This window comes from Panthera onca, chromosome F1, assembly GCF_046562875.1.
Source record: "Panthera onca isolate mPanOnc1 chromosome F1, mPanOnc1 haplotype 2, whole genome shotgun sequence".
Taxonomy (NCBI): Eukaryota; Metazoa; Chordata; class Mammalia; order Carnivora; family Felidae; genus Panthera; species Panthera onca.
The window spans coordinates 59,106,491-59,250,669 of record NC_138355.1 but is presented as its reverse complement, the minus strand read 5'-3'; the positions used below and the strand labels follow the sequence as shown (position 1 = coordinate 59,250,669).

Below are 144,179 nucleotides of genomic sequence, written 5' to 3'. Positions count from 1 at the left end.
CAAAGCTGAAATAGTCCCAGTACTAACAGCAGCACCTTCTCCCTGATAAGCCCAGATTTCTTGCTGTGGAAGCAGAAGCACACACACACACACACACACACACACACACACACACAGATACACACACACACACACAATTGCTAGATGGTTACCCTGCTAGATTAGTCTTTATGTAGCTGTCTGTACATACAGAAGAAGGAAGGCGACAATAAAACTCTTGGCAGAATAATATGCCAGGTGGGGTGAAATAAAAATGGAACTTGCAGTCTGGAAGTTGAGGTGGAAAAAGCTACTTGTGGGGAAGGGGGAAGGTGACGGGTTGTTTGGAGACTCTGAATGTTAAGCTGATGAGTTTTAATTTGATGCAAGAGGGAGCCACTGCAGGATCTTTAGCCACTGCAGGATTATGCCACGTATTGTAGCTATTTATCCCCATGTCCCAAATCCTTCATAGACTGTAAACTCCTTAAGGTGGAAAAACACAGGAAGTAGGAAGACAGGCAAAGTGCTGGTCCCACTAACTCTGGTGAGTGGTGAAAGGCTGTTTTTCTACATCACTTTGAATGAGGAGGCACACTGTTGCTGAAAGAGCAGTTGTAAGTGATAGTTAAAATAGCAACTTGAAATCTACACAGTCTTGATTTTGAAAAGAACTTAGACTCTGGAAGTTGTTACCCTGGGAAAACTTGATTCCCACCAGCATCTATTTGAGGGACTGAGAAATAAAAGCTCAGGCAACTTTGGAAACACTTAGGCAAATGGCATTTTGATGAGTTAACTGTAAGTAGATCAGGAACACATGGATTAAATCTTCCAGAGAATACCCATTGGCTTAAAGAGTAAAAGTCCAGTGTTGTTGACATCATCGAGTTTGGGTTTTGCTGAGCTCCCTATCTTTGGAAAATCAGTTTAAGACTGTCATCAGATGTATGCAGCTGTGGGTTTTTCTCAGATCTGCTTTATGGTTTTATGGCTTTCAGAGTGAAGCCAAAAGTCTTCCAACAGTCATGGCAAGATGAAGATCTGTAAATTTTTGAAAGCATGTTCCCAGGCAGACCCATCATGGCCAGAGCCTTTTGTAGCTGGTACCAGCCTAAGGGTCAAAGTTACAAGAAAATGAATTGGGAATTTGTGTTTAGAGACTGTCCTGGGTCGCAAATTTTGCTGGGATATTGCAAATGGAAAATTTGGCCATTTCTGGTTGTCTTAAAAATTTAAACTGCAATTAAAATGGAAAATAAAACTCTCCTGGGGTGCCCAGGTGGCTCAGTCAGTTAAGTGTCTCACTTCGGCTCAGGTCATGATCTCACAGTTCGTGGGTTTGAGCCCCACATCAGGCTCTGTGTTGAATGCTTGCTCGGAGTCTGGAGCCTGCTTCGGATTTGGTGTCTCTTCTCTGCCCCTCCTCTGCTCATGCTGTCTCATTCTGTCTCTCAAAAATAAATGTAAATAAAAAGAATTTAAAAAAAAGAAAGAAAATAAGACTCTCAAACATTTCTGAGCTCATGCTTATAAGTAACAATTGTAGGGCTGTTCTGCAGCTCAGAAAAGACAAGGTCACGGAAAAAAAAATAAAGCAGACTTGGTGGTGGATGAGCCTCTCCTCCAACCACCCCTTTCTAACATCTTCAAGTTCACAGTGACAATTGGAGGCACTGTCATCCTTTTGAAGGGAGGTTGTAGGGGGTGGGGAGGGTGAAAGAGAGGCTGGGCAACCCTCAACTTTCATCTTCTTAAGTTGCAGAGCAACTTTGGTGAAAATAGTGCATTTTCGCATTTCAGAAATCAATGTTTAGTGTGCACACACAGGATGGCTGCATATACAACATTCATTCTGCAAAGTGTCTGCATATAACATTCAATAGCTCGCACACAAAGCGACTTGATATTTTCAAGAGAGAGGACCACTGATTTCATATTTATGTTATCTCCAGATCTATTCCTTTGTGCCATCTTTCAAATCTGCCTGTACTTGACATCTATAAAGGAGACAAAACTTTTTCATTTGGGTTCAACATTTTACGTTGTAATTGATGGGTGCAAAAGCTATGAGAGACCATATATGAATCAGCACTGGCAACATTGATGAAGAGTTTTTATTAATAGGACAAAGACTATCAAGAAAATCCATAGGACCAAGTCAGAAATCTGCAGGACCTGAGGATGTTCAACACTTCTTTTCAAAAAGCTAACACATATTTAAAATATGATGCATAGTCTTCAAATGAGATTGGGAGGTAATAGAGTAATGTGATCCAACTCATAGTTTTGCTCCTTTCTGGCCATATTACCTTGAAGATAATTAGCTTCTCCAAGACTTATTTCCTCATTCATGAAATCAGGATACACAGGAGTCCTCCCTTAGCCACGATTTTGGTTTCACTTTCCATGGTTTCAGTTACCTGCGGTCAACCACGCTCTGGAATGGGTGGTCTTCTTTCTGACATATGTCAGGAGATCAACAGTAGCCTAAAATGCTACGTCACAGGGCCCACGTCATTCACCTCGCTTCATCTCATCACACAGGCATTTATCATCTCACATCATCACAAGAGGAAGGGTGAGTGCAGCATAGTAAGATATCTTGAGAGAGAGAGAGAGAGAGACCACATTCACATCACTTTTTTTATAGTGTATTAGCAGAGTTGTTCTATTTGATCATAAGTTATTGTAGTTAATCTCTTACTGTGCCTATTTTAAAAACTAAATTTTTTCAGGGTGCCTGGGTGGTTCAGTTGGTTAAGTGTCCGATGCTTGATTTCGGCTCAGTTCATGATCTCACGGTCATGAGATCGATCCCTGCGGTGGGCTTTGTGCTGACAGCGTGGAGCCTGCTTGGGATTCTCTCTCCCTCTCTCTCTCTGCCCCACCCCTCAAAATAAATAAATAAACATTAAAAAATTTAAAAAGTAACTCAACTTTTTCATAGGTATGTATGTAAAGGAAAAACCATAGTATAGAGAGAGTTCAGTACTATCCACAGTTGCAAACATTAAAAACATTAAAATAAACATTAAACATTAAAATATTAAATAAATTAAATAAACATTAAGCATTAAAAAACTTAAAAAGTACCTAAACTTTTTCATAGGTATGTATGTAAAAGAAAAACCATAGTATAGAGAGTTCAGTACTATCCACAGTTTCAGACGCCCACTGGGAGTCTCTGATTGTACATCCGCCGTGGATAAGGGGAATTGTTCTAAAAGGACCTACCTGATGGAGTCACTGTGGTAATTACGTGAGATAATATATGAAGGGAACTTAAAAACATGCTTCTGTTAGTAAATGTTGGTTCGTACTGCTTTTGATATCAACAATCCTCTTGTTGCTGCTTTTTTAACGATGACAGCTGCTACTGAAAAGAATAGGACAAGAGGAAAAATATCAAGTCACACATTTAAAAAAAAATTTTTATGTTTATTTTTGAGAGAGAGAGAGAGAGAGAACACCAGCAGGGGAGGGGCAGAGAGAGAGAGGGAGACACAGAATTCGAAGCAAGCTCCAGGGTCTGAGCAAGCATTCAGCACAGAGCCCGATGCGAGGCTCGAACCCACGAACCCTGAGATCATGACCTGAGCCGAAGTTGGACGCCTAATCAACTAAGCCACTCAGGTGCCCCACACATTTTTTTTTTTCCCTGACAATAGATCTTCTCTAAGGTGAGTAATGACTTAGTGAGAGACCGAGTTGTAAGTTGCCAGCATGAGGAAGACAAAATGAGAATGGTCTGATCAGCAGAGAAAAACTCTTCCATGAGTGGACCTCAGGAGCTACAGAACTCTTCTGAAATGGTAAGCATTTTCTTTGTCTCAGAAACCTTTTTTTTCTCATTGTAAGCAATACAAGATGGCTGAAGCACAGTGACATATTTAAACAGGAGATGGCCTCTTTTTTATGTATATGATTACAGCGGCAGAGGAAACAACCATAGGATAAAACATGCATCTGATCACTAAAAGTACGAATTCCATTAGCTACGTTGAATTCAGCTCTCCCTGTGGCCAGGCCCCATGCTAAAGGCTTTACATACACTTCCTCCCTGAATCCTACAAACAAGTCAATGAGGTGGCACGATTGTTATTGTCCCCATTTTATGAATGAGGTGATTGTGGATTAGCACATTAGGTGACTTAAATCTAGCAAGGGAGACAGATATTAGACCAATAATCACACAGACAAATATATGATTGTAAACTGTGTTCACTTTACAACCGGAGCCAGTGAAGCACAGAGGTAAAGAATCAGGCAGGAGTCTGGCAACTCACTGCTTATGTTTGAATCCTAGCGCTGCCACTTACTAGTGGTGAACTTTGGGCAAATCGCTTACACTGTCTGTGCCTCAGTTTTCTTGCCTATAAAGTGGGATACTAATGGTGACAGTTGTGTGGATTAAATGAGTGAATATACTTTTTGTGCTTAGAGAATTACCTGGCCTACAATGAGCCCTCAATATATGTTAAGCCCGCTATAATTCCTCTCTTACATATAAGAAAACAAGGGTAGAGAGGTCAAGTAATTTTGCCAAGTCCCATTACTTATTGGGAAGGAAAGCTAGAATCTGTCCATGTCAGATTCCAAGGCCTACTCTCTTAGTTAGGCTCCTCCCTAAGCATCAGCCGTAACCAAGGGGAGAGGTGGTCCTTCTGGACAAAGTGGGATGTAGGGGCCATGAGATGAAGCAGGAGCATGGGTAGAATGTCACAACTCTCGCTGTTTTCTGTTGTAAGAATGGAGGGATTGATAGTGTCAGTATGTAGATGTCACCTGGACAGGCAGGGAAGATGTCTTCCTCTGGCTCTTCACCATCCTCTGACAACCCCTGCATTGTTCCACTCTTGGCCTTGACCATACGAAACACTCGGGGGCACAAATGCGCCCAGCTCTCCATGATTATGAGCAGTTGGTTTGACAGGCAGATGGCTCATGTGATATGGTCTTCAGCCCTCCAACATGGACTCCCTAAAAGTCTCCACGTTGAATGACTACTGTCTTGGTCAAAACTAGATGTTCTTAAATCCTTCGAAATTTATTGTAGAAAGTTTCATATCAGAACCTAGTACATTTGACTTTTCTTTCAGAATAATGTGATTGGTCAGTCTAGATTCTCAATGCCAAGTTTATATTCTTATTAAATGAGATAAGAATTTAAGTAAAAATTATCTGGAAGGAAATTCTTTCACAGGAGTCTATCTTTACTCCCAAATTTTCAGAAATAAAAATTTCCTTCATGTAATTTCTTCCAGTAAATCTAGTGCATTATGTAGTAATCCTAATTATTTTCAGTATAATAAAATAACTTTAGAATATATTAGTCTTAAGACAGGTTTTATCAGGGCAGTATTTGTCTTCTTCTTAAAGGTGTGTGAGGGAGAAGGGGAGAGAGAGAGAGGGAAGGAGACAGAGAGGTATGAGAGAATTTCTATTTTCTATAGTGCCTCAGTTTTATTTTCCACCAGTTACTAAGTATAGTGTCTTAGTGACGCCATTTAAACTCTCTGAGCTTCAGTTTTTCAACTGTAATTTTCTCTGATATCCTTTCAGGGTTATAGTGAGACTCCAAATAGATAATATCTAAAAATTTCTTCATAAACTCTATATAATTATAAAAGAATTACAATTGTTCATATGTGTCTAGTAAATAATTATATACATGGAATGAATTTGCCTAGTTGGGCTATTGGGGTTCAATCTTAGCCTTTGGAAAAGAACATATACCTTTGATGTCAATAAGTATTGACATGGAATACCTTTACATGTTCCATTACATGGAACATGTAATACCTTTACATGTTCCAATAAGGCATTCACTTATGCATCTGATAGTTGCCTATGCTGAAACCATGGCCCCAAACCCAATGACCCACTGTAGCAAAACAATATACAACCACCCTCTTCAAGGATCACAGAAGAAAAACATGGGCATATATAACCATAACACAAAGTTGAACATCAAAAATACTATGAAGTGAGGAGTCAAGCACAAGTGCTATTTTGGGTGGGGATGGGGGCCAGCAAATTATTTCCAGTTGGTAAGAGTGAAAAATGAAAATGTCCAGCTGTACTGTGCAAAGAAGAAGAGCTTGCCTGGACCCCAGGGGCAGTGGTATGACGTGTGGGTATTGGACATGAGGAATGAAAAGAGAAAGGGGTGAGTAGAGAACAGTGTTCTAGGAGAAATCAGCTCTGTGAGCGGGAACATTTTACATCGCTCCTTTTCAAAGTACAATCTGGGGGTTTCCTGATTTGTGAACTGATGAACAATGTGCGTGTTCCTTTATGAGTTCTTGGGGGAAAGAGGGATGATGCGCAAACTCCCAGATTTTCATTTTTATGACTAAAAGCAAATTATTACCGACTGAATAACTGTATGACTAAAGATGACTAATATTTGCTATATATACACCAAAATTTGTAAGTTACTAGAATTTCCTTAGGTCTATGACTCTATCCTACTGAAGAGTCTGAGTGCTGAGATCAAGTTTATGCTGTCTTCGTAGACACCCAGATAGTTGGATGCCCCCTACCCACTGCTATCCCTCAGTCATCTCCAGAGGTGAAATTGTTATTTGTGTATTTTAGGTGCTATCGTAAGTTGATCATCGCTTTCAATTTTTGGGTTTTATTTACAAATTCTTTTTAGGTTTACTCTTGTTTTATTTTATTTTATTTATTTAAAATTTTTTTGTTAATGTTTACTTATTTTTGAGAGAGGGATAGAGAACCAGCAGGGGAGGAGGAGAGAGAAGGAGACATAGAATCTGAAGCAACGCTCCAGGCTCTCAGCTGTCAGCACAGAGTCCAATGTGGGGCTCGAACCCATGAACCATGAGATCACGACCTGAGCTGAAGTTGGACACTTAACTGACTGAGCCATTCAGGCGTCCCCTCTTGTTTTATTTTTTGAACCATGAATCATTGCTGGGCTTTTACCATTTTGATAACTATTGAGATTTTTCTATATGCTTTATCACCAAGTTCTTTTCTTTTGGACAAAGGAAATAAGTGATAGAGATGGGACCACATGTCTTCTGTCCTGACCTAATATATCTCTCCTACCCTGTATACAACATTTGTTTTACCACCCTGTCCTGCTGCCTTTGGACAAATCTTGTTGGCTTTTAGGAAAGAAGACAATGTAAAGGTACAATGTAAAATTCCTGATTATGTTGACCAGGAGCTGACTAATTATGATCCGTGGGTCAGATCTGGTCTGCTGTGTTTATAAATAAAGTTTCATTGGGACACAGCCATGCCTATTTTTTTGTATATGATCCAAGGCTGCTTTTGTACTATAATGACAGAGTTGAGTTGCACCAAAGTCCCAGAAGCCTTAACATTTTACTTTTTGTCCCTTTACAGAAAATATCTTCTGACCCCTGGTCCAGACCTTAGGAGTGAAGCTATTTCCCAAAGGAAAATCTCATAGCTCATTTTGGGGAGAAAAATATGATATGGGCATATCTAAGAAGTGAATCAGAGCAGGTTGTGATAATTCACTGAGCAATCTGATCACATTAGGAAAGACTATTTTACGAGTCACTTTCATCTTGAAAGGGCACAATCAGATCTTTGTAGGTGAAACAGAAGTACACAAAATGTAAGTGATTATTTGATGAATAATAATAAAATGTACCCACTTAAAATTAGTAATTCTTTAACTTTTCAGGGGTTTCCTATTCTTTCTCATTACATTGTTTTGAATTTTTTTAATGTTTATTTTTGAGAGAGAGAGAGAGAGAGAGAGAGAGAGGCAGGGAAGGGGCAAAGCGAGAGGGAGATACAGAATCGAAGCAACGTTCCAAGCTCTGAGCTGTCAGCACAGAGCTTGACGCAGGGCTTGAGCTTACGAACCATGAGATCATGACCTGAGCCGAAGCCGGGAGCTTAACCGACTGAGCCACCCAGGCGCCCCCTAATTACATTGTTTTTCATCATCAGCCAAATCTTTTTGTCAAGAAATAAACTCATCTTGAAATTTCACCCTGCCTTTCTTCTCCCATCCTCCAATTATTCCTCCTCATCTTGTGTTCTGTCATGCATACATCTTATGGCAAACAATATTTATTTGTCTTTCGGCTCACTAGAATCTCTAAATGTGTTTTGATGGCCTTGGGAATTGAATACAAGCCTTTAGGATGGGGCCAAGTCCGGGTTTTATCCTGAGAATATGATGTAATTAATATAAGCTAGCTTATATATTCTTCACTTTCAATAGGAAAAATGTCTTACAACACACCAGCCTTGTGAAGTTATCTACCTGAGATCTTAGGACCTTGGGTGGCTTCCTCAAATGCCTGCCGATGGTAGGATTGACTATGAATGTAGCTCCAGCTGCCATGGTGCTTTTCCCCAGGGTTCTCTGGTAGGATCCTCATTTTGTTTGCGTATGTTTTGGTTTGCTTACAGTGATATCATTGACTTTCACCCTGAAAAACATTCTATGCCACTGCATTGAATAGCTGAAAGTCCATTTTGTGTTCATGCCATTCAGCTCTGATTGACTAGGCGACTGAGATGTTCATAACTGGGCTTAATCCTTTATTTTAAAATTAATACTAAAAGGTTACACTTTATTCACAAAAATTGTGAAATAGTTCAGATTGTATTGGGAAGTCTTTCTGGTTTGTTGGCCATGTCAAATGGCCAGGCAAATTGTTTACTTCTCCCTTGAATTTTTATTTAAAAATCCAAATTTCACAACCAGTACAGATTTCCCAGGCAGTGTTTGCTCAAAGTGGATTCCTTCTAGAAATACGTGATATGTTTCTAAATTAAAAAAAATTAATCTGAAAAAAAAATCAACATTTCAGAGTAACTTGAGATTCCTCTGTTTTGAAAAAGCGTGCTACGTCTATTTATATACAAGCCACCATTGCAATTAATTCCCAGCTTTTAGAAACCCAGAATTTATTCTAGTGGGGTTTTGTTGTTATAAAACGAGATGCCACAGTAAGGAAAAATACATGGTTCTAATTATTGTGCTTTTTTTTTTTCTTTTCTGAGATATGTTTTTCCATGACACTTCAATATTTCTTTTGCAGGTGGTCAGCAATTTTATTAACAATTGGCAAACCTACTCCTACAAAGCCAACATTACCAAATTATAAAGCAAGTCACTGGAGAAGAAAAATTAGGCTATGGGTAGGCTCCTCATGGGGTTTACAACATCGTCAACATTTGAACTGCTCTGAACTAAACTGTAGATTACAATTTTAAGGGGGTGGGGTGGGGGTGATTTCTACTTTCTATGAACAGCTTCCAACTCCACTTTAGGAGCATATGGAAATTGAGAATATTCTTGATTTTGCAATACGACTATTGTCTTTTCTCAGGATTACGAAAAAGTAGAAGACGCAATGAAAATAGAGTGCAAATTATGAGGGCACATGTTTAAATTATAACCTTGGCTGGCACGGCAACATCTTCTCAAATTTTTTATTTGGTGAAATTAAATCTTGAATACTGTAATTCTGGATTTTCTGAAGTTTAACAAGACCTGTCTGAAGCCTTTGGGGTAACAAATGAAATTTCAACACTGCGAGTGACTCACATCTGTTACTTCACATGGTCGTTCTTGGAGTTCACAGGTCAGCATCTTTCCTCATGGGGTCTTTACCCCAAGTGTCCCTGCTCAGGTCCACACTCCTGTCTGTGCTGAAAATGACTCTCCCTCCCCTGTGAACCTTGTACCACGACTATAGATGTGAAAGCCTGAGGAAGAACTGGGGGTAACTCGTTCCTTCCCCCAAGTAAGGGGACCTGGCTTTTCGGGTTCTGGCACCAGCTTTGACACTATCAGGTGGGTATCATGAAGACTTGGCTAAACAATTAAGAGGCCTGGTTACTGCGTTTTAGACTTCGGGAAGCTGGCTGTGTACATATGTCCTTTCAGAGACTCCCTAATTGTATGACAGAGACACTCCGTGTCATTTGCGTATATGTCACCTTTCTTGCCATGCATGTGGAAGCTCATGTGCAGGGGCTGGACTTCATATCCTGTTGCGTAACTGGAGAGACCACGGTCCAGCCTCAGAGGGGAAATGTCTGTACGCACCCTTCTGGGTCATCTAACAATGTGTAAGATAAGGAAGTGGAAACCAAAGCATAGTTGTGTGTATGTGGGTGCGTATTTGGGATGGCGGGCTCAGAAGCCCAAAGGAGAACCAGAGTATAGACCAACTCTGGTCTCTTATGAACACAGGCCCCGTCACTAACATTCTGTTCTCCCAATAATCAGGAAGATAAGATAGCAAGGCCAGAACACTCCATGAGTGATGAATGCCTGGCTCTCATGTGGCTGGCCACTCACAAGGCAGCTACTCACTGGCTCTCCCTCTTACATTCTGAGAACTAACTCTTAATGTCTGCGGGAGGGACTCCAAGGATTGCAGAGATATGGCCGGAGATTTGGTTGAAGACCAGCTGGACTTTCTGCCATGATTGCAGGCCTCAAACAATTGGAAGACAGTTTGGTAGATTCTTCTTAAAAAACGAAACATACCATTACCATACAATCCAGCAATTGTGTTGGTATTTACCCAAATGAGCTGAAAACTTATGTTCACACAAAAACCTGCACATGGATATTTTAGAAGCTTTCTGCACAATTGCCCACACTTGGAAGGAACAAAGATGTCCTTCAGCAGGTGAATGTGTAAACTGTGCTATATCCAGACGGTGGAATACTATACAGCACCGAAAAGAAATGAGCTATCCGGAGCACCTGGGTGGCTCAGTTTTCTGACCGCCCAACTTCGGCTCGGGTCATGATCTCACGGGTTGTGGGTTTGAGCCCCATATCCAGCTTGCTGCTGTCAGCCTGTCAGCGCAGAGCCCATTTCAGATCCTCCGTCCCCCTCTCTCTGCCCCTCCCCCACTTTCACTGTCTCAAAAAGAAATAAACATTTTCTAAAAAAAAGGAAACGAGCTATCAAGCCACGAAAAGACACGGAGGAACCTTACGTACATATTAAGTGAAAGAAACCAATGTGAGAAGGCTACGTACTGTTTGATTCGAATTATATGACATTATAGAAAAGCCAAAACTGAAGACAGTAAAAAGATCAGTGGTGGCCAGGGATCGGGAGGAGGGAGAGATGAATGGGCGGAATACAGAGGATTTTTAGGGCAGTGAAAATATTCCGGTGGACACATGTCATTATAAACATTTGTCAAAACCGATAGAATGCACGATGCTGAGAGTGAACCCTAAGGTAAAGTGTGGACTTGGGGCGATTGTGACGTGGCAGTATACGTTCATCTCTTTTAGCAAGCGTGCCACTCAGGCAGGGGGTGTTGATAGTGGGGAAGCCTGCGCATGGGTAGGGGCAGGAGGTATATGGGAAATCTCCGTATCTTTCGCTCAGTTTTACAGTGAACCTAAAACTGTCTAAAACTAAAAACTATTAGAAAACATACTCAAACGATCCTTAAGCAAAGGCTAAGCCAGAGCCCCCAGGCTGGGCTGGAGCCAGTGCTGGGAGGGCTGGGGAAGTTTGATTCTCACTGGGCCTGGAGACCCTGAGGGAGATAGCACCCAGACAGTCTGGGGTCTTCGTGCGTGGGAATTGCTCTCCTCTATCTTTCATTTGTGAGCGGAGTTGACCAACTCTGGATGGAGGACCTAGGGTCCAGCCTCTCAGTGGGGGACATTGGAATGGGAAGCACGCACTCGGCTGAACCAGATAGATTCATAAGCAGAGAATGTGGCGGGAGAACTGGCTTTTGAGATTTTAGTTTGCAGCTCCCTCCTGTTGCCTTCTTTCCTGATTCCCCCGGATGCAGGCGGGCATTTTGGATTCCCATACCCCAAAATGTTTTGCAGGGGAGAGTGCAGGAGCTGGCGAAGTCAGGATTCTGTTTGTTTTGTCAACTGCAGTTACTTAATGAAGCCTGTGAAGTGTCCCGAGCAGAAGGGAAATTAGGGCAGAGCATGCAAGAACCAGCTGCACATGTGACCCCTGATTCTAGAAGGCAAAAGTCGCACCCACTTCGCGACAGCATCCGGGGCTGCCAGCTTGGGCACCATGGTGGTCCCTGGGTGCAGGGCGAGGCCCCCAAGGGATCACTGCATGGCATGCCTCAGAAAGCTGAGCTCTGGCACATGACTGCATGGGGAAGAGCCCTCCACCCCAGTATGGGATGCAGGCAGCCGAGCCAGCAGACGTGAAGAGTCCAGGTGGGAATGGGACAAAGAATTCACGTTAGTCGTGCCCAGGGAGGAAGGAGTGCCTGAAATTCCAGGGCTTCTGTCACACCCAATAGTAGCTGAGATTAAATAGACTCCACGTCAGATTTGCATAAACACACCGTTTACAGCACACTAAAGGTTCTGTTTGCAGATTCTTGCTCACAACATCTGCCCATACCTTGGACAACCTTTTGTGAAATGTGACACACGGCAGTTCCCGAGCACGGCAGCCCTCAAATATCTCCATCGCAAGGGATGGTCTTTGCTACGCACGCATAACCAATAGGCCCATTTCACTGGTTTGTTCAAGAAAAGGAGCACCAAAGACCGGGTCTCCACGGCTTGCCATTGAGAAAACTGTTTTCAGCTTCTGCATGGGTTTTTCTCGCAGGTTTCTATTTTTCCCAACAAAGTTTTGAAGTCTTAGAGTATCGGCGCCGTCCGGAAATAATGATGTGAATCGTCACCGTGGTTACGCTCACGCGGCCGCCGTCTCATAAAACAAACACAACGTAATAGAAGAGACACGTCTCTCATGCAGAGGAACTCCCAATCATTTATGTGAATACATGGCCCTTAAGGAGGGGGAACATGATCCCCTACCCCTTAAATGTCCACAGTGGCTTCCTTTCAGGAAGCAAGGCTTTGAAAGGGGGAAAGAGAGTGACTTCCCAGTGGCGAAAGTGGACAAGCACTATGTCAGCCACGTGAGCAGGTTAACATTAATACGGATAAATCACATCAAAAGTATATACCCGTGGTATGGTGTGCTAACAATGTTACTTTACCTCTGTATTCTCCCTCCTAAAATCCTGTAACCCCAGTCTAATCGTGAGAAAAACATCAGCCAAATCCCAATTGAGGGACGTTCTACAAAATACCCGACCAGGCTTCCTCAAAACTGTCAAGGCCAACAAAAACGAGGAAAGACCGAGAAACTCACAGCCAAGAGGAGCCTAAAGAGACATGGGGACCAACTGGATTTCAGGGGTCTCTTTTGCTGTTGTTGTTCACCCTCGTCTGCTATATCCTCAGCGCCCTGCACAGAGCTTCAGTATACTTAGCCCTCAAATCATTATCGAATACGCGAAAGAATAAAGAAAGGAAGGACTGTAATGGCCTTTGAACTGGCCCTTCAGATATCTCTATATGCTTGGGTGATGACAAGTATATGAAAAATAGCAAAGTCCTCCTAGGAAAAAGTGACCTAACCAGTATCTGTATTAAAAAAAAAAAAAAAAAAAATAGGAGAAATGGGGCATCCGGGTGGCTCAGTTGGTTAAGCATCTGACTCTCGATTTAGGCTCAGGTCATGATCTCAAGGTTCATGAGTCTGAGCCCCAGACGGGGCTCTCTGCTGTCACCTGCTTCAGATCCTCTGCCCCCTGGCTCTCTGCCCCTCCCCCACTCTCTCTCTCTCACAAAATAAATAAACATTGAAAACAAAAACAGTAGGAGAGATGGAAGGAGGAGTTATCTAAGCCTCAGGTGAAATTATTCCACAAAGGTAAAGAGAAATTTACTTCCGCCGGCAGGGAAGAAAGCTGATCACCGTCTCCTAAAATGGGTGTTAGCCCACATTACGGCTGGACAAAGTAAGGCTCAGATAACTGTTTTGACAACAGTTAGGAAATGGCAGCACTGGAATGTGAGTCCCCATGTTTTCATCTGTAACAAATATTTTCGAGGCTCCATTCTGTGCCAGTTGGGTGCCAAGGCACTGCCGTGTACCCAACTGATGCCTTTTTCTCCAGGGCTAGACCCTCTAAACAGCACAAGCATTTGGGAACTGTATCACTTAAACTCATGTAGCATGGGGTACCTGAGAAGAGGAAAGCTAAAATCGAATATTGGCATTTATTGCAAACCTGAGGAGTAACAATAGACCTGAAATGCAGTGATAGTGGAAGAAATGGGAAGGCCCGATAAGGGGGCCCTGCCATTCTAGGGAGGACCTTCCCCACACCCTGTTGTGTACGTCCTTTCTTCCGTAGGGAGCTCGGCAGCGTCTGGGGGCACATAAAAGCCGTTGAGATGTATTAAGAAATGACAACTGTCTGAATGGTGTTTCACTGCATACTTTCCAGGTTTATTTGCTCACAGAATTCCTTAGCTTATTTATGGATCGCAATTTACCTTGCATAGCAAGAGTGATTTGTAGAACACACTCTGGAAAGCCTTCTTTGATCAAGGGGTTGCCAAATGCAGTTAGAATGGAGAACGCGAACAGTGTTTCCAGCGCCTGGAACAGATATCTGTGCACAGAGCTCAGGCACTAGTGAATAAATAAATGAATGAATGAATGTAAGAATTGTGAACACCTTGGCAGAGCTAATGGATGTAAGTGGCTCTGTTTTTGTTGCTTTGTTTGCTTATTTTGAAAGGGTCGGGAGCTCTCACAGAGCCCTTAAAATGACAATTACGCGGGATGCTTACTTTTCCTAGCGCCAGGACTCCTAGAGAATGAGATTAAATACCCCTTTGTTTAGTAACTTTTTTTCCTCAGACCTCAGAGGTGATTTCAGTTACCAAAATAAATAGGGACTTCTCTTTCCTTACCAAAAGATATTATGGGTTATCTGATTCTTACAACACTGCTTTTAAAAGTAGCTATCCCAAATGGATCGAATTTGGAAGGTGTTTTGTTTATCTGGCACGCGGAGCAGTGGCAGTCAGCAAGCCCATATAACAGAAGATGAAGATCCCTTATCTGGATGGAATTTAATTAAAAATAAACAAGAAGATGACTACTATTTTAGGATAGCAGAGCCTCTTCCTATAATTTAATTTCCTTCCAAGAGAGAAGATGATGTAAAAACTTTTCGGATTCCAATGTATTAAGGCGTATTCTACATCACATTATTATTCCCAAGGGTAGTTTTTTTTTTTCTTCCTTCCCAACCTTCAATTCTTTTTTTGTCAAGTAATTTTTCTTCAACACATGAGTTCCATTAGCTGATTCAGTTACATCCTGCCCAGTATCTCTATCTACTTAATTTTGACAACACCAAGAGCTGGAACGCTAAACCAACAATTCCAAAAATAGTTTCTTTGAAAACAAAGATGCAATCGCAAATAGATTGGATTGAAAAGTTCCCTGGATAATGTCTTATACAGTTCCTTTAAAAAAACAAGTGTGATGAGCCGACTCATCCTACTGGAGGTCTCAAGAAGTAAACCACAAAAATGCATTTATCTCTTTTGTTGTATACTTAATGGAAGTTCTTAGCATGGAGGCTTCATTTGGGTCTGCCTGTGTTGTGCATCTTGCCTGTCTTAGTAACGTTGGACTTAAGTGCAGTCTCCCAAAGGACAGTTTTCTCATTTCACGTCACTATATGAGTGATAAGTAACAGCCTTCTTTGAGATAGGGCCTTTTGATTAGAGAAGGTTTCTGTATGAATGTGAGAAAATATATGGCTGCTTTGTGGTAATCTTGAAAGCATTTGGGGGCACCCTCCATTTTCCCTCTCAGTAATAATAGCAGACATTTACCTATTTGTGGAGTGTTTACTATGTGACAGGTATTGTGCTATGCATCTAACTTGTAGTATATCATTTAGTCTTGGCTGTGATCCTGTGAGGTATGTGCTAATCATGTCCACTATTTTACAAATACAGAAGTGGTGTATGGAGAGATTATTGCCCAAGGTCATGGAGTCAGGGTTAGGGTTAGGAGTTAGGTGGCAAACTGAGATGAAACACTATCATATAAAACAGAGCTGGACTCTAGAATTCAAGCCCCAGCTCTTCATGTAATACTGCTTTTATTCATCCTAGCGTTTGGGGGGAAACCTCTGCTCTCACTCCCTCCAATTTTTCTCTCTGATCCATACCCTCCACTATTCTTACCTGTCCTTATCCCTGAACAAACCCTGATCGCAAGAAGCAAGAAAGTTCTCAATATCAAACCAAACGGAAGCCACAAATTAGATGTCATTTTGTAAAAGTGCCATTAGCCCCACCCCCAGCCGCCCAGAAGCACATGCGTTACATGCAAAATCACAACAAAAAAATCTCATCTATTTCCTAACATTAAACTAGGTTTTCATGAATAACTAGCATACAGGGAAAACATTTAAACTATTTCTTATTTAATTTTGTTCTTGCCTAGGGTTTACTAGTGACACAATAGAAATGCTGCTTGATTTTTCAGTGAAGATGTGTGTAACAAGGAGTGGAGAGAAGAAGTCCAGCGGGACAGGTTGGGATCACAATGTGTAGAACCTTGAATTCAGATTATCTGGTTAGACTTAACATTCACCGGCTAGCAAGACCACTAGCAGAAAATATGAATTAACTGACCTAATCCAGTTCCTGGTTGAAGAGAGGACACATTTTTCTTATCTGAAATTTCTTTTCAACATGATCATTTTTTTTGTATTTACTACTCAACTTTATAAAGAGTTTCCGAGGAAATAGGTAGGCTCGTCTCATTTGATGTAATAGGCGTGTTCTTGGAAAAGAAACAATGGCCAACTGAAAATTTTGCTGAGGGCGATTTTCACATCAGAGAAAGTTAAACAGAAAAATGGTACAATATTGCATTATTTTCTATGAAAATAAATTAGTTAATAAAAACGATTCCTCTCACAAAGTGAATGTGAGAGGCTATTACTGGATGTCTATCAAAACAGTTGGGCTGCACGTCCCAGACTCCCTTATAGGTAGGTCTGGACTGGGACAGTTCCGGTCAATGGACTGAGACCTAAAGGGGTGTGTGCCACTGTGGGGTCTGGCTTCTAGAGACCTCCCATGCTCAGCGTCCATGCTCTTTCCCCTTCTGCTGGCTGGAAGCAGATGACGATGAAGCCTGATGTCAGCAGAGCCACACTACTGAGGAGCTTAAGTCCTCAAAGAACAGGAAAGAAGAGAACCAACTCACTAAGCAGAACCAAACGAACAAGAAGCAAACTTCAGTCTGTGTGTAGGCTCAACCGACACAGCACTTAGTCTACCTGAATCAGTAAAGTGTAAATTCATCCCCTTTCCAGTCACTCAGGTTCAAAATCCCGGTATCGTTATTTCTTTCCTATTTTACTTTTATTTTTTCTGAAAAGTTTGTTTCTTTGTACTATTGCTCATTATGATTTCCTCCTTTATATTCCCGTTGCCACCCCCAAATTCAGATGTTTACTCCCATACTTTAAGTATTAAAGAGTGTTTCCAAGCCATTTCTGTGCTTTAAGTTTCTTTAATCCACTCCATCCATCATCCTACAGGCACATGAAGCATTACCTTCCTCATTTCTTTTTTTTTTAACGTTTATTTATTTTTGAGACAGAGAGAGACAGAGCATGAACGGGGGAGGGTCAGAGAGAGAGGGAGACACAGAATCTGAAACAGGCTCCAGGCTCTGAGCGGTCAGCACAGAGCCCGACGCAGGGCTTGAACTCATGGACCGCAAGATCATGACCTGAGCCGAAGTTGGACGCTTAACCGACTGAGCCACCCAGGAGCCCCTCCTCATTTCTTATTGAGGTTCAGAATCTTCAAGGATTTCCTTTTTTTTTTTTTTTTATGTCCATTTATTTTTGAGAAAGACAGAGAAAGAGACAGTGAGTGAGCAGGGGAGGTGCAGAGAGAGAAGAGACAGAGGATCTTAAGGGGGCTCTGAGGTGACAGCAGAGAGCCGAATGCAGGGCTCAAACCCACAAACAGTGAGATCATGACCTGAGCCAAAGTCGGACACTTAACTGACTGAGCCACTCAGGCACCACTTCAAGGATTTCCTTTTGTTGAAGGGACAAAAATTCAAATTCTTCAGTTAGAGAATTCATTTCCTAGAGCCAGCCCACCTTTCCAAACAGTTCCCATCAATCTCTAACAGAATCCTTCTGGTGCAGATGCCGTTTTCCTCATGTGACAGATTTCTCTGCAACCACCTGTTTGTTCATACATTGTTGCTTCTAACTGAAAATTAATTTTCTTCTTTCATTTCTGAGAATCTTAACTATCACTTACATTTCATCCCAGACCTGTGTTTTCCCATAGACTCTTTAAGCTGCCCCTTCTGGAAAATTATTTTTTGCCCACTGAGCTCCCATGGGACAGATTATTTACACAGCCACAGTGTATTTGTAAAACACTCCCTTGGCTTGCTAATTTATCTTTCCTTTATTGTGAAAATAGGATTCAGTCTTCAAGGTAGGACCTTTTTTTTTTTTTTTTTTTTTTTTTTTGAGAGAGAGAGTATAAGTGAGGGAGGGGCAGAGAGAGAGAGAGAGAGAGAGAGAGAGAGAGAGAATCTTAAGCAGGCTCCAAGCCCAGCAAGGAGCCCCAGGTGGGGCTCAATCTCACCATTGTGAGATCATAACCTGAGCCAAAATCAAGAGTCAAATGCTTAACTGACTGAACCACTCAGGAGTCCCTTGGACTTTTGTTTTTTTTAAATTCTTTTTTTTTTTTTAACGTTTACTTATTTTTGAGACAGAGAGAGACAGAGCATGAACAGGGGAGGGTAAGGGAGAGGGAGACACAGAATCTGAAACAGGCTCCAGGTTCTGAGCTGTCAGCACAGAGCCCGACGCGGGGCTCGAACTCATGGACTGCGAGATCATGACCTGAGCTGAAGTCGGCCGCTCAACCAACTGAGCCACCCAGGAGCCCCTGTTTTTTTTTTTTTTTTTAACAGTGTAACTTATATACTTCAAGACAAACTCTCAATGTGCTTGAAGCTCATGAGTATAGTCATTTTCTCCAAGGCCCTCACAGTCGGCTTCTAAATGGCTGTTTTAAAAGGGATCCTAATATTAGTCCAAAGTTACTTCTTTCTCAGATAACCTAGATGTTGGGGTTGACTCTAGCCTACTTGTCTAAGATGCAGTAGTCAATGTGACATTTTTCATTAACTCTCAGCATCAAAGAGAAAGCCTGAGTATAAATCCCTCTGGTTTTCCAAGACAATTTGTTGATTCCTCTTCATCGAACTCCAAGATCTGTGGGAGTGACAACAGGACCCCATCTGCCTAGGGAGTCTCGCTTCCCCATAATAACAGGTGTAAAAATTTAACAAGTATGTATTCATTCATTTATATTTTCCCAAAATTAATGAAGTTGGCTCCAAAGAGATGGATGCTCGTATGTTTTTTAAATAACATTTTCACAAATAAAACAAGACTTTCGTATCCACACTACATAAATCCACATACTCACAAGCTCATTTAGATTTCATGCTTACTATCTACTTATTACTTTAAATTTATTATCATCGCATAAATCATACCTCCTCCTGTTTATTGAGCTCTGTGCCCCAGTTAGTTATATTTTATATATATGGTCTTTAATCTTTATTAAAACCCCTATAGGAGACACCATTATGTTCTTACTCAACAGCTATTTTCTAACCCACTTTTTCCTGACGATAAGGTGCCAAATTTGTTTGGAGAGAAACTGTGGCCAAGTCCAGACAGTGAATCACCATTTCTTTGAACCCTCATAAGGATACAGTCAGTTTCTTTCTTTCCTAGTCTCCCTTCTTTCCAGAGGTGGCTTTCTAACACGGTTCTGGCTGAGAAGACAGCAACAGAAATCTGCTGAGCATTTCTGGAAAAGGTTTTGGTTTACTGATAAAAGGGTGCAGACCCTCTTTGCCTTCCTCTTCCCTTTTGGTTGACTTGAATGGACTGTGATGTTTGGAAATATAGTGGCCATTTTCCAACTGTGAGGCAACCTCATTAAGAAAAGATCAAAATAGGTGCAGAACTGTTAGCTATTGTGTCCTTGAATTCATGCCCATAGCCATCAACCTCCAGATTTGGGATGCTTCTTTAAACTAAGATCACTCAGGTTGTGTTACTTGCTGCTGAAAGCATTCCCCACTGATTCACCTCGTAAGGTGAATGCCGTTATCCCCTTTCACTGATGAGGAAACAGTGGTTCAGTGAACATTTTGTGAGAGTAAGATTTTGTTTTGTTTTTTTCATTTAAGATATAGACTTATATGTCTACTGTGTTCTTGACGTTGTACCAGTTGCTAGGAACAGAAGAGTAAGACCAAATCCCTGCAAGCATGTAGATTTGAAATTTCACTTTCCTTCTTCTTCACATCTTGCCAACCTAAAAATATCAGAATCGTCATTTCGTGTGACTTTAGAAGAGCAAAAATGAAACATTGAGTATTTCTTTTTCTTTTTTTTTAAATTTTTTTTTAATATATGAAATTTATTGTCAAATTGGTTTCCATACAACACCCAGTGCTCATCCCAAAAGGTGCCCTCCTCAATACCCCTCACCCACCCTCCCCTCCCTCCCACCCCCATCAACCCTCAGTTTGTTCTCAGTTTTTAAGAGTAAACATTGAGTATTTCTAAAAGTAAGGACCGCCTGGTTGGAAAACAAGGTCATACAAGCGCGTTTAGTTGTAAAGCTTGTTAACCTAATTAGTGACACACTCTACTCCAAATTAAGGAAAGCAGTGGAGTTGTTTGACTTTGCTGGGTACCTACTTAAGCCACGCAGATAAACTTGCTTCAAATCCTGTGTGATATGTTTTTCTAGGCATAAGTGCCAAGCATGATGGCTCATATTTCTGAGTTTCAAAGCTTCCCTTTCTTGAACAGGAGACAAGCTGTTGCTTTATTTTTTAGCAAAGTAAAATCAGGTAAGAGTGTCTGGTCCCAACGCAGAGAAAATGGTGTCCATAATAACAACTTATTTCCCCTTTTAAAAGGTGGACTTCTGGGGCGCCTGGGTGGCTCAGTCGGTTGAGCGTCTGACTTCGCCTCAGGTCATGATCTCGCAGTCCAGTGAGTTCAAGCCCCGTGTGGGGCTCTGTGCCGACAGCTCAGAGCCTGCTTCGGATTCTGTGTCTCCCTCTCTCTCTGCGCCTTCCCCACTCATGCTCTCTCTCTCTGTCAAAGATAAACATTAAGAAAACATTTAAAAGGTGGACTTCTGCCTGATATCTAAATGCTTTTATAACCTTTTAAGAAGATGGAGTTCTCAAAACTCAAGCTCATTGCAGCGGGCATCTGAAGCTGGGGGCACTCACAGAGCTGGTTAATGTCAGCAGCCCCAGGATTGTCAGGAAAAATAGGCTGAAGCGACGCTGTTTCATTTTAAGTAGACTTGTAAGACATTCCAATTTTCAGCTCCTCAACCCAATGGACCAAACACCTCTGACTACCTCAAATGTGGCCTCGCTGAGTGCTTCCATATTCAGGGGTTATTAGAAAGGATTGAGCAAGTGACCTGTAACTGGGAAGGAATCAGGGCAGCCTCTGAACCTCCTCGGAGAGGTCCTGTAATGAACTGGCCTCAGAAGGTCTTTGATGCTGCCTTTGCATCCTGTGCAGGAGCTTTCGGCTCAGTCATTTCCTCTGCACTTTGGTCGCGCAGCATGAAGCCTGCTATTAGAAACAAGGTTTATTGCTGCCTTGCAAACATTTATTGGGTAGTATCTGCAACATGGTATCAAGTTATAGTAATGTGCTGTTCCGGGAACCTTTCTGAGAGTTTTTAGTGTTTCAGAAAACGGTCCTCTGAGATTTCTTCTGTTTCAGAAATGAAAAGTAGCAGAGACTATACCCACGCCTGCACACACACACACACACACACATACACACACACAGACACACGCACAGACACACACTCGCGTACCCTCTGGTTTCACGGTGGAGATGTACCATTTTTCTTTCAAGAGAAACATCTATTCCTAAACTAGATCATTCCTGGACTCTTTAAGTCGTGTGCCTCCGAGAGCAGGCAACCAGATTTACCATTTGCCTGGAGATGTTCTTCGCCTGTATTCATACAAGGTCAACAACGTGACACACAGTTTAATCCCCAAGAGGATTTATTCCGTGTTGCTACCTACTCAATCAAGCTCAAGCTTCTCTAGTTCATAAGAAAATAGTCGGATATGAACTCAATGCAGATGGTTTTCGTGCTGCAGGAGAGGAAGAGTATGCACCTTTAATCATGGTGATGGGAATGTGTACTGTGACCTCCAGCTGTGGCTGCGTGAGTCCTCTTTTCCTCCCCACAACATCTGGAGAATGCGTTATATACAGGGTGGTGCTCAGGAAATGTCTGTTGATTGAACGGAAGATCATTAAAACAGGTGAATAAAAGGTAAAACATGTTATTCATTTATGCATTTCCTGTTTGACGTTCAAAGATTTCCCCAACTGACATGAAGTTGTTTTCTATAAGCTATTTATAAAGCTCCATACTGGACGAAGTGATGAAAAAGAACCGAAGGACTTATTCCCTGATGTCAAGGAGGACCTGACGGAGTTAGGCTGCAAAACGAACAACCTAGTGATGTGAATGCCGTTCCAGTCCTTTTCTGATGTGGTAGCCCCTCCTCGACTTTCCCGCTCGATCTGTCTCTCCGCCGAGAACTGCTCCGTCTTTCTACCGCACCCCTTGCTCCTGCCCACTCCTGTCACCCTCTCCCCCAGTCTCAGACTGCACCTGTTGTGGCCGTATTTACCTCCTCTTTCTCTTCCTTTCTTCTTTTCCCATTTTACCTTCCTAATTCCAGATTCTCAATTATCCTTCAGATCCCAACCCCCAGATTTGGCTTTGATGTCCATTTTTTTTTTTTCTTTTTTGGTGTATATCCGTAGTGCCCTATATTTATCTCTACTCAGGATCGGAACATTGTAAGGCTCCAGGGAAGTTGACTATTATGATTATTATTATGCACATTATTATTCTCTACTATAAAAAATAAGTGGCTGTTTGAAGAGACCATCTTCCAGCACCAAAACATTTAAAGATGATGAGGAATAAGACAGCGTTCTCTTTATTTACGAATGATAGAGTTGAAAGGCCTATATTATCTCCAACCAGCCCTACCCCCACCACCAAAAGGGATTGCTTGCTTGGACATTAGTTTTATAATTAATATCTCAACTAAGTGTTATGGACTGAATTGGGTCCTTCAGACATTCATATGTTGAAGACTGCCCCCCCCCCCCCCCCCGCCCCGTGTAATGGTATTTGGAGGTGGGGTTTTTGGTAGATCATTAGATTTAGATGAGGTGATAGGATGGGGCTCTCATGATGCTATACCGGACAACTCTCTCACTTTCTCTGCCGTGTGAAGACAGAGGGAGAAGGCAACCACCTACAGGTGAGAAACCAATCATGTTGGTATCTTGATATCGGACTTCTAGCCTGTAGAACTGTAAGGAAATACATTTCTGTTACACCTCCCAGTCTATGGTATTTTGTTATAGCAGCCCACACTGACTGAGACCTAGAGCTAAACAGATTCCTTTAAAGGTGTTTCTTGGTGGGCAGAGAGATTCTATTTTCAAATGAAAGACCTCATTTCATGGGAGAAACCCCATATTGAGGTTCTTAAATTTCAGACACCAGAAATAAAGGAATTAATTCAACACCCTCCTACCATCTCTGTGCTCCAGCTTTGCTATTTTCAACTATTCTCCGTGCATTATATGCAGAGGCATGTGCTGAATGGTAAGTTTAGATGATATATATTCTCCTTAAAACCCTTCACTTGTAATCAATTGCCTACAGTAATCCTGTTTTCCTCTGGACCATCAGATAGGTTATTTATTTCTCTTGTAATTCCAGTTCTCTGTTCCTCCTTCTCCTCCATACTTTTCTTTTTTAATATTTTTTTACCTTTTTTTTTTAAATATATGAAATTTATTGTCAGATTGGTTTCCATACAACACCCAGTGCTCATCCCAAAAGATGCCCTCTTCAATACCCATCACCCACCCTATATTTTTTAATGTTTATCTATCTTTGAGAGAGAGAGAGAGAGAGAGAGAGAGAGAGAAAACAAGGAAGGAGCAGAGAGAGGGAGACACAGAATCTGAAGCAGGCCCCAGCCTCTGAGCTGTCAGCACAGAGGCTCAAACTCAGGAACCACAGGATCATGACCTGAGCCCAAGTCAGACACTTACCTAGTTGAGCCACCCAGGTGTCCCTCCTTCTTAACTTAATACTACTCAGTCCTCAGAATTCAATCAGTACATCACCTCTTCTTTGGGAAACTTCCCTTGGTCTTCTCAAAGCTGGGAAAATGTCTGTCTCCTGTGATCCTCATTCATTATAAACATCCCCTTTTGGTCCCTATGTTGTAAGTGGACGTTTTCTTGTCTATCTTGGACAACGTATTATAATCTCTTAAAAGACAAAGACTATTTCTTCTCTTCAGTGTGTACTAGAGCTGAACTCAATAACTCACATGCGTACACACTCAAGTTTTTATTGAAAAAATGATTGAATGAGTTATTTACTTTCCGGGTCTTTCTGACAACTATGGTTACAGGACTCATGGTCATAAGCCCAAGATTGGCCCCACACCTGAGGACAGTATTTCTCCAGTGTTTAGGACCCTTAGATTTCAGTTCCCCTTTGCTCTCTCTTGATTCTTGAGTTTCACTTATTCTCTAGCTTTCAGATCTAATCACAGTGTGAGGAGATATTTATTCTGACATAAGTTTGAGGCAAAAAAGGAAAAGATTCCAGGGAACATCTTTGTTTTTTCTAACTCTATCTTCCATTTCCAGAACAGGAGAACCCTTTTCTTGGGTTTTATTCGCTCTCTGTTTTGCTTCTTTCCCCTTATTGTAACCAAATGAGATTAATATAAGTTAACTTAGATTAATATAAGTTAATTTGCCTTAGTTAATTTGGATTCAGACAACAAAAAATATCTCTTTCAGCACTTCTTTTTAAAAAAAAATTGTAATGTTTATTTATTTCTGAGAAAGACAGAGGGACAGAGTGAAAGCTGGGGAGGGGTAGAGAGGAAAAGTCACAGAATCCAAAGCAGGCTCCGGGCTCTGAGCTGTCAGCACAAACCCTGACACGGGGTTTGAACCCACAAACCATGAGATCATAGTCTGAGCCGAAGTTGGACGCTTAACCGACTGAGCCACCCAGGTGCCCCTCTCTATTGCTCCTAATAGAGTTTTCCTTTAGATGGCACTGTAGCAGTTAAGGCAAGCCAGCTATTTTCAGAGCAGTATTGGGAGAAACTCACTAGAAGTCAATCTACTCGGCCAAGATTGATTGACTTATTTTCTTTAATGTTTATAAAATCTGGTAATGTTGTGTTTGATGTGAAGGCATATCTCAGAAGAAAATGAACTTTTCAAAAAAGCAGATCATGTTTAGACAAGCTAGTTCTAGTTTCAAATACGGTGCTAAAAAGAAATCAAAACAAAGCATTCGGTTTTTATTCGAGATGGTGAGCAATTTACTTTTTTTTTTTTTCTTTTTGGTCTGGAATCTGATTCAAGTGCCTCGATTCAGCTTCTTGCAGAACTAACTAAAACTCAAAAGAAAAATTTTAAAGATGATTTTTATAGCAATGACATCATTATATAAAATGTTGGCATTTCATATTTTCCAAACAGAAACTTGGAAATAACAGAATACAAGTTAAATAAAAAAGTTGAAACTAATCCAATTCTCTATTTTTCTTTCCATTTCTTTTTCTAACCGAGCTTTTTATTGCCAGCTTTTACTTTGCATAATAATATATGATGAATTGTCCAGGAAAGACCCAGTGGGTACATTTCTCTTAGAAATAAGCCTCACTGTGCAATAGGAGGCCAAGTTCTAGGGCAGCATGCTTATATAATCATGTAAGATTTTCCTTATTGCTGAACAATTGACCACCCTGGGCATTTGTCAAGTAGGTAAATACATGGAGGCACGGGTCACCAGAAGACTGAAAACACAAATCACTTTATTCAAATCCATCCCTATTTGCAGAGAAACAATCCCAACTCAAAACATATACCCTACTGGTAATAGTCCTAGCAATATTATCTTGGTATATTGAACTACATATTAAACATTTTAGTACTTATTTGTTTAATGACTCTGAATCATTAGGCACATGGGCGAGAACCATGGCCTTTAAAATATTTTGCTGGCACATCTTCTAAAAGAATTTTGAAAAACTATTGATCTTCTTGTAATTTTTGTTTGACTTGTAAAATATTTCATTGTAATTTGAAATAATTGCCAAAGATGTAATTCTTTTCTTTTTTAAATGTTTATGTTTTTGAGAGAGAGAGACAGAGCATAAGTGGGGAGGGGCAGAGAGAGGGAGACACAGAATCTAAAGCAGGCTCTAGGCTCTGACCTGTCAGCAAGAGCCAGAAACCAGGCTTGAACTCATGAACAGCAAGATCATGATCTCAGCCGAAGTCGGATGCTTAACCAACTAAACCACCCAGGCACTCCACCAAAGATATAATTCTTATTGTGAATATTACTATTATAAAATAATTCTATGCAATTGATCACAAAAATTAAAAAATATTTTTATTAATAATGATCAAGTATAAAAAGAAGAAATTATCAGAAATGCATTTTCTGATAGATGTATTGGGATTCCATTCCCTTAACTGTTTAATGGATGCAGGAGTGGATATGATTATTGTCAGAAAGAGGTAGAGTTAAGTGGAAGTCAATAACAAAAAGAAGCCATTGGGCCACTGAAATGTGTGGGGCTTCATAAAAGATAATTAATTGTTTTTTGTTAAGAATATTATATAGGAGAATCTGTAAGTTATGCCAAATCTAATAAATATATATTTGTTATGAAAGTTGATAAGTGAGAGGGATTTTTGGAAAGTCAGTGAAAATGTTTTTCAGTCTGAATAAGTGGTTAAGAAAAGATAAAAAGTAAACTAACTCTAATATTAATTTCTTTTATTTCAAAATATAGTGTTGATATGTAAGAAATGATTATGAGATTTTTATTTCCTCCTTAAAATCATGCAAAATATGTAACTGAGACATGAGATAAATAAAAATATTCACCAAGTTGTTTCTTCATATCAGGAATGGGGAAAATGAAGAGAGGGTATGTCTTACAGTTGAATGGAATTTCCCAGCATACTTTTTATGAACATGGACTACTTAATTTTAAAATAAAGAGAGAGAGGGAGAGAGAAAGAGAGAGAGGAAGTGTGTGTGTGTGTGTGTGTGTGTGTGTGAGAGAGAGAGAGAGAGAGAGCATAGAACCTTGCCCTGAGTTTGCTGCCTGATGAAATGAGGCATTGCAAGCTTGAGCAATTCTTATTGATGACATTTATTTTGGTTCCACAAGACCATCCTGGGTGATGCACTTTTTGACAACATTTGTGTAACTGAGGAGGGAATCTTTAAACAAGAATTCACATCATTGTGACCCTAGTATAGGATTCTGCAAATATTCTGAATTCAGAATATTTCAACAAGTGCTCCAATAACCCCAATTCTTAAGCACGGGCTTTGTCCTTAGCAGAAATAAATTTTAGACAAGGAAAGATATGAACCTTTAATGTGAGTTTATAGTGCCTCATTAAAAGAGTTTGTCAGACACAAATATTTCATAATGCTCCTGTTTCCTGCTCTGAAGAGTTTTACACCCAGTATAATGTACCGCAATGTGATTCATGATGGATGAGAATTACACTTTTCTTCGGTACACAAGGAAAATAACGATTCTGTAAGGGGACCTGGGAATAAGAGAACCTGGCTGATATGAACACAGGCAAGTTCTCAGGCATCAGTTTTAAGGAACAGTAAACATATGGAATTTCAGAATCTAGAAATTGTTTCCCTGAACACCATCCATCATTATATACCTTGTTGGAAAGTGTCTCTGGACCCCTCAGGGTAAAAACAGAATTTATTGATCCATGGAGCCAAGAAAGTTTGTAGGTAGAGCAGGAATCAGGTCTGATTTGAGTGAATGCCAGCTAGGTTTGGGAAACCACCAAGTGGAGAACTTGGAAACCCCAATTGTCTCCTATTCTGGGGATGCAATCATCCTTAGGATAGGGCTGGTCCTTCCATCAAAGTGTCAGGCCCCAACTCCTCCCCAAAGCTGGGAAAACAAGGCTCAATTTGGGAGGGTGCTTGCCTTGAGGGTAGTTCTAACCCCTTCAGTCTTCCATCACTCCATAGGAGAACAGAATCTCTTCTATTCACAAAGGGCTTCAGGGAAGTCATATAGAGGGTAAAAAGACAACTTACTTTTCAAAATGCATCACCTTGTTATATTAAGACTTTCACTTTTACAGTTTTCCTATCATGATTAATTGTGATCCAATTTCAAAACCCTTAGCCAAGGAGCCATTAACTCTCATGTAGATCTTCTCCCTGACCAGTGTGGAGTCACCTTTCCTAATGGTGGTTGAGAGGACCACCTATCCCTGGAGATACTCATACACTGGCCCACATCTGGTGTCACCACAAAGGGGTTTCAGCAGTGTCACCTTAGGTGGAACACATCAAAGCCCCCACAAAACATCGACCATTTGAGTGTAAGTAGAGGGAACTTGTTGGAAAAGATAAAGTACCTACGAATGTGTTATTTTTTGTAGATAGAAGTGAGTTTAATGTGTTTAAGTAGCTATAAAGTTCATTGTCTTTTATATTTGATGCTGGCTATGGTGTCATCCAAAGGTACAGTGTGGCTGAAAATCTCCAGGTGTAACCCACTGCTGTTTCTACTCTCTGTGATAAGACCCTTGGAGTTGATCCTCTGACTGCTCCTCAAAGAGTCTTCGTTATTGGACACTATTTCTTGGTGTCAGGAAACTTTTATGAGAAGAAGAAGAAGAAGAAGAAAAAGAAGAAGAAGAAGAAGAAGAAGAAGAAGAAGAAGAAGAAGAAGAAAAAGAAGAAGAAGAAAAAGAAGAAGAAGAAGAAGAAGAAGAAGAAGAAGAAGAAAAAGAAGAAGAAGAAGAAGAAGAAGAAGAAGAAGAAGAAGAAGAAGAAGAATGTTGATTGCTGAAATCTACCCAGTTGACACATTTTAGAAGCTAAGCATTATGCTTGAATACAAAAGAGAGAAAAATCCACCCTCTATCCTCAAAAATTCCCCTTTAATTGAGGAGACCAATTCTGTACCCATGAGACAATAGGCGATCAGTCAACCCAGGATAGGAGGGACTGGGAGGGTCTTGTTAAGCCAGGGCAGGTGCTTTACATATACGCATGTCTCATTCAATCCTGCCACAAACCTGGGAGACACATATTTCTGTTTTATGTTACAGAAATAAAAATGGAAGCTTAGGTAGCTAACTCCTGTGGCAAAGATGACCCAACTGGTAGGTGAAGGATTTGAGATTTAAGTCCAGGTCTATTTTGAGAAAATAACTTCACTGCTGTGTCCTGGTAGCCAACACCTATGCCATCTGGAGACTCTGAATTGATTGCTCTTAACCTCGGGACAAAGAGCTATTGTACAGTAAGTGTCGAGATATGAGCTCCAGCTGCATGAATTTTGAAAATCCTTTAACCTTCCTGTAGCCTACTTTTATCATTTATAAAATGTAGACAATCTCCTGTTTATCTTCTAGTCTTATTGAGCAAAGAAAATAAAGGCTAGAGACTAGAAAGTGTTTTATGACACAGAGCAAGAAACAATCTTAGACATTGTCTAATCCAATACTTAAGAGATTACTGATAAGGAAATGGAGAATTCGGTGAATTAACTAAATAAAATAATAAATTAAGCCCTAAGGGTTACCTAGTCCTTGTAATGTCTACTGTGCTCCTTTACAGTCTATGCAAATATGGCATTGTATAGTGGAGAAGGTGGCTATTAATTTTATTAGAGATGTTACATCTTTCACTCATTCTTTTTATTTTTTTATTTAATTTTTTAAAATTGGCATCCAAGTTAGTTAGCATATAGTGCAACAATGATTTCAGGAGTAGATTCCTTAATGCCCCTTACCCATTCAGACCCTCCCCCCCTCCCCCAACCCCTCTGGTAACCCTCTGTTTGTTCTCCCCATTTAAGAGTCTCTTATGTTTTGTCCCCCTCCTTGTTTTTAGATTGTTTTTGCTTCCCTATCACTCATTCTTGATACACCAATTCAGAGAGATTGTGTGTAGCAAACATCAGTTTTATATGGTAGATTACTCTTTGCCATTTGATAATAGCCTAGCTTCTATATTCGACTTTGAGTTTAGGTTAAGAGTTTAGACTAACTTGGTGTTGATGAGTATTTCCGAATAGTTAGACCAGTTTCCTTGAGGTAGCTTGAGGAGTCCTTCATAACCCAAGGTCAGGGTTTAGTAACGTCTTTCACAAGTGTGACTTTAATGTAACAAATTGAATTCACAATTGTGGGAAATTCTATATACTGAGTTGCCCAGGAAATAAAAATGGTAATAATAATATATGCACACTACCTATAGCTTATAAAGTATTTTTACAATAAGATCTCATTTCATTCTTTTCCTTATTCATGCTTTCAAAATATTCTTTAGTAGTCAAACATGCCCTAGGTCTAGGAACACAAAGATGAATATCACACAATCTGTTCCTTGAGAGCTTACAGTCTATTGCACACGTTTAGAACCTTTTGGTTTATGGGTCTGTTTGAGACGCAGATGTTCCATGAAAACCTTTTACATTCATGTATGTAGAATTTTCCCTAGGGGGTGCATTGGTCAAATTTAGTGGTAATAAGGATTATGGGCCTCTGGTCTCCTACTTCTGAAGAGCAGCACTGTACTGTAAGAAGAAGACCAGGTGTTATGACTATCACTATTTTTATAGAAGAATAAATTAAAGTTCACAAAGGTTAAGCAACTCATTTTGGGGCTGGTAAGTGGTGAAGTGAGAATCTATTCTCTATTTTCATGGTTAAATAATAAAAGTAGAGTTGCTCATAAAAAACACATGTATCAATAGCTCAGAAAGATGCAAAATAGAAAACACTAGTTTTCAGTTTTGCCTCCACTATCTAAACAGCTGCTTCCACATCAAACTCACTTGTCGAGAGGCAAGTTTTAAACTCGATCTTTGTCAACTGGATATTAAATGGACTCCAGGTACAAGCATTGCCTTTAATGAGACTCACTGCAAATGACACAGTCTCCGTATCTGCTAGCTCCAAAGATGACATTCTTGGGCAAGGACGTGCAATTACTCTGGAGCTCACTTTGGACCAGCCAATTTTGTCCAGGTGATGGGAACACGTTGTCCAAACGTGGAGCTTCGTGTTTCAACCAGGGAGCAGAGGCATGGGGTAAGGGCGGCAGGTGCCACGTGAAGGAGACTTGGCTGATTCAAATCATATGCGTGCACTGCCTTGTACTCTGGGAACGGGCGGTACAGCGAGGGCAGAAATAGTTCAGGGCTGTCATTCCAACCAAGGTGGATGGTGATCTTCATTTTCTCAATTTTAACGTTGTGTGTTAATGATGCAAGATTTGGTGTTCGTTTCTTATTTGCATAATAAGCTATTGTGCTTGCCAGCAAAGTGATCTAAAAATGACAAGGATTCTAATTAGCTACTAGAGGAATGGTCACCAAAGATTTCCTCCCTCTAGGGTCACTATGATGATACATTTCATCTGTTTGCTGCTGGTTTTCTTGTAGATCAACATCACCTCTAATAGCAAGTACAGATTTTTTTGTTCTCTTAGTGACTATACATAAACCTCAGAAAAAAGGATAAAATTCATGAGAATAGTTATTATGAAAGTCCTCCATGCAATAAGTTTTAATAAAAATGAACCTGTTGGTTATTTTTGAAAATGAGTTAAATGATATTTGACAAATAAAGTTGTGGCACTAAACTTTTATTTGAGGACATTGAAAAAATATTTCATTTTGCCCTTAGCTATTCAGGTCCTTGGACATAATCACAAAGGTTAAAGAAAACGATAAAGTAGCTAGAAATACTTAGATGAGAGAATTTGATTTGAAAATTCAGGCTAGAAATTGCTACATAAAACATGCTGCACATTACTTTTGGAAAGGGGTATAGAGTGGCTAAGAGCACACGCTCTTTCGAGCGAAGGTAAATGTTTCAAATCCCGGTTCTGCCTCATATGAGCTGTGTGACCCTGACAAATTATGTAATTACAGATTATTACCTGCCTTGCAGTTTATATGTAAATAGAGATGATAATAATAGTATCTACTTTATAGGGTTGTTGTAAGGATTAAATAATACCTGATAGATATATAATATTCGAAATTAGTGGTGGTAGGTAGTATATTCGACCTATCCTATTTTCCTTCATTTACCAAAAAGATAAGGAACATAAAGCTTTTTTTTTTAATGTTTATTTATTTGAAAGAGAGAGAGAGAGCGCGCGCCTACACACAGGAGCAGAGGAAGGGGGGAGAGAGAGAGAGAGAGAGAGAGAGAGAGAGAGAGAGAGAAATCTCAAGTAAGCTCCATGCCATCAGCACAGAGCCCAATTCAGGACTTGATCCCTTGACCGCGAGATCATGACCTAAGCTGAAATCAAGCGTCAGAGGGTTAACCAGCTGAACCACCCAGGTGCCCCAGGGAAGGTAGCTTTATCTAAAATGCTTGGCGTTCCGTATTTTTGCACTGGATTTCAAAAATTGTTTTCACAGTGCACTTTTGCTTAGAGATCCTATCTTGGCCCAGAACTTGACAGTTTTTTTATAACATGATTCACAATATTAAGCTATAAAGTGATTTTGTAGATATTCCAGTTCAGTGATGAATAAACTGATGTTCTCTGACTATGGCTGGCTCTTCGGAGTTTTAAATGTGGCTTTTGGGTTAACAATTATTAAAAATATATATATTGACCTTATAATTAAGGCACATCATGTAATTTGTAAGACAGAAACTCCTAAAAATATATGTCAGTCTAGAATTTGGAGAATTCATTTAAAAAATAATCGTAATAAAGTTTATATTATATTTTCCTATAGTCTTTTCCTATGACAGAAAGTTAAGCTTTAGATTTGAAAATATGTTCAGTGTTTGGGATAAATTCTTCTAAATTGAATTTAGAATAGATTCTATCTCTTTTAAAAATTATTATCATTTTAAAAATTAAAATTTCAAAAAACTTAATTATGTTTTCAAAATTTTAAAATTCTTCGAGATTTTGCTTTGAAGGCCTTTTTGAAATTTTAAGCTTCCTTATAAGTAAATATACTCTATTTGTCAGTTCTAGTAGCATGAATTATTGAGGTATTGACATGGAATTATAAGAATTACATCCTAGCCATTTTCCAAAGACATTGAGCAATAGTGGTGCCAAATTTATTCAGGTCGTTTATTTTCAAGTTTATTTTGGGTTGAAAATAAACAGTGTTTTTGAAAATTTGTGCCAAAATTATTTCATCTTACCTGACTTTAGCAAGTATAATTGAGTCTTTGAAGCTAGAGAGAAATGCATCGAATGAGGGACTTCATATTTTTTTCAAGCAAAGTTTAATAAGTGCATGTTAATAGTGATCTAAAAACCCACCCTCACGGGGGCACCTGGGTGGCTCAGTTGGTTAAACGACCAACTCTTGATTTTGGCTCACGTCATGATCTCACAGTTCCTGAGATGGGGCCCTTGCATGGAGCTTTGTGCTGACAACATGGAGCCTGTTTGGGATTCTCTCTCTCTCCCTCATTCTCTGCCCCTCCCCTGCTTGCACCCACTTCTGTCTCTCTCTCAAAATAAATATATAAACATTGAAAAAATCACCTTCATATATCTTTCACATATATGAATGAAAATACATGCAAAATGAAAAAAATAAGCAAGATATAAATTTCAATGATATTATTTGAGAATGGTAAAGAAATTCTTTCTCCTGGATAATTTCAAAAGAAGTAGTGAGGAGTAGGGGACATGTATGAATCCTACAGTCAATTAGAGTTGGACAAGGTAGAGGAAAATCAATTCTACCACTTTATGATGAAGAGAATTAGAACCAAAATCTTAACATCTGTTGCATAAACTCTTGGAAAGTGTCCCTCCATAAATTGCCTATAATCTGTCCCCTGGAAAGCATGTTGAGAAATTAGACTGATAAATAAAAAATAATTTCTACATGGCTTAAAAGGGTTAACAATATTTTGCAAGTATTGTGTAGCTGGATATAATAGTGCATAATACCATTAAAACATTACAAGCCACAAAACAAGTGGAGAGAAAACTACAAAAAAGTAGATTTTTTTAAAATAAAAGAGTAATAGCAAGTAATAATGAAAATATTCCATATTCGACAGAAAGGAAACATTTGTCAATACAGCCCTGTAATGTGTATGTTTTCCTCTAAGTTTTATTAACATCTGCAGGGAGCCAGTGAAATTTCACATCTTTTTATTTCATTAATATTGTCATTTATGATTTGATGTTCCAGAAGCCTTCAAGCATTTGTACACATGGTGCGGTAGAGACAACTTTGGAGGTATTTGTCATTTTCAGTGCCTCTTCTACAACCCACACATACACACAGGGACCCCTGAAATCATGTTTGTTTCCTGAGACTATGTTTCCAGCCATAGCTGATGGAAGAGGAATTCCACTGGTTCTAAGCCATTCTAGATTCACTCTCTCCTTTGAGTTTGAAACTGGGATAAAGAGTACTAGACTCTACCAGTCTTTTGAACTGAGAGCACATAAATCCTAGAGCTATGAGATAACACCCTATACCTCACACCAGGAGAGGCAGAGGAATAAGTCTATAGAGACATATGGGTGAAGCACAAGTATGGAGAGAAGCAAAATCAGAGACTGAGAGAGAAAGAGAGTCTAAGACAAGGCTTGTCATGATTCATGGTGGTATTTCTGTTACTTTTCTTGCCATTTCTCAGGCTCGACAACACCCCCTGTGTTTGGAATCTGTGAGAAACACTGCATTCTTACAATGATTTTCTTCTCTTATTGCATGGTCTTGTCAGGAGACCACTGTTCACATGAGGAAACACTGCATTTGTTTCACTCAACAAATATTTCCTGAATGCTTACTATGTCCAGAGTACTGTGTTTTGTGCAGGGTATAAACAAATGAACAAAATAGACATGATGTGGAGCTCATCATCCGAAAGACAGAAATTAATCATGGTGGTTAGTAGAGGATATACAACCCTCGCTGTGGGCATAATGAAACACCTGACCTGGTCTCAAGGTATTGGAGGAAGCATTCCGTGAGAAAGTGATGTTTTGGCTTAAGCTGTTGGGTGAAAAGTATGGAAGTAACAGGCTTCACCTGTGTGTGAATTAGAACCCAGCCAACCTTGCTTCCCAATAAAAATAGCAAATACTGCTGGTAAGGAAGCATATTAAACTGTTTTTCCTCAGATATTTTCACAGGTAATTTGTACAGTTTGAAGAACAAAAAATAAAACTAAATGTGGAAATATCATTTAAAATGAAAGCAACGAGCATTTGACATATTTCCCACCTCCTCTCCCAGTGATTCATGATTCCAAGCACCCAAGAATTCCTTACAAACCCAGAGGTTAAAGTAACCTGAAAGGTGTTTAAGACAACTTATTTAGTAAAAACAATTTGACCTAAGCAGAGCTATTATCTCTTTATGTAGGATGAAAGGAAATCATAGAAAACTGAAGCTTGCCACATGGGACGTAGAGTAAGAATTAGATAGATTTTGTGTTTAAGGGAATTGGCTTCAACTTGATTAATCAGCTAATCAAATGTCTTTGTTTCATTTTAGTTTCCTTATCAACTCAAAGAAAAACTTTCAGAGGACATCATCTGTGTAAACACAGCAGTTACAGGTGAGGAGAGAGCCTCCTCTCTGTACATGACTCTTTGCTTAATTTTTTCCTTTTAATTATGGTTCAGCTAAAGGATATATGCACATAATATTTTATTTTATTTTATTTTTTTAAATTTTTTTAACGTTTATTCATTTTTGAGAGACAGGGAGAGACAGAGCATGAGCAGGGGAGGGGCAGAGAGAAAGGGAGACACAGAATCTGAAGCAGCTCCAGGCTCCGAGCTGTCAGCACAGAGCCGGACGTGGGGCTCAAACCCACGAGCTGTGAGATCATGACCTGAGCCGCAGTCGGACGCTCAACCGACTGAGCCACCCAGGCGCCCCATATGCACATAATATTTTAATGAAACAGACTTAAATGCTAAGTAAGTATTATAATGAGTTAGGTAAGTGCAAGCAGAGAGTACGTCAGTCAGGAATAGCACAATGAAGGAGCCAAGACAGGAAGGAATGTCAAAGGTTGTTATATTTGGACAGAAAAACATGAAGAGGAAGGGAAGAGAAATTGGAGAGATATGCAGAGGCCAGATTATGCAGGGTTCGAGGGCCATAATAAGACTCTGGAAATTTATCATAAAAGCTGTCCAAAGGCTTAAAGCGGGGAAATGATACAATCAGATGTTCAAATCAGATGGAGCAGATATAAAAGTTTTTGTTAGAAAGTGACTGTGTTAGTGTGTGTGGACTAAGCTAGTCATGATGGCTAAAATAGAGAGAGGGGGAATGGATTTGAAAGAGATTTAAGAGGTATAATTTGTCGGTTTGGTGATTAATGTGCCCCAAGAAAAGAGGAGAACTCAAAAAGGATGGTCGTATTGTAGGTGGTACCATTTGCTTTGATAGGAAACACTGGAGAGGGAGCAGGTTTGGGTCAAATTCACTTTTGTTCATACTGAGCTTGAAGTTCTTGTGCGATATCCAAAAGGAGGGGCTAAGTAGGTAGGTCAGGAACTCAAAAAACGTATCTGGGTACAATTTTTAAATTCAATGCTTATTGGTGCATAGGTGATACTTGAAATGATGGATATATTTGAGATTCTTCAGATTGTACAAAGTCAGAAGATAGGAAGCCTGAAATAGAGTCCCAAGTTGCTCCGAGTTTCAAGGGTCCAGGATAGAAGGAAGCTAATAAAGGAGCCCAAAAGTGAAATAATCAAAGAATGGGCAAAAATCCAGTGGAGAACCCTGGTTGTTATGTCCAAAAATATTTTGTGAAGCACATTTCCAAATAATCCCTGAGACTTTCCGAGGAATCTCAAGTTTCTCTTCCAACTACAGGGAAATACGTGGATTGCGACAGATCAGCCGCCAGTCATCCACGCAGCTAACTTTGTGGAAGGGTTGTGCGAGAACTCAGCTCTGCTTTCTTTCAGTGGGGAGCTCTTTCTTTACGATAAGATGAGAGCCACTCTTTAGTGGTTCTACTCAAAACTCTGTCAGAGTCCGTGAAAGAGGGTAACACTTTGGAAGAATGGAAATGCTAAGTGCCAACTGGCAGAGAAGGTAGGCTTCAGAATTCCCAGTTTACGTCTGAGCTGCGGAGGGGTGTCCAGGAGGCTCTACAAGCTTCCCATGGTTGCCCAATGGCAGTGGAAGATTCAATTACTCCGGGAGCCAAGTTTAGGAAACCATATGCCTGGAGTCCACCTGGCCACTAGAGGGCTCCAACCACACAGGTGATTGTTGCAGAGTTCCCAGGGCTTCCAACAGTGTGTTCAAAGGCTATCTGTGAAACGAATACACTTTTGTACATTTCAGGCATACAATAGAGTTAGTGTTAGAAACACTGACTGAGGGAAAAAAAATAGATGAAGTGATTATATTTCCCTCTGCTTGGAGGTCTTTTCCCAACTGCACATAATTTACATAGGTTGGCAACCTACAAAATTCTTTGTTAGCAAATTACAGTGTACAATTATTTCTTAATTCTGTTTGTCTTCGTTTCTTTATTCTCTTGTTCTTGTGAACGATTTCATCTTTCCTTCTTCATGAAGTTTGCAAAGAGAAAAAAAGAAATGAAGCTAAAGCAGAATATGGGAAATTCTGCACTTTTCCGACCCTGTCCTACTGGTCTATCACAAACACTTTCCCAAATGCTTCTTAACAAATATAATCATAATGTCAAGTTATTTTCAGAGTCCCGAATCAGGACTCATGCTTTAATAATGGATCACAAGTTTTTATTAAAGTGTGGTGTATGTCACCATACATTGCCCCCAAATTCCTCAAGGATAGGGCAACCACTTCAGAATGCACTAGATTCAGAACTCATCTATTGTAGGCTTTAGAATAATTTTTGAACGGCCTTGGGGCAAACTCAGGAGTGGGACTTCAGGAATTGTGACAGACAGCCCTGTCCTCTCCATCTCTGGCTATACCTACTGGCCTGACACCATGGGATTCCTGGGTTTAGAAGTTTGACTCTGGCTGCATATTCTTCTTTGCGCTCAGAAAGGTGGGTTCTCTAGGCGTGGCGTGAGATGAGTGTTTTCTGCTTTCTTTCACAATGAGTTGGTTCTACTTTGGAGCGAGAGTGTTTAAAATCCCCAGCGGACCTCCAGAGGGTTTACTCAGTATCAACTCACAGCTTCACTGACCCTTTTACCTTCAGGGAATTGCAGAGGGCACCACTCAAGAGGACAGCTTTGTCTTATGTCCTGGACGATGCAAAATAAGTCGAATCCCATTTGGACTTGTATCACCAGCAGTATGTAGGTGTAGAGAGTTACTATGTAGTCTCTTCCTTCATCTTTTCGTGATGAAACAGAATCATAATAGTCACATCAGAATATGATCTAGTGTCTGGATGAGCTATATGTGTTCCTATCTGATGGATTTCTCCTTATTTTATCAACGTCGGGTCACTTAGGAGTACCACGTAGGACTTCCATATACGTCATTTTTGTACATATGTTATGGTACAAAGATAAATCATAAATACAAATGAATATATTATAGGGCTTGAACGGATTCATTATATTAAGCTCCTCACTAAACATGGTTATTACACTACATTTGAGGCCATTTACAAAATTTATAAAACGTATTTCAAATAATTTTTTGGCCAAAGATTAATCAGGCAGTTTACCTGATTTGTGGATCTAACTCTCCACAGTTTGGTCTGAGAAGTTTTGAAATAAACTAGAATATATAATCAGAGGAATCAAATATCTTCTAAAAGCCACTGCTGGGATACCTCCCAAGTGCTTCTTGATTGCCAATAGGAGCATTGTTCAAACAGTTGGAGGAACACCGAGGAGAAGAATATTTTGTATAATTGTAACAACAGGTGGATATCCCTTTACTAATTATAGTACAAAAACAGAATTTTAAAAACTGGCAAGAGCATCATGTCTTAAATATTTTTTTATCTATTAAAAACTTTGCCGTTGGAATAACGGCATTCTAAGGGAGATTTCTCTGCACTTTCCCGTCTGTTTTACTTTCTTCTATCTTTTCCATCAATTCATCACAAACAAGTTCCAGAGTCACTGGTAAAGATGAAAATCGATGTTTTCGTTTATAACTCTGGTCTCACTTCTTCATAGAGTGATTGTTAGTTTTCCAGTGCAATTTGTTCATGTAAGATGTGGAGGCTGTGAAGGAGAGGGAAACAGTGGGGGAAGGAGAGAGGAAAGTTGGCAGGAAAGAGGAGGGGGTGGCAAGATACCAACCCAAGAAGCTTTTCTACTTGAAGAAAATGCTGTAGTCCTAACAGAAAATGAATCATATGTAAACAGGAATGACATCATAAATCATGTCTCTTCTTACTAATATCCGAAGCCACAGGGTCTGTCTGCTGCTGTATCTATTCTAAATCAAGCTCAGGTGGAATATTCCACTGGCTTACTGTGCCAAAGAGTAAGAGAGAATCTGACAATAAGTACACATTGATTTGGTCAGTGGAATATATGCTCCCACAAAAATTGAGACAAATCGGTTGGTAATAAACTCTGGAATTATGCCATCTATAATTCTTTATGTTTCTATTAAATAGTATGCATGGGTCCTTATGTTAGTTTCAATTCAACGTTATGGTGAACTACTGACTGTGTAGATCTGTTTGCCATGTGGGTTAAAGCCATCTGTTGAATATCAGGGATTATAATCAAGTGATTTGCCAAGAACTCCATCAGAGATGTGTCCTGTGCATTTTTCTGAGGTGAGAACACCACCTAAAGTATACTGACCTATAGTAGTATGTACAATAATGCATGTGAACTGGGGAACACAACGACCAGCCCTCCAAATTAAAGTGTCAGAAATATACAGCTATATTTCTCCTTTGTCATAATTTCAAATACAACTTCTCACATGCCGCTTTCGGGACTTGGAAATCCCAGCTCAAACTACCCATGGATTTGATTCCTTCATATTGCAGAACTCAAAGGGATGACTTAAGTTTTGGGTAGAGTATAAAGTGAGGAAGTATATATTCTTTAAAGACAAGTGAATACACTTCAGTGGGAATACTTTATAATTCAAAATTTTCCTGGACTAGAAAGCAACAGTATGACAGTTGAGATTGAGACTCAGTTTATATGGGACCAAGAACTGTTGTTTAATTTAGTCAGTAGTCCAGATGGTCCTTCTAGATATAAAATTTAGGAAACATATGTGATGTGCTATTTTTTTAAACCAATGTTTCACAATGCCATCATCTTGATGCAGCATGTGATCTGGACAGCAAAAATACTGTACTGAATAAGGCATTTTTGTGCCATGTTTGTTTAGAGTTGGCCACATGAAAAAAAAATCTATTTCCTGCATGTAAATTTCTTGTATTTCTCTGATGTGCAACTGGGGTGTAAACATCTAGTCACATAATCATGTTTTGAGAATGAAATTTCGTTGCACATACAGTTGTACGTCTGACTGGTTACTTAAGCATTATGTGGAGTGAGGAAGTTAGTAGCTTTAAGTACACATTTTCTTGTTTTTACAGAAAGCAACTTGATGCAGTCTGAAATGAGGAAGAACTTTCTTGCAGCACAATCCTGAGCCTGTCATGAGGCATGGCCATCCATCGCGGGGGGGTCTTGCCACAGGTTATGGTTCTCCTGAATTTTGTCTTCTGTTCAAAGGGAACACATACAGGTGATGTAAAGTCAGATTCTCCACCCAGCGAAGACAACCTTCTGCAAAACTGTGAAGCGGGGCACATGCCTTGAGACCACCCACCACCTTCTTTCCAGTGTGTCTTCTGTGCATCAACCCCAGCTGAGCAACAGGCTCCTCGTGGGCCACGATAGGATAGTCAGAAAGGAAAGGTGATCTAAGAACCCGCTCCTAGACAGGCTGGTGGAGGTCAGATCCGTTTGTTCCCAGAGGGAATAAGAGCTGTCTGGGAGAGGGCTATCCAAGACATGGGTTCATGGAGGTCATGTGCCTTCTTATGTTACAGCTCCTGTTGTACTCTATCATCTTGTCCCCCAGTGGGCTATGACCTCACCACTGGCAGGGCCCATGTTTAGTCTTCTTGACATTTCTAGTATCAGCACAGGGTCAAGATGAAAGTGGGGCTTCACTGGTATTTAACTCCATGAATGAATGAATGATCTCTCACCAGTTTCAGATAGAGATCTTCTTAGTGATACCACCCTCTTATTTCGTGTTTCGCATCTGCTCCTAACTGTCATCCCAGTGTGAGCGCTTGGCGGAATCCATATCGCTATGTCACCCAAGGCTCACTTTGGCTATTTTCCTGGCCTGGGAAAGAATATGTCAGGAATGTGAAAAGGATGTTTTCTCTTTCGTTGTCATTAGGAGTATACAGGCTAGTTTCCTTTTGAAAAGGAAAGAGAGACTGTACATGAATCTACATAACGGCCAAAAAAGTGTCGTGAAGGAAACGAGCTGTTATATTTGTGAGTTTCTGACTTAATCCTCTCCATCTTACTACCCTTTGTTTTCTTTTTGATTCGAATTTTTTTTTTTTTTTTTTTTGGTCATTTAAAGTAGAAGTTGGCAAATTATGGCTCTTGGGCCAAATCTAACTTGGTGTCTGTTTTGCCAATAAAGTTTTATTGGAACACAACCACTCCCATTTGTTTTCTCCCTACAATAGCAAATCTGGGTAGTTACCATGGAGACCCTAAATGCCTCCAGAGCCTAAAATATTTCCTATTTGGCCCTTTATAAAAGACATGTTTGCCAACCCCGATATACAGTAAATACAGTGTCAAACGTCATCTAAAATATAAAAGCATTGCTTTGTTTAATTTCTTTGATCTTTTTAAAAAATTTTTTTTCTCAAGTTTTTGTTTAAATTCCAGTAGGTTAAAATACAGTGTAATAGTTGCAGGTGTACAATTTAGTGATTCAACACTCAGGTACAGTACTTGGTGTTCATCACACGTTCCTGCCTTAACTCCATTAGTTATCCAACACTAAAAGTTTGTTTTCTGCTCTGCCTCTCATTTTCTGCCCTATTTTCATTTGTGTTGTTTCTTAACTTCCACAGATGAGTGAAAACATATGGTATTTCCCTTTCTCTGACTGACTTACTTCATTTACCATAATACCCTCTCGCTCTATCCACGTCAGTGCAAATGACAAGATTTCATTTTTTATAGCTGAGTAATATTCCATAGTATACTGTGTACATACCACCTCTTATTTTTTTTTATTATTTGTTAAAAATATAATTTATTGTCAAGTTAGCTAACATACAGTGTATACAGTGTGCTCTTGGCTTCAAGAGTAAATCCTGTGATTCTACGCTTACATACAACACCCAGTGCTTGTCCCAACAAGTGCCCTCCTCCATGCCCGGCACCCATTTTCCCCTTCCTCCTTCCCCCTTCCATCAACCCTCAGTTTGTTCTCTGTATTTAAGAGTCTCTTAAGGTTTGGGGCACCTGGGTGGTTCAGTTGGTTAAGCGTCTGACTTCGGCTCGAGTCATGTTCTTGTGGTTCATGAGTTCGAGCCCCTCGTCCAGTTCTGTGCTGATAGCTCAGAGCCTGGAGCCTGCTTTGGATTCTGTGTCTCCGTCTCTCTCTGTCCCTCCCCTGCTCACACTCTGTCTCTCTCTCTCTCTCAAAAATAAATAAACACACACAAAAAATTTTTTTTAAAAGAGTCTCTTATGGTTTGCCTCCCTCTCTGTTTGAAACTATTTTTTCCCCTTCCCTTCCCCCATGGTCTTCTGTTAAGTTTCTCAAGTTCCACATATGAGTGAAAACATATGATATCTGTCTTTCTCTGACTGGCTTATTTCACTTAGCATAATACCCTCCAGTTCCATCCACGTTGTTGCCCATGGCAGGATTGCATTCTTTCTCATTGCCAAGTAGTATTCCTTTGTATATATCAACCCCATGTTCTTTATCCATTCATCAGTTGATGGACATTTGGGCTCTTTCCACAATTTGGCTATTGTTGATATCGTCTTTGATCTTTTCAAGGAAGGTTTCACACCGAAGTGAAATGTTTATTGAGTGAAGGCTCAGGTAGCCCATGATCAAATCTTTAAAAAAAAAATTTTTTTTTTAACATTTATTTATTTTTGAGAGACACAGAGAGACAGAGCATGAGCAGGGGAGGGACAGAGAGAGAGGGAGACACTTAGAATATGGAAGCAGACCCCAGGCTCCGAGCTGTCAGCGCCAAGCCCAACGCGGGGCTCTAACTCACGAATCTCGAGACCCTGACCTAGGCCGGAAGTCCGACGCTTGACCCACCGGGCCACCCAGGCGCCCCAGCCCATGATCAAATCTTAATCCCACTTCTTGTAATCTTTATGACCTCACACAGACAGCAATGTCTGCTCAGCCCTCTTCTGAGGGAACCCGCCGCAGGCAGCATTGCTGGCTGGCGGCCTCCACATACTGTACGTTTGGATCTAGCACCACACTGGTACCGAGGGGGCACTTCCCTCAGGTGGCTCCCAGCCAACAACGGTACATGACAGGGTTAACGGTGCCTGACCCAGGAATCTTCCAGTGAACATGTTTACTTGGGGGCGCCCCGCTGGTCTGGTAGCTTTCCAAACTCTGCTGTAGCTTGGGTTCTTCCTACTCAGTCTCCCCCTTCTTCTCTTCTTTCTCACTGTCCAGCCCACGTTGTGAACTGAAGATTCTCCATGGCCGCTCTGGCTCTTCCTTCTTGTTGTTTTTCACAGGCATTTCCTCAATAAATCATTTGCACATCTAAGCCTGTCTCGGCTTCTGCTTCTTGGAGAACCCAAACAGAAACATGACCCCCACCCCCCCACCCCACCCAGAGCTTTAATTTCCTCATTTATTAATGAAGGCTAAAAATGATAACTACATCACAGAATTTTCATAACGATTAAGTAAATAATGTAAGCAACATTTTGGGCACAGGTTGGGTGCATGTATACCTTCTACAACCATGGGCTTGGGGATGGCCACTGGCCAGTTCCGACTCCTTGGCCCCTCCTTGCCTCTTTTCCACCATGTGGTGACTGCTCTCTGAACCTTGTGGGCATGGACATTCTTTCTTCTCTCTCAAAGTCCTTTCAAAATTAACAATGAGTCTTTTCAGTGAGCACAGCACCCTGACACAACTGACATGCATGAAATGTTTTCTGACTTACATGGCACACACTTCCATTAATCTGGTCGCAGATAACTTGTGTGTCTAAACAAACAATAAATAGGAATTCAAGGAAACTTCTCATCTCACCCCCTATATATATGTGTGTGTGTGTGTGTGTATACATATATATACATATATGTATGTATGTATATATATATGTATATATATATGTATATATATATTGTTGTTATTTAATTACTTTTTCTTTTTTAAGCAGTAGAACTATCAACATGGAGGGTGGAGTAATTTAGGACTGAAAAAGCAGTCCTGTCCTGGAACTAACTCCTGATAGTAACTTTGATGACACATTTCCTGAGACCCAACAGCGACACTCTTGGGCCTACCAAGAACATCCTTAAGCTTGTAGTTTTAAACCGTGAAATCCCATGCCCCCTTTACAGTTAATCGTAGCAAAAAAAAAAAAAAAAAAAATGTTTGAAGCCTTGACAAAGGGTGGTTGAATATCCCAGGTAAATGAAGGGAAAATTTGCTTTTCTCCACACCAGGACAGCGTACTGGAGAGGTAGCCTGCTCCAGGAGTCTCTGCCCTCCCCTATTTTCCCTTCTTCACACTCAGGTTGGAATAGAACCCAAGGATTGTGCCTTACTACCCTATCCTTTGCCAAAGGCAACTCAGCAATCAAGTAGGGGCAGTAGCATTGCTGAGAATTGATAAAAATTGGAAGAATGTGACCTAGAGGTTAAAGGAAGTCACCAGAATATGCCTCATGACATTTTTTTACAGAAGAACTTGTGTCATTAACTGGTAAATGTTATAGTCAGGCTTATAGTATAGAACAGACATACCAACTGTATAATACATAGTATATATACTGAGATGTTAAAATGTATTCTATGTTCCTAGCTGACCTCTAAGCAAAAATAGAAATGGTCATAATTAAGAATTTGTGTCTGTTTCCCTTCAACAGATCAGTATCTCATGGTAGACCTTATTTTTGGTAAGGTGGTTCACCAGGCATTTGTTTGTCAGAACTGCTTGTTACATTTGTTTAAAATTCAAAAGCTCTTTTAAAGTTCTGATTTAAAACAGATTGTCCAGCTTTACCTCCCCCAGCCTCCCTTAGCCCTTATAACCCTTTGGATCTATCTCAGTTGGCTGAAAGTTCCTTGCATATACTCCTAAATGTTCCAACTCCATCATCTCATCTCTCACCATGGCCTCCATGAGTTCCAGGAGCAGCAGTATGCTTCATCGAACATGCCAGGAACTATTTACTTCTGGGGCTCACATGTGAAGCTTTCTCTGCTGGAGAACCCTTTGTCTCTCCCATTCTTTTTCACTCTTATCCCCACACCCCCCACCACCTCTGGCTGAATAACATTGCCTTATTTCCTTGTCCTTCCCAACTCCATTCAGTTATCACTTCCTTTGAACAGCTTTTTCCAACCCTCTGCAATGAATCAGAGTTTACTTGGTCAGCAAACTCTGGCTAAATCCCATTTGCCACTTGTTTTTGTAAAGAGAGTTTTATTAGAACACAACTATCACCATTAGTTTATGTATTGTTTATTTCTGCTTTTTTGCTACAGTGACAGAGTTGACTAGTTAAGACAGAGACCATATGGTTAGCAAAGCTGAAATATTCATTCTCTGGCCCTTTACAGAAAATGGTTGCCAATCTGTGGTTCATACCTTTTGGAAGCTAGGTGTCTTTGAGTTGGAAACATGCAAAAATATGAATCTATACATTCTTATTGTGATAATAATTATATAACATAATATAAAATTTGGCATTTTAACTATTTTTGAACGTACAGTTCCGTGACATTAAGTATTTTCACATATCTGTGCAGCTATCACTACCATCAATATTCAGAACGTTCTCCTTTCTTAAAATTGAAACCCCTTACTCATTAACCCTGGCAACTATTGTTCTGCTATGTTTATGAGTTTGACTATTTTATATACTTCATACAAGTAAAATCATATAACAGTTTTCCCTCTGTGACGAACTTTTCATTTAGCATAGTGCTAAACCTCAGGGTTCACTCATGTCATAGAATATGACAGAATTCCTTCCTTTTTTAGGCTGACCAATATTCCACCATCTGTAAATACCACATTTTCTTATCCATTAATCCACCAATTAACACTTTGGCTACTTACACCTTCAGGCAATTGTGAATGATGCGGCTATGAAAATGGGTGTACAAATGTCTATGTCTGTCTGATTGTTTTGAGTAGTTACCTAGAAGCAGAACTGCCGATACATATGGTAATTCTATTATGAATTTCTTAAAGAATTTCCATACGATTTTCCATAATGGCTACATGAGTTTACATTCCCACCAACAGTGCATAAGTTTTCCAATCTCTCCACATCCTTGCCAGTACTAACTTTCTTTCTTTCTTTCTTTCTTTTTTCATAATAGTCACCCTAATGGGTATGAAGTGGTACGTTATTGTGGTTTTGAAATGCATTTTCCCAAAGATCAGTAATGTTGAACATCTTTTCATGTGCTCATTGGCCATTTGTTTATCTTTTTTGGGGGAAATGTTTATTCACGCTCTTTGCCCAATTTTTACCTGGGTTGTTGTTGTTGAGTTGTGAAGTTCTTTATATATTTTGGATAATACCCCCTTATCAGATATATGACTTGCAAATCTTCTCTCCTATGCTGAGGGCTGCCTTTTCATTCTGTTAATAGTCTCCAAAATCTCTTAATTTTGATGTAGTTCAGTTTATCAATTTTCTTTCATCTTTTTGGTGTCATTCCCAAGAAATAATCGCCAAATCCAACATCATAAAGCTTTCTCTCTCTGTTTCTTTGTAAGAGTTTTATAGTTTTTGCTCTTGCATTTAGGACTTTGATCCAGTTTGAGTTAATTTTTGTATATGATACAAGGTAAGGGTCCAACTTCATTCTTTTGCCAAATGGATACCTATTTTTCCCAGCACAATTTGTTGAAAAGACCATCCTTTCCCCATTGTATGTCAAGACTCTCTTGGCACCCTTATCAAAAATCATTTAACCATATACGTGAGAGTTTATTTCTGGGTCCTGTGTTCAATTCCATTGGTCCTTATGGCTGTCTTTACACCAGTATGACACTGTTTTTTCTTACTTTAGTTTATAGTAAGTTTTCAAATCAGGAAGTTGTGAGACCTCCAATTTGGGTCTTCTTCTTAAAGATGGTTTTGGGTGTTTGGGGTCTCTTGAGATTCCCTATGAATTTTAGGATGGATTTTTCTATTTCTGTAAAAAAAAATGGCTTTGGATCCAATGTACTTTTCTGAGAGATCATCTACTACATAAACCAAAATCTTTCCTCTTTTCTTGCCTGCTGTTGTAACTTGAATGTTTTCTTTTGCTCTGCTTCTTTCTTGCCCTATCAGAGTAAAGATCTTTTTATTTGCATACGGTGTATTCCCTGTGCCTTACCTTGTCTAAATTAGAAGGGTGAACACAAGAAATAAGGTTGGCATCACTTACCTTGGGCAGCTACTTAGTGGGGTCAGTATTACTTTTTGGAAGCTTTTGCCTTCTTTCTGTGCAGAGAGACCATAAGCCTGAGCACCCCACATTTCTGTGTGCTGCTGGATGGGTCATGAGAAATTCTCACTCATGGCTCATATAAACATGGTCATATGGCTAATAATGCTTATGTGTGGCTGGTAGGAACACAGCTGGAAAACATAAAGATTCAGCCTTTCTCTGCCAACTGGATTTTAATGACCAAACCACAGAGGTTTGGACCATTTAAATAAAATAGGACAAATGGAAGAAAAATCTAATATCCCTACAAAAAAAACCACCAAACAACAACAAAAAAAAAACCCCACATGATGTGTAATCTGCAGGACTGTAAAACCAGTGTTATATTTGAGAGGAAAAAAGTGGAAACTTTTCTTGGATATGCACAGCAGCCACTATTTGGAGTTTCAGCATTTGACCCAATAAACTGCATTATTAAAAATTTGCAGGCAGAAATCTCTTCCTTTTTCCTTTTGGAGGTTTGGTTTTGTTTTATTTTTTTAGCTGCCTTCCAAAAGGAATTCCAGAGGTTTTTTTTTTTTTTTTTTTTTTTTTTTTTTTTGACAATTTTATCATTTCTGACTTAAGCCTGTTGCAAATCTCTTTGAAACAACTAGGCCCAAGGGTGGCTGAGGCAGCTGCCTGAATTCCACGCAAATGTAAAAAGTCTCTTCCATTTTAAGTGCTATACTTTGGCGTAATAGAATCCAGATGCTTAAACCATTCAAAGATTACCTTTTACAGTGTGAACAGAAGCATGAATGTAAGTGTTATGTTAGAATGTAGTTAGATTCCAATTGTTACTAAGCTTTTTGAGTGCAACCTCTGAAGGAGAGTTGAGGCAGAGAAGCCTAGGAAAAAGGGTACTAAAAAAGTGGGTCCAGGGATGTCTTATCATGCAATCACTGGAAAGTCATAATTAGATTAAAGGCTGCACAATGTATATAACTAACAGCAAGAGAGACCAGGAGACTCCTTCTGAGAGAGCTAGAATAACTGAGCAAGCGGGAGCCAGATTTCTTCTTCATGGAATTCAACTAATTCCCATTATGAGGTGAAACTGAGTCCCCACAACTCAAGACGCTGTCAGCTACTGTAACTTATCTTTACTTCCCAGTGGAGTGATGAGGGAGGTTTCCTATTTTTTCTCACATGTCCTACATGGTGTGCAGAGGAGCTCTCAAAGTCTCGCACCCTACCATTTAATTTATCCTTGATATGCTTGTGCATGCCCTGGCTTCATACCCATGTTCGGTGATGTCTGTGCACACACGCCAATGTTCAACAGCACCCAACTGTCATGTCAGAATGAGTGACTCACTTTTCAGCCATCAGAATGCCTGATGGTTAAACAATAGGTGAACCCGAAGTATAGCCAATGTAAATGTTTGCATGGCACAAATTGCCTAATTATTTTTGCATTTAGGACAATGTTCGGGGCACAGCTTGCCAATTCTTGGTGATCAGTCCATGAAGGGTAGAGCTGATTACTTTTCTGAGCAAATATGGATAGGAATCATTTTGGTTATTTTATATTTTCAGGCATCATCAAAGGATATTTACTATGCAACCACTGCATGTGAAATTCCTTTGGATATCTCAGAATCGAGAGCTCATGCGGGAAACTAAAGAATACAACTTCTACTAATGGCCAAAGAAGGTGGCCTTCTGAGCTGAGAGATTTCTGTTGAGATCCTAGTGACTTCACCTGGGGATCTAGGTTTCCTTATTTGGAAAGTGAAGAAGTTGGACAAGATTTCTAGGTTCTCATCTAATATTTTATGTTTCTGAAATCCTCCAATCAGGACAGACTTTCTGTATAAGAAGTATTTCTTTTATAAATATGATTAGAAAGTTTCCCTGTCCCAGAACATTTATGCTCTTACCATTTCACCTGTTGTGCTGCTTGAAATTTGGTCAGGAGAGTAGTTCTTTGGAATAAAATAGGTATTGTGTCTTCAGAAGTTTTGATTGAAAATGCAATTGTGCTATGCAGGTAGGGTAGCAGAATCATTATCTCCTACTAAAATGTTAATATGGAACTGGATCTTCAGAGACTGGAACTTAGGAACCATGTGTAGGGATATTCAAAGAACAGGGATATTGATGGGAAGACCAGATAGTTAGCTTCAGAGAGAGGGGTGGGAGGAGCCTGGGAAAGTGGGAGTACATTAAAATTTATTATTATTATTGTTGTTGAGAAATTTGTTGTGAATTAAATAGTACCCATCCAAAGACACACAAAAAATTACTGATAGAATGTTTTTCACTAGTCAGTGACTTTGTTTTGCTCTCAGGAATAGCAGTAGAAATTTACATCCCTCAGACCTTGAAGACGGCAGTCCTTCCTTCTATATGATGATTTCTGTACTATCTGAGGAAGGCTATTCTTTCCTAAGGGATGCCAAAGGCAAGTGCTTGGTGGAGACCAAAAACTGGTAGGGAGACAGAGAGGGTCCACGAACCCTGCCTCTTTTTGGTGCCCTTGAGTTGTGGCTCCAGGTAAAGCATATCTGCAGTTCAGTCCTGCAAAAAAAGACAGAGGTAAGGGAACACATGTTACACCTTTTAGTTGACCAACGCTTTTCTGCCCAGAACTGTTCTAGGTGTTTTGCAGTATGTTTTTAAGGTCCAGAAAAATTAAGTAATCTGTCTAGGATGATAGAGCCAGGAGCTGATAGAATCATTAATTGACCATGTTACTACTTACGCATATGAAAGTTAGATTGTATGGGAAGGAATTGTATTCTATACTTCTCATTACTAGAAGCCTGAGAGAGAGAGAGGCCAGGACGTTAGAATGGACACCTGTCTTAGTTGAAACCTAATTTATTGGCCCTTTATTTTAAGTGCTTGGAAAAGTTAACAAGGACATCCTTCATTAGTGAAGAAGTCCGTCTGCTGGGAGTTAATCCCTATGGAGAAGCTCAGAAGGATGGGTGTTGGAAATTATTGCTTCCCCGAACTCCATATAGCCATGGCATTATTTCTTTAAAGCACAGATCTAAGAGGCTGGTCACTTTCACAGAAGTGTGTTACTGAATTTAGACTCAAGACTCTTCACAATTTGACCCCAAAGCAATTTCCAAATCTCATTTCCAGGTTTCCCTCTGACGGTACTTCTTGATGGTGCTTGGTATTTTCAAGCTCCCTTATGTGATGGGACAAAAAGGTTTAATTTGTGGGAGTCCACAGCCTTCCTGCAGAGAGCAGACTTAATACCACTTCTTTCCCCCAATTTTGGAGGATTATTCTGTTTCTGAATTTGTGGCATGCAGAATTGGGACATAGGGCAATAAACAATTGCATCAAAGTGGTTGGAAGAAAGGAGGGTGGAGAGAAAGGTCCAAGTCACCCGAGTCAGGTCTGAGGAGAAAAGGAACCAGAGCTAAAGAGAGTCCACATTCACAGGTCTTCGAGTGAGGTGGAGTGAAGAAAATGAAATAGTGAGGGTGGGGTGGAATGGATGAGAGAGACAGAATGCTTCTCAGGAGGAGAATGGGAGCTTCTTCAAGTGTAAGGAGCTGGACAATGGGGCAACCCAGCGATGGTTGCTGTGGACAAGCACTTCGATCTCCTTTAAGGTTCATTTAGAACTGCAAGTCAAGATGAAAATTGCTACTCCTAGCATGCTCTTCTGAATGTGACTCCTCCCGGGACCGGGCCACTGAGTCATAGCTGCAATAGAACCACACTTGCCATTGCTTATGCCTTTGCTTGGCATGAAATACCTTTTTTTCCCCACACAATAGTTTGCTTTCCCTTCATGAAAATGTTCAAATGTTAATTATCTTCATGGCGTAGTTCACATTATGCATTGTTCTTCCTCAGTCCAAGCGATCCCTCTTTCCTGAGCACTCTAGAAGCACTTTTTTAAATGTTTTTTTTTTGACGGAGAGATTGTGTGTGCACTTCTGCACACGCACCAGTGGGGGAGGGGCAGAAAGAGAGGGAGACAGGATCCCAATGGCTTTGTGTTGAGAGCGGAGAGCCAGATGGGGGGGGCTGAACTCCCAAACCCCCAAGATCATGACTTGAGCCGAAGTTGGATGCTTAACCAACTGGGCCACCGAGGTGCACCAAAAAGTACTTTCTAAAGTACTTACTGCAGTTTGGTTATATGTGGGGGATATATTTGTCTTCTTCTTATGCCTTGGTTTGATCAGGTTTATGTCCCTAATACTTCGCAAGGGGCTGTTAATTTTGCATGTGACCGGGATATACTTCACCAAATTAAATAAATCTGCATTCAGTCTGGTTCCAATCAATGCAGATATTCAAGTTTGTCCTGTACACTGGTTTTGATGTACTAACATTCATATACAAGGTTTAAGACATTTTACACAACTAGAATAAAAAGCGTTAGTAGAATTCTACTTTTATTGATTTTTTCATTCTATACACAAGCAGATAGAATGCTGATGTGACAATTTATAAGTCCGAAGCAGTCTTTTTATTTTCTCTGTTTCATACGTGTCTGAGTCTGTCTGTCATTTGGGAAGGTTATGTAAAAGAAACAAAAAAGAATGTTTAAAAAATATTGTCAATATTGTCCCATTTTATTTGGTTTCATTATTAAGGAGATTTGTCTGCCCACTCTTGTTCAAAGTTAAATGAGCCTGCTCAAATTCTTTTGGGGCTTAAGTGGAATATAAATAAAGAAAGAAAGAGCACACTCTCTGTTCTTGCTTGGAAAAATATTTGTGTGGTACCAGGTTTGTGATAGTAAACTGAAGTGATTCACCAGATCATTATAGTTACTGCTATCCAAACTCTGCTTTTCCTTTAATGATGCAAATACTTCAGGATTGTTACAGTTTGAATTATACACATGATTGCTTCCATTCTACTCTTTATCTGGAATGATTGAAAATCTTGTCTTTTGGATGACAGCAAACACGGTGGTTTAGCCAACAACCTTAATCCCACTTTTTCTTGCTGACAAAGCCCTCCAACCCCCCATCCCCACCTCATGTTTTTACTTGGCAATCTACCCCTTTCCCACTAGACTTACAATGAGCAGCTCTCTCCAAATTAAGGGGTGAAGCTAAATTGGATATGCCGATAATAATTGACCTCAATATGAGTATGGGTCAGAGATAAAACTCTGGTCAAGGGGACACGGGGATAGTGTTCTGGAGGGCATTTGGGAAGGGTTTCCCTTACCTCCACGTTAAAGGGAAGAAAGGGAAGAATCTATCTCTACACATTATAGTGCCTGTTTTTGACACTGGGAATAGCCAAAGAATAAAGCTGATATGCTGAGGATTTCAGAACAAAAATATGGAAAGAACTTGCATCCTTGGTATTGTCTTTGATCACCAAATTATGCAGTCCTAGGGTTGTCCCACCTTAGCACTTACTGCTAGGTGGAATGAAGAACGTACTTTATTATCTAAGGCAGATAGACTTCTTATGTTTCTATTATTTACTGCCCAAGGTACGTTAACTGACCTAGAAAAAGAAGGATATAGAAGAAGAAGAAAGATATAGTTCATATTTCAGCTTGTAACGTAATAAGAGAGAGTAAATCCAAAAAGGAAATGAAAGAAGAAAAAACATGAAGTCATAGATCAAGTAGAAGATCTTAGCTATTTTTGTCCATCTTTGTCCGTCTGGTGAAGTTTATGTCCTTTTCAGACAAATACTTTTAAATAAAATAATAGGCCCCCCAAAATATTATATCTTAAAAGTTCTTCAGATTCAGAACCCTTGAAGGGTATGACACTTTCTTTTCCGTGGAATTCTTTTCCATGGAATTAGCATTCTTTTCCGTGGAATTAGGCTCTCAGAATCAGCATGTCTTATGTACTCAACCCCAGTGCCAACTAGTTCAACGGATACAAATGAAAAGTTCAGTCAAACCAATGATCTTGTATTTCAACCTTATAATAAATTTAACTTAAAAAAAATGAACTGTGGGGCTCCTGGGTGGCTCAGTTGGTTAAGCGTCCAACTTTGGCTCAGGTCATGATCTCGTGGTTCGTGGGTTTGATTCCCGTGACAGGCTCCACTCTGACAGCACAGAGCCTGCTTGAGATTCTCTTTCTCCCTCGCTCTCTGCCCCTCCCGTACTCAGACTTTCTCTCTCTCTCTCAAAAAAAAAAAAACTTAAAAAAAATGAACTGAATTTAAAGAAGTTGTTTTCCTATACACACATTACCAAAGTCATCACTAAGTGACACAAAGTTATTTTATTTTCCAATTTTTGTGGATATAACATTCACAAAGGAAGGGTTCTATCCTCCACTTTAACTTGAAGAGCTGGGTATAGTGTGTATTATTGGTTCCAAGTATATGCTATCTGTCCTCCTCTATTCATGAGACCCATCCATGCGGGTTCCTTCCCTGGTCCCCTTTCTGTGGTGAGGTTGTACTTCCTGCCCGGTGATATCAAGCTTGGTCAGATGACTTGATTTGGCCAACAGAACATGAGCAGAACTGATGTCTCCCATCTCCCAGCTGATGCTTTAGAGTATCATGGTTACACCATTATTTTTTTCCTCTGTCGTGAGAATGTGGTGTACCAGATGGCATCACTCCTTTAGCCTGGGTCCTAGAATGATGAAAACACATAAAACAGAAACTGGTCCAAGGATGAAAGTTCACATGAGCAAGAAATACACTTTTGTGGTTGTAAGTCACTTAGATTTCAGAGTTATTGCCAAAACAAAACTTCATGAAAAGAAATTAATACAAGTTGATGTTTACAGGGAGTCTTTCTGATTTCTTTACAGTTGTCCTCTTTTTTATTATATTTGGAACTTTGTCATATTTATAACTCCTTTTTAATATCAGATTTATTGTTCATCAAACTACAACACATGGCAAACATTTATACATTCATTATCATTTGCAAATTTTTTGGGTAAGATTTCTTTTCTTCTTGCTGGCAGGTTAGCGAGTTGTGCAGGTATTGCCTTTATTAGATGGGATATGAGTGAGTAAGTTATACTGTTAGATCACTCCCACTACAGCAACCTAATATGGACTCAGCCTGAGGCCAAAATGTCTAGATGAGGCCTTTTCAGTTGGAGGAAAGACTAACAGAATTGAGAGAAAGCCATATGCATAGACTGAAAAATCTGGATTAAAATTTAAAATGTAGTCAATCATCCTAATTTTCTTTTTTATTATTGTCAACCCACCCAACCTCCAGGTATTGAAGTCTAAAGTTATCGTCATGGATGGTCTCAGCCACATCGGTTGAAAGCTTGCAGTTTCACTAGAGCAAAGCTGAGGCTTCCAGAGATGCTATCAAAACAAAGATAACAATTTTTTAAGAATAGGGAGAAAAATTTAAGTCAAGATTTCACTGCTGTCCCGGAGGGTGCTGGCTGTGTTTCCCATTTACCATGGCCACATTTGTGCTTCTCACTTATTTGATAACCCTTCTTTTATGACTAAACATGGAAAGAATTTTGGTTTTGTGGAGTGCCGTCAAGAAAAGAGAAGAGAGGGCCTGTTTGGGCACCGTTCCCAGGTCTAAACTTTGTGGAGGCATCCAGGGAAGAGTTGTTATTAATTGACATTGACAGTCAAATGAAACAGGTCAGCTCCTGGTGATCCAAGGTGGTTTCTTCAAGTCCCAGGCAACTCAGGTTCTTTTCCTCCTCTTGTTCAATGCTCCCTTGCGTCATTTGCTCTTTATTAGCACGTCTACTAGAAAAGCAGAAAGTGTATGACCAGTTGCCAAATAACTCAGGCAACAAATTAGCATAATGGAGCATAAATCACTGAGATCTGAAAGGTATAAATTAATCACATAATTTCATGCATGAAAGTGTGCTGATCGTTAAGGACTGACTGGCAATCACTTATATAGAGACCCAACTGGCCTCCTTACTCATCCTTCAAGACAAGATTCCAAGATCACCTTTCTGTGAATTCTTTCCAAATTCTTAGTGAACTGATGGATCTTTCTTTTGGGTTGTTTTGGAGCTTTGTACGTACCTTCATCATACTCTTACTACAGCACTGTTGTATTGTGCTGTTTGTGTTCAAATATAGGCTATAACAGTACTGTGGCAAAATGATAAAAATAAATCTGATATCTGATGCAACTATTCGATTTTTCACCAAACTATTAGATTTTTCACATGGAAAAGAACTCAATTTTTTAAAAAATTTTTTAAACACTTATTTATTTTGGGAAGACAGAAAGAGACAGAGCAGGAGGATGGGAGGGGCAGAGAGAGAGACACACACAGAATCCAAAACAGGCTCCGGGCTTTGAGCTGTCAGCACAGAGCCCAACGCAGGGCTCGAACCCACAAACCGTGAGTTCGTGACCTGAGCGGAAGTTGGCCGCTTAACTGACTGAGCCACCCACGTGCGCCCTCCCCTAAATTTGTTTTTTATTTTATTTTATTTTTTTAATGTTTATTTATTTTTGAGACAGAGAGAGACAGAGCATGAACGGGGGAGGGGCAGAGAGAGAGGGAGACACAGAATCTGAAGCCGGCTCCAGGTTCTGAGCTGTCAGCACAGAGCCCGACGTGGGGCTCGAACTCACGAGCTGTGAGATCGTGACCTGAGCCGAAGTCAGATGCTTAACCTACTGAGCCACCCAGGCGCCCCTAAATTTGTTTTTAAACACAATTTGAGTACAGAATCACACAGTTTAACTGAATTTTCCAACTTCTTGTCAATTGGTTGTGCTGGTTTCGTATAGATGTAGCTTAAATAGGCAACTTGACTCTTCGTGGAATTTGCAAAAATGATATCCCAATTAGCCCAGAAACCTAAATTTAAAAACTCAACATATTCTATGTGGTTCCAGTACAAATTTGTATATGAATAAATCCAAATAGAGACTATTTGATTATGTTCGCTCATGAAAGGTAAGAATGATTCTTCTGCAAAAGTGCTTTCTTATGTTTAAATTTCAGTTTGTTTGTTTGTTAAGCAAATATTAATGAATCTCTTCTCTGTGCCTGGCAAGTTATTGGGCTTACATTTTATTGAGGGAAAACAAACTAAAAAGTAATCACAAAATCAAGATCAGATGCTACTAATATCTCTGAAAACAATGCAAAGAGCAAGAGGAGGTAAAGACAGCCTGGGAAACTGTGGTTACTTTAGAGAGACTGATCAGGGAAGGCAAGTTGATCCTAGAACGATACAAAGGAGCTAGCTACAGAAAGCCAAGACCAGAGGCCAGGGTGCAAAGATCAAAAAGTGGGAATGAGAATGTATTATGGAATAGAGAGTAGGCGTTATTACGGGAGCTGAGGTGTTTTGGCTGCAAGTAATAACACTCAATTCAAACCCTAAGGAGTATTTATTATCACCCCGGAGAAGATAGAATTAGAGTTGAGTTATTCAGTTGTTCAATGACACGATCAAGAACCTCGGTCAGTCTGCTATCTGTGTTCTTCAGCAAGGCCCCTTTGTGGGCTAAGTGAAATAAGCTTGCAAGATAAAGACAAATAATTCATAGCTATCACTTAAATGTGGAATCTAAAAAATAAAATATAAAAAGTCAAACTCTTAGAAACAAAGAGTAGAAAAGTGGTTCCCAGGGACTTGGGGATGAAGGAAATTAGATGAGATTGGGAAAGAGTATAACCATTCTGGGGCTGCTGGATGGCTCAGTCAGTTGAGCGCCCAACTCTTTCTTGATTTCAGCTCAAGTCATGATCTCCTAGTTGTAAGATTGAGTCCCAGGTTGGGCTCTGCATTGGGTGTGGAGCTTGCTTAAGATTTTTTCTCTCCCTCTCCCTTTGTCCCTCCCCTGCTCATACTTTCTCTCTCTCTCTCAAAAAAAAAAAAAAAAAAAAAAAAAAAAAAAGAGTATAAACTTCAGTTATAAGATGAGTAAGGTCCCAGGATGTAATGGTGACCATGGCTGGTACACTGTATTTTATCATTGCAACTTGCTAAGAGAGCAGAGCTTAAATGTTATCACCAAGAAATAATAATAAACAAACAAATCTGTGAAGTGATAGATATGTTATTCACGTATCAAATCACCACAAGGTACCCTTTAAATATCTTATAATTATATTTGTTAATTAGAATTCAATAAAACTAAAAGACTAAACGATGCAGAAAAAAATTATCAATTAAATATTTCACAGACTTTTTTTGGTGTTAGGTCTTCAAAATGTAGTGCGCACTGGCTACATTTCAAATGCTTAATAGCTACATGTGACCAGTGGCTACTGTATTGGAAGGCACAGGTGTAGACAATGAAATATGAAGAGGCAAGAGAGGAAGCAGGGAGGAGATAATCCTGGCAATATTCCCAGGCAGAGACAGTGGAGTCTTGGACTGTGACAGCACCGATGAATATGGAGTCTATGACTTTGATGTATATACATTTGGACACAAAGGCAATTAGGCTTGCTCCGATTTCTGCCATTTCCTAGCTGTGCAATCTTAGACAAATAACCCCTCGAACACCAGTTTGCTCTTTTGTCAAGTAAGAATAATATAGTACCCTTCCCCTACAGTTGAGGGAATGGGATGACATAATCCATGGAAAGCTCTTATCACAGTTCCTGGAACAGATTCAGCTCCTTAAGACACACAAGTGGTGTAAATGAAGAACTGTAAGACCTCAGAGGAGGCAGAGAGTATTTCTGAAGGTAGTAACCAGTGAAAGTCACTTTTCTTTTAGTATATGCAAGTCATCTTTTTTCTCCATTTTCCTTCTCAACATTCACTTTTTAAAAATTTAGTTTATACCTTTTGAGTCACTTCACCTATTTTGCCCACGCTCCACCCCCCCCCCCCCCCCGGCATCTTGGCAACCACCAGTATGTATTTATGAGTCCAGAACAAAGAAAGTCACTTTTAAACAGATCCATGAGGAATAAGTAGACTTGAGCCAGGGAGACGTCATAGAAGTAGGTGCCCTAGGAGGAGGTACGGAAGTAGCAAATCTCAAGGTACATGTAGGAAATGGCAGGTAGTAAGATTTGGACCAAATGAAGGTTGGGTACAAAGGGAACAGTGGAAGATATGGTTGGAGTGTGATATGGTATAGAATATTTGGAATCTCAGGCAAGAAGTTAAATTTTAGTTTACCAGTAGTGAGCTTTATTCTGATTCAATCAGAGGAGTGACATCAGAATGGCATTTTAATAACATCATCAAGTTCAGTTGTGGCCAGGAGATGTTCCAGAAAGGAAACAGCAGACACGGAAGAACTAACCAAGATGCTGCTGTGATTGTCCAGGCCTGAGCCACTACCAGAATGGGGTGGAGAGCTGAATGCAAAAAGTATGGCAGATAAACATTTTATTGCTATGTTGTGTTTCATTCCTTTGTCCAAACTTCTTTGTAGAATTCCAACCTGTTTATGTAACACCAAGTTCTTCACTGTTCTCAAAAGTTAAAGGCTACACAGGCTAACAAAATACACATATCTAACACAAGTATTAAATGCATAAGCATTAAAAACATTTAAATAAGATGTATTCTGCACTGTTGGGAGATCAATTCTCTATACATGTTCATCTTTCAGCCACTGGAACTTTCCCTTTGGATCACCAAATACTTTAACAGTTGTACCTATTTTTGGGTGTCTGCGTGTCCAGTTTGATTTATCATGTAACAATTGGCTATTAAGTGCGTGTGGGGTGGGGAGAGTGACTTAATAGAAGGAGCAAGGGACTTGGATTAGAAATATACATACTATTTCCTTGCTGTGTGATCTTGGACAAATCACATCTCTGGGTATCAGAATGAGGAGACTGAAGTAACAGATCAAAGTCCTCCTCCCACCGTACGATTCTATTCGTCTGTCAAAACTGAGAAGTGGAGAGGTTTCAAAGGGATTAACATTCCATTTTCGTATCCTTCAGTATGTTACTGGTTTGAGAAAACTGGCCAAAATGGGGGGACAAAGCCTGAATGCTCATCTCTCTAAATGAAGGAGAGATTAACTGTTTTAGGAAGATATGATTTACTTCTCAGAAATATAAAAATGGACACGGAAAGATCACATTTGCCAAAACAGAATGTTTTTAAAATCGAAGATGCTCGCCAAACTCAATCCCTCTAAGATTCGAGTTTCTTGTTTCCCCTCACCGTTGTCGTAAATAATGTGAATAACAATTTTCTTGTAATAACACCTTTTTCTTTCTGGAGCCATTGCATGTTACTATTGGAAGAGCAACTTTTCCTATTTCTAAGAAATGAGGCTTTACTGAGAAAGCTCCTTGGACTTCTGAGATGTCAAACCAACCCTTTTTGCGCATGTATTTTACAAGTTTGCTGCTAAGTTGAGTGTGAAGGACACCCACGCCCGGATTTAAGAGTTGAAGAGAAGTGCGTGGTAAAGCACATTCCTGCCTTCTCTGAGCTCTCAACCCCGAGAAAGGGCTTGACATGTATAGCAACTGGAAACACGAAGATGCACATACTCCCTAACAAATAAAGCCATTTGGTGAGGTGGTTTGAAAAAAAAAAAAAAAGTCAGTTTTAACATTTCTTCCCAGTTAGGCTCTTGCAGTGAAAGAAGAAATAAGTCATACTCCTAGAGACCTGGACGAGGTGAAGTTCAGGCAGTCCGTTCTCCCCACATGGCTCAAACCTCCTCAGTCCTCGTGTGAAAGGAGAGGGCATCGGCAGCCTAACAGCTGGTTCTCCAACTTAGAGACTGGAGGGTTGATGGCTGTAAACCAGTGCAAAGTGGACCTTTTGCTGGCTGACATCCGTATCAGGGAATGAGGATTGCTATGACCCCTGTGCACATGCACGCAGACACGCACACTTTGCACACTTTGAACTTGCTCAAGTTCAGCTGTTATGAGAGAAAGGTTCTTGTTTGAGGACTCTGCTGACTAAGCAGAAAGGGAAGAAATTGGGATTTTAGTTTTTCAGGAGTCTTCAGGAGTTATTAGAACATTTTCTTTTATCAAAACTTCGCATTTTCTAATTTCATCACCTTTTGCTTCTTTTCCACTCACAGGGCAGAAAGAACAGTGGCTGATCCCCAGTGGAGAGGTCTGCCCAGACACGGCGATGGTGTGTTCTTTTTCTATGAAAGCCCTCTCCTCTGGCTACCATGGAGCCTGCTCTTGAAAACAGGCTTATCGTGCCCTTATGTGGAAATAAGAAGTCTGTGGATCTTGTTCTATTAGATGTGATATGAATCTGTGAGGAAAATGTCTTCTTGGGTTTCCCTTTCCGATTCTGAAATACATGTTGCGTGAGCATACACGCATGTATGAATGTGCATACGCAGATCCTTTTCTTATCACTTCCATTTATTTCACAAACATACTAGAGAGTTCATTCTCTGCCTGGGACTTTTCTGGGAGCTGGACTACGGGGAAGAATGCGAATAATTATGATCTTGTCTCTCGTGGAGCTTATGTTTTTACATGCAGGCAGGGTTTGTCGGAGGACTACACCCATGTCCATCCATACAAAATGCAATAACTGTTTTGAAGGCAAGCCTCACGCTGCCATGAATCTAAAGAGAAAAATGAGAAGCTCTAAGGAGAGATGGTCTAATGAAGACATTTAGCACGAAGAAGAAGCAGGGAGAACTAAAATTTATCACCAAGAAAGTCTCGTCATGCAGGTTTTCCAGCTCGATTCTGAAAGTTCACTAAGTGGGGAAGGGCTTTAGATAAGCTTTCGAGATTCTGAACTTGAAGCTGGTATGGTTTGCGGTTTCCCTGTCGCTATGCAAAGCTCTTGCTGGCAACAGCCCATTATCAACAATGCCCTCTTGGAATTTCTTATGTGTGGAGAGACAGGTTGACAACCCCGACTGGCTTTTCCAAAGAGATTGTCTTGCGTTGTTTGGGATGCCACAAAAGTTCTGATTGAGTCTCGCAAGGCCCTGGGCCAATGGGGATGTCTAGTCTCAAGGGAGGAACTCTTTATGCAGTCGCTCTGGGGAGGTGCCCACGCACTTACCTTTCCTTGCATTATACAACCGGATAGCATGCCAGCTCCAGGCTTGTGGCCGTTTCATAACCAGCCCTTTCATGTGTTATGTGTGAAGTTTGAAATAAAGCCGTCTTTGACCACCACGCTACAGAAACGATGGTTTTGATTCCAGGTGAGTCAGGTAATAGAACATTTGGACTCGCATTTTTTCTTTACAATCAGTTTATATCCCTACGGTGACATTTTCATTACTTTTGTGTGTCTGTTTGTAGGTTTTTTTTCCCCCTCTCCATAAGTACACGGGATGTTATTTGTTATGCACTCCATGTTTATTTTAAGAAACCGGATCATTAAATCCACATCCCATGATTTAGCAAATGACCTTCAAGCATAAAATGAGGTGAGGGGTGTTATTTTCAAGAAGAAAGGAAAGCTTTGTGAAAGCTCACACTGGGTATCTGCTGCTGCTCTTTCCATTGTTCACGAGAATAATACTGCTTGTCGAATCTCCAAAGCAATGGTTGTTTTATGCTCTGCAAGAGCCCAATCCTCCAAATAATGAGGCTGATGTAACTCCGGGGATAGTTAAAAGGGGATAAATCCCAATGTAAGAAAACACAGTTTACTTTGTATATCCTTTAAGAGGTTAAGACCATGGTGATGCTCAGAGGTATTGCCACACTGCTGAGGTAAGCACGATGATCTTGTGACACCATGGCGTGATTACTAATTAGTCACAAATGTAAATGGTAGCCAGCAAATCTCTTTATTACATTAAAAGTGAGTTTACTTGCCAGGAGTTTGCTTTTTTTTTTTTTTTTTTTTCCTTTCTTAAGTGTGATGTAAGATTTCTCTAGTTGGAAAATCCCTTATTTGCTGATTTATATGGAATTAATGTTGCCTGAACTTTAGCCTTGTTTCCTAGTTTAGTTTAGTGCCACCGATAAATGACCTTGATCAATAAAGTCCTCATTTTGACCTACTGAGAAGATCCAGTGTGGTCCTTCTTGGTATAGCTGAAGTAAGGTCACTCGTGGTCCCTCTCGGTACAGCTGAAGTAAGGTCACCCGGATGACTGTCAACATCTCACAGGACGTGAAGGATCTGGTTGCTGATGATTGTGTTCTCTGCTGTTCTCTTGAGCAACCGAGGATGTTAATACAATAGCTGCTATTTCACCGTCAGGCTTTAATGGTATGCATTTTACCCCTTCTAGTAGATTCTTTCATTCTCTCTGTCCACATATACAGGTGGAATTAGTAGGAGGCCATTTTAAAAATCAAAAACCATCATAACCGATCAAATCTATGGATAAAAGTTGCACTTTCTGGTCTCTTCACATCCAGGGCAAGCCTTTCTCATCTGTAGGAATATGCTTTTCTTTGGGACATTAAGCAGGTTGCTACCGTTTGCTTTGGGAGGCCATAGTCCCAATTTTCAGTAGGAGAGAAACAGCACGCTATACCCAGTGAAGAAACAAGGACACCTTTCTGGTTGGACAGAGTGAGGTTCACTCCTGAAGAGGCCCTGTGGAATCCCCAAACTCCCGTGACATTCATGATTCACGTGTCAACTTGGAAAATACGTATTGAAATACAGCACTTCGGGAAGTGCCCCCTGTGTGTGAAACCAAACATGAGCACGTGTGTGTATGAAAGAATGCTAAAAATCCCACAAAACTCTTACAGTCTATTTGATGCCACAAAGTCTCCATAAAAGTGAAAGACATATAAGTGTCAGTACAATGAAAACATGAAGAAAGCAAACTAGTTTAATAGTGTAGTGGGAGAGAAAACAATGAACTGGCAAGAGCGAACTGTCTTATAATTGCTGCTGAAAATTCCCATCCTCCCCACTCTCCCTTGGTTTGCATTGGCTGTAAAGGTAGGGGAAGAAAATAAACTCAGGTCACGAACAACTTAGCCAGAAGTGCAGCACATGCGTTTGTCTAGGGCATTACATCCTGTGGGCGGGGGCAGGGATCAGGGGGAACCAGCTTTCAGGCATAACTCCTGACCCAGGGCACACCCAGTGGACACACACTCTGCTCAGGACTCTCAGCGATACTAAGTGTCCGTTGGGGGGCTTATTGTGAATTTTAAGGGATCTGGAAGCGAAATAATTAGTATTCTTTGCCTTCAGCTGGCTTGCAGTCTAGATTGGATTACCTGGAAGGCAGAATCTGAGATGTGGGCAGGAAGTTTACCAGAGAGAGCCCTGGAGAATACCACCTTTGTAGAAGAGTAGAAAGCAGGATCTGAACGGGACAGAGGGAGAGGATGAATTGACATGAGTTGCGATACAGGTTTCAGCCAATTAGTAGCAGCGTGGGGAGCTCTGGAGCTGGGATAGCCATGCGAGGTTGTCTCATACTGGGGATGAGAGACAGTACCAGAGCTTTATGCTTGCAAATCAACCCACTCTCTGGGCCAGGTTGTCTCCAGAGAGGGACCTGACCTTGGGCAAGGCAAGCTTCTTCAGCCAAAAGAAGTCCCAGAGGGAAACTGGCTGAGAGTTAAGAGACCCACCAGAAAAGTAAATAAATGAATAAATAAGAGAGAGAGAGAGAGAGAGAGAGAGAGAGAGAGAGAGAGACCCACCGGCTGGGCGAATGAGGGCTCAGATCCTGGAGGAGGGAGGCGGGACATGCATGAGTACAAATCACACGCAGAGAATAATGGCAACCAGCACGGTACACGGAAGTGGTTTTGGCTGTGGCTCATGTGTACTCGAAGTTTTGTAGAAATTCAGTTACTGAGGAAAAGAATGAAAACAGGAATACTCGGGATTTTTGCATACGCACCTTGTATTCTGTGACAGTATGAATTTCAGTAGTTTTTTTGTGAATACCTGCAGATTTTCTATGCGTACATCCATGCCTTCTTAAAATGAAGACAGTTTTACTTATCCTTTTTCAATATGGATACTCGTTACTCCTTTTTACTTGCACCATTACATCGTCAAGGACAATGTTGAGGTGAAGTCAGTGACAGCAGACATCCTTGACTTGCTCTTGATCTTAGATTGAAACATTCAGTCGTTCACTAGTAAATGTTAGATGTGGGTTTTACCTCTATTCTAATTTGCTGTAAGGGATTTTTAACATGAATTTGTTTTGTATTTTGTCATACATCTTTTTCTGTATCTACTGAGATGATCATATAATGTCCCAAGGTTTGTTTATTCATTCACCTATCGAAGGATATTTTGGTTCCTTCCAGGTTTGAGTGATTACGAATAAGGCTATAATAAACACTGATAGTCAGGTTTTTGTGTAGACATAAGTTTTTAAATCAGTTGGGCAAATAGCTGGAAATGTGATTGCTGGATCACATGATAAAATTGTTCAGCTTTGTAAGACACTTGTCAAACTGTGAAGTGGCTGTAACATTTTCATCCCCATCAACAATAAACCACACATCAGTTTCTGTTGCTCCATATTTTTGCCAACTTTGGGCAATTAGCCATTCCAGTAGTGGGCAGTGGTATCTCACGTTGTTTTGGTTTGCATTTCTCTGATGACATACAATGCTGAACATGTTTAATAGGCTCTATTGGCCATCTGTATATCTTCTTAAGTGAGATGTCATTTCAATTTTTTTTGTCCTTTCGAAACTGGGTTGCTTGTTCTCTTAGTGTGTAGTTCAAATCTTTTTAATATTCTTTGAGGTGCGACAGAACGCATGCATAAAAACACTGTTGCTGCATACTGAGGTAGGATGGCCATCTCAAGGCAAAGCACTTGGGCAATTGTTTTAGTTGTGAGCTGAACTAGCTGCTTTTTTTTCAGAGAACACCAGTTTCACTTGGGGAAAAATGACTGCGAAAAAAATGTGCATAATTGGCAGTCATTATCTCAAAAGTAATGGAGAGGACCTGTAACTTCAAGAAATCAACTGGTATTCAACAATTGCCCTACTACGTATGTATCCAAAGGATACGAAGATGCTGATTTGAAGGAGCACATGCACCCCAATGTTCATAGAACTGCTATGAACAATAGCTAAATTATGGAAAGAGTCCAAACATCCACCGACTGATCAATAGATAAAGAAGATGTGGCGTATATATACAATGGAATACCACTCAGGGATGACAAAGAATGAAATCTTGCCATTTGCAACAATATGGATGGATCTAGAGGGTATTATGCTAAATGAAATAAGTCAGTCAGAGAAAGACAGATTTATCATATGATTTCACTCAAATGTGGAATTTGAGAAACACAACAGATGAACATAGGGGAAGGGAAGGAAAAATAAAATAAAAACAGAGAGGGAGGCAAACCATAAGAGACTCTTCAATACAGAGAACAAACTGAGTTTTGATGGAGGGAGGTGATGGGGGTGGGCTAGATGGGTGATGGGCATTAAGGAGGGCACTTTTTGGGAGGAGCACTGGGTGTTATATGTAAGAGATGAATCACTGGGTTCTACTCCTGAAGTCAAGACTACACTGTATGTCAACTAATTTGAATTTAAATTAAAAAAAAGTCAACTGCTATTTTTGTTGTTGTTGTTGTTGCCAGTGGAAACATTTGAATTTATAACTGAAACTTAGAATTTTGGACACTTTTATCTGCCATGCAGGGCTCCAAACTTCTCTCTTGTGATGACATTGGTAGTGATATTGACAAATGGAATTTTTGATAGCATATAATATGACGCATCAACATTCAGAATAGCTTCTTAATTCAGTGTAGCAAAAATTTCCAACTGACCAATGTATAATTTAAGAAAATTATGTAGGGGTAAAATATCCATTCAAAGTGCAAAGCGGCACTTTGATTAAAATCCACATAATGGCTTTTTTTTTTTTTTTTTTAAATTTTTTTTAACGTTTATTTATTCCTGAGACAGAGAGAGACAGAGCACGAGCAGGCGAGGGTCAGAGAGAGGGAGACACAGAATCTGAAACAGGCTCCAGGCTCTGAGCTGTCAGCCCAGAGCCCGACGCGGGGCTCGAACTCACAGACTGCGAGATCATGACCTGAGCCGAAGTCGGACACTCAACCGACTGAGCCACCCAGGCGCCCCCACATAATGGCTTTTAATGCAGTTAGTGTAAGAAAAGTTCAAGCTGTCACTTTTCAAGTTCTGGCATACTGTCAAAGAAAAATATCCACAATTATCTGTAAAAGCTATTAAAATAGCCCTTCCTTTCCTAACTGCAAGTCTTTGTGAGGCTGGATTTTCTTTGCATACTTCAATTAAGGTGGCCTATGGCAACAGATTGAATGCAGAAGCAGATGTGGGAACCGATGTCTTTGAATAAACAAGACATTAAAGAAATTTGTAAGAAGGAAAATAATGCCATTCTCATTAATTTTTGGAAGATATGGTTATTTTTATAAAAGCATTTCAGTTATGTTAGTAGGCAACAGATTTATTATTTTATTTTACAAGTAATAAATATCTTTAAAAAATTCTGTTTTAATTTCTTATGAGGCAAGCATTGATAGATATAATGCACACAAACAAAACTTGCTATAACTGTCAATAATTTTTTAAGAATGCAAAGGAATCTTGAGAAGTTTGAGAATCATTGTTCTAAACACTACTTTAATATCATCCCATATATTTTAATATATTTGAATTCTCATTTTCATTCAGTTTAACGTATTTTCAGTTTGTTTTCTGATTTCTTCTTTGTCCTACATTGATTTAGAAGTATGCAGTTTAACGTCCAAATATCTAGGGATTTTCCAGATATCTTTCTGGTTTTGATTTCTAATTTAATACCACTGTGGTCAAAAAACATACTCTGGTTTCAATCCTTTTAAATTTATTGAGACATATTTTATGGCACACCATATGGTCTATTTTGGTGAATGTTCCATGCGCTTCTATAAGAAGTTATGTTCTGCTGTTTTGTGTGCACATCCTCCTTATTGACCCTTTTATTATTATTTAATGTTCTTCCTTATCTCTGGCAATATCCCATTCTCTGATGTCTGGTTTTTTCCAAAAGAATATAGCCAATTCAGTCAGGTCTTGATTTCTCACTTTTTTAAGAGTCCAACAATCTCTGCCTTTTAATGGAGTGTTTAATCCATTTATATTTAAATAATTGTCAGCATGATGGCTTTATGTGTTTTCTATTACCCTGTTTGTTGTTCTTTTTTTATTCTGTATTTTCTCTCCTTTGGGACTACTTGAGTTACTTTTGGTATTCCTTTTATCTCCCTTTGGCTTATTACCTAATAGATTTTTGTATGTTTGTCTTGGTTTGGTTTTCGTGGTTATTGTAAACTGTGCTGTCCAGTGCAGTAGCCACGAGCCACACCTTTTGTGTTTTTGTTATAGCTTCTACTTCTGCATACATCTCAATCCTCAACAACACATTATCATTGTGGCTTTAAATGGTCAAATCTCTTCTTTGGCAACTAATAAATGAGAAAAAAAATATTCTATTTCATCTACATTTGCCTTATCTAGCATTCTTCATTTCTTTGTGGAAATCTGAGTTCTATCTGTAATTGTTTCCTTCAGCCTGCAACCATCCTTTAACATTTCTTGTAGTCTGTGTCTACTGACCTCAAATGATCTCAGATTCGGTGAGTCCAAATAATATGTGTTTATTCTTCTCCCTGTGACCTGGAATATAACATGTCGTTTTCCTCTAGCTATCTTATAAATTGTTCCTTGATATTTGTTTTTTGTCACTTGATTATGATATGCCTTGGTATAGTTTGCTCTGGTTTTTATCCTGCTTTGGGTACCTTGATATTCTTGGATCTCTGGTTTCTTGCTTTCATCAAATTTGGAAATTTCTTGCCATTCTTTTTTTCAAAGATCTTTCCCTTCAGTCCTCTGTTTCTGAAACTGTATGATAGACTGCTTGACATTGTTCCATGGGTCACTGATGCCCCATTCATTTCTTTTAAGTCTTCTTTCTCTCTTTTTTCAGTTCAGTTGGTTTCTTCGGCCATATCTACAAATTCACTGGTCATTCTTCTTCAGCATCTAATCTATTCTTAGGCCTACACAATGAATTTTTTTTAATTTCAAATGGTGTTTATTTTGATGCTAGAGATTCTTTTTTTATTCCTATTTTCTCTTTATTTGTGCTTTCCTTTTAACCCTTGAACATATTTATAATACTGGCTTTAAAGCTTTTATTTGCTATTTTTATTTTCTCCCTCTTATCTTGTTCTGTTTCTATTGGGTGATGTTTCTCCTGTTTATGGGTCATATTTTCTTGTTTCTTCAAATGTCTAGTAATCTTTGATTAGGTGCTAGATATACTGATTTTTTGTGTGGTTGAGAGTTTGGATTTCATTTTCTTCCTCTAAAGAGTATTGAATTTTATTTTGGCAGGCAGTTAAGTCACTTGAGGGAGGCCAGTTTATGCTTTCAATGGATATTTTCAAGCTTTGTTTGGGTATGTCCAGTAGAGCATTTACTCTAGAGCTAATTTGGCTTACGCTGAGGCATGATCTTTCTGGAGTTCCTACCAGATGCTGTCAGTGTCTGACAAAATACCTCTCCTGTGGTTTGTTAGAACATAATCATTTCCCAACACCATGCTCCTTTTAGACGTTGCCCAGTTTCCCAACAGCTTCTCTTTCTTTAGTAGTTGATGTTTGCCAGGACTCATGGAGTCTCATTCTGTGCATGACATTCTAGCTTGGTATTCAAACAAACACTGAAAGGCCCCTCTGTGGATTTCAAGGGTTCTATCTCTGCTTAGCTAACTCCTGATACTCTACTCCACAAACTCTAGTGGCTTCAGCTTCTCTGAACTAATCTTTGTCCTCTCAACTCAGGAGGCTCACAGTGATCTATTTGGGTTCCCCCTTTTATGCCAGGACCTAGTAAATGTCTCCAGGAAAGAAACTCTGGGATAACAGAAAGGCTTATATTCTTTGTTCACTTCTCTTAGACAATATATGCTTATGCTGATGACTTCTCTATCTCTTAAAACTGTTGTTTCACATATTTGGTCCAGTTTTCTAGCTATGGAAAGCAGGAGGGTTAGTTGGCACCAGTTACTCCAACTCCATCAGTGTTGGAATCAGAAATCAACACTGGGATGCCTGAGTGGTTCAGTTGGTTGAGTGTCTGACCTCGGCTCAGGTCATGATCTCACAATTCTTGGGTTCGAGTCCTGTGTTGGGTTCTGTGCTGATACCTCAGAGCCTGGAGTCTGCTTTGAATTCTGTCTTTTTGTCTTTCTGTCTCTCTCTCTCTCTCTCTGCCCCTCCCTGCTTGTGTGCTCTCTCTCTCTCCTTCTCTCAAAAATAAATAAATAAAACTTAAAAAAAGAAATCAACATTTAATTTTTATACTGTATGAAATGAGGAATAATTGAATGTCTTTGAGAAAGAGAGTGACATGATAAATATTGTGTTTGAGAAAGCTCAATATTGATAAAGAGATGAATTATATGGTGGACAAACTAAGACCAGGAAAACCATTTAGAGAGTGGTAAGTCAAACATAAGATGAATACAGCTTTAACTGAGATAATTGTGATGGCAGTGCACCTGTAGGTATAGATAAGAAAACTTGTCTCTAGGGTTGTTGTTCAACAGGGGTTAGACTGGGGATGTACACCTGTTATGTTCCTGGGAGGACACCTGAAGGAAGGGAGTTATTAATAAGCAGTAAAGAAAAAAAAATAGGAGTATCTACTTTTTTTCTAGATGCTTTACATATTTTATCTTATTTATTTCTCACAACAACCCTGTGGGTGTTATATGTCCCAATATAAAGGTGAAAAGACTAGGGATCAAAGAGATTAAGAAACTGCAGTCAGTCAAATAAGCTGGAAATGATAGCACCTGTCTTCAGCCTCAGATTTGGCTGCAGAACTCAAGCTCTTTCCTCAGTCATACTTCCTCTATAAAGTGAAAGAGAGGTAGCTTTTAGAAGCTATATTTATATTAATAGAGAGATAGTAGTAACATTAGGATTATAATTTGCTAATACCTAAAGTTTTCTACCCAAGTAAAATTAAAAGTAAAAATTACAAATCTCTGAGAAACACAAACTTTTCAGTTGTGTGAAATTGTACACCAGCTAAATACGTGATGGCAATAACTGTAAAGAAAGTGGTTTCTTAGGTGTTTGTAACATTCAAATTATAAATTCTCTTTTGAGTTTCAAAAAAAATTAAAAACTCCTATAAAGCTCCACCCAGGTGGAATTTGGAGGTGACTCTTTGCCAACTGTATGAGAGACTCCTTCACTATATAGTACATCAAAACCATCTTGTGATTTGTTTTAAATGCCTCAGAATGACTTTGGGAATAAAAGGGAAAACAGAGGCATGATTGGTAATTTGCTAGACTCAGCAACAACTTTTTGATATGTTTGTAATTCTTTGTAAGAACATTAACCATCAGTGATGTGGATAGGCTGGGGATAAAGGGACCAATGCGGGCATTCTCTGTAAAGCAATTGGTTATTATCAGACATAAACCAGGGGCTTTTATGGCATAGACTCTGCTATTTTAACACAGGACCAGTAATTAGACTGATCCTCACTTGGGTGCCTAAGTGATACTTTGTAAAGAGGGACTTTCCTCTGGCTTTATACCCTCAGTTGCCCTATAGCTCTCTCTCTTCTCCATTATTCCCTTTCCTTTCTTCCATTCCACTTGTACCGCTGGATAAGAACGGACCTTCTCATCCCGACAGTTTGCTACTGGTAAGTATTTTCAATATCTGGAGACCCACAAATAAAAAGGTCTTGAGAGAAAATATCTATGTGTAAGTCTGTCTACTACATATGTCTCCTCTAAACCAATAGCTATCAAACATATTCTGTCTGAAAGCACTAACCAGAAGAATTTAGTAAGTACTAGGTAACAGTACAAATCAGTGGCTATGATATCTCAGAATCTGTACTAACACATATACAAGGGAGATTGTGAAGGCCTTAGGTAGACACAGTAAAATCTGAACAAGGCTCCTGATCTCTTTCTTTTCTACCTATGGTTTGTTGTGATAGTTCAGAACAAGGTGGCCAATTACTTCAGAAAATGGCCCTTGACCCACTGGGCTCTTCACACTCTTGAAAACGCCCTACCAGGAGTCAGTTTCCAAAGCCAATGCCAGAAGATGGGTCAGGCTCATCCCTTTCACCCCACTTAGCAGAACTACAGATGTTATTCATATTCATCACAATGTCCAGCCCTTTGACAAACGTTACAGAGTTCCTTGGCTCAATAAAAATCATGTGTCATCGAGTGGCCTGGGTTAAGTGCATGCTACTTAGAAAAGCATTTCCCTTCGTCTGTTTGTTTCATGAGATGTTTGGAGACCTCCAACATCTGCATTTCAGTTGCAGCCTGTCTTTCCCTGTTCCACTGCTGCCAAATGCCCTTCTCTTGGCTTTACTCCATTCTTCAAGGTGCTCACTCTCTCTGCTCAGCTCTGTACTTTGCTATCTTTCGGCAAGTCTTAATGTTTTCTTGAGTCTGGTGGAATGTTGATATTCTCTACTCAAAATGCAGAATGCTGGGAGCAGAAGGAGGAGGCAGTGTAGCTTCACACAGTTTTATTATTTCCTGCCCTCAGTCTCAATCCCAAAGGCTGAAGATTATTTCCAAATGTGCCCTGCAGCCAATCCCATCATTACACGGATATTAGGTCCTACAACCCAGCATTGTGGCTTAGGCATCTCCATGCCTCATGAGACCGTGTGTGGGTTAAGTTTTGACATTGAAAAAAAAATAACAACCTTGTAGAACTGATTGAAAACATATACAGTGTGGCAGAGCATGCCTGTGGATCTCAGCCTGTGGCTTCACGAATTTGAACAGAAAACATCGGCATCTGGTGCTACAAAATAATTACTTAAAAATAGACATCTCTTTATTTCTTCTACAGCAGCACCAAGGTGTCTCTATCTGCACAAATTAGCTTGAAGGAATGTCATTCTGCATGTAAAAATTCTGCTATGGAAAATTATTCATTTTTGACATACAATGGAATCTGACTCTAACTCTGGCCTTGGGAGTCATTCAGTGACATCGAAGGCATCAGTGGATAATGAAATAATCAATTTTAGTCTTCTCCAGTGAAACTCCAATTTTTGCCTGGACAGAATGGAGGTATTCTAGAATCATGTTACAATTTTTTCCATCTTATTTTAGAGATTAAAACAAAACAAACCTACACAGTGATAGGTTTGAATAAAAACAATAAGAGTAAAAACATATATGGAGGCCTTTTCCTAGTCTAGGTTTAAAATATGCCACTCACAGGGCACCTGGGTGGCTCAGTTGGCTAAGTGTCTGACTCTTGATTTCGACTCAGGTCATGATCTCACAGTTCATGAGTTTGATCCCCACATTGGGTCCTGTACTGACAGTGTGGAGCCTGCTGGGGATTCTCTCTCCCTCTCTCTCTGCCCCTCCCATGCTCTCTCTCTCTTTCTCCAAATAAATAAATAAACTTGAAAAAAAAAAGATGCTACTCAAAGTTCCTCAGACATGTCATATTGTCCCAGATCTCTGGGTTATTCCTGGTGTTTCCTACTCTGTCGACTTGACTGTCATGTTACTCTCTCCCTCACCACACACACACACACACACACACACACACACACACACACTACTTCACTGGTAGTGTCATGTTTGAGGAGCTCTCCTTGAATGTTACAAGATGGGTTCAGTTTTCGCTATTTTATGCTCTGTTAGCATTTTGTTCACACCTCTCTCATAGCATTTATACCATCATACTGCCCATATCTCTTCTTGTAATAAAAGTTTCATGAAGCCAGGGGCCACACCTTACTGCCTTTTCAACCCCTAGCTTAGCTCCTAACATACAGTAGGTTTTCAGTCAGAGCTGCACTAAACAAACTATAAAATCATGATAATTCTAAGAAGGATTTCTTTGGGATCACTTTCAAGAGAACTAAGGGTCAAAACTGGGGGACTCTCTAGATCAATGATGTTTGTATATTCAGTCTAGTGGTAATGAGCTAGGTAAACCTCTTTTCACCTTTGTACAACCTTGGACAGGTTATTTAAAGTCTTTAAACATTCAGGTTTTTTTTTTTCATTTAGAAAATGTTACCTCCTAAATAAGTTGTTGTGAGGCTAAAATGAAATGATTCTGATGTAGTAGCATTCAACATTAGCTGACATGTTGATAGTAAAGACCGTCATATTCTTAGAGATGGTGTTTTCTCTCCATCCACCAGGATATGTAAATTTGGCAGCGTGAAGGTTTTTATCTGTTTTTCATTCTCAGCCATTAGAGGCAGTGCCTAGAAAGGGCGTGGCATGTCACAGGACCTCAATCAATATTTGCTGAATTAATTTGTGGATACAGGTTGCTTTCCCAGGACGGGTAAATGGATAGCAATGCTTTGCGCATACCCTTCCACTCTTCTGAATATCTCTAAGACAGTTGGATGGATGTTTAACACAAGACCATGGTCTGTACGGTAGCCAAAGCTGATGACTTCATTCCCTGAAAGTTTTGGCTTATTGACCTGATTAGTAGAGTATATCAGTACTCAAAAGAAGAATTAAATGGAGAATTTCAGAGATAAAAAAAAAAAAAGAAGGCAAAAATCATGTTCCTTCTTGAAAATCTATCACATCCAGAAGGAAAACCATGTGTTGAAGTGACCCAGGGGAAGAAGAGGGATATATTGAGTGACCTCCAGAGGCTCCTTTCAGCACTAACGATCCATGAAGGAGATTTACAGATCCACAAGAATTGACCCCAACCTAGCCTTGGCTCACTGCTTTTTCCCCATTTTGGCCAATCTTCTCACTCCATTCACTATGGCAGCTCCTTCCAAACCCATCCTTCCCCCATTCCTTTGCTGCTGGAAATTACCCCTGGCCCATGGCCTAGAGGCAGTGGCTGGCCATGGAGGTGGGATGTGCCCAACTTGTACATAAAGGCAACAGCTGGACAGCACACCCAATATGAGCAAAGCCAAGTTTATTTTACGGACAGGCCTCCTGTCTGAAATTTGACTTTCCCCTCTTTGCTGACTTGGCCAGTTTAACAGTAGTCACCCCTGGATCACAGGAAGCACATATTTGCCTCAAAGTCTTTGGGGAGACCCATATAGCCCTCAGATGTACAATAATCCAGATTTCTTATTTTATTTTTTTCTTTTCCATGGGAATAAGAGCACTTCTCTGCCAAAGAACATATTTCAGGATTTTCTTTTGGCTGCTCCCAGGAGGGGGAAGTTCAAGGGCTTGATGATTTTTTTTAAAACTATGCATCAAGGGAAAGCCGGACCCTGTCGTGAAAAAAGAAAAAGAAGCAAGGGAAAATATGCCTCATGCACCTTACTGACCTGTCTCCTCCAGTGAACTAGACCTCAGGGGAAAATTGAATCCATTAATGTCTTGGTTGGGGTGGCAGGACATCTGAGAGAAGGTAAGGGGGTTTTTGGATCATTCTAGCCACACCTCTTGCTTAGAAAAAAATAAATTAGGTTCTGCAAATATTTTGTGGCTCACATCTATTGGCATCTAGACTCTCTTTTTTACTGTGAGTAAAAGAGGGGGGAAAACCCTGGCAGAATCCCAGGGGTGGGTATTTATGTCAGCTCCAATGAGAAGCAGGGGTTGAACCTGTGTCAGTGTTTCAGGGAGGCCCTGGTGACTGTGGAAGCATCAGGACCCGTGCTCATTTCTCTGCAGATGTCGGTGACCAAGAGTGCGTATCAGGGATGCTGACTTGAAGACTATCTGTATTAGATTTTATTTTGCTTTAGGAATGGCCAAAAAGTGGATTAAACAAAAATCCAGGCATACGAGTGTGTCCAGAAATAAGGATGAGAGAAACAGTGGCAACAAGTTCAAACACCAGGAAAGATTTTTGAAAAAGCTTAAGTCATAAAAATGAAAACAATGATGTCAATTTAAGAGAAATGTTAATGAATGACATAAAGGAGGACAAAAAAGGGAGAGTGGCTAACAAGAAGCAAAGTTAAGGGATTATCTGAGGTGTTCTGTGGTTTACCAACACGTCTTTGCTGAAATAAACATAGCTCGTCAAACCCTAAGAGAAACGAAGTAGGAGCCCTGGTGTTTATTTGTTAAAATAGGTTGCCTTCCCCAGGCCCAGCCCTCTGCTTCCTCAGCCCTGTGTGCTCACAGTTTCCCTGCTCGTCAAGCTTTTCTGGATTGCTATCCTGAGTCTGCTGCTGGTAGTCAACCTTTATTGTCTAGTTTGCAACTTCTCTTCCCTGGCCTTCCTCTACCCAACCACGGGCCCAGGGATACCAATAGGGTCACATGCATTAATCTCAGGGATCCTCTCCCTGTCTGCTTGCCTGCTTTTACAGGTCCTCCCCCAAGTCACAGGGATTTCTGGGGCGGGGGGGGGGGTGCTCCAGGGGGTGGGGTCCAACAAGAGGTCTTCCTGATGCCAGTTCCATCCGTTGTCACTCATTTCATATGTACCTGTTTGAGTACCCAGTGGCTGCTCAGAGCCACACCCTTCCTGGACCCGCTTCTGTGATTTCCCTGGGGGGCAGCCTTGCTTTGCACAACCCTGCGTTCCAGACTTTTCTTCCTACCCCTACTGGGTTCTTCCGGTGGGCCGGAGGAACGGACACGGATAGACCAAGATGCACGAACCTTCCCAGTGCTGAAGCGGAACAAATAGCATGTGTGTGAGAACACACTTGAGGGGTTGGGGACCCAAAAAGAGCGTGGTGGTGAAGTAGTCCAAATTTGTCTTCGAGGCCTGCTGGAGCCATGCCCTCTGAATGTTGTGTTTCTTTTACTTTCCCTTTTTTTCTTCCTCTGAACACCAGTGTGTTTGGAGGAAGAGAGGAAGGCAGGCGAAGGGAAATGGATGGGATCTTTCTCTTTTCCTTTCCATCCCGTGCGCGTCCCAACCTAAAGCCAGCTCGCCTAGTGCAGGACGTCAAGCAGAAATCTCTGTTGGTGTTCTCATCTCAACTCACCTTGGGAATGTGTCTTCTAGCGGAAACAGACCCATAAATTCGGAGAATAAACTGATGGCCTCCAGAGCGGGGTGGAGTCAGTGAGGGGTGGGGAGCGGGAGATACAGTCTTCCAGTTATGGGATGAAGAAACCGCAAGATGAAAGGTACAGCATAGGGAGTATGGTCAATGGTGTTGTAATAGTGTTGTGTGGTAACAGATGGTAGTTACCCTTATGCCAAGCATAACATAACCTATAAACTTGTCGAATCATTGTGTTGTACACCTGACACTAATGTAGCATTGTGGGTCAACTGCACTTCAATCAAAAATTAATACAATTGTAAAATAATTAAAAATAAGTTTTTCTTTCCTTAAAAAATAAGAAATGTGTTTTCAGCAGCACATATGTACCTAATTTCTCTTGATATTTAATTATAATTTAGAATTCTTCAATTGCATTTTATTTTACTTTTAATTTATTTAATGCTTATTTTTGAGAGACAGAGAGAGACAGAGCATGAGCAGGGGAGGGGAGGAGCAGAGAGAGAAAGGGAGACACAGAATCCAAAGCAGGCTCCAAGCTCTGAGCTGTCAGCACAGAGCCTGACGCGGGGCTCGAACTCACGGACCAGACCGTGAGATCATCACCTGAGCCGAAGTCAGATGCTTAACTGAGCCACGCAGGCGCTCCGTCTTCAATTGTATTTTAGAGTGCAAGTCGATTTGTGAGTTAAAACCAAAACCAAACAAACAAAACCCAACTGGTCATAAGTGGCAGAAACTGGCTACAGGGGAGGGGAAAAGAGAGCCAGCCTCAGGCTGCCAGTTTTTAAGTGCATGGCTCACTGCCATTTTCTTCACGCATTCACACATTAGATTAATCTTTAGGACACCTACCTGGTGGAAGACACCGTGCGGTACTGTGGGGAGAATTAGAAGGAACCAGTCCTCGTGAGAGTTTACGCTAGAGGCGACTAAACATGCATACAAATAGCTAATGGTCACAAACGAGGAAGGGGTACCTGATGCATTGTATGTGAGCACACTCGGTAATCTAGGCTGCTATAAATATAAAAGGAAATACAGTAAAGCCTTGGATTGTGAGTAACTTGTTCTGTGAGTGTTCCACAAGATGAGCACACAGTTTTAATCAATTCTAACTTGATAAACGATCAATGTCTTGTAATACAAGCAGTACCTGACGGCGAATGTCACATGGTCACAACTGAGCCAACGGTTCTTGGAATTAACTTTGATATACGAGTGCTTTGGATTGCAAGCCCGTTTCCGGAATGAATTACGCTGGCAAACCACGGTTTTACTGTATTCCTATTCAGTAATTGAAGTTGCATTTTACGATTAAGTGTTGTAAAGAAGGTGGTCACTTCTGACTATTGTGATTAAGGAAAATACTGTGGAGGGGCACCTGGGTCAGCATGGAGCCAGCTTTGGATCCTCTGTCTCCCTCTCTCTCTGCCCCTCCCCTGCTGCTCTCTCTCTTTCTCTCTCAAAAATAAATAAACTTTAAAAACTTGTTTTAAAAAGATAAAAAGAAAAATACTGTGGAAAAAATAGTCTGTGAGTAGAGCTTTGAAGCAAGGACAAGATGAACGAACATGGATTGGAGCACCATGCGAAGGCATGTTATGAAGACGGTGTCTCAGGAAAGAGTCCAGCAATAAAAGACACTGACGGGGAATGATTTCACTGTAAAGGATACAGGGGGTCTGGAAAGAAAAGACAGAAACATGTCAAAGGAAGGACTGATTGGGTTCATTAATCGATTCATCAGAAGAGGTGAAATAGAAGTCAAGGAGGACCCCAAGGATTTTATTCTGGAAGCTATGTTACCATTGGGAAGTCTGGCTGGTGTAGGGGATTAACATGATAAATTTGGTCCTACTCACAGAGAGGTGAAGATTAGGATGGGGAATTGAGGCGGTAATATTCAGAAGACAATGGAATTTGGGACTAATACCAAGCTGTTAATGCTGCCCATATTCAGCAGACAGCCACCTGTGCAATGGGCCTATTTAAAGCCCCTAAGAGAAAGAATTCCAATAAAGTGCATTTAAAAGAGATGTAACGTGGGGCACCTGGCTGGCTCAGTCAGTTGATCCGACTTCGGCTTAGGTCATGATCTTGCAGCTGACGAGTTCGAGCCCTGCATTGGGCTCTGTGGTGACAGCTCAGAGCCTGGGGTCTGCTTCAGATTCTGTGTCTCCCTCTCTGTCTGCCTCTCCCCTGCTCACGTTCTGTCTCTCTCTGTCTCAAAAATAATAAATAAATAAATTAATTAATTAATTTAAAAAATTAAAAAAAAAATTAAAAGAGATGTAACGTACAAAAAGGCGAAACCTAGGGTTAGACTCCCAGTTAGTGAATGGAAGAGGACACACAGCCAGGCAAGGAGAGGCTGAATGGGAAGAACCCATGAGGGACCAGAACAGTATTCTTACACAGAGGGCAAAGAGGAGACACTTCTAGAAAGGGAGATCCGCTTACAGTTCCAAGTACTATTAAAAAAGTAAAACTGGATGTGGGTTTAGAAAAAAATAGGGGTCCACTGGTTCCCTTTGAGTGAATAGATTCAGGCAAGTATAACAGAAGACTAACTAACGGCTTCACTCACAAGTGAGGAAGTACAGTGGCCAGAGAGAGTCCATCCTGTTAGAAATGTGATTAGGAGAAGGGAATGGATGGGTGTGATTTTTGAGGGGGTAGCAGATCTCAAAAAACTGCTTTTGTTCCAGACTGACCGGAACAAGTCTTGAGTAGAGGGTCAGCTTTCTGCAGAAAGAGAGAATGTAAGATACTGCAGAATTCGGAGAGGGAGTCACTGGTAATGAAAAAGCATAGAAAGGCAAACGTGATTGTAAACAAAATTACTTGCGGCGTTATCAGTGTTAGAAAAGAAGAGAGATTGGTTCTTTTCCTGTTCTCGATGGAAGAGAGAATGGCTAAACGGGTAGGTATATTGAGGCAAAGGCCAGCCAGAAGGAAAATGAGCAAGCTCTCTAACAGGAGCGAGGTGATGTTTAAGATGATTCATTACTGATTTCCAGACTCAAAGGGAAGAGTGGGAGCTAATAAATATCGCCAAATTCGTTGAAGTAGAAGAGAGTATGGATGGCTTGTGACTGTTGCCTGTGCTGATAAAAAAAAAAGAAGAAGAAATGCATTGAATAAGTGGGAACAAATACAATGTAGACATAAAGAATTTTTTAACAAAAAGTATCAGAAATGGCACTGTTATTTTTCCCCTGCCTGACCTTAATTTAAAACTTTGTTTCAGTAAATCAAATCTACTAGAAAGATGTCAAATGTACCTCATAGAGAAATTGTCAAGGTTCAGATTCAATCAACTTTTTATTGCAATGGTTTATGAATCCACTTAATTTAGATTTTGCTGTAAAATAAATTTTATTCATTTTTATTATAAATTCTGCATAAATCTAAAGCAACAGCTTGTCATTCATGCTCAGACCTATAAAAACAGGCTCTTGGAAGTCCATCTAATAGGAAAAAAAATGAAATGATAAGTGTATTCTCTAACAATGGCTCTTTGTGAACTTTGTTTTCATTAGATTTTTAATAATATAAAGGCCACTTGGTTCAGGAGAGAAGGGTGTAATAAATGCAGCACATTAAAACAAAATAAAACATACATTACCCAACTGTCTAATACTGAATCTGACAATTTATCAAGTTGACCCAAAATAATAAACCTTACTTTCAGAAAAAAAAAATGAAATAAAATTGGACCCTTTCTGAAAAGAAAGCCATGTCACTTGTGGGGCATGCCACATCAATATAATCTAAGGAAGAAGAAAATTTGTAAAAATTCATAGTTGAAGGAATTTCTGATTGAGGACAAACCTCAGGCATGTGCACTATAGAATTAGCATATATAATATGTTGCTAAAAGAAGTAGAATCTGGATCACATAGGGACTAGAGTCAATAATATTGTAATAAATTTGTATGACGACAGATGGAGGCAGATGTACACCACACTTATTGTAGTGAGCATTTTAGCAAGAATATAATTATCAAATCACTATGCTGTATACCTGAAGCTAATATAATACTATATGTCAACTATACTTCAATTAAAAATAAATTTTAAAAAATCATAAGGAAGAGAAAATATAAAAAAGAAAAAAACACAAAGGACTATATAAATGAATAAAAATTATAGCAAAGTGATTCGAGGGAAATTGCACTTCTTAGGTTCTTCAAACATCCAAAGATGAAAATATAACATAACATAATGTAATAAAATTAACAAATTGTATAAAGCAATCATATATTATTTAAAAAGTTGTGGAATCTAGGAATATATATTCAAATTACTAACTTTAAACTCTGTATGAAGTATCAAATCTATTTGGTGGAAAATATATCAGACAAGCTGGCTATCCAAAAACCAATGGAATAATGATAATTTAAAAAGCTGAATCCCAAATGCACTCCATGTGCATTGTTTGTGGGTTTGGTGATTCATATACAGTTTCTGTCCTTGGACTCTCCAACTGGATGGCCAGATTGGGCAGATACTTACATATGGAACATTAGTGAGTAGTGCCCTGCAGGTTAAGATAAATGCTAAATGAGTTCACCCAAGAGCTACTGCAGTTCAGAGGAAGCCTTGGGAGCTGGAGGGGATAGAGAATGCTTTACCAGGTAGTATGTTAGATGAATTCATTACCTCATCCTGTTACACAATAGAGTTTCCCATTTATATATATAAAGGTGCAAGTAGAAAGATCTAAGTTTTAGTTGCAGTTTCAGTGATGATTTTCAGACCAGTGATCAATGGCGATCCTTTTTCCCTTATCTCAGCTTAGCCACCCCAATGGTACTTACAATTTTATTTTTTTATTTTTTAGAAAAAGAGTGGGGGTGGGGGAAGAGGCAGAGGGGGAGAGAAAGGGAGAGAGAGAGAGAGAGAGAGAGAGAGAGAGTATCTTAAGCAGGCTCCCTGCCAAGTGTGGAACCTGATGCAGGGCTTGATCCTACAACCATGAGATCATGACCTGAGTCAAAATATAGAGTCAGATGCTCAACCGACTGAGTCATTCAGACGCCCCTCATCTCCCACCCTCTTAATTGGCAGCTTGCGTTCACTACTCTCATTGGGTATAAACAATGGGGGGAAATTGGTATTGATTTCTGAATAAAGACAGAGGAAAGATTTAGGCAGCTTATGTGGTTTGAGGCTCAGGTTAAATCCAGAAGACATTCTGGCATGAGAATATTGAATTGATCCACTTCTGGGTCTTTCAAACAAATAATAAAGCCTACTCAAGCTGCCACAGAAAGACTTAGCAGACCTGAGCACTATACATGTAACTATTTCCAACACTTTGTTAATACCCAAAACTATAGATATTAGTTACAGAATATTCTGTATAAATTATTGTAAGCTGTGCATTTTGTTCACTGAATTATATTAATTTAATTGCATGATAGTTACACACTACATATTTTTCATCAACACACGTAATATTCATGATCAGTGGGTTAGGTTTCTCATGTGTACGCTTTTGAGAATCCAGGAGAAAGAGATGTTATAATTGTAAATTCCTGCACTGGAAAGGGAGAAACTGGTTAGTAAAGCAGAAAGTCAAAGGAAAGGAACCCCAAGACTCTGCCAATACACAGTGCAAAAAATGCAGTGGGGTTTTGGGTTGGTCAAGTTTCCCAAGCTAGCCTTTACATATTTGGATAAAGCTAAGTGCTTTTTTTTCTCCTTAATTTTTCAGCCCTGATGTATTTTCAGGAAAATTTAATCCATATGTTTCTAATTCATTTACTCCAACTCATCAAATGTTGTTTTGTAAGAGTGTTCTCTGCCCAAAGTTTTTCTAAACAGTCTTAAGAAGGCCCCTAAACAGAAATGGGATTAGATGCAAAGGGTACCCATTGCCAAACCTAAATTCTCTTGAACCCAGTGTTAAGTAGAAGACTAGCATCTATTTTTAAACCTGGCAAACCAGAGACACCATTCAGCTGCTGACTCAGAGTGAAACAACAATTAGCTGTTATTTGTGCAAGTTTTAGATGCAAAAACATTGTTTTCTAAAAATTTGTGGAAAAGGAGTAAATTCTTATTGATAGCAAATAGAACAACATTGTGCTTTGCTTTTTCCTAAAACTTGGTCATAGTTATCATCAACTTTGCTTCTCAACAAAATCTTATGAGATAAACAAGGTAGTTATTTCCATCCTCATTTTACACTTGAGGGAACTGAGGCCCAGAGAAATCAAGTAACCTTCCCTATAGCACACAGGATTTTATGGCACAAGAGAATCTGGAACCCAATCCTCCTGGTTCTAAACTCCTGATTCTCTTTGGACAAATAGTGGTGTCTACATCTCTCCATAGTTCACACAGACAATATCTTGATTCAAGGCAGCATGGGTAAACCAGTGTATAGAACTCAATATGAGCCTGACTAAGGGACCTGCCAGTGACAGGACCAGACAGTGCCCCTGTCTCTTTTTCCGGGATATCTCCAGCCTTCATGTGGGGTCAGTCAACCTTACTGACTGCTGGGTGAATTTAATATATAGGCATTTACACACATCTGGAAATTTGATCTGATCTTATTTGGATCTAATTTGCTCTCATTGATTTATTTACATATTCCTGAAGATTATTGTAAAGATTTATTACAAAGGTAAATATGACATGTCATACTATTAAAAATGATTGCATCCAACATATCATTTGGTTCTCAAAACACTGTCTAAAAGAAAGACCAAAAGTTATTTGTCCTTACCTTACAAGTAAAAAATCTAAGATACAGAGTTACTAAAGTTTCCATATTAAGAGCTGAGTACAGCATGTGTAGCATTTTCCATAATTTACTGAGTGAAGCAACTTTAGGTCAATTTTCAATATCAATGATGATGTTGACAAAAATAATGATGGTGGTAATTACCACTGACTGGGTTTTTGCCATGTGCCAGCTACACAATCTCAATTATTTGTCACAGAAAATATTGAGGTAGACATTTTTAGTGTTTAAAGATGAAGAAATGGTCTTGACAAAGTTAGGGATTGCATTAGTTAGGGGTCTGTTTGCAACCAGCAACAGATAACCAAACCTAAACTGACCTTAGGAGAGACAGAATGTTTTGATTCATATCACTGAAAACTCCGTGGGCTTCATGTGTGGCTTCATTCTGGGTTGCAAATAATATCATATAACCTTGTAATTTTCTCTACTTCTTATTTCTTTTTTCTCTATTGTTGGTCTTATTCCCAAGTCCCACATAGGGTAAGATGGTAACCAATAGCGAGAGATCCTTTCTTGCCTCCATAGTATACACTTGTCCCTGGCTGATATTGGTCCATGTCAAACCATGTGTTTGTGCTTGAACAAATTCCTAAAAGATCCCTCTGGCTTAGGCCTGAGTTTCATGCTTATCCTTGACTGGGGATAGTGCAAGTTCCAAACAAACCACATCAAATGAGTGTGAGGAATGAGGGGTTTCTCAGGAAAATGTGGATGGGCTACGAACCAAAATATCAGAAAGGGCAAAAAGACACTAGGAGGCCAGATACCTATGAATCTCACTGCTAGTGGCCTCCTAGGGTCAAAGAGCTAGAGTGTGGCTGAGCTGAACTCACATGCGTGTCTCCTTCATTCCAAAGTCCATTCTCTTAGTGACCTTCTGCAAACAGCGAGCTAATAAATATTTTAGGTCTTGCAGGCTGGACGGTGTTGGCTGCGACTACTCAACTTGGCCATTGTTGTGCAAATGCAATCAGAAACAGCATAGACACAAATGGGCACAGCTATGTTCACAATACTCTAAAAAAAGATGAAGGGGAAGATTTTGTCTGTACGTTATAGTTTGCTGATCTCTGCACCTCACTTTTCATGATCTTTTTTTTTTTTAAGTTTATTTATTTTTGAGAGAGAGAGAATGTGTGAGTTGAGGAGAGGCAGAGAGAGAATCCCAAGCAGGCTCCACACTGTCAGTGCAGAGCCCAGTGCAGGGCTTGAACCCATAAACCATGAGGTCATAACCTGAGCTGAAGTCAAATGCTTAATCAACTGAGTCACCCAGGTGCCTTGTCACTTTTCATGATTTTGATTGGCCGCAGTCCACACATATAGAACAGAACTGGAACAGCCTCTGCAGTGTGCATAGGTGAAAATATTGCCTAGATGAAGGTGCACCAGTCACACAGCTGGTCAGTGTGAGAGCCACAAGTGCTTATGACCCACTCCATGGAAAATCCCTCATAGGTCCCTACACTAATCAAATAAATACAAGAAACAAAAGCATTCAGGAGGAATATTTTATGAGTCAGAGAATATTCTACATCATGTTGATAGTTTCTATGTCACCATCTTACCACAAGCTTTCTTCAGGTATTTTTACTCCCTGAATAATGTAACATCATTTCTGGCCATCTTTGTGGTAGACAGAGTAACGGACTCCCAAAGAGGTTCACGTCCTAGCCCCCAGAACCTCTGACTATGTTACCCTATATGATAAAGGGAGCTTTGCAGATGTGGTTAAGTCAAGGATGTAACTAGAGGATGGATGGAACTAGAGGGTATTATGCTGAGCGAAATTAGTCAAAAAGACAGATATCATACGACTTCACTCATATGAGGACTTTAAGACACAGAACAGATGAACATAAGGGAAGGGAAACAAAAATCATATAAAAACAGGGAGAGGGACAAAACATAAGAGACTCATAAATATGGAGAACAAACTGAGGGTTACTGGAGGGGTTGTGGGAGGGGCGATGGGCTAAATGGGTAAGAGGCATTAAGGAATCTACCCCTGAAATCATTGTTGTACTATATGCTAACTCATTTGGATGTAAATTAAAAAAGTAAAATTAATAATAATAAAAAAAGAAACCTGTTCATTGGCAATTGTATATCCAGTGGTAGCACATCTCTGGGCACATCGAAATGTTCAATGGATATTTAGTGATAAAAGGAGAAGTGGATGAGTAAATATGTAACTGACAAATGAATGAATGATTTTGGCATGGTGGAGGGGGGGGTTCTCAGTCCAGAGAAAAGTGAAGTTTTCAGTTCTTAGTGCAGTTTATTCTAAAATTCTACACTGCAGAACAAATATCTAAATGCCTTAGTTCACTTCAAAGCATAACAAGGAAACAATCAATTTGTAATTTGATACCAAAAAAAAAAAATTCAACTGAACTATTATACAAATAACTTTTCTTCTATTCCCCAAATTACTGCTTCCAATTAAATATCACACTTTGTATTTCTTATAAATCCTGGTGGGGTTTTTAAAAGTTTTTTTAAATTTTTTTTTTCAGGAGAGAGAGAGAGAGAGAGAGAGAGAGAGAGTGAGCATGAGCGGGGGAGGGGCAGAGATAGAAAGAGATACAGAATCCAAAGCAGGCTCCAGGCTTACGTTGGGCTCGACCTCAGGAACCTCAAGATCATGACCTGAGCCGAAGTGGGATGCTCAATCAACTGAGCCACTCAGGCGCCCCTAAATCCTGGTGGTTTTTAAAAGGAAAGCTATACCCCAGAAAAGTTACTTATATGTAAGTGGGAAAAGTCATGTTCTAAGATATGGGATATGCTGTCCTTGTGAAATGTCCCCTGTATCTTTCACTTTTATATTTACCTTAGAAGTAATTCGGTACTTATAGCCCTGAGGAGTTATCAAGGGCACAGGACTGGTAACTTGAACCAAAGAGTGTGAACAGAAAGGAATGGTTTCAATGGAACTAACTCAGAATATTCTAGGGTATAGATTCACAAATAGAGGCATAGGTGGTAACTGACAACAGAGTTGAAAAAGAAACAAAATGCGTGAACTAACCTAATAAAAATATTATTGTGAATTAGTTTTTTATAAATGTAAAAATGTAATTTGACAGAGAAAATTGGACTTGACTTAAGAGAGTTTTCTATTTACAAAAGAAATATTATGATATGTGGACTTGGATACAGGAGCAGAACCACTTACAAGAGTAGGAAAAAGAGGGGATTTGGAAGAACAGACAAGTGTAGTGGAAATTCTAAAAAGTTTACCATGAAATGTACAATTTCTCCTTTTCTCTTATTAACTTTTCTGTGCCTTCTACATTACCACCAATGCTTTGGGTATAGTGGAGTATTGGTAGGTTAATGTGACAAAAGGTTTGGGAGCCGAAAGCAAGGTATTTAGGGGGAGAAAATACAGTTTTCATATAGAGACAGCCAGCATAATAATAACAAATACTCCATATGTTTAGTTTTTCATTCATTCATTCATTCAGAAAACAGTTACTGGGAACCTATTTTGTGCTAAGGACTATATTAGATATCAGACATAAAAAATAAAATTCCATATTCCTTTGAGCTTAATAGAAATTCAGACATGGTATAATAGGTTTTTATATAAATTACTATGCAAACACAGATCAGAAAGAACACACACACATACAATCCCTTCATTATGACTGGGCTTGAATCCTTCAGAGAGGAGCTGTCATTTATGCCAGAAGAGTAGAAAGTTCGCTAAAAGAAGAAAGGACAATTTATTGTAGATATGGAAGAAAAGTTGGTCAATGGCTCAAGATCATAAACATGGGGGGGGGTATTAGGAAGACACAAACAATCCTGAGTCATTAGAAAATTGGGGCGGAAAAGGGGAGAATTATCATGGGATATGAGACTGGTGCCCACACAGTCCTGTGGGTTGGTAGGAAAAGGTATTATTCTCACTTAGATGAGAAGAGAATCTCAGAGGGTTGTCCAAAGTCACAGACAGAAAAAAATTGGGAAGCATATTCTCCCTCCCACTCTACAGTTCTTTCCACCATACTAATGTTTTCAAAACTGTGCCCAAAGAAGCCTCAGGACATCACAGAGATTCAGAAATTACAAAGGCAGGGGAAGGGGAATCTCACTTAACAAACAGGAAGGCTTCATTTGAGCTTTTAAAACAATGGGCTTTTTACCTTAGATATCTTGGAACACTGTTCCGCCACTACATCAATAAAGTTGAGAAGCATGGCACCCTATCAATCGTCCCATGGTCAAACTCATTGCTTCGTAATTAGATTGTGAGGTAATTACCAGTCATGAGTGATATTAACATAAACTGGAGGACAAAATGGTAGCCGTGTCCTGGCTAGGTAGTGGCTGGTGACACATGAGAAAGGCTGACTCAGCTGGACACCGAGGGATAATTTAGTGAGTGGAACTAGAAAGCATTTAGGATACTGAGAGGGGAATAACTAGGCTTGAGAATGAGCTAAAGGATCTGTGCAGATGTCCGGAGGTCCTTTTCTTAAAAAAATAATCCATCCTAAAATTTTTCTTTCTGTAATTAAGAATAATATTACCATTATAAATATTTCCTTTAAAAATTTCTTTTGTTTGTTTGTGTCTGAGGGAAAAATCTTTCTCTTGGGTTCATAGAGAGAGAGGATGGAAAGAGAAGTCCTGTGCTGAAACGTGAGTGAATTGGTAACTTGCCAGTTTGGTTGGGAGGGTTGGTGACATGGAAATGGAGCCTTGGACATGTAAACTGCCTCCCCTCTGCTCTAAAATGCTTCGAAGAGCTGTCACATATAGCTGCATAGGACGCATCTTGCATAACTCCTGAGTGTGGTATTAGTATATACCATGATGTAAAAGGAACTTTTTGCAGTTGAGGAAAGGATAATTTCCTGGATTATCCAGTTGGGTGCAATCTAATCACATGAGGTCTTAAAAGCAGAGGGAGACAGGAAGTGGAAGGGGAGACAGGAAGTACAAGAAGGACATGACCTGCCATTGCTGCAAGAGACAGGAGAGGAACCAGGAATTTAAATGGCCTCTAGAAGCTAAGAATAGCCTTTAGCTTACAGCCAACATGAAAATCTGGATCTTGATTTTACAACAACAAAACATGGAATTCTGCCCAACAGTCTAAATGGATTCTCCCTTAGAGCTTCCAATAGATAGTGATCCTTTGACCTGGCTTAATCTTCTGACAGAAAACCAGCTAATATATTAATTTATTGACCCTCTCCTTTAGATAATCCGGTTGTAAATTGTAGAACTCAAAATTAAATAATACTTAGTTGAAAAGAATAAACTACTTCTTCTCTCTCCAAACTCATCAAATAACAAGAATATCGTATATCATCACTGACATTCCCCATGATAAAAATGTCATGTCCTCTGGAAAAAATGCCAAAAATGGCAAAATGATACAGACCACAAGAATTCCACCTTTTGGAGAAATTCTCACAAAAGTCACTGTTACAATGATCTTATCCTGGCTAAAAAACTGCCCCCAAACATAGTGGATTAAAACAATAACAAGTTTATTGTTTATCGCAACTCTACGGATCAGGAATTCAGATGAGGCACAGCAAGAATGGCTCTTCTCTGTTTCATGTGATGTCTGTGGGGGCTGTACTATCCAAGATGGCCTCTTTACTCATATATATATATATATATATATATATATATATATATATATACACACTCATATATATACTCATATATATGCGTATGTATATACTCATACCTAGCTAGGGTAGTTTGAACACCTGGGACCTGGCTGAGACAACTCAGCTGGGTTCACAGGTCTAGGATCTAAGCTCTTGCTGTTGGCTAGGTTCCTCCACTATCCTCCATATAGCTTCTCCCTCATCCCATCTCCCACCTCCACCCCCCACCCTGGCCAATATGGTCTTTCCAGGTAGTGTCTAGAGCAGCAGAGAGTACCCTGACTATTTAATGAGCAGCTGGGCTCTGAGAAAGAGAAAGCAGAAGCTGCCAGTTTTCTTACTGGCACATCACTTCTGCCTTAAAATCTTACCCCTAAAAAATCTACAAATCTCTATATTTACAAATCTCTATAAAACCCTTTCCTTTTTGTATTAGTCAACCTTGGGCTAGAGATAGTATTGACTGTAACCATCAACATTCTATGTAACTTGCATAATTAGAATTCAACTGTGAAATACCCTTAGAGGCTACGAGACTTTAGCATGACAACAAGCTAACGGTATAATTCAAGTGAAAGATGTTGCATGACCTTCTTCCTTGCTGAGTGATTTCTACCTCTCAACTGTTCCATCATCAATTCCTTGAATTATGGCTACAACTGACTTGTATGCCTTCCTCGACATTTGACAATGTGGAAGAAGGAATGGTTGTCCCCAGTGCATAACCTCTCGCTGTGTCCTGCCCTTTTGGCATATGACTTTGTAGTTCTTCTCACTAGAGGTAGTATGTACTTTCCCAGTCTTTGACTTTGGCTTTATCCAACTGCCTTGATTTAACCACTGGAATATGGGCAGAAGTGAGAGTTGCCAGTTCTGGGAACGGGTCTTTAGAGACGTTGTATGTCTCCACTTATCCCTCTTTATGCCTCTGCCATTCCCATGAGATAAACATGTCCCAGCTAGTCCACAGTCCAAAGATGAAGAGAAACATGTGGAGCAGACCCATATCCAACCTGGAAATTTGAGTAGTGCTTAGTGGAGGCCTACTTAGATCAGCTGATCCCCAGCTGATCAACAGATGTGTGAGTGAGAGTAATCATGCTGTTTGGAGTGGGATATTATGCAGCATTATTTTGGCAACAACTAGCTATCACACGTGGTAAGATTAAATCACAAGAGAAAAAATTTCCCATGACTTCAAGCAATGGTTGTCATTCTGAAATTTGGAAATCATCAAGTTCAAGAAATCCAAACACCTAGCCAACACTGAGATTCTGGTATTACCAAGTGGTCTCCAGATTCTGCCAGACTAAATGAAATCCCACCTTTATGGTATACTTGAAAGGGTGCAAATTACAGGCCAACCATTCACTAAAATAACTCTTTTAATGAATGTGCTAATACATACCTTTAGAAGATAGAAACTAGCTGAGAAGCCTTTACAATAGCCCCAATTCTGGCCTGACTGCTGCCAATTATTAATATGTGACTTTGGGAGTCAAGAGGTAGAATTAGAAACTCTGCATTATGAAAACAATGCCTATTGCCTCAGAGACAGAAAGAGCCTTGGTCATTCAACGGTTTTCTCAGCACTTGGATCAGGGATTCATGGTGACATTTACTAATGTAAAGAACAGGTCAGACAGCTGTCACGGGACATACAAACATCTCAGTGGCCAAATCAACAACCTACAAAATATTTTGTTTTGTAGAAAGGCAACTCTTGTATTTAATGTATTTAGAAGTAAGTGTTCATAGATACCTTATCATTAACTTGACATACAACCTGGAGTCACACATTCATTGACATTTTTTAACATGGCAATCATACAAAAGGGTCACTATCTACACGAAAGGCAAAATCATAAATAGGTTGAAATGTCTCTCAGATTCCACACAGGAGCCACAGAGAGTTCACAGTTTGATTTAAACTTTTGCACTAGAAGCAATTAGCATTTGGACAGCTGATGTGAAAATCACAGTTTTGTTCTTTTTTTTTTACACAGAACATGACTATTGTACAACCTTGGGTCTCTGTTCAGATTTAAAATATTTTGTGTTGGTGTAGCAGCATTAGATATATTGTCTGCACTATCTCACCCTTACTCTATAGGTTATGTCAACATGAAATTCCTGAAAGTAATGTCAATGAAACATGAAATTAATTTTGTGTGGCTTACTGGCTTTTGCCAAAACAGCAGTCCTGTCTTTAAAGTGGTTACTTAAAATGCAGCTATGTTCTGTCTTTGGAAAGTTTAATTTTCCTCTTAGGATTTTGTCCTTTTATTATTCCTCCTCACACAACCAAAAGATATCAAAACCCACATGCTTTCATGGCATTTTGTGCCCGAGAGATCTGTAAGTCTATTCCCAAGCAAAGGCCTCCAGTAAGTTTTAACAGTTATCTACTAGTCCCCGCTCTACAAATAGGCAACTTAATGAATTTTATAAAGAAAGAAAGAAGGTCAAAAGATATGATAATAAATTAGAGGAGGTGAAGAGGAGATTACTGGAATGCTTTGGGGGAGGCAGTTAACCCGCGTGAATGCCACAGGATCCATGATTTTCTGAGGCAGTCAAAACCGTTGAAGCTCAAGTGCTTGTTTTATGCTATCGTAGCTGACTGAGAGGGAGAAAACTGGACACTGAATTTCCCTGGGACACCAATGTCTTCCTCCCACTCCCATTAAGCAGTATCAGAGTTGGCTGGGGGGAAAATGGATGGCATGCTGCCTTCACCAATGAAAGCTGACTGAACATTCCAGAGAAAACCAAGTCATGCCCTTGGGAAAATATGTGACAAAAAGCCAAAATAGAGGTGGCTGCTTTGAATGCTTCATTAAGTCAAGAAGAAAGGGATTTTAAGTAAGTCACCATTTGTCCTCATCTAAAATTTGTTATATATTGGGGCGCCTGGGTGGCTCAGTCGGTTAAGCGTCTGACTTCAGCCCAGGTCACGGTCTCACGGTCTGTGAGTTCAAGCCCTCTGTGCTGACAGCTCAGAGCCTGGAGCCTGTTTCAGATCCTGTGTCTCCCTCTCTCTCTGACCCTCCCCTGTTCATGCTCTGTCTCTCTCTGTCTCAAAAATAAATAAACATTAAAAAAAAAAAGTTCTTTAAAAAAATAAATAAATAAAATTTGTTATGTACCTATTTGATTAGTGACATCACACGTGGGACCGAGGGAAAATGTTTAAACCAGAGAGAAGAGGTTTCTCAGAAACCCTACTATGTAAGACACCCATTGTCATTGCTATATGCTTGACAAAATCAAGTCAGGATGGTGACAATTTTATTTTATAATTTATAAATCAAGGAGCATTTATGGAGCATATTGTATCTATCAGGCATTATGTTGGGGATCTTTTGTATTTGCTCTTTTGTCTATCTGTCACATTGTCCCTGTTGTAAGGATAGTCTTCCTTTAAAGCAAGCTCAGTTAAGGAACTTTCTGGTGCTATAGCTGCTAAGTGTATAATTAGAACCAGTACCTAGATTTTTTTTTTTTTACTTCAATTATAGGTTATCATGATGGTCAGATCAAGAAATCAAGGCTAAGGTAATGTTGAGCCATAGAAAGAGATAAGGAGCAAAACCAGGAAGATTAAAAAAATTACATTAGTAAGTTTACCAACTAACTTCTGCCTTGTTCCAAAAAGGACCTAAGGTAACTGGAAAATGTATATAGTATAAATGTATTAGAAAAAAGAAAAAAAATCAATTACAAATAAGGATAGAAGAGTAGATGCTTATTGCTGAATAAAAACATAGGACACAGAAATGTTTCCGCAATTCCAGCCAGTCACAGGTGCTCAAACGTGGGATGGTGGGAAGAAAGCAATCACAAGCAACAGAACACATCCGGGGTTGGTAAATGATGACGTCAATGACTGGGGCCCATGTCAGGTACAATTTTGATGGAGGTCTCTTTTATTTATTTGTTTGTTTGTTTGTTTGTTTATAGACTGCTCCAGCAGGGGAGAGGGGCAGAGGGAGAGAGAGAATCTTAAGCAGGCTCCATACTCAGTATGGAACCTGATGCAGGCCTTGATCCCAGTACTCTGGGATCATGACCTGAGCTGAAATCAAGAGTTCGACACTCAACCTGACTCAGCTACCCAGGTACCCCTGAATGAGGTTTCTCAATGTGCTTGTTTGTGTAGGAATCGTACCCCCAAGTTAAAGCTCATTCTATTTTATGAGGGTGTGTTTGTTATATCACAATTTATTTCCTTATCAAATATAAAAGAGGATTTTTTGAGATGTCAGTTGGGTTCTAAATGGTGACTACCAAGCAAGAGAGAAAGGAAGCCAAAGTGTTGATGAGGAGAAAATAATCATTCTTGTAGCATGGAGTCAAGGGGGTAAGGACAATGGCAGGCATAAGAGAAAAGAAGGCTAGCGAAGTTTGGAATCAGAATGTAGGAGGCCTGGGTCCAGGTGGAAGGATGGCCAATCAGCTACATAGAAAATCTTTCACCAGAGGTAGATTAGCTACAAAGTCTTGACAATATCTATACACATCTCTCTCTCTCTCTCTCTCTCTCTCTCTCTCTCTCTCTGTCTCTCTCTCTCTCTCTCTCTCTGTCTCTGTCTCTCTGTCTCTCTCTCTATATATATACCTGTATACCTATACTTATATCTATGAATACGGATAAAGAAAAAAAGAGTCACAGAAGGGAGTTGGGGACCACACCCTACAGTAGTAACTGCTACTGGGATGACAACAGGCAGCCCCCAAAATGGTCCCAGCCATCTCTCTAGCTTCTTCCTGGAGCATAGATTAATGTGTTGCCAATCCTTGCCAGTATTGGCATTTTAACTGGGGAATTTTCACTACCTAAAGAAAAATTCATGTGCCTATTTCTGTTGTTAACAAAGTCTTTTTTATTTTAACTAACTTCCACCCCACCCTTCTCCCCAACACAAAACAAAACAAAACAAAACAAACGAAACTAGCATAGGAGGGATTTCAGGTCAGTGGGGTGGAGATTTGGGAGTCAGAACGCCTGAAGAGCCCAAATTACATCATTCAGGTGCTTCCTACTTTACCCAAGGGGAAAACACACACACGCGCGCGCGCGCACACACACACACACACACACACACACACACACACAACCCAGGCCTGGATGAACATATCTTTAGGATTGCATCACTTCCCACATTTCCCCCAAATTCTATAATCCCAAACTTCACACGGGATTAGTCTGGAGAGATGGCAAAAAGCACTCCTGGGATCCAACACCTCTGCTAAAACTTCGAGGATTAACAATATGTGCTAAGTGGGCTGATTTAATTTATTCTGAATTAAATTATAATTCACTCTGTTTCTCATAGGGGAAGGTGAGGTGAGAAGTGAAGCGATGAGGGAAAAATATGTATGTGGTTGCTTAATTGACTTGTACTCAATTACGAGCTACAATCCTTTGTTTTAATTCTTTTCATATGTTCTTGAACTCATAGACATTCTCACAGGAACAGCACCCTATAGTACAAAATCGTGATAATACGGTATTGCTCTTTCCATTACTATTAAGCCTGCTCTACTGGTCTTCATGAGTCAAGAGAAGCCAGGGTTATTTTTCTTAGCATGGGAGTCTTCAAAGTATCAAGGGGGAGATGGTTTAGACAATGTCTCAAAATTTCTTTTTCAGGAGCTGTGACTTAACAATGTTGCAAAGTGCAAAAACAGAGGGGGTGGGGAAGGGGGGGTGAGTGAATCTATATGACAAGTCTTGTAGTGCAAGTGTTTGTGGTTAACCGAGAAACACATTATGAGTCAAGCCTTTGGAAAGAGGTGAGTAATTAAAGACAAATGCTATGACATAATCATTTTACACGCAGCAGAACGATTTTAGATTAAATCTGGCCTGACCCACTGCTCAGCAAGTGTTATCATGGATTCTTGAGAAGTATTCATTTATTTACTTTCTAATTTGGCCCAAATTTTTATTGAAAACCAAAAAAAAAAAAAAATTGTGTTTCCCATAGGAAATAGCCTGAGTCCGGCGTTGGTTAATAAGGTTGGTGTATTTGGGAACAGATCTGCTGTGTACACGAAGCAACTTAGCTCGAAAAATACTTCATTTGAGAAACGCAAGAAAGAGCTTGGCTATAAGCACTTTTGCAGGAATGAACCCTCTTATGTTTAGGAAGGTTACCATATGTGCCTTTAGATACCTCAGTGAAATATCAGTTAAACCAATAATTTTGCCATGATAAAAAATTATATTTACTGACACTTTGCTTTGCAACTCCCCAACCTGTCCCTGTACACACACACACACACACACACACACACACACACACACACTTCTTTTTGGCTTCATCCTGTATATCAGTCACCATCTATATCAGTCTGATGTGGAGACACCAAGTTTTGCATCAAGAGACACATTGGAGCCTCACTCCTTTCCTAACTCTACCACTATAATATAAAATATGCCATGTAACTCCAGGACATGGCTTCATGGCTTTCCAAATGCTATTAAATTTTAGCTGCTGCCTTTATTAAATGCAGAAAACAGGGGTGTGTGGGGGGATGACAGGGCTCTGAGTTTACCCTTTTGTTCTTTTTATTTGAGTAGATGTGGAATCGTTAGGTAAGGCAAGTTTTCTGTGGAATAAAACAGTAGAAGATTTTGTTTGGTGCACTGACCCAGTTCAACAGGCATCTCGAAACATTCCAGCAAAGAATTGTACGTTTGTCTTAGGGAAGAAGAAGAAACCGCGGTGTCACCTCATCCCCTCCCCCCCCCAGCCCCCCAGAGAAAGAAGTTTAGAATCCAGGGCCCTTGACCCACGTTACAGAGAGAGGATTAAGTATCAGAAACTGGCACCCATTTCCCTTACAGGATAATTATTTCCTAGTAGCAACCATATGGCCACATTCTGTTCTCTTGCAGGGTAAGGAATGAACACGTTTTCCCGGAGAAACATGCACTTAGACTTGGTGGTAAAGAGATCACGGTCTCACTGGCCAGTTACTGTGTTCTCGGGAATTCTGCTGATTTGTCAAAACACGACTGATGTTCAGAAAGCTGACGAGGCGTAAGTCACAGCCTTTGAAAAACGATTGTGTGAATGTATGTGGATGTGTGTTTGTGTGTGCACATGCGTGTGTATATTTCTTCCCACAAGAGGAAACATATTTCCATAAATATTATTACAGAGGAGAGGCAAGTGCAACTGCAGGAATGAATCTACAGTACTTTTTTCTGGGGCTCTTATTAGTGTTTTTGTCTTTGCTCTCAATTTTTCTACAATGCCTCCGTTATTATTGAGGCTTACGTTATACGTTGTTGAATGAATGCCAGCCCTGTGGCAACCACAGTCCTGTCCGCAGGTCGCTCTGGTACCTGTTTTGTCTGGAGCAGTATAACCAAGTCCAGACTAAGGGTGGGGCACTACCGAGAGAGGTAGCAGGGACTTCACAGCACCTGTCAACGGTGGGGCTCTGCCCATTTTGACTATCACTGGCCTCATGGCACATGGACAGATGCCAAGAGGATACTTCACTGCTTGCCTGTTTGGCTCAGTCCCTTCCTTCCCCGCTTCTCCCAAACCACCTAATTGGTAGAGGTGAATAGGGCGTCTCCAGAGCAGGACTATTGTCAGGCAATCAGTACAAGGGTCTGAATCTCAATCATCCCTCTCCTATTTTTTTTTTTTTTTTTTTTTTTTTTGCCTTTCCACAAGGTCTCCTACCCTAGGTTTTTTTTTTTCAGTGCCCCTCCAATTCCATGACTGACCTACCATTAATCCCTGTGTTTTCACATGCACTTTTTTTTAGTCCTTATTTATTCTTCAGAGAGAGTGTGCAAGTGGGGGAGAGGCAGAGAGAGAGGGAAACACAGAATCTGAAGCGGGCTCCAGGCTCTGAGCTGTCGGCACAGAGCCCGACCTGGGGCCCGAACTCACAAACGGTGAGATCATGACCTGAGCCAAAGTGGAGGCTTAAGTGACTGAGCCACCCAGGCACCCCCTCACCTGCAACTTTTGACCCTACAGTTTGTGACTTTCTCCCTGAATCTTGCTGCAGGATAGGACAATCGGGCTTCTGCTTATACATTAAACAGTCAAGCTAGGTCTCTGATTGTCTAGCTAAATAGCTGCACTTGCCTATAGGAATTAATGAATAAAACAAGGTCTGGATTTCACAAGTATCTTTGAACTTCAAGTCTTGCTATTCACACCAGGAAGCCAATTTCATGCAGAACTTTCCTGTTTTAACACCTAGGATCAAAAGGAAAAGGATTACTTAGACAAGTAGCATTTAGAACACAGCCTTAAATCTAAAACCGAGACTAACTTCAGATTTTCTATTTTTCCTTTACTGCAATATTCATGCATTTGATTTTTAATTTCAGCACACATCCATGCTCATAAAAAGATCAGAAACAACAGAGCTCTAATTGGGACAGAAAACAGGCTAAGTGAGGAAGAGGATATTCACAGATAGGATCCCTAAAGGCTTCTGATTTGTTTTCTCTCAGAACAATAAAATCTAAGCCTGGAGAAGTCCTCTGTAAGCTCTCACCTTCTTTACTTCTTGGAAGATTCAAGTAAACAGTTTCCTTGTTTTGCTTGACTTTTGGAAGCATGCTTGAAAGTGTGAAAGACAAAAATAATTCCCAAGAAAGGAAAAATACATCCCATTATTGATATTCTAATGTTATCTGATTCTTAAATCACAGCCTAAGATTTTTTACACCTAAGATTCACTTCATTGTTTTCTCACTTTCTTCAAGAATGAAGTTGCTTTCTGCTGCTAAAAACACCTGTGTACCTATCCTGCCCAGTATATTCATCACACAGCCACAGACCCTTGCCGTTTTTAAATCAGCCTGGCTAAATTTATCAACTGAGCTAATTAGGGAGCTAAGAGGTTGAGTTTCAGGCAAGGTGTGCTTTAATGATGAATATATTATAGGCAGATTCTGTCATCTTGGGGCCATATCATCTGTCCAATTTTATCCAAGGCATTGGGACTCTACTTGGCAAGAAATGGCGCTTCTCGCTTTCAACATTTCAAATATTTTGAGAACCATTGCTTTGGTCTGGGGTACACGAACGGTGCCAGTGATGCTATTCTCTCATTCTCACTTCACATTATGCATTTCTCTTTCACTCTTCCACACCTCTTTACACGGATCCTAACTTTTACCCCTGGTAAACTACTCCTCCAAGGAGTAGCCCAATTACCAATCTCCAAAATTTCTTGAATGAGTCTGGTTTGTTCTCTCATCACCCCAACATTTTGAAAGTACCCACCGGTCATGTCGGGGTCCTCGTGCTACTGAACCACCTGCAGAAAACGAGCTTGCTATTTGCTTGGGTGACTGATTCTGATGACCCAGGGGGAAATTGGATTACTTCTGTGCCGAGGGGACAGGAAGGATTCTGTCTAAATTTTAGGAGATTCTCTGGGCACCTTCTCATGTTTTCACACCCAATAACAAAAGTTAATGGAAAATGGCAACAACCAAAAGGAGGCAGAGCCCGTGAGGGCAAAAGCTTTGTGTCACCATAGCAGGTAAAGAACTAAATTAGCTGAGGAACTAAGGGAAAAGAAAACACAGACTAGGGGGGGTGGAGGGAATAAATTATAAATGGCTTCATGACACTTGCAGAAACAAAGACTGTAGCCGTTATGTCTATTTTTCTGCCTTCCTTACTGTGTTATACGGCTTATGTGTTATTTTCCCTTCCTGTTATTTCATGCAAGGATCGTTATATTGTCGGATCATTTTCAAGTTTAGTGTTTGTGTTGCAAGATATTCTGGTGTGACAGTGACTGGATTATAAGAATAGTTAACATTGCTCAGAGATGGGTACCATGTTCGTTGCCCAGGGATGGAAACCATTGACTCTTGGGACTTTGTGTCTCTTCTTTCTGGGGAGATGGCAACAGAGTTTTCACTTGTATAACAGATAGTTGAATCTTACTGAGAAAGGTATAAAGATGTTCTTCCTTTCTGAAAGTTCAGGCCTATTCAGAAGGGCATATGTCAGGGTGAGTGAACAAAGGCTTGGAACATGATGCTTACTAAGCTCCTGCCTCTCCCTCCGGTCCACCATTCTGTGCTCTTCTCCGTGATACTGGGGCTAAGACTCTGCAAAACACATTTCTCTTTTGTCCTCTGGCTTCTGCCAGTAGGGGATGTCAGAAGGAGACAGGAAGACAGGACCAGGGAGAAGAGACCCCTCCCCTCCATCTCACAGGTCTGGATTCCAGTTCCATGGAGGTTCTCCCCCAGGGCAGATGCATAGCGTTCCCTTTTCAGGGATCTATATCTCAGCTTCCAGAGGTAGAAAGAAAGTAGAAGAAAGTCTGCTTCCTGAAGAGTCTAGACCCTCCTCAGAGGTCTGAGCCCAGCCCCACAGGGAACTCCTCTGCACTGCTAGAGGTTAACTACTAACTGTGTCCTTCATTTCCACAGGCCCTACTTTCCTGTTACTGTCTGTGTTACCTCAGTTTTCCCTTATTCTCCAACATCAGTTTCACCAGTTCCCTGTGTTATATTATCTCTGCTGATTCTGTTTTCTGATTGGAACTTGCCTGAAAAAAATGATCTATTTTAAAGTGTTCCATTTGTGAAAGGACGCTATGGGAAGCAATCTTGAGGGGTCACTGGCCCAAAATACATGTCATTTCCCTTGTAGGAAAACAGGGCTTCCTTCCTACACTGGCAGTGGAGTGAGTTCCTTGGCCAGTCCACCTGTCAGCCTTTAAATCTGCCCTCTGAGAATATTTCCCTGCCCAGTGTCCCAGGGATACTTTGGGAGTTCTCCACTTCCTCTTGGTGAGTGTTTGAGGACATGATGATTTCATTAGGGAATGAACAATCCCAGGACTTTCTTCATTAGCTTTGTGTTTCTCTAAACACACAATTCCCTGATGACCTTGGTCCAGTTTCGATCTATTTTATTCAGTCAATTCAAGGGCTAGTAAACAAAACTAGAGCTATTGTTGGTCATGGCTTTTGAGCCTTGTATTTGGCATGGGCATTTCTCTTTCCTAACTGAAGACTTGGATGTCTTATTACCAGTTAGGATATGCTGGGTGGTGAAAATGAATCAGTGAATAACATGCAGTTCTTCCATTAAATCTCACAGCTGAATGGAGAGGGGGTAGGATGGAGGAAAAATGAGCAAATTGGGCATTTTGACTTAGGGAGTTCTGGTTGCAACGTGAAGGAAGTATCACAGTTTGGGGGAGGGGAAAGGTAACATGAATGTCTGTATGGGGTGCTAAGGGGGACACTTCAGGCTTAGTGAGGCAAACAGGACTTTTGAATGAAGGGGCACTTGAGATGACAGAAAGACAAGGGGGACGAGGAGCCCTCCAGATGATGGGGAGTCAGAGAAGTACATCAGATAGTGATTACTCCACAGAACTGGGCAAAGGCAGGGGGGATTTACTTTTTCTTTTACACTTGAAAGGAAACTAGCTCAGTCCATACACATAGGATCAGTCAAACTTTCAGCTCTCCACCTCTCAGTTCCTCAGTTTTCTGAGTCTGCTAAAACTCCAAAGGTTTATATAGCCCAAGAGAAGGTCATCACTCTGCTTTTAACACCCAAGAGTAAAGAGCCTGGGCTTTACTCAGTTCATTGTTGTTTGTGCCTCTTGCTGCCACTTGGTGACACTGTTCACAACTGGACCTACACAGTCCACAAAAGATGGCGATGGACCAGAGACTGGATCTTAGAGGCTGGAAGATCCACCCTCAGAACCAGGCTCAGCAGAATGAGAGTGCCCAGTCCCCAAGTCCTTAATCCTTGGGTCTCTGGGTCCCATACAGAGTCATTCTCAGAGATGATAGCCACTGAGGAGAAAGATGGCAGGACTGGACTAAACTTTCATGTCCTGCAGACATAGAATTTCTGATGTCTTTTCCTTCCCAAGGACTTGTACCACCAGGGGTCAGGCAGCTTTTCTTTTTCAGTCCTGGAACTAGATTCTTTTTATCTGTCTTTTCCTGAATAATCAGGACAGGTGCATACTTGTTCACGGCCACCCTATCTTCCACAGAGCAATCCTCTTTGGATTGGGAACACTGTATTCAGTTCCTCAAGATCCTTTACTCTTCTAAAGATGATAAAAGTGATGTAACAGTACCTCTTTCAGCAAGAAAAAAGGAAAAAAAAATCCAAGTTACATCATCAGCAGGATGTTTCTCTACAGAAACATTGTAAGGGCTGTAAATAGTTCGTATAATTAGAATATAGAGTTATCTAGGAGATAATAGTAAAACACGAGCTAGTGAAAAATGAGTCATAATAGGTACACAGGAAGGTCCTTGATGTCATGAGTTTGGACTTACTTCTGAGGGCAGTGGAGAACCCAGGAAGAATTTTAAAAGGTGACATGATGTATTTGAATTCGAGAAAGGTTGCTCTACTATAGTGAGACTGATTTTAGAGAACAAGCTTGTAAAAATTTAAGAATCAATTAAATCATGACCTTAATTTTGTTCGTACAAGGCTTCATCAATGGAGCTAACTGGTTTTGATCAAAATTTGTAAGAGCCTCTGCCCCTAAAGAATGATCTCATTAGCTCTTTGAGATAGTCTTGTCCTCATAGGTACTTTGGATGTAGCCTGTTAACAAATTGTCTTCTGCAATGGAACACGTTTTCTTTGTCATTTTATTATTATCAGAAGTGTTCTTGAAATATTTATCCATCCATATTTGTCATTAATTATTTTCTTCTGAAACATAAGAAGAAATTGAAATTAATTTCATCAGCTATCTGGGATCAGGATTGCCCACCCTTAAGCTTTTGGAGACAGAATCCCTGAGTTTGGATTTGTTTATTTCTAAATTTTTGTTCTTTCTTCATTTCTGACTATTTTCCAATATTTTCTAATGCTTTTGTAATATTTGTAATTACCAGAACTCCCAACAGTTTATATCTTGGAACTAGAGATGGGTGAAACCAGCTGTATTGGGGGCTTGGTGAACATCTTGAACTATTTTTCAAATTGTGTTTGGGGTTCAAGGCAAACCAAAATATATTTTCATATTTTACCAAGAACTTTGTTTCCTCCTCATTTTAAAATGATGTCTATTTTAAGGGAAATTTAATCCATATGTTACTAAATTCCTTACACTTACCTCATCAAAATTTGATTCTGTAAGAGCTATTTGATGTGCAAAAAGCCTTGGGAGTTATTTTATGAGTTGTTTTTTTTTTTTTTTTTTTTCTTAGAAACAGGAAGTCAAATTTGCCAGGTGAAGATTGACTCCAGTGCACCTTTTGCCAACTGTGGATTGCCTAATCAGCTAAAAGACCTGACTTTTATACAAAATTTTGATTTGTCAAAATTCCTGTGAATCCTGGTGATGGTACATTAATATTTCTTTGTTTTTGTACATCATCTTGACTACTCGCAAGGTACTAATTTCTATAATAATATTGCCACACTCTTTAAACAGAGAAAAATCATTCTTGAGTTTAGATTCCCAATAATATTCGACATTTCTATGTTTCTCATTATGCTAAGGTTTGCTTGTGTTACCACCAATATAGCCCAAAGGATCCATCATCCTCAAAACACACACACACACACACACACACACACACACACACACGATCAAAAATGTAGTAACTATTCTTTCTACTATTTAGATACTTCTCTTAAAGCACTGAGCTTTAAACAATTTTCAAGGAGTCACCTGCATCAGAATGACCCACAGTATTTATTACAAACGAAGAGTCCAAGACTTCTTTCATAGTCTACTGAGTTCAGATCTCTGCTTTAATGAATTAATAAAGATATACTAGGCCAAGGTTTACAATGCAGCATATGAAAACCATAAGATGCTCTAAAAGTTCATCCTGGGGCACCTGGGTAGCTCAGTCAGTTAAGCGACTGACTCTTGGCTTCAGCTCAGGTCATGACCTTATGGTTTCGAGAGTTTGAGCCCCGTGGAGGGCTCTGCACTGATAGCACAGAGCCTGCTTGGGATTCTCTCTCTCTCTCCTTCTCTCTCTGTCCCTCCCCCACTCGTGCTGCCTCTGTCTCTCTCAAAATAAATAAATAAACTTAAAACAAAGTTCATCCTGTTACCTAACATTTATTGTCTACTACATACAGGTTATCTCCCACTCTTCAAAAGTTTGCATTATACCACTTTGCTATTACAAAAGACCTACATTAGTACCTGTTTTTGCTAACCAAAAGATATCTGAAGAAAAGGTAAGAGATGAGAAAATAGCCGTCAGCATGGGTTTTGCAGTGAGCGTTACAGAAGCAGCGTGTTCTGGGCAGCAGGAATGGTGCCGACCCACTCCTTCCCCTGCTCCTTCCCTGGCTCCTTCCCCTGCTCCTTCCCTGGTTCCCTCCCCAGCTCTTTCCATGGATCCACAGGCAGCATCTCAGCATCAAGCCTCCAGAGCTTCTATTGTGTCTGTGAGCATCTGTGTCTTTTCTGTAGTTACTTTTGCATCTGTTAGCAAGACGTGTCCTAAGGTATCAGAACAGCCTACGAGAGGTTGTTCTTTAGGTCTGGGCACACTCAAAAACCTTTCCTTATAAATAAATGGTAATTGCTTTTTTGCTTTATGCCAGTTTGGCAGGAAAGGTTTCACAGGAACACTCTATTTTTGGATATCAGGGGAAACTTGAACGAGAAAGTAGAGGAAATGCACATTACTAAATGCTTGCTATAAGCAGGGGATTATACAAATGCATTATCTCACTTAAATTTCCAAATCATTATAGGGTAGGTATTATTTTTTCAATTATGCAAATGGGGAAAGTGTGGCAAAGAGAATCAGTGGCCTACTTGGTATCCATTCTCTTTTCTTAATGAACAGAACGTGAGTTTTCTCTGGAGTGGTCATGTACTCCCTCTACAATGGTGACATTTCTTAGCCTTCCTCATTGGTCAGCATGGCTCTGTTACAGGGTTCTTGCCAACTTGATGGTGGCTGCAAGGTGACCCTGGATGAGACTTTGGGAAAAGCGGATTAAGAGGAATCATTTCTCTTTAGTCTTAGCCTCTTTCACTTAGCTGATCCTCTTCTTGATTGAGTTTGGAAGTGGAGCTGCCATCTTGGGATTACATGGCAACCAACATGAGGATGGAAGGCCTACTTTAAGGATGGCTTTTGTCAGGGGAGAAGAATAAACCCCCTTCTTTGTTTAAGACAAAGTCCAACACAATCCGAACTAACACACTGATGTTAGCAGTTTGTCCTTGGAGACTTGCAACTTAGTTAGGAGGTAGAAAAGGAATTCCTCTTCATGGATCCAAAGCCTAGGCTCTTTCATTGTCTTTTTCCTCATCTACCCAAGTCGCCAAACATGGGCAGGTGTGGTCCCAAACTTTCCAAAGCACCAATATCAATTCTTCCCCTCCCCTCTCTCCTCACAAGCTTCCATCTTTATTTACAGCAGCTTGACAAGTGTTCAGAAAACAAGATGATAAGACTAATTTGCACTAAAGTAAGAACAACTGATGAGTCCATGATAACCTTCCAAGTTTTCCTGGTTCACAAAATACATATTTTTATTGTATGGGGTTTAAAACATTGTTGGAGGACTTTGTGTGCATATTTTTTTGAATGGCAAAATTGCCTAGTATTAAATATTTATTTAGCCAATTCTATTTTTTTCAGTTTGTTTATTTATTTATTTAGAGAGAAAGACAGCACGCACACAAGAGCAGGGGAGGGGCAGAGAGAGAGGGAGAGAGAGTCCCAAGCAGGCTCTGAGTTATTAGCACAGAGCCCAGTACAGGGCTTGATCTCATGAAGTGTGAAATCATGACCTGAGCCAAAATCTAGAGTTGGATGCTTAACCAACGGAGCCACCCAGGCACCCCTCACCAATTCTATTTTTAGTTGAAGGTTAGACAAAATATCAGAAAGGAAAAATGCACAATACCAGGCACAAAACAGACACTCAAGAAACATTTACTGGGCCATATGTTTATTCAGACTCTCACCTTTAACATCTAATCATCTGGTGGTATAATAGTGATGATGCAGCTCCTTAACTGGGAGTCAGATCAAATTTACTTTAGCCTTTTATTCTATTTAAAATTTGTGTTAAGTGTCTCCCATGTCCAAAAAACTGTGTTAGATTCTGAGTGAAGGAAATGGATGGAAAGATGAAAGAAGCATGGTGCCCACAGTCAAAGGGCCTTCTGACAGGGCAGGGAAGTCAAATGGGTCAACAGAACCAAAGATCAAGATTGGTGTGCTAGGAGAGCAGGAATGCTCACATTGAGCTGAATTTGGGATATGCCAGACTCCTGGTTTCAAACCTGAACTTTGGAGTTACTGATACATGTGATTCCAGAAGAGTAGATTGATGGTCCATCGGGGACCTGCAGATTATAGCACCAAACACAGTTCATGTGTGTTCACATGAAGGCAATGCTGCCTCCCATAATTTTTGCAATTAAAAAAATATATATTGCTGTTTCCACTCCTTCTCTTCCATTCTCTGACTGACAGAGAAAGATGGGGGTTAAGCACAAAAGCCTTAGCAGCAACTCCACGTCCGGGACCAGGGAGGAAGAGACAACTCTTAGATCGGAAAACTAAGAAGGCATATTCTTTGCAATAATTTGATCTGATGAATAAGCCTGCAGTGTGAATGACATATAGTGTATAAGCCACAGTGATATTAAAGGATAAGCCAAAAACAATTAGAGCTAATGTTGAATCTGTCTCACTGTGTGCCAGGGACTGTGCTAAATTCTCTACGTGCATCGATGCATTTCTCATTTTTCAGCAATCTTTAGACATAAGAACGATTATTTTTCCGTTAAGGAGGAGATGAAGTACTGAGAGGTAAGTTTCCCAAGGGAACATACAGAACAGATGGCTGAACTGAGAGTCTGACTCAGCATTTTCTGACACCAAAATCCATTCTCTTAACCACTTTCCTGTGTTGTCGTTATGTTCCCCGGCGGGGTCAAGGAATGCCCACTCACGGAAATATGAAAATCATGAAGATGAGTTTCACTTAACTTCACTTTTTTCTCAAGATTTTGCCATCATTTCCTTCCCCCACCCCCCACCCCCCACTCCATAATTCATAACTTGGCCTTTGCTTTTAGTCATTAGTGGATGTGAGTCACAAAATGTGCTTTGAAGTCTAAGCTTGTGTGAAGTGAGATAAGAGCAGACTCCGTCACCCTCAAAGCATTCCTGTTGTGTTTACTTTCTTCAGAGGGCTTGGTCTTTTGGTCTCTTTGCTCCTGCTTCCAAAACACATGAGTGCTTGCTTGTGACACGTCTTCCAACTCAAATCAGCTATCGGACCCTCAAGCATGGATTGGGGCCCTTTTAAGTTAAGATTCACAGCCTCCTGGACGCGTCAAGACCCCAGGTAGCCAGCAGGAAATGAGTGAATGAAAACTGCTGGGTTTACCTTTCAGCATGCCCCTCCCCCCCGCCCCCCCAAAGGAGTTGCCTTGAAAACAGACAAAAATAATTACTCCCTCCAAAGTGTAGCACTTTGATCTTCTCAACAGTGCACTGGGGGGACAATTTTTATCCCATTCTGAGATGAGGTAAGAGACTTGCAGAGTTTACGCCACCAGCAAACGGTAAAGCTGGGGCTCAAATTCTGGTGTTCTAACCCCAAATAGTATTTTTTCCCCATTGAGCCCACTATAACTACTGTTTAAAAAATCAATTTTGTTTGAGTCAAACTGGCAATGTAATTGGCTTAGTGTTAGCAGAGCAACTCAAGCAGATCAAATCTAAGGTTAGGTTTCCAAACCAAATCATTTATGATGATGATGATTTGTTGTTGTTGCTGTTATTGTTGTTTGGCTTCTGATTACTTGTCTACATGGCACACAACGAATGGGACTAACTGGATTCTAACAAGCTAAGGTAGAATTCCTGTATTTTGAGATGGATAATTTATTTTATTTTATTTTATTTTTTTATTTTTTTTTTAAAGTTTATGTATTTTTGAGGGAGAGACAACATGAGCCGGGTAGGGGCAGAGAGAGTGGGGGAGAGAAGATCAGAAGCGAGCTCCACACTGAGACAGAGAGCCCAACATGGGGCTTGAACCCACAAACTGCAAGATCTCGACCTGAGCTGAAGTTGGACACTTAACTGACTGAGCCACACAGGCGCCCCTGAGATGAATATTTTAAACAGACATACCGGAAGTTGTAAGTTCACGGGATCTTGCCTGTCAACATTATCACCTCTACTCTTATCCTAGTGGCTCTGTGTATTGCTTAGGTTATACCAGCTACCAGCTACCGTTATAGAACCGCCATATTCCAGGTGAATCAACATATGGTAAACCTAAAACTAATATAACACTGTATGTTAATTGTACTGGAATTAAAATGAAAAACTGGAAAAAGAGAAAGAACAACCACACTCCAGAAATCTCAGTGGCTTAACAAAATAGAAATTTACTTTTCATTCATATAAAATCAAAAATGGATATTCCTGATCAAGTGTCCTCCAGTTGGAAGGAGGGACTCAGGCTCCTTCCATCTCATGTTCTACCACCTTCAATACATGACTAAAGTCACCACTGAACAGAAAAGAGCATGAGGGGGGTGCCTTGGTGGCTCAGTTGGTTAGGTGCCTGACTTCCGCTCACGATCCCACAGTTTGTGAGTTCAAGCCCTGCGCTGGGCTCTGTGCTGACAGCTTGGAGCCTGGAGCCTACTTTAGATTCTGCCTCTCTCTCTCTCTATCTCTCTCTGTGTCTCTGCCCCTCCCCTGCTTGTGCTCTCTCTCTCTCTCAAAAATAAATACATAAATATAAAAAAAGAAAAAAGGAAAGGAAGGAAGGAAGGAAGGAAGGAGCATGAGGAATCTTGTGTGTGCTTTGGCGGGGGCCGGGGGGGTGTTTATGGGCCATAACTAAAAGTAGTATACATCAGAACTCAGTCACACAGAAAAAGCAGTCAAGCTATATCCTCAGAAAGAGGAAGAAACAGATTTGGTGGTCAGGCAGTGGAGTCTGCTAAATACTCCCATTGTTCAAGACCTATTTGGAATTCCTACTTTAAAATTATTTTCAAAACCAGTTATTGAGCCTATGAGAAAAATAAGGGGTCTTTATTATATATACATCTTTTGGGGTGTATGTGAACAAAATTTCATTTCCAGCTTGTCAGCTCATGTGTTCCTCCGGCTCTATATTCATCGGGTTCTCTAGACAAACAGAACCAATAGGATCTGTCTCCTATATTCCATATATATGGAGAGATATTTATAATATATATATATCATATATATACATGTGATTTTGAATGTGTATATGTGTATATATGTGTGTGTGTAAATACATGTAGAGACAAAGAAAATGAGAGAGAGACACACACACACAGAGAGAGAGGGATATATTACAAGGAATTGGCTGATGTCATTAAGGAGCTGACAGTCCTAAGATCTGCAGCTGGCAGCTGAAGGCCTAGCGGCATTGCTGCTACGGTCTCAGCCCCAGTCCAGAGGCTTAACCACTAAGAAAGTCAATGTTGTTCTAGTCCCAGTGCAACAGAGTCAAGATCCAGGAAGAACTGACGTTTCTATTCAAGTCCAAAGAAAGAAAAACAAACAAGCAAACAAACAAGCAAAAAACAAAAACAAGCCCCAGCCTGAAGGCAGTCAGGCAAAAGGAATTCTCTTTTACTCAAGACTCTTTATTCTGTGCAGGCTTCCAACTGATTGGATGAGGCCCATTCACATTAGAGAAGTCAATCTGCTCGATCTGGTTTGCTCAGTCTACATACTCAAATGTTAATCTCATCTGGATACACCCCGGCAAACACACCCAAAATAATATTTGACCATCAGGTACCTCGGGGCCTATTCAAGTTGACACATAGAATTACCTATTACAGCGTCCCAAAACTTTTATCTACTTACAAAGTTTATTTTTTTACAAGATAAATATTTGCCAGAGCTAAAGAATCCAAAGAATGCAATGCACTTGCTGAAATCAATTTGCAAAGAGATTTTCCAAGTTTTCCAACCCTGTACTCTCAAGGTCTAAGCTGAAGATGGCAACGTTCATGTGTCTGCGTCTATATGTGTGTATGACTGCTGTGAATTCAGTTCCATGTGTAGAGCTCATTGTCTTCTAGAAAGTACCAGTAATAGTGGGGACTCTCAGAGTGCCCAAAGATTAAGTTACTCTTCATGTATGAAGATCATCGGACCTAATCTGGAAATGGGAGGAAGATACCACCAACAGTCTTGGGTTAAGTAAAAAAAACCACTGTATAAACAAAGTGGAATCAGGGTAGTTTCGTGGTGGTGGTGATGTTGAAGGTAAGAGCTTATTATTACCAAGAATATATGGTCACCGCAACTATGGGTTCTTCTCAACTGAGGAATCAGCCCTGTATTTCTTTTCTATCCTGACGGCATCTGTTGCAAAGCCCAACATACAGTCAATAAACTTCTATGTCTAAACTTTGGGTTTTCCAACAAATCTCTAATGCACTGAAGAGCGCACTCTTCGCTGTGCCGTTATTCTGCATAACCGAGCCGTGTGCGCTGGTTAAGACAAGCACAGTTACTGTAGTGTTTCGCATCAGCAATTGTGGCCTCGACAATAATTTTGGGAAGTCTCTGCAGGTACCACCCACTTTCATAGCCAAACATCTTTTTGAGATAAATGGAGAGGCTTGGGAAAGAGGCATCTTTAACTATCCTATTTCATCAGGGTATCTCTTTTCTTTCTTTTTTTTTTTTTTTTTAACGTTTATTTATTTTTGTGAGAGACAGCGAGTGAGCAGGGGAGGGGCAGAGAAAGAGAGGGAGATACAGAATCCGAAACAGGCTCCAGGCTTTGAGCTGTTAGCACAGACCCTGATGCGGGGCTTGAACTCATGAAACACGAGATCATGACCTGAGCTGAAGTCGGACGTTTAACTGACTGAGCCACCCAGGTGCCCCTTTTCTAACCTCTGCATAACTTCTTGCCTCAGGCTAATGGCCTATGAGAACAGCACTTTATAAATTTTTTGATCCCAATTAAGAATCACTGTATAGAGGCCTGTTCTTCGGGGCTCCTGGGTGGCTCAGTCGGTTGGGCGTCCGACATTGGCTCAGGTCATGATCTCACTGCTCGTGGGTTCCGGCCCCACGTCGGGCTCTGTGCTGACAGCTCAGAGCCTGGAGCCTGCTTCAGATTATGTGTCTCCCTCCCCCTTTGCCCTTCCCCCACTCAGGCTGTCTCTCTCTCTCAAAAATAAATAAATGTTAAAAAAAAATTTTTAAGGATCATTGTATACCTCAGGAGAGAGGGAGCATATTTGTATCTAGAGCTCTGGATGGTTTGTCTCCTTACCTGTGATACATGGCAAAGTCTATCTATCACCTGGCATTGTCTGTCCTCTAACATTTTTTTCTTTTGTAATCTCTCCCTACAAGGCATGTGTCTCACATCTTCATGTCAGAAATCCCGCTCCTTCTCCGTTCTGAATTTACTGAGCCAGAGTCCATGTAAGAACAAACTGCGGTCCCCTCAGTGACACGGCACAAGACAGCCTTGTAGGTTGTGGGATATGCCGAACCAGTGAGTAATGTCTGGGAACTCTTTGGCTGACTTCCTCCTGTTCAAGGACAATTTTGCATTCTCCCAAGTGCTCAGAACGTTTCTCCTTTAGGAACAACATCTGACACTAGGATTTCTGAAACCTGAGGTACTGTGGCAAGCCAAGGCTCTTCCCGATAGGAAAAATGCTTAACCGACTGAGCCACCCAGGCACCGGATAGGGAAAAGTGAAAGTCAGTTTGGCTCCTCCTTCTTCTAACTGGTTCATTGTGTCGTGAGCTCCTATGGACTAGCCTTTACTTCCCCTAGAGGTCTGTGTAGATGGTCTGGCACCTCAGAGCAGTGCCTGGTGCCTTCATGGCAATCCAGGGTCTGGTCCCTTTCCTACGCTCCGCAGCTGTCACTTAGTGATGGCTTCTTGGATTTCTGCCTCACTTACTTTCACTACATAATTTAGAATTTAATTACATAGACTTTACATTTTTGGACTCTTGCTTCCCAATCTAAACTGCTAATTTGCTAAAGATGTGGGCTCTGTTTTGTGCTTCTTTTGAGTCTCACTCAAAGCACCTACTATCCTGTCTGAATAACTTAGCAGTCACTCACTAAATAGGTGCCATGATGATGAAGTCATACTAATTGCTTCTGATGACATACCAGGTCTTACACATTCAAATGAGTGCTTTCCTTGGCAAGTCGGCCACCTGGGGAGGCTACCCACATATGCCGATGATGTTATCAATTCTCAAAATAATATTTCAATACCTCTCTCTGTTTGCATGTGTGTCAGAATGCGACATTTAATGTCAGACATTCAGCACCTACTCTAATGCAAGATACTGTTTTCGGTGGGCACCGCGAAGATTAAAACACAGTTTCTGCTCACAGTTTGCAGTCTTCTGTAGAAGATACGAAGTCTTCTGTAGAAGGCTGTAGATGGTGATGATGCAAGGCAAAATGGGTCATGTCCTATAAATGAGGCACAAAGGATCACTGAGGACCAAAAAGACAAGACCAGGTCATTTAGAGCTGAGGCTCCCCAAAAGCTGTACACCCTTATTCTATCACTGGTTCGGCCTTAGCAACCAAAAGCTACTTGGGATTAAGCGTGGGGAATAAACTAAGTGAATACATGGGATAATACCATCTTCTAAAATGGAAGTAGAGCAATAAATCATACCCATAAGAAATGGTCTTAAAGGCCACTTTCTTCAGAAGAAAATGATGGCCAAATGAGCCAAACAATTATCAAAAGATGTTTTTTTGCCTGGCATCTAACTCTTGACCATTCAGCTCTATGCCCCAACTGTACCTCCATTTCCATAAATAGCATAGACCAGATCCAAGGTTTCCAATGCAACTATGAAAATACGCAGAGGTTATGGACCTTCCTGTGAGATTTCACTTTGAATGAACACATGGCAATGGAATAATAGTTGAGAATTCCTGGACTTTATAACTGCTGAGTACCCTTCGAGCTCACACATTCTGTGCTCTGCACATAGATGAGGAGAAGCCATCAATGCCATTGGGTGACAGAAGACAGTCAGTTGCCAGATGCGAATCATCTGTCCCATGTCCAAAAAGTCCTGGCTAACCTGCATAACCCCTGGCAGAGCCCTGCTTCTCTGTCACCATCTCGCCTATCACCCTATTTTATTTCCCTCAGAGTATTTATGACTCTTAAATTATTTATTTGCTTACCTTTGAGTTGTGTGCTTTTCCCACTAGAATGAAAGATGATCCATGAAAACAAAGAACTTGACTCTCTTGTTTATGGCCCTATCTGGGGTGACTAAATCACTGTCAGGTACATAGCAAACATTTGATACATCTTCGTGGAAAACCAATGAGTGAATGAGTGAATGAATCAATTGATCAGTGAATTCTCTTCTGTGGATAAGGATTTAGGGGGCAGGCCTCAGGAAGATAACATAATGTGAATTCAGTAAAGGTATAGCTGAGTACCATCTATGCTTTGGCATTTGGGAGGCACTGAGAATACAGAGTGGAAGGACCTATCTTTGGTGAGCTCACAGTCTATTTAGGGAAACAAAGCAGGACTGCATGGAACACTACATATAGGAGAAAAATGACAAAACAAGATAGTATGTCGAGTAAGATCTCAGAGATCTCACCAGCAAATGGTGGATTGTGAAGCAGGAAACCACATAATGTGTTAGGCATTCAGAGGAAAGGCAGAAATTCCTGTGAGCTGAAATGACCTAGAAGATCTTCAAAGAGGAGAAAAACAACAAGTGAAAATACAAGGATGTGAATCAGGGGGTATCCCAGGCAAAGATGCCTGAGGGGAAAGAGCAAGGGACAATCTGATTGCATAGAAGGGGCATCAAATAATATGTTCAGATATCTTTCTCATTTATCTTCCAGCAAAATCCTGAAAGGAGACTATTATCTCTATTCTATGGATGAATCAGCTTGCCCGGATTCCCAAACCGTGGTGATGGAGCCAGGATTTGTGCCCAGATCAGTCTGATTTCCAGGACCCTGCTTCTCCACTGATGGGGAAAAGTCTCTGATCTGTGGAAAGGGGAGGTATCTGTAGGAGAATGGTAAAAAATGAAGATGAAGTTAATCTGTTGTTAGAATATGTTAAGGACCTCGGATGGTACTATGTACCATAAGACAAGTGAAGATATTAAAAATTCTTACCCAGGGGAGTGATTCTTTGAAAGTATTCATTTAGGAAATTGAATCTGCATAGATTGAAAAAAGAGAAAGAAGGAGATCATGTAACAATTATCATAACATTTCTGAGCTGAGATAAATGGAAATGAACGAAGAAGGAACAGGAATAATGGTAGTTTAAAAATGGGAGAATTATTGGATTATTGTAGGGCAAAGTCAGGAGGAAGATGCAGCCTTAATATTGCTGTCCATTGTCCCCTGGTGTGCCCATGTCCTTTTTTGTTGTATCTGTGGTGCCTGTTTCTGATTAGAGTCCCTATTCTCAACACACACATTCACATCACACACACACACACACACACACACACACACACACACACACGGTCCTCTCTTTGCTTTTGATAATCTGTATTTTGTAGTTTTTTTTCTCCAAAACAAATATGAATTATTGTGAAATAAAAAAGGAAATTTAGGGGGCGCCTGGGTGGCTCAACCAGTTAAGTGTCTGACTCTTGGTTTTGGCTCAGGTCATAATCTCACGGCTTCGTGGGTTCATGCCCCACATCAGGCTCTGCTCTGGCAGTACGGAACCTGCTCGAGATTCTCTCTCTTTCCTCTTCTGCCCCTCCCCAATTCATGCTTTCTCTCTCTCAAAATAAATAAACAAACTTAAAGTTTTTTTCAATAACAAAAAAAGAAAATTTAAAAGGGAGAATTAGTTACTGGCCACTTTTCGCAAGTAATAAAAAGTGAAGAGGCATTTACAAGATATTAAGAATAGAAAATGAAAGAGAGTTAAACTGTATATCTGAGAAAGAGAGAGAGTTCTATCAGATAAAAAAGGAAGGGTTCAGAGAACTTTTTGGAGAGTTATAAAACTTTAAGGAATTCTACTGAACAGGGTTCTGTTATCTTGCCTAGGAAGTAACTGAAGTTATGATAGACATTCATGTAGGAATTAGAGCTGATACAAGCACCTGCTTTCTCCCACATCTCTGAAATACTCTTAAGATTGAGAGACATAATGCATGTAAAACTGCTTTAGATTCTTTTTGTAGAAATATTTATTGAAGCGCCTTTGAAAAGAAAGGAACCTGGTCTAAATGGAATAAAAACAAGCTTGCGTTTTTTCCTCACAACTTTCCTACATATTCTGGCATCATTTTCATTCCATATAGTTCTGATTTCTGGACATCTGGGAGGTTAGAAAGGCCAGCTATACTCACTCGTCTGTTTATACATCGGACATAATCTTCACCATTCTGCACCATAATCGTGTGTTTTTATGCCTGTTTCCCTAGAATACTGCAAAGATTAGAGAAGAGAATGTGTGTGTTTATTTTTGTGTCTCTAATGCCTTGAATAAGTAAGATGCTCAATCAATGAGGTTAATGAGCGAATAGATTTATGTAACATAAATTATGCTGAGAGATTTCATCACTTGAGAATTAATAATGTTGAATTACTCTTGGAAAGGCCACTCATTTTGGCTTCTTGTATAACAACTGGTAAAATGTGAATGTTCTTGAAAGGAATTAAAAAACATTTAAATATCTAAAAGATAATTTCCACCGCTGGCTCATTCTCAGGGAAATTAGAACATTTTAGGATAAAGAGTATCAAAGGTTCACAATATCCCTTTTCTTTCTTATTTTATAAATCTCTTTTCCACCTACTCATGGGCATCAGGTGACTGTTTTGTTTTTAAAATGTTAAAACAGGAAAGGGAAATTTTATGTTAATAATAATCATTATATTCACAGGATAACTGTGAATTCATACTTCTTCATGTTAGGTACTCTGAAAGATAAAAGATAATTCACATGTGATTATATTCATATATATACTAGAGGATAAAGGTATAGATGTATATAAAACTATATCGTCTATCCGTCTATCTGGTATCATATATCTACATATAGTTTCATATGTATGTATTTTTTTTTTTTACCAGATACTGATTTATCTTGATTATGTATACAATAACATTATATAATTTAAATGACACTTTGAATTGAAGTAAATGAAAAATTTGGGGAAAATGGTAAGTAATGACATCTTTTTCCGTTTGGCCACTTGGGACCACTGATACGTTTTGCACATGTAGCCCCAGTCTTCATGTTTTCCCATCCGCGTTTAGTCCAGCTCAAGAAGGAGCAACACCCTGCCGTGGGAAGGGAGCCAACCTTGCAGTCAGATGTTCCTGGGCTTGAATTGCCCCGGCTCCACCGCTGAGAGGGCGAGAGTCCTTGGACAAATCACTTCACCTTTCCGATTCTCGCGCTCGCCATGTGTCCGATGCGGATGAGACACCGCCCACATCTTCACACGTGTCGCCTATCAAGCCCGCAGTAAATCCTAGTATGCAGGCTCTCACTTCCTCACCCCTAAATCTCTTTCAACGATATACAGAAATCCCTTTGAATCCATTGCTTCATATCATGTTGAAAAAACCAAACCCCAGAACCTTCCCTTATAGTTGCCCAAACCATACGTAGGCAATAATGCCTAGAACATACTACTAAGATGTAAGAACCAATCACAACGTTTGCTCATACCGGTAGGTTGAATCTCAAGTTGGCTGCCTCCAGCTGGCTATCTGTTGAAACACTTTATGCTTTTATAAGGGTGAATCCAGAGTGCACTGAGTAATGCATAATAAAATTAGTTTGGGGAGAAAGGAACCAAGTTTAAAAGAAAAAAAAAAAAAAAAAGAGAGGGGACAGATAAGCACAGTAAAATAATCTCCAATGACTTCATTGTGAAGTAATGACTTTTACCAAATAACTGCATTGTAGTTTTATCTTTCCAACCAAGATTGTGTTAATGCTCTAAAATTAAATCTCTTGTGAAAGTTATCTGGAATTTCTCAACAAGTTTTTAAAGGGGTTTTATTTTTTCATTGGAGGTCATGCCTCAAGAATTTGTAGGAATTCCGCCTGGAAAGTAATAATCAGTGGAAACTGGCAGTCAAAGCTAATTTATATTACTCTTCCAGATAAAAATTCCTTCCGTCTTAGACCTGCATTTCAAAAAAGATTATTATCACTCTGGAGAGAATACATCAGTGTAGAAAAAAGAGAAGAATGACCTCAAGGGTGTCTTTGCTGCCTCTGTGCAACTCCAGGTCTGCTTCTTTTTAAAACTCCCTTTTGAATCCTCTCCTCTGAAATGTGTTGAGGCGATTCAAAGCAAGAGTCTGTCAGAGGTATGCTCGAGGAGCACTCTCGAAATGATGTTCCCTAATGTGCCTGCTGTGGGAGTTCATGACACGTCTTGGGTGGTGGGGAAAGGGAGGACAGAGGGAAGATGGGGGAGACAGACGTTCAGCAACATGACCAAGAGGAGGGAGGTGCTTTTTACATGGCGGTATATTCTCATTCCCTTAGTAGCTAGAGGGATTGGTTTTTCCCAATCAGACTCTTCTTCCTTCTTTTAGCTGTGTTGGTGTTTTCATACATATGACACGTTTCATGAGGGAGCGTGCTTAATGGAAAAGCCTTCGCTCTTTTTAATGGCAGACCTAAATCCAAACCTCAGGTCCTTCGCTTACTACCTCCTCCGCTTACAAGTTATTTAAACTTTCTGAGCCTAAGTCTCCATACCTATAAAATTCATAGAATATTTAGGAATTGACTAGATGTCATATGTAAATCACTCAGCTTGGCATTTGGTCAGTACCAAAGAAAAATTTGTCGGAAGAACAAATGAGCAAATGAATATTAGTTCCTTCTACCTTTTCCACCCCATCCACAGAGTTTGGGATGTTAACCCAATGTGGATAACCTGGAGTCTATTCAACAATCTGATCAATGAAGTACAAAAACACTACCACTCACTTTGGTGATTCTGGAAATTGAAGTCATCAGATATTTTTGAATCAATACCAACTAAAATCCACAAAAGAGATATGCCAAATCAGGAATTCACCGACTGAGCTACCCAGGCGCCCCTACCAAATCATGAATTATATGACTAGAGTAAGCATTCAGAAGCCCTAACCATGTCTCAAGCCTAGGAGGCTGAAAAGAACTTTTAAAGGCCATTTTTTTATTCATAGTATTTCAGTCTGAGATACTTCCAAAAACATACATGGCATCAAACTCCAAAGGCCTGCCTTTCCTATCACCCAGATATGTGTAATGAATGGGTCAGACCTACCCACCTTCCAGCATTCAACAGGCCAAAATTGAACAGAGGAAGCATTCCATTTACTAAGAATTCAATCACTCTTATTGAAATATTTCAGCAGTTGAACTGAAACTTGCTAGCATCGTAAATACAGTTTGTACAATTCCAAAAAGCATATATTTGGGACAAGGCCATTGTTAATCCTATGTGGTTTTTCAGTGGGTAGGTAATTCTTTAACAGTAGAAACAGAAGACAGATTTGCTTCCAATTGTGAGCTCATTCCTAAGGTCACAACTGAAAGCTGAAAGAGAAACAGAGTCCAAAATAAACATCAGTTTGGACTATAAAGCATTTCTCTCTGAGGGTGCCCAGGTTTATATGAAGGAATTCCACCTCAAACAAGGAGAAATTTAACTCACTTTTCCCAGTTATTAGTGGGCATGTCTAGTGTCTGCCTGTTCACCCTGATCCATTCTCTAACCTCCAATCCATTTTCTTAAGACCCTGGCTTAAGAACCACGTGAACCCAGAGTTCTTCTAACTCTGTGCACTTTGGTTGCTCTAGAAGGGTAAAAAATAAGGTTATAAACTATCTGTAGGAACAGTCACTAACATGGTTGGCCAGAAAAGCTCAGTAAGAATGCCAAAAAGTTTAATTTGTTGTAACCTATGATTTCTTAGTAAATATTAACTAATGTTAGAAGTATGCATGGATTTACTTCCCTAGGCTGTTTGAGCCTTTTAACTCATAATTTTTTAAAACAAAGCAAAAAAAAAATTAAATAACCTTTGAAAGTGACTCATAAAAGAAGGGTGTTTGGTTTGTGTCCCTCACCTCCTCCAAGCTACCCATCTTCAGAGTGATGTTTTTTTTTTTTCATGAGCTTGTCCCTTTCACTTATGTGCCTGGTTGATGGATAATTCCCTCTGCAGGTGCCTCTAGAATCCTGAGTGCTTAACCCTTTGGTTAAGTAACCAACCGTGCACCAAGGCAGTCACTTTCATTACCCTTTACTTGGGTTATGACTGCCAACTGGGTGCCCAGTCATGCTAAGACTGAAGACTTTACCCGTGTGTAGTCTCCCAGGAGCTCTTCACAGAATCATGACTGGGACGTGAGCCAGAAACCTACATGTTCCCTGGCCACAAAAGGCATCTTCCTGGCCCAAGCTACTGAAGCTCAGCTGATCTGCAAACAGCTCAGTAGACTCAGTAGACTGAGTTCTTAAAAATTATTATTTCTTTATGATTACTTATTCATGTATTTTCAGAATGCCAGATGCCACTCTCCTTGTATCTCAAAGACACAGAACTACTTTAGAATTTGGCAAATTCTAAATGCATGTATGCATTATTTATCCTATATTGATTTCACCAACTATATGCCAGTTGGAGAAATGAGGGCAAGGGCACACTAAAAAAGAGGCAAAAGCAATTTTAAAGGCAAGAAAGGCTACCTGATATGGTGCAGAAAATGAATAAGTCAGTGAGGCTGGAGCTCAGCATCCATTCACTGGAGAAAAAGGGTATCACTGGGGACTAGAAAGCTGGGGAATTGTGGGGGCAGTCCTCAGAAGACCCATTGCAATGATCTTCCAAATACCATGGGTTTTGGACTTGATTCTGAAAGCCAGAAGAGAACGAAAAGAATCACCTGATGAGATTTGTAACGTGAAATGATAGTGCAGTTTGGGAAATAACTAAGGGATAGACCAAGGACAAAGAAGCAGGCAGTGGGGAGGCCCTGAGTTAAGGCAGTGAAGACAAGGTGAAGAGAATGGAACTTAAAATGACCACATGACACATCTCTTTGGGGACAGACATATTTTCTGATAATGAATGTTGATTAAACCAGAGGATCTCAGAGCTGGGAGGTTGTAACTCTCCTTTAAATACTGAATTTATAACTGTATCTCTCTTTGCTAATGCATGACCTCAAAGCTAAATCCAGATCGTATCAAATCAAACAAATTCACAACGATGTTGTCGTGTGGGAGATGTAGGAGGGAGTGTAAAAATAGAAAGACACCATCTCTGCCCTCAGAGATTTCATAAACTAGTTCAATGATTCTGAGTGGTTACGTGCTGTGAATAATTGTGAAGTGAGCCATAATTAAAAACTTTTAAAGGGCAATGTAAGGCAGCATATGTAAATGTCTAGTAGTCGTGGTGATAAATGTTATAATGATAATTAACATTTTTTGAGCTCTTTCTTTGATTCACTCATTTAATGGATTATCTCATATAATCTTTAGGAAAAAAGAAAATGTACTATTTTCTTCACTCTTGTGAAATAAGCTAAGGGCATGGGTAAGTTAAGAAACTTACTTGCAGGGGCACCTGGGTGGCTCAATCAGCTGAGTATTGGAATCGTGATTACAGCTCAGGTCAGGATCCCAGGGTTGTGGGATCGAACCCGTGCTGTGCATGGAGCCTGCTTAGGATTCTCTCTCTCCCTCACCCTCTGCCTGTCTCCCCTGCCCTCTCTCTCTCTCTCTCTCTAAAATTAAAAAAAAGGAGAAGAAGAAGAAGAAGAAGAAGAAGAAGAAGAAGAAGAAGAAGAAGAAAAGAAGAAGAAGAAGAAGAAGAAGAAGAAGAAGAAGAAGAAAAGAAGAAGAAGAAGAAGGGGAGGAGGAGGAGGAGGAGGAGAAGAAGAAGAAGAAGAAGAAGAAGAAAAGAAAGCAACTCACCTGCAACCACACAGCTGTAAATGAAAGGGCCAGTGTGAACACAGTTTTGTGACAGACACTGTTGCGTGCTGGCCAGACTTTCTTTCAGGACCAAAGAAGGCACTCATTTCCCCTAAAGCAGGGATCTCCGGGCCTTGTCCTTGGCTGAAAGGAGCTGCCTCACCTAAGGTGTAGCTGGGCTGGGGTGGGGGTGAGGTATAAGATTGCCTAAATTGGAAAACTCTGAAAAAGTCATCCCAGACTCAGAGCTTCCAGAAGGATTGGCTGAAGCCTCTGTAGCAACTGCATTGCAGTTCAACTTCTCCCTCTGTACAGTATTACTTTCTCTCCTCCCTCAAAGGTACTGATCCTAAGAACAGTTCAGTAAACCTCCTTGTGTTGTGAGAACCTGCACTGCGAGAAAGCTTGACTCCAATGCCTGTGTGCTTAAGTACCAAGCCACGGAGTAGAGGAGTTATCACAAAGAATCTCCACCAGATGTGAAGGAAGGGTAGATTTTGAAAGACAAGAATTAGGTGCTTCAGGCACAAGGAATAATGGGAAAAAAGAAAGCGTACCTGAAAAACAATGACTACATCAGTCTGACAAGAATAGGGGTCCCTGTTGTTATTAGAGGTAAGTAATGGAGGGCTATGCTCAGGCTGCTTCTCGGACACTGTAGTCAGGAGCTTCTTTCTTGTTCTCTTCTTGATGAAGAGCAGGGGACTGATATGATGTCAATGCTATTTTAAGAAAATGAACCAGGCATCTGTGGACAGATGCAACAGAACGAGAACCAGACACGAGTGACATTTTATGCTAAAAATCCATAAGGGCTCTTGGCTAACTGGATACGGGGAGTCAGGAAAGAGTAGAAGTCATGGAGATTTGGAGTCTGGGTGAAAGGGAGAAAAGCAGATTTCCTTCTAGAGAAATGTTGCACGTTTGCCCTCTTTAGGACATCTTCACGGTGGAGTTAATACGGATGTGACTGGCTGAGTTGGAGGATGTCTTCCTCTTATCAAACTTCATCAAAATTCTTCTCTTTCATGAAATGTTACTTCATTAACCTTCTCCAGCAAACTCTCCATTTTGATGGTGGTTGAAAAAAAGAAGACATTGAGAAAATAGTTGAGCTGCTTAGGGGTTAATCTGCAGCTTGGATATTTTCCCAAGAATCAGTGCCACAGAGCACGCTGCTCTGTGATGGGCAAGGGATATCTGAAGACTGAACGAGCTCGGAAGACACGACAGAAAAGTCGGACCTCCATAGTGCAAGACAAGTTTTTATCCTTTTGTCCGAGGGCGAAATCTCTGCTTTAACCTTAGGTTTTTCTTAACTGCAGATGCCATATTTGCAATGCAATCTTCTTCAATAGGTACTAATTCTGATATACAGAGTATTAAGGTGCCTAAGCTGTTAGTTTCTCTGTATGCACGAGTCTAGTGGCTCAGTCATGATCAGTTACTAATCACGTGCTGAAATCAAGTAGGACAGACTTTATACAAAAACGCTGTTTTGTGTTTTGTGATCAGCCTTCCAAAGACAAGCTCTTTCTGGCTTTCAGCCATAGGAAACAAGATGTTTCACTTCAATGTGAATTCCTGATTCCATATTTAAATAAAATAACAAAACATGTGACTGATGGGGAAAACAATGACTCCAATGATATGATCGCACTAAATTGCAGAACTTGGGGAAGGGAGAAAGATGGGGGCGGGGGGGAGAGACTATATTTTCAACTGTGAACCAGAGTGTAATGATTAAAATTGTTGAGTTTGGATAACAGAATTGTTTTATTCCAACCTCTTTTATGTAATATCAGAATCAAGCCATTGTTGGTGGACCCTATACCTTCCTATTTTTGTTCTCCTCCACCTCCTCTGTTTTTTGTTTTTTTTTTTTTTTCCTTTTCAACTTTTGACCAGAAATGTCAAAACTCTGTGGAGAACAGCTGTTCTCATTTCTGGCTCTTCTGCTGAGGGAATGCTCAGAATCTCCTAAAAAAGCTCATCTCCTATGGGCTGTTCCACCCTAGATGCAAACTAGATGACTGATATTTTTTTTTAGTCTGACAAAGTGATGGTCAGAGGCAATGGGCCTACATACCCTCATCAGTGAATTTATAACATAAAAATTATTTGGGCCCAGAGCTCCAAAGTGGCAGAACTCTCAAGAAGTCTCCATGCCCGGGGCCTCTGGGATATTAACAAGACATTAACAATTCAGGCCTTTTGGGTGAAGTCAGAGAAAACCAGATGACTCTTACCCCAAGAAGCCTCCTCTGAAACCCCATCTGCCAGTCTAGGTCAAACATCGGGTGCCCAGGAAGCTTTTCTGTCAGCATGCAACTATAAAATAAGTATTTTTATAATACCTTCCTTATGTAATCCCAACCCCCCAGTAGATGAAGAGAGAGGATGTGCCTCATTCAGCATTGTAGTCACCGTGTCTGGCCGTGTATAGCACACTTCAAGGGCTCACTGAATCTCCTAAAGATGTAGTTTTTAAATTGATCTGGATACAGCTAGAAGAGAGAAGGTGCGAAAGAAATGGCATGCTGGGGAATTGAAGAGTGTAGAGGGGCCTGGTTTGAATTTCTGTCTTGGGACTATGAGAAAACAGTGCCCTACAGGCTCCCAGAGCACCAGCAGGGGAGGGTAGAGACAGTGCCCAAAGTGCCCGTTGCTCAGACAGACAGACAGAATGCTCAGCTCTTCCTAAACCATTTTACTGGTTTTCAAGTAGTGTGGGGGAGGACTCAGCAATTCCTACTTGCTCCCAATGGGGCATGTGTCACTGTTGAGAATCTGGGACCACCATAAGGGAAAACCATGGCTAGTGGAGAAGTCTTCCATGGTGGAAGGCTAGGACAGACTACCTGGATGGGGGAACCAAAATAAAGTCACACCAAGACCTCAGGAGGCCAACACTGCCAGGAGAGGTGAAGAAGTCAGCGAGGAGGAAACTGGACCCTAATTAGCTCAAATGTGGGGATCAGGAACCAGCAGCAGAAGATGGTATCAGGAGAGACAAGGGCATTGCTATGGTACCACAGGAGCAAGAGGCCAGTTCCGGAGCTCACGCAGGCCTTCAGCGCACACCCAGGCACCTTCTTACATGGAGCAAGGACAGTGGCAAGAAAGGTGTTCATAAGAATCTGGGATGTGTAAACTATTTCAGTGATTGTATTAACTACAACCAGTCTTGAGAAAACAAAATCAAGCAAACTTGTTTTGGGGGAAAGCTTTATTCTCCAACGCCGTACCAGTGGGTGGAGATTTTTAATGACAATGAGAGCATTTTGTCACAAAATCAGGAAGCTGCATTTCCCCGGCACATATAAATGGAATGGGAGGAGATTTGTAACCCTGCAACAGGTATGTTTAATTTATAATCTAAGTATATAAAAGAAAAAGACTTGGCTTCAGTTGGAACCTAATTGGAGCGCTAAGAGGCTAAGGGAGAACTCTTATCTTTGAGTGGGGGTACAGTGATAGCGTCATCATCTTTACCTCCAGTCTCACCAAGGATCAGGAGACCTGGTGAAGCCTGAATATTAGGGAAGGAGTGGGTTAATGCGTAACCCATAAAACATAATAAACATTCTTACTATTCCGATAGGAGAATCATTAGGGAAGTCAGATGTTAAATGTTCCCCACAGTACAATGTGGAGAATATTGAGAGTTGGCACTTACCTCCACATATTTGTATGCTTTTTTGCTTCTTTCATCTCCAGATAATACAAACAAATAAACCAAAATGAGTACCCAGAAGACTCAAATCCTAAATGGCAATATCTGGATTAGAGATCATTTGGTCTTGTGTTACATAAGGGACTGAGAATTTATCCAATATGTAAAGATTATTTAAGTATTTTCCTTTCTCTTTTTTTTTGATACCATATATCATTGTATTAAATAATATATTAAATACAATTATCTGACACTTACTATATGCCAGTACTGTTTTGGGCATTTTATACAAGTTACTTAGTTGGTCAACAGCTGCATGAAGTAGGTGCTATTAATTCCCCAGATTATAGATAAGATAACAAAAAAAAAAAAAAGGATATCAAGCAGCTTGACTTTATAGCCAGTAAGTAATGGATGTGGAATTTGATGTCATGTTTTCTACTATAGACTGTGTGCTTAACTCCTGTACCATATTGCCCCGTGGCTAGAGCAATCCAACAAAACTTTGTCAGTACCTACCACGTGCAAGGTGCCTTGAAGAATACAAAAACAACTCACACAGCTATGGTTAGAGGTAAGATGCAAACTCTAGAAGCAAACACTCTAGAAGGAGAAACAAAATGTATGTACAAATCACATGGTACAAGAGAGCCACAGAATGTTCAATTCTTCTCCTCCCCCTTCTTCCTCCTCCTCCTCCTCTCCCTCTCCCCACTTCGTCTCCTCCTCCTCTTCCTCCTCCTCTTTCTTCTCCTTCTCCTTCTTCCCCTTCTTCCTCTTCTTCTCCTTCTTCTTCTCCTTCTTCCCCTCCTTCCCCTTCTTCCCCTCCTTCCCCCTTCCCCTCCTTCCCCTCCTCCTTCTCCTCCTCCTCCGTCTTCTTCTTCTTCTTCTTCTTCTTCTTCTTCTTCTTCTTCTTCTTCTTCTCCTTCTCCTCCTCCTCCTCTCCTCTTCCTCCTCCCCCTCCTCCTTATTCTTCCCCTTCTTCCCCTTCTCCTTCTTCCTCTTCTTCTTCTCCTTCTTCTTCTCCTCCCCTCCTCCTCCTCCTCCTCCTTCTTCTTCTCCTCCTCCTCCTCCTCTCCTCTTCCTCCTCCTCCTCCTTCTTCTTCCCCTTCTTCTCTTCCTCCTCCTCCTCCTCCTTCTTCTTCCCCTTCTCCTTCTTCTTCTTCTTCTTCTTCTTCTTCTTCTTCTTCTTCTTCTTCTTCTTCTTCTTCTGGCATGAGAACCAAGGCACCACACCTGAGTATTTTGACAAGTTCTAGCAAGAAAACAAAGTGACCTGTGACTTCTCCTTGCTAGATGTCTCTCAAGCATCTGGCATCAGCGAGCAGAGCCAAGCTCACCAGCAGCTCCCCCTGAACCTCAGAGTCCGTGGGCATGGAGGATTTGGGATCAGCAGCGTTGGCCCCAAGATGCTATTTCTCATTCCATTAAAGAAGAGTTGATGAATACACATATTCCTCCAAAGTGAAACCGGGTGGCCAAGTGATTTCAGTATCAGAGAGATTCACTTGGCTTTAAACCCAAGTTTGGTCACTTAATCGTGTCATCTTGGGAAAGTTTATTTAACTCTTCTGAACCACAGATTCTTCATTTGTAAAATGAATGGGACATGAGCTATTGTGGGAATTAAGGAAAACAATGCCCTTGAAAGATCTTGACAACACCAAGAACTTGAGAGAAAGAAAAACAGCTAAAACAGAATGTGAATGAGGACTGAGTGCTTCCTCCTCGAACTAAAGACTCTTCACTCAACACAAGCCTTCTCTCTGACCACTCCTACATTCTGTGGCCTATTGGCTTATAGGTATAGACTTTTTTTTCTGCACCTGATGCATTATTTTCTGGAGCTAGCTTCTTTGCCCCGTTTTCTCCATTAATCTGCAAAATCCTTAAGCACAAGGACTGTGCATTCTACTTCTTTTATTTTCTCTTCCCAACGTACCTAATAAAAACTCTCCCCACAGAGCCTGCCTTCTGTGATAAGAATACAGATACGTGGCACTTGGTAATTCTCAGCACTACACCCTGCGCTTTACAATTTACAGATTAATTTCACGCGTATCGCCTTATTTAATCTCGCCACACCTCTCGTGGCGTTTCTTGCTTCTCAAATCACGGTGACTGGGCGGTGCACAGATTCAGTTATGATCGGGTTTCAGCATTAAGCATGGACTCTGATACTTATCGATTTTTCTCGGTCACCGCCTTCTTGTCTCTAGCTTTGTGCCCTCCGAAATGGATCTCACTTTCACACCCCCGGGCCCTGTACCTCCCCAAGAGGGTTCAAACAGCCAAAGAAAACAAAGAGTAGCGTGTGCCAATGGTCTCGCGCCCTCTCTCCCTCCAAGGAAAACGGCCTACGTTTATCAGCCAGACTCTTTAAGGCATTAACATTTTCTCACCAACGCAAGCAAAATGATTTAAATGAGGGTGTGCGTAATGGCATTTTATAACGAATGCAGTATTTTAAAGGCGTACGTTGATTTCAAAGCTTAATTTTACTAAAATTCTCACAAATCAAAGTGAATGTGATTTTAAAATTTTTATCTGGCAGCCATCTGCACTGGCATCTGCTTAGCATGGGGTAGCAATGTAAATAATTCTGAAAAACGATTCTGTAGACCAGTTAGCTCTCTGCTCAACCAGTTACATTATTTACAGACAGGGGAGACTGGAAGGCGTGAGAAGCGGGTGCTTATTATTCCTCCTCATCTTTATCCCTGCGTCCAGGAGAAGAGAGGATTACTGGTGTTCTCGGGTACAAAACTGAGGCCAATAGCCCGTCTCCAGAAGTTCCGAAGTCAGACATCTGAGCCTTACACACCAGAGAGCAAAATGAACAAGTGGATACAGTGTGTTTTTCTCTCATTTTGTGTCCCTCCTTACCAACTCCTAACTTCCATTCTTTTGCAGGTTCATTCAGCAAAGCAGGTGAATGTGGGAAAGGCGGAAGGAACCCACTACAGAGAAGTATCCCAAAGCAGGGGGAGGAGGGCCGTGGAAATGTGGATGGAGAGCCAGAACTACCACACATAGGACAGGCAAGGCTTTGTGGAGCAAAAGACAGGAGGTGTTTTCCTGGAGCTGCATGTGCCTGAGCAGGCAAAGGAGTGGATGCTTTTCTGCATTCATGATGGAGCTTCACTTCTTGGTGGATTCTGACCAATGAGCTGAGGTGCCAGTGTCCCAGGTCTGTGTAGTATGACGTCTGGGGGCTTTGTTTTCACTCGGGGAAGAGAGAAACTCCTCAGGTTCAGAGCATTGTGCAGAAGGAAGCTGCAAAGTCCAGACAGAAGGCATTTTAAGCAAAAACACCTTTGATGTTTTCTCTTAGCCACCGTGAGGGACCCTAGCATAAGCCACGGATATGGAACTGATTGTTTACATGTCATATGAACAAAGAGAGTGTGTTGCTTGTTTTGAAAGTTTACCCAGAGTTCGGCTCTGATCAGAGTTGAGATTCAGCTGGCATTAGCTTGTGAAGATATTAGAATATGTCCTTGCCTGTTGGTATATAGCTCCTGCTTCTAGCTCCTCAAATGATTTCCAGGGCTTAGGATTCCCCAGTTTGTCACTTCAGGTGAGGCCACTAGCTACAGGTCTCATACACCAGGCCCCCTTCCCTGCTCCCTGGGGCAGGAGACAGCACCTCTGGGAGTTGTACAGACACCCCAGTGGGCAAACCCCCGGTGGACACGTGGCCCCTGAACTTCAGCTATCTGGCTATTTGTGGGAACCGTAATCTTCCAAATGCACTCTGCTGGTTGGTTTGTATGTGTATGTGTATATCCGTATCTGCCTATCTGTCTATCTCTCTTCTCTATCTATTATCTATCATCTGTCTATCTATCATCTATCATCTACCTATCTATCTAAAGAGATGATATTCACATACCATGAAATTGACCATTTTATTTTTTACTTTTTACTTTTTTATTTTTTGGATCATTTTAAAGTTTATAATTCAGTGATATTTAGTACACGCACTCACAGTGTTGTGCAAGTACCAGATCTATCTAGCTCCAAAACAATTTTTCACCCCAAAGAAAACCTCGACCCAATAGGTAGTCACTGCCCATTTTACTCTCTCCCCATCACCTAGGAACTACCAAACTACTTTCTGTCCATATGGACTTGTGTATTCTAGACATTTCATATAAATGGAATTATACAATGTACAGCCTTTTTTTTTTTTTTTTTTTGTCTGATTTCTTTTGCTTAGCATGCATTCAAGGCTCATCCATGTTACAACTGGTATTAGTACCTCATTCCTTTTTGTTGCTGAGTAAGTTGAGCAACGAAGCTGTCTGGTTTCCAATCCAGAGCAAGCTGCCTGGGTTCCAACATCTACTCACTTATGTACTAACTGTGGGCCAACGCAAGGTCTTTGATGTCTCCTTGATAACAATTTTCCCCATCTGTAAAATGGAGATAAGAGTAGCCCCTGATGTACGGGGATGTGGTGGTATTAAATCAGTTAAAATATAAAAAAAAAAAAATTAAGAACAGTGCTGAATAGGTATTTAGGACATGTATAATTGTTCTTATTCATTTTTGTGAACCCGATGAAAATGGCAGCATGTTCGTTGGGGTTATCTGCTCTCTAGTGGTTCTGATAACTAGGCCTCCTGCTCATTCAGCCATGAGAGCAATTTTATTCTCAGTCTCCATTATCTGACTAGTGCCCAGACACAGAGCATGTATGTTCCCCACTGTATTGTTACTCTTCTGATATTATGAATGAGATATTACCTTCTGACAAGATGTTTTCTGATATTATGATTGAGACAATGAGATAAAATTGATCTTGATCTTGACTCCTGGTACTCAATGAGTAAATCATTACCCATAGATCACAGATGAAGCAATATAAACTTTTACTTAAAAATATACTGGGATGGGGGTGCCTGGGTGGCTCAGTCGGTTGAGCGTCCTATCAGGTCATGATCTCGCAGTTTGTGAGTTCAAGCCCCGCGTCAGGCTCTGTGCTGACAGCGGGAGCCTAGAGCCTGCTTCGGATTCTGTGTCTCCCTCTCTCTCTGCCCCTCCCCTGCTCACACTCTGTCTCTCAATAATAAATAAATGTTAAAAAAAAAAACCGCTTTAAAAAATATATACTGGGATGTACAAGGTAATCTGTCTCTCAATAATAAATAAATGTTAAAAAAAACGCTTTAAAAATATATACTGGGATGTACAAGGTAATTTGAAGATTGAACTACACTACCATTCCCAACAAATATTTTTGCCTCTCTTCTGCCCAAAGGCTTATAAAAGACAATTGTCAATCACTACAAAACCTCTTCTTAAAAAGTTTTGTTTTGATTTTGAACTATTGTATCATTTATTTTATTTTAACCAGAGTAATCAGTGTAGAATTTAAAATTCAAATAGCACAAAACAGCTAACAATGAAAAATGCATGTTTTCACTTTCCATCCTTTTCTACACCTGAGTCCTACTCCTAGAGGCAAATCTTCAATTTCTCTGTTTCTTCTTTGCCTTTAATTCCATGTTCTAAAATAATGCATGCCCTGCTGTTTTTCCATTGATAATTTTAGGTATGGATTACAAGGATTTAGATCTCTCTCTCTTAGCTTTCCTTAACACTATCTCCCAACCAAGTTAGGCGAGAATTTATGATCGTATCAACAGTAGAGTTACCCTCACAAATGACATGCAGACAAGCACGTACTATGGCCATTTCCTTATGGTGTTGTACCAGGTCCTGGAACCAGGCTCTGGAACTAGACTGCTCAGTTATAATCCCAGCTCTGTCATTTGCCAGACAGGTAACATTGGGCAAATTACTCACCTTGTGCTACCACATATTAATTTTTTTAATGTTTATTTTTGAGAGAGAGACAGAGTGTGAGTGGGGGAGGGGCAGAGAGAGAGGGAGACAGAATCCAAAGCAGGCTCCAGGCTCCAAGCTGTCAGCACAGAGCCGGACGTGGGGCTCGAACTCACAAGCTGTGAGATCATGACTTGAGCTGAAGTCAGACGCCCAACAGACGGAGCCACCCAGACACCCCTCATATTAATTTTCTAGTCATCCCAATATCTCCGCCACAAGACTGTCGATAATCCATTTACTGAAACAGATCAGTCCCATCTCCCCGCTGCTCCCCTCTTTCTTGGAGCCCCACTTCCTTCCTTCCCTTGCAGGTGGGTCATTTGCCAGACCTGTCCGCAGTCACCCTGCTGCTCCTCTCCAGCTCTCTCCTCTGCTAAGGAGTAATTGTGGCATCTTCTTTCTTGGTTTACCCTGTGGTTTTGCTGAAACCTTTTCACTGATAGCTTCCTGAGAAAGAATACAAAGGAAGGTGGGATGTTTGTTTTGTGTTTTTACCATTTCCTGCATGACAAAATTATTTTAAAAAGCAAATGTTTTATCCTTATAATTGATAGTTTGGAAGGAAATAGAATTCTAGGTTGAAACACATTATCACTCAGAACTTTTCAGGCTTTGTTCCAGTCTTCTAAGATTCAGTTGCTATTAAGAAACCAAAGACCATTCTTGCATATTTGACTGTTTCCCTCCTTGCTTTTGGAAGCTTCTAGAATCTCTTTCCAATTTCAAGTGTCCTCAATTTTTTCATGACCTACCTGAGGTTTTGTCTTTTTTCACTCATTGCAGTAACTACATCCCTGTGCATTTTCAATAGGGAGACACACAAGTTTCAGTTCGGGAAATTTAAAAAATTGCTTCTTTGATAATATCTTCCCTTCATTTTTTCCCCTTCTCTTTATAGAGCTCTTAATTATTAGCTGTTAAACTCTGGAGACAGATTCCTTATTTTTTCTTATCTTTTCCCTCCCTTTTCCTTTTTTTCTTTTAATTTTGTTCTACTTTTGAGAGTTCCTTAACCCTTACAAACTTCTATTTAATTTTTAGTTTCAGTTTTTGTATTTAATAAATAAGAATTATTTCTTGTTCTCTGATCCTTTTGAAAAGTGACCTGTATCTATATTATGGACTGAATTTTATTTTCACATCTTTAATATAATTTTTTTTAAGTTTACTTTTGATTTCTGTATTGACTCTGATCCATCTAGGTCCTCTTTGCCTATCTGAGTTTTATTTGCGTATTTTGTTTGTTTTGGTCTTTATGTCTCTGGTTCTTGTCTGTTCATTTATATGCAAGAATGAGCTGCTCAAACAATGCTGGTACTGAATGCATAAGGGGGGTGGTAATTGACAGGGACCACTGTAGGTCCTTGGTGGGTGGATGACCTACCCTTTCCATTGAGGAGCACAGAATGCTTACCTAGAAACTTTTTTTCTGTGGTTATCCAGGAAAAAAATCAACTTCTGCCAGAAATGGAGCAAGAGGGTAGGTGTAGAGGGAGCAGCATGGGTTTGACAACTGAGAAAACTATAAACCCTAGAAGTGGATAGAGAAAGAGTAGCTGAGGGAAGGCCATTCCCAGCATTGTTTTTCTTGATTCCCCCCATTAAGAAACTCCCTTGTTTGGTTTCTCCAGAGTATAATCCTCTGGTCCCATCCATCCATCCATCCATCCTTTCATCCATCTGGTGTGTGTGTGTGTGTTGTTGTTGTTGTTGTTGTTGTTGGGAGAGTGGTTTAATAGTAGTTACGTGTTTACGTGTTTGTATGGGGTGCAGGCAGAGACTGGGATCCATATCTTCCCCTAAATTCCATCCTCTGCTGAACCTAAATCATTCAAATTCTGAGCCTTTCTGGGGTTTTGCAGAGTGAATTAGCTCACTTCTTATTTCTCTGGATGACAGGTGGTTAGATTTTCCATTCTGTTTTTCTGTTTACATCTACCCTTTTCCAGTTTTCAAAAATGTATCAAAATCTTTTATCCATTACTGTCTTTTTCCACTGGTTCTCCTTATCTTTATGAACTAATAATTTCCTCTGCTCCTCCTCCTCCTCCTCTTCTTCTTCTTCCATTTCTCCTTCTTCTTCTTCTTCTTCTTCTTCTGACATTGGGGACCAAGGTGGGGGGAAGAAGGATGGTGTTAAATGCATGTGTCTATCCACTAGTTATCTGGCTGCATGACAAAAAGAAAAGATGCTAGGTGTGTTTTTTGTCCTATGAGTCAAACAGTCAGGTCCATCCTGATCAGGGGATTTTAGTGGAATATCACTTCAACAACCCTAGGTAGTTCCTGAAAAATTAAGTAATAAAATCTCATTTACCTTGTAAGTATTTGACTTTTTAAAATGTTGGAATCCCTTTGCAGAGGGTCCTCAAAATGGTGAATTGAGATTTTGTTAAGTTGGCAAGAAATTGATGGATATGAGAGTAGATTGTGTTCAGTCACTATTTGTGATTTGATGCTATGGAAACCAACTTGTGTGCTCTTCTGAGATTAAACATATCCATTGTTCAGAATGTATAATGTAGTAATTAGCAACTTCTTAACATGATTCCAATAACTGTAAAAAATTAGTCATTTTCCCTTCATCTTCTTTCTGTATACATCTCAGGAAAATAGGAAAAATCGTAGTTTCACAGGAAGAATAAAATGCAGCTTCAAATCTTGGAAAAGAAGATGTCCACTTGTCTAAACATGCGGTCATAAAGATATTAGGGGTAATAATATTATGATAATAGCTTTTATTTATGGAGTGACCAGTTCAAGTATTTTGCTAAATTTCAAAAATATCTTTTTTAGGCATCAAAAAGCCTTATGTAATAGGTATTATCTACATGTTTACATGTGGAAATGAGGCTCAGAAAAGTTATGAGGCTCAGTGAAGGTCCAGAAGGGATTTGGATGACAGCCTGAACTTCCCTAAATCCTACGTACTCCATGTTGCAGTAGGGAGTGATGAAAAGGACATTCATTCGTCAACTTTTGAAAAATTGTTGGTGATTTCCCTTAGGAATCATCTGTCTCCATAGCATTCATTCTCTTCTGCCACTTAACCTCAGGGAACGAAGTTAAGATATTTGGTGTATTTGTAACCAGATTTTCAAATATCTTGAGCTCTCTTTAAGGTGCAAGCTTATCTGCAATTTCTTCTTTCTCATTTTTTTTGGGGGCATCTGGTGTGATTTTTAGACATGGCTAGGGAGATTTTGGAGTTATTTCATACATCTCTGATGAAAATCTGATTTGAAAAGTCTCCATTTGAAGAAAGTATAAATCTCACTGCGAAAAATCCTCTCAACTTTGGTTTTCTCCACACATTTGAAAATACCATTCATGACAGGATGGCTATGCTGCAATTCAACCAACATCCTATAAAGAAATTCAACTTGTCAAAACTGACTTGTTAAATAACCTTGGAACTGCTATCTGAATAACAAACTAGATCCGAACTTGGATAGCAAACTTCAGTTTTATGGGTCTTCCAATGACCTCATTGTTATAACAAATGAGTACATCAGGTTTCCTTATCCATCAGGAAAGTCCTACACTCTGTGTGTCAGATGACTCAGAAAACACACAAATGTCTCCCATGCTGAAAGATAAGCAAGTTCTGGATTTTCTCCATCTAGCGTCCCTTACAGCTATACATCAAAGCAACATCATCTCCAAGTCAGGTCCTGACTCCCCAGCGTGTACTTCTCAGTTCATCTGGGCATCAGACCCCTAACTTCACAGAAAGCCTCCTTCCTCTCTTTTCTTTTCGGAAATATGCTATATGTACCGGCACGTAGTCATATAGGAGCATCAGTAACACTATGCAATCCTGTCCCTTTCAGGGATCCACCCCCCATCGCCCCCCTTCACCATCCTCTCCTGACTACAGTTGGAATATTGCCCAGATTCAAGGATGTCATCTCAACAAGCAGTATCTCCCAGCTGCCATGAGGGGAGGTAAAGACACACGAGCTCTTCATTGCCTTCCCAAGGCTGTATTGAGAAAAGGCAGTCAAGTGAGAATACTCTTGACATGGGATTCCTGGAAAGGCCCTACCAGCCATACCCCCTTTCAGGACTGTACCTCCTTCTCGCGCTCTCGACTTAACCTGAAGACTTCCAATCCCCTCCACTTCCACAGATATTTGGCAATGTCTGGAGACACATTCGATAATCATAACTGGGATAGGCGTGAGGACAGGCACTACTGGTATCTAGTGGGTAGAGGCTAGGGATGTTGTTCAACACCCTATGACACTCAGAACAGTTTCCATAACAAAGAATTGTTTTGGGGGCACCTGGGTGGCTCAGCTGGTTGAGCGTCTGACTTTGACTCAGGTCATGATCTCCCGGTTCGTGAGTTTGAGCCCCGCGTCGGGCTCTGTGCCCACAGCTCAGGGCCTGGAGCCTGCTTTGGATTCTGTGTCTCCCTCTCTTCTCCCCTGCTCACACTCTGTCTCTCTCTCTCAAAAATAAATAAAGATTAAAAAAATTAAAAAAAAAACAAAGAATTGTTTTGCCCCAAACGTCAATAGTGCAGAGGTTAAAAACCCAATCCTAGGCTCAGAGGCAAGTAGACAAAATGTCAGGTGTCATATCTTCTGTCCCAATCCACAAATCGTTTATTAAGTGCTTTTTATGTGGCAAAGATTGTGCTCAATATCAAAGGAGACAAAAAGGAAGTTCACAAGTTAGAGAAGAAATAAAGAATGGTGGGGCAAGAGCCCTGACTTAGGCACCAGACTCCCTGGGTTCAAACTCCGACTCTATCACTTATGAATTGTGTGGAATTTGGCAAATTTCTCTTTGAGCATCATTTTTCTTATCTGTAAAATACCTCCGAACAATATTTTGGATATTACAAGCTTGTGGTAATGTTTAAATGAATTATAATATATATAGAAGTGCTTTGAAAAGGCCTGCCATATAGTAAGCTCCCCCACCCCACACATAGCCTTCCTACCACTTAAGGTGCCTGGAACACATTAGGAGTCTCTGAAATACAAAGAGTCCTGGTTCCCCTACAAAGGGATGAAACTCAGCAGCAATGGGGTTAATGGAGAAGATCATAGGGTTATGTTATGTTCTAGTTCTGACCTTGTCGAGAGCCTTGGCAAAATGACTTACATAGTCCTGGCCTCTATTTCCTTATGGCAGAATGGGGATGTCAGCACCTGCAAAATCACAAGCTTGCCAGAAGGATAAAATGAGATAATAAATGTGAAAACTATTTAAAAATGTATTATCCCAGATTTGAACTTGGAGAATAATGTTTATTGTTATATATTTTACATCTTCTTGCATTCCCACATCTCTTCTAAAACTTAAAAAAAAAAAAAAAAAGAATTATCCCTCTCCTTGAAAACAACCAAACTGGAAAAGTTTAACTTATTTGAGGTCCCCTAATTTGTTTCTGGACAGAAGCCAATCAACTGAAATAATTTTCTAAGCTTTGCTAGGATATTTTCAAAAATCACAGTGATGATTCTCTGATTTTAAGAGATGAGGTTAGATATAACATATCAATTATTTAAGCCAATTAGTTAAATACCTTCAGGTGAACAATCATCTGAACATGAGGCATTTCGTGAGTGACAGTCAAACCGAGTAAATAGCATCAGACACAGCAGGTGTTTGAAGCCTTAGGCAGACTCTGTTGTTTTGTTTTCCAGTTTCTGAGCCTAAAATATGGTGCTCCCCCTACATCTCTTAGTTCTGACTGCAGCTGGCGGATCTTAGTGTAACATCCTGACTTGAACCCACTCGGCTTCTCCTCTCACTTCCTGTTTGTGTCCTCTGTGTGGAACCAGGCCCAGGTTTAGACAAACAAAATGATTTCTAAATCCACAGCCTTGTTCTCCCTCTCTCTCTCCCTCCTAAGCACATGCTGTTTTCTGTGATCTGTGATCAAGGGAACACTTTAGCTACACTCCATTTACAACACAAAAAATTACCTACCATAATCAAGGAATAGTCTCAGCTCTAGGGGAAAGGAGCCGTCAAAATGCATCACGATGGACACATGTCCACCTTGTAAAGCTCTCAGTAGAAATACATAGGAAGAGTGCATGACCCCTTGTGAAATTAATTGTCCAAACTGGGGATTACAGAGGATTAGGAGGGAGTAAATCTACGCTGTGCTATGCTGTCACTGCTCTGTCAGGACAGAAAGAGCCCTGTTTTCAAGCACCGGTGCCTTTCTCAGATGTTAGGTTTGTTTTCACCTCCTTATACCTACAGCTGAAACCCTCCAGTTTACTTTTTTGGTCATCGTAGTTCATTTTCTCTTGGACCTGGACAGGAACGAATATGAGAGTCATCGGGGTGATTTCACAAGTTTGTGGTGCAATGTGGTATTGATGTGATAAAAGCCATTCACCCCCAACACCACCATTGGGACAATGACAAGGGTGAGACACTTCAAATTCTATTCCTGAACTCTTGTAATTCATAGTGAAGGCTGCCACGTCCTGTATACGTCCTTTGGGGAATTTCCACTTTCACCCACCCTTTCTTTACTTCCTTTTTGCAAATCAAAGTCCTTGTGTCATGTAGAAGTGAGACTGACTGACTTTCCCATCCAATGTACAGCATGATCCCCACTCAAAGCAAAATCAATCTTTATTTGTCATTCTCCCCAGAGGCCTTTAAGACTGTATTATTATGTGTGTACAAATATGGTGATTTGCACATGGCCCCACCCCCAGTGGCAAGACAGGGCTCCACCCTCAGGGGCAAGAAAGAAGCTAAACCACGTGATCTAAGTCCACCAACCAGTTAAAGTTTCCATTAGGATGCTAGAAGGGTTTTTGCTCAAATTGCCCTGTGGCTGACTCAATTCTGTGTCTTCAACAATGGATGCTTTTATAAAGAACACGTTACTGGATTTTTCGTTTTTTGAATCCACTGCAAAGGTAAAAATTGATTTCCTTCGCTGCTTTTTCTTAATTCCAAATAATGCTGTGTGTACTGTTGCCACCTCAATGAGCAGGAAGACCATAATTTACCAGATGTGAGGCTATTAGCCCTTCATTTCCTGAAGCAATGAATTAGCAACTCTTTTTCCCTGTCATGGAAAATTGTCACCAAAACAGTCCAAGACACAATGGCAAATCCAATTAATGTTTTGTTTCTTCAAGAGGACCCGGCCTAAAAATGAATTGACTGAGTGAGAGGAAAATTGGAGAGGAAATTACTCTCAGTTCCAAAGGGGAGGGGGGGGGGCTGCAGTAAACGTTATTTAATGTTACATATACCACATCACAAATGTTTCAAAAAATTACAGAAGGATTACCCTTTTCTACTAGTCAAGATGAAAAACCACAGATGATATCTTTGATTTTGCTTGCTCCAATTTTCTGGAAGAAAAAACTTCAATGTCTCTTTTGAAAAAACAACAGCAGAAAGGTGAAGTTCAAGGGTTCAAGACTGTTTTAGTTGGAGTGGTGTTTGGGGGACAAAGAGTAAAGCTAGAGTCTGGAAACTTGAACTTTAAGATGAGCTTAATACTTTTAATTTGTGTTTTATTTTATATTTCATATTATATCCAATTTTCTGTGAATAACTTAATGTTTATGATGGTTAATAACTTGAGATGGAGCATACATTTTGTTTACCTGTAGCTTCCCTTAATAGATAGTACATTCTTGACCTACTCTATAGAAATACCCTTAAGATTTATGTAGATTTATAATTTGCTGTTAGAAGAAAATGTTCTCTGAAATTGACTTTGCTATTTTCACTTAGTGAAATAATGGAAAATGGATAATGGAAAATGTACTTAAAATTTGATGAGAGTAATGTAGATTAGAGTGAGCACAATGCAGTCCATGTTTCCAAATACATAGAAAATTATGGATACATTTCCCTTGTTTGTGCATTTAGTTGATAATCATTTCTAAATTATATGAGATCACACTGGAGATGTTTAAGGGGTGAAGGACAGCCCTTGTCCTTGAGGAACTTGGGACCTGGTGGAGAGACTAGAGGGGTGTCCCCGAAGCACGTGGAAAATAATTATCAGGCAGCACACAGAAGAGCAGGGCCAGTGTAGTAGCTACAGACATTGAAGTCAAGGACATGTGAAATGAGGAAAACTTGCTGTGGGCTAAGAACAGTCAGGAAAGTCTTGATTTATTCCCTAAGAAATTTCCCAAAGTAAGGAAGAGAAAAGTGGGTGGAGGTAGGAAAGGAGAGGAAAATTGAGAATATATGCTGAACACCATCTCTGAAAATCCCAATATCTTCCTTTAGATTTATGCACAGGTTCTCATGAGATTGAAGGGGCAATGAGAATTATTTAGAAGAAGTAACTTTTATTGATGAAACAACACTGAAGAAAAGAGTTACTCTTTGAAGAATAGTATATAAAATTCATAATAATAAAATCATTTGTCAGCCTGAAACAAGAGGTGAGCATATGAACTTTTAAAGAGTCTTTATGGATCATCTTACATGAAAATGTTAAGGAAAATACATCCCTTTGCTGGCTCTTGAAGACTATGAATCCTTGAAATGAAATATAGGAAATAGAACTCACTTCCTAAAACATGCCAATTCCACTTAGATCCTAAAAGATGCAAAAGTAGGTCTTTCACGCTTCAAGTTTTCTTCAGGTAAACGGTGAGGTAAATGGCCGCATTTTCTATTTGTAATTTCGGGGTCTCCTCCTGGGCCCCAGTCTCACCTCCTGCATGAATTAGTCAGGCTGTTGTTCCTCTACATAAGCAGTGACCATTCCCCTCTGTATGTATACGGCATTGCTGGTTTCCGTGCCTGGAGTTATTGACTCTGCTGTTGCACTGTATTGCATTTTCATTCAGAATCCTTCGAGATCTCGTTCAAATTCGATATCCAAGTTCTTCCCCGTCCCTTTTCAGCCAGCTAGTCAGCACCACTTCTAAAACACATCCAAAAAGCCCTGTAAGAAGTACAGAAAGGGAGGAGGGGAATATATAGCTCTCGCTTACAGAGAAACAATTCTGTTCGAAGTGAAAAAACTTATAAAGGGAAGACCACTTTGGAACACGTGTCAAGCAGCACAACATGAGCCCCAAGGAAAAGCATAAATACTGAAGGAATTAGCTTATTCATTTGGAACTGAAAATGTCCCACCTCCTTGGTCATTAGCCATTTAAATCTATCAATCACACCAGCCAATTGAATCTTCCTTAGCTGTCATCATCATCAGGTGCCTAAGGAAAACACAAATAAATCAAAGTCAACACACTTTTATTTATTTATTCAGAGTTTAGGGGGAAAATGATATCACAATGTAAGTTCTGATTATGAATGAAGTATATTGAAAAAGTCTTACATCAAAAACTGTGTGTTGGCAGTTCCCCATGACATCATAGGATAGATACAAGAAGGATCTTATGTTGACACAAACTACTATTTTATTGCAGTTGTAGCAAATAAGTTAAGTCTCCTCTTAAGGACTTTAACAAATGTTTACCTTTTCTAGGCAATTACTTAACTTTCCAATTATCCAGAAAGTGAGCTCATGTGGACAGCAAAACACACTAAATGATCTGAACACATGGTATTAAAACTCAGAGAACTTTTGTTCTTTGTTTGTTTGCTTGTTAATATTGAATAAGGAGGTACAGACTTGACCTTAAGCATTTTTTTAATTACAAAGCTTCTTCTTTTATTTGAAACGAGCTGTACACTCTGCTCTCATAATCCATCCACCCATTTAAAAGCAGGTTTTCAACTGCCACAGTCATTAAACTCTAGCAACCTGGGAAAAGACATAGCTATACTATTTTCACATGCTTAAACTATCCAGAATTGATTTTTGTCTGTTCGTTTTCATTCCTGGGTGAATGGGTTGCCTGTGGTCACCAAGGCATTCTCCCTAGGATTCCATCATTGCTCTTGGTAGAATTTTCATTCTTTAGAACATTGCGAACATAATCAGTACTGGCTTGTTGACCATATTACTTGATCAAGGTCAAGTTGGATATAGAGTCATTTATGGATCTTTTTTACTAATCTCTTTTCCAAAAACATATAGAACCCCTTATTCAAAGATACGCATCAGAACATCAGGATGAAAGAGGGCTCCACGATTTCATTTGTATTTACTGTAAGATCTAGGAATCTGGGTTCATGGATTGAGATCTATTCCAGCCTCCTGGATCACTGATGCACCTACTAGGCATTTAGGTTCCTGATACTAGAGTTTTCTCTGGAATCTTTCAAGATAATCTCTTTTTCTTTGACTTTCAATAGTTCAGCTATGGTGTGTCTAAGTAAAAATCTCTTTGGCATTTGTTTAGTTTCTCAGATCCATTGATAAATGTTTTTCATCAAGTTTGGAATATTTTCAGCCAGTTGTTTCTTCAAATATTTGTCATGTCCTTTTCTTTCTCTCTCCCACTGGGATTCCCCATTACACACAGGATTATTATGATTGGTAGTGACACACGGGTCTCAGGATTTGTTTAATGTGTCTTCAATTGTTTTTCTTTCTGTTTTTCAGATTGGATAAATTTTTTTGATCCATTTCCAAGTTCACTAACTCTTTCTTCATTCATGGCAAATCTGCTGTGGAATCGATCTCGTGAATATTTTGTTTTGGTGGTTGTATTTTTCAACTCTAGAATTTTCGTCTGGTACTTTTTAATAGATTTGACTTCCTTATCAGTGTTCCCTCTATACTGAATCATTATTAGCATATCTTCTGTTCTTTAAATTTTTTTTGAACATTATATAATACATGCTTTGAAGTCTTTATCTACTAAATCCAACTTATAGGGCTTCACAGAGTCCATTTTCATTGACTGCTTCTTTTTCTCCCTGAGTATTAGTCTTATTTTTCTGCTTTTTGCATGTTTCATTATTTCTTATTGAAAATTGGACATCTTAATTTTTTTATGTTTATTTTATTTTTGAGAGAGAGAGAGAGACAGAGAGACAGAGCATGAGCGAAGGAGAGACAGAGAGAGAGGGAGACACAGGATATGAAGGAGGCTCCAGGCTCTGAGCTGTCAGCACAGAGCCTGACGTGGGACTCAAGCTCACGAACTGTGAGATCATGACCTGAGCTGAAGTCGGCACTCAACTGACTGAGCCACTCAGGTGTCCCTTGGACAGTTTAGATAATATAACAACCCTTGTTCTAATTTTATTTTTATCCTGGGTTTTTCTGTTGTTGCTGGGGTTTTTTGCTTACTTTCCCTTTTATTTTATTTTTAAAAATCAACTAATCTAGGCTTAATCTGCAGAAACTATCATCCCTGCAGTGTATGGCTACTGATGTCTCTTCTCAGAGTTTAAAAAAATATATATATTATTGTCCTTTTTGAGTCTGCCTTCCTAAAGTAACCCCTGTGTCTGTACAGGTTAGTGGTCAGTCAATGAGATTGGCACACATTGTGCTCAAACACTTCATGGCTACACTGCTCCCACTCTCTGTTAGTGGATCTGTGTTGGTTTGGGGAATCCATTCCAAGTCTGGGCCCTTTTCATATCTGCCTCCATTCTTACTTTTTGCTGGGCCCTCTGAGGTCTCCTCCTCATGAGTACAGGCTTCCAGACAGCCAAGGATGCATGGAATGCTTATCAAGGCCCTCAATGGCTATCTTATTTCCAGAATCTTCCTGTCTAGCCCTCTGGTATTCCACTACATCCCAACAGAAACCAAAACCTCAGGCTACTAGAGCTACAGTCTTGTCTTTTCTCAGTTGCTTCTGGGCCTGGGTTTTCCCCCCTTCCACTCCAAATAAAGGTAGCTTCCTTCAACAGCAAACCTGCTGGTTTTCACAGACTGCTTTGCTATATATTTCCAGTTCACTGGATTGATTATTTTTGTCAAATTTGTCCAGCATTAAAGTTGTTTTAGAGAATCCGGATTTGTTGATCTCTTCATTCCTCTATACCTGAACTGCTACATCATTCCTGATACTAGAATCCTATTCTTTGCAAGAGATGTTAAAGGTTTACCTGTGGTACTGGATGTCATTCCTTGGTGGGAGGTCGCTTATACTGCCCTGGAAAAAGTTGTCAGATATCAAGGCAGTAAGATCCTAACAAGAGTCTAGCAAGGAAAGAAAGGGACTAGCAAGTTAGTTTCATAAAATATTAAACACAAACATTAGCTCACCATATGCCTGAATTACCTGTATGGTCTTTTAACTGACCATAGTTTTCTAATTCTTTTCAGGGCACAACCAGAAAAGTCCAAACAAAACAAAACAAAAAATGATATGCTTTTAACCTCGTGGAGCTGGCCTCCTGGTCAGGAAGATGGAAAATGCCTAAAGAAAAATGTCTTCAGAAGAGAAACACTTTAGCAAACATGAACGAGCGGACATGCATTCAGCCCCATTCATGCTGTGGAGATTAGCACAGGCTAGGCCCCAAGAAAAAGCTACTCCCGTCCCACTGGTTTTTGAAAGGGGAACAGAATCTTTATAATAGTACTGAATAAGGGAATAAAGAGCAGTTGCAAGTACGTACAAGACAGGGTAAGACTTTCTTTTCTTTTTTGTTTTCCCTTAGCATGGTCCCACTCAACTTCTCCAGCAGAGTGAAGTATGGGCTTTGGTTTTACTCTGCTGCTCTTTAATCTGGACTCTGCTAGTGATGTGGGGAGGTCTGAATTTAGACTTTATGTTCCATTTTTCATCAGCCATATCTAAGTTGGAGATTTATACTCTATCAGACCTGAACCATCAGCCAAGCATTCTATCTCATCTAAGTGATTTTTTAAAAATCAAGGATGGTTAGGTGCCTTTATGATTTTTTCATTGTGTTTCTATTTCCCTTTATTCTTAAAATGATAAAATGGCAAGAGCATATTTAGAAAATGATGTCTCTGTATCAGAGAGATTTTCTGTTTCTTCATGGTATGATATGTTTATAATTATGATTTAGGATATATTTATAATCAAGATGCCCCACACAAAGTAAAAAACTCAGATTATCAGTTTAAATCGCTAGGAATGAAAAATTGGATGGGCAAGGTAGGATGTGCTCGAATCATTCCTTAAGCTGACATGTTTATAAAACAAAATCATTATGTCATAAAGTCAGTATAGATTTATTGGCCTAAAGGTAAAACACAAAGAAAGATCTTTTAAAAGTGGCCACTAAAATATCCTTGTATTAAAGCATAATTAAGATATTAATCACATTTTTGGTCCCTGGTTGTTTATCCCTCTGAGTAAGAAAACTGAGGTGACTATTATTCTGTCAGGTTGTGCATTACTACACTGTTTCCACTACCTGTGAAGTCTGCAAACTGAATCACCTTAAAAGAATTAGTCACTATGTTGAGATTTTTTTCTTTGGCCCGTCTCCATGCCATGTTTTGCTACTGCTCTAAAGCATTTCCTTATTCGATGGTAATAAAATAAGTTCAAAATATATGCTGTATAAGTAAAAGCAGCTAGTTTGATTCATGCTTCTCTTCTACTCCCCAAAAGTGGCAAGCAACACTCTCCCCCTCTTCCCTGCCCTCAACCCCAGGAAACGAGACATTTTTCCCTTTCTCCTGCTCATGCCCTCCATTCTGATACTCCTTCTTCTCTGTCAATAATCTCCAGCATTCCCATGCAGGTAAACCTGTGCATACGCCGCCTTTCCTTCCCAATAAGCCCTTAGAAGATCCTGCCAGCCATATCTTGTCACAGACGTAAACCTGGTGACCGTGTTGACTGACCGCATCACCTATCGGCAATCAGCCAAAGGAAAGGGGGCTTAATTACAATGGAAGTAATTAGGTTGGGAATAAACAATTACTTCACAGGCAACCCGGACCACATACACTGCTGCTGAGGCCCAGGAGCACGTTGGGGGCCAAGTCATAAATCCTATAAAGCCTTCTGCACTTAGTACAGCACCTAACACAGGGTAGGTTGTGGATTTAATAAATATTTGGTTAATGAATAGTTGAATAAAGTAGATGGGTGACTAAAGAATAATGAAACCTCCTTTCATGTGAAATTGTAACTATTTCCCTGGAATAATATAGTAAAACACCTGCCTTTTCTTAGGAGTCTGGACCAGACCTCTTTCAAAATCTTCTTCTGGACTTTGTAAATGGAATTCTTTGTTTTTCATGTATCGGTTCATCATAAGTTTTTAAACCAAAGCCTGACAGTTGTTTCTCCTTTCATTTGGAGCAAAAGTATAAGTACTTAACAATAGCCTGTAAGACCCAACATGAACCCACCTGGTTCTTCCCTTCCTTGCCTTTCCAGTGTCAACTTTCACTGCTCTCTCTTGCTCCCTTCCTCCACCCACGTTGGCCCTTTCAATATTTCTTGGATTCATCAGGCACATACTTGTCTTTGGGCCTCTGTGCCTACTGTCCCATCTGCTTGGTGATTCTTCCCAGATATGCACATGGCTCATTCCTTACCTCCTTTAAATGTCACCTTTACAGGCAAGACAACACTGACCACCTGGCTAATACCTACCCTCATGGATCCTGTTACACTTCTCTGTTTTTTAATTTCCTTAGCATTTAAACCATCTCCTAATACAATGTATAACTTTCCTGTTTATCGCGTTTTTGTCTGTCTCCTGTGCCCCACCTGTACCCCCAAGCTAGACAGAGGGCAGGATTTTTGCTCACTGCTATGCCTGTAACAATGCCAGGGACACAGTGGGTGTTCAATAAATAGTAGTCAAATAAATTGTTGGTTATTGGATCAGTAACTATATTAGGAGTTCGAAAACTAGAATGCTGTGTTTTAGTTGTTCCTAAACCTGGCTACATATCAAAATCACATGAAACCC

General features: G+C 40.2%; 3 long non-coding RNA genes across 3 annotated transcripts in view; 1 reads left to right on the top strand and 2 right to left on the bottom strand.

Moving 5' to 3' along the window:
• LOC132685764 (uncharacterized) overlaps positions 1–12,624 on the bottom strand; it is a 15,808-nt gene extending 3,184 nt beyond the window's left edge. Inside the window, exons 1-2 of the long non-coding RNA XR_009613314.3 lie at positions 12,372–12,624; positions 3,217–3,358 (exon numbers count right to left, since the gene is read on the bottom strand). This is a non-coding gene — a long non-coding RNA (uncharacterized LOC132685764). The remainder of the gene's footprint in view (positions 1–3,216; positions 3,359–12,371) is intronic.
• Positions 12,625–61,447: 48,823 nt separating this feature from the next.
• LOC132686533 (uncharacterized) lies at positions 61,448–114,652 on the top strand. The gene is made up of 4 exons (XR_009613739.3): positions 61,448–61,753; positions 95,824–95,968; positions 110,308–110,452; positions 112,823–114,652. It is a non-coding gene; the product is annotated as an uncharacterized LOC132686533 (long non-coding RNA).
• A 23,160-nt stretch (positions 114,653–137,812) lies between these two features.
• Positions 137,813–139,205, bottom strand: LOC132685763 (uncharacterized). The gene is made up of 3 exons (XR_009613313.3): positions 138,742–139,205; positions 138,540–138,619; positions 137,813–138,324 (listed from the first exon to the last, which is right to left on the bottom strand). It is a non-coding gene; the product is annotated as an uncharacterized LOC132685763 (long non-coding RNA).
• Between the last annotated feature and the right edge of the window lie 4,974 nt (positions 139,206–144,179).